The sequence below is a fragment of the Drosophila ananassae genome, assembly GCF_017639315.1.
Source record: "Drosophila ananassae strain 14024-0371.13 chromosome 4 unlocalized genomic scaffold, ASM1763931v2 tig00000061, whole genome shotgun sequence".
Lineage (NCBI taxonomy): Eukaryota > Metazoa > Arthropoda > Insecta > Diptera > Drosophilidae > Drosophila > Drosophila ananassae.
In genome coordinates, this window is record NW_025319038.1 from 1,614,676 (window position 1) to 1,717,546 (window position 102,871).

General features: G+C 35.3%; 2 protein-coding genes across 11 annotated transcripts; one reads left to right on the forward strand and one right to left on the reverse strand.

Moving 5' to 3' along the window:
• Positions 1-21,157: 21,157 nt before the first annotated feature.
• On the reverse strand, positions 21,158-82,825 carry LOC6502092 (protein pangolin, isoforms A/H/I/S). Of its 10 annotated transcripts, none has more exons than XM_032455835.2 (13): positions 82,116-82,752; positions 69,943-69,963; positions 69,643-69,861; positions 67,541-67,586; positions 66,883-66,980; positions 63,158-63,269; positions 59,283-59,370; positions 59,104-59,184; positions 58,398-58,547; positions 44,758-44,950; positions 44,422-44,587; positions 41,124-41,193; positions 21,158-25,633 (listed from the first exon to the last, which is right to left on the reverse strand). In XM_032455835.2, the coding sequence occupies exons 3-13, from the start codon at positions 69,805-69,807 to the stop codon at positions 24,577-24,579; spliced, it is 2,226 nt and encodes a 741-aa protein (XP_032311726.1). In that variant the 5' UTR covers positions 69,808-69,861; positions 69,943-69,963; positions 82,116-82,752; the 3' UTR covers positions 21,158-24,576. The 10 variants fall into 10 exon arrangements, with proteins under 10 accessions (XP_032311726.1, XP_032311731.1, XP_032311728.1 ...); XM_032455842.2 differs by lacking the exon at positions 44,422-44,587 and adding exons at positions 28,239-28,670; positions 41,813-41,963 and having other exon boundaries at positions 25,567-25,633; positions 69,643-69,963; positions 82,116-82,825; XM_032455840.2 differs by lacking the exon at positions 44,422-44,587 and adding an exon at positions 41,813-41,963 and having other exon boundaries at positions 69,643-69,963; positions 82,116-82,756.
• A 16,466-nt stretch (positions 82,826-99,291) lies between these two features.
• On the forward strand, positions 99,292-100,701 carry LOC123257768 (craniofacial development protein 2-like). Its single transcript, XM_044717747.1, has one exon. The coding sequence runs from the start codon at positions 99,292-99,294 to the stop codon at positions 100,699-100,701; it is 1,410 nt and encodes a 469-aa protein (XP_044573682.1).
• Positions 100,702-102,871: the final 2,170 nt, after the last annotated feature.

Below are 102,871 nucleotides of genomic sequence, written 5' to 3' on the forward strand. Positions count from 1 at the left end.
AATTATACAGCCGCTGATATTTTTGGCCACCCCAAAGATCGGTTCCACCCGCTAGCTCCCTATGTAGATGATGCTTGTTTGATTCTAGTTGACGGACAACTGTGGAACTCCGCGTTGGATTTTGATGAGACACTTTCATGAGAAGAACCTGGCCTTCGCGAGGAGACAATACTGACCTATTGGGGGTGGAAAAACGTTTCAAGAGTTTTAAACAAATGCATGCATTTTTCCACTAAGCCTCGCCTACTGGAACATATCATGGCTGATCTTACTTCTGAGAAAGTTAAAGGTTTCTAAATCTAAGATATAACAGGTGTGGATTTTTTCTATAGGTCAGTTTCTGAGCTCGTTCAAACAGTTCATTTGTACTCGACGTAAACCCAGGCAGATATGGTCGGATAATGCAAACAATTTTGTGGGTTCCAAGAATAAGTTGATCGAAGATTCCTCAGGCAGGATCACCAGACTTCTCTTCATGAGTTTTGCCTGTCGGAAACTATCCAGTGGCGGCTTTTTCCTCCACGCCCAGTTTCGCAAACGCTTTGCTGGTATTTATAGCGACCGCGCTTTTGGGAGGTTTGTATTTGTATTTGAAACCCCGACTCGCCTTTTGCCCACGAAATGATAGACAAGTGCATTGTTATGAGCTTCTCTTGCTAAGCTTCGCTTACTTGTATATTAGGGGTTAAATTGAACCCCTAATAAATAATGAAAATTTAAACTGCAACTCTTATATATTCGGTTACTATTAAAAACTATTAATAGCGTATCAACAATATTACAAATTATTCTGAAATAATCATAAGAGCAAAAAATTCTTTGAGCTTAACTTGTTTCAAGTATTTCGGAACGACCGTGATGCATCCAGCACCCATCGTGAGCGGGGAGCCCGGAGTCTCTCTGCATATTATCCAGCAATGTTCATTAATCCCGTGAAATAGTGGTCTTGAATGATATCTTTAGTACCGGCCTCTCCCAAGCAAACAGTATTTTTAATGATTTTTCGAAAATTCTTGATCTTATACATACATATGTTTAAAAAATGTAAATAGTAAAGTAGAATTATGCAATGTACCATTAAGTCCGTGTAATATGCACCATAAGCCATTGTTGATACATTTTGAATTTTATATTTTATTTATAACGCCTCTGTTTTAGGGTACGAAAGGAGTCGTACATGCTTCCCTGGTACACTGAGGGCAAAAAAAAGTTAAGGAATAGAAGGTAAACATTTTATAAGCGATTTTTTAAGGCAGGGGATGAAAGAGCCGGTGAGATGTTTCTGCAATACAAGCGGGAATTTGAATTCCTTAATAAATTTTTGTTTAACCAATATATTTTCGATGTCGAAGCTAGCCTCAGATCCAACCCTACCCAATAGTAAAAAATCATCCTCGGGCATACCTTCTTTTATGTGTTATGAAGGCATTCTTTAAGTAGTATGTAAGTTAGATTGTATAGTAGCCATGTAACAATACGTACATTGGCGAAATAATAAATAAATAAAAAATATAATTAATGCATTCACTCAGTTACGTGGGTTGCTACATATATATTTCTGGCCTAGGCCATACTAAGTATTGCCTGGCGCCATCTGACGTTTTCATTGGAAAGTTTGACATGTTTTAACATAAACGTGCTCAGAACGTTTTAACGTACGGCCATAATTTGTGTTGTATACAGTGACTTAAAAAAATTAATTTGGCAGAAAATGGAATTAACGATGCAAGAGTGCATCGATGAACTTAAATCTTTGTATGGCGATGGAGCATCTTATAGAACCGTAAAAAACTGGTATATTGAATTCAATCGTGGCCGATGCTTGCTCGAAGAGGAAGGTCGTGAAGATCGCCCAAAAACAGTCCTTCCAGAGAACATTGACGCCGTGCATGAACTGATAATGCAAGATCGTCATGTGACATACCGTGAGATAGAGGCATCCTTGGGCATTTCTTCCACCAGCATGCATTCGATATTGCATGAAAACTTGGCCGTAAAAAAAATTTGTTCTCGTTGGATCCCGCACAATTTGACAATCGCTCAAAAAAAGGCTCGTGTGGATTGGTGCAAAAAAATTTGAAAAAATACAATAGCTGTGTTTCAAAAGATCTTTTATAAGATCGTCACAGGTGAAGATTCATGAATCTCTGCTTATGAGCCCGAAACAAAACAGCAATCGATCGTGTTGGTCTTCGAAGACGAGCCAAATACAACGAAAGTTGTTTGTTGAAGAAGCACTTTGAAGCAAATGGAGGCCTGTTTCTTCGGTGAAACAGCTCATGTGGCGACTGTTTCGCTTGAGCAACGCAGACGGTCAATTCTGAGTGGTACACCACACTTCGTTTGCCTGAAATCTTCGGAGAAATTCGAAAAAAGAACAAGAGAACGTCTTTTCGTCTCACACATCAGCTCAAACCAGCTCCTTTTTGACCGGCCAAAATGTCGAATTGATGGGTCATCCGCCATACAGCCCTGACCCTGGCACCCAATGACCTCTTTTTATTCCCGAAAATCAAGAGCAAAATGCGTGGTCAACGATTTTCGACGCCAGAAGATGGTGTTGAAGCGTTTAAAGACCATGTTTTGGAGGTGTCTTAATCGGAGTGGATAAAGTGCTTCGACAATTGGTTTGAGCGCAAGCAAAAGTCTATAAGTCTTGCTGGAGAATACTTTGAAAAACAATAAAACCACTTTTAAACATAAATATTGACATTTTCATTATTTGGAAAGAAATATATATAATATAACAACCCTCGTACTAATATAAAACCATTAAAAAAAAAAAATATTTTCTGACTTATTTTATATAACCAACATTTGTTTCTATAAAAAAATTATTAACAAAGAATACAACTACATTAAAATACTTGTCGGGTCAGGCAGCAGCCACGGCATAAATTGAATCAATATAAATGTAACATATATATATAAGGCAAATTGCCATTTATTAGAATATAGAATAAAAGACTAGAACTGCGACTGGACGACTGCGGCTGGACGACTGCGACTGGACGACTGCGGCTGGACGACTGCGGCTGGACGACTGCGGCGTGCACTCCTGGCTGCTGATCACCGACTTCCCCTTCTTACTTCTGACAACTCACTCCGACTGCTGGTTCCAACTCTTCACTGCTGACTCCGATTCGCACTTCATACTCGCTCTCGCCGCATCTCCCATCTTACATTCGGCCATCCTGATTAGCCATCGGCCTCTGATGACCAAGCTTCATCGTTGTCCTCCGCATAACGCCATAGCTTCATATTGTCGTTGCTTGTAGCGGTGTTCATAGACCCTTCTGAGTCGCCAACTTTACGGACCTCATAAAGCACGCTGCGTTTCAACTTCGTGAATTCATATGGACCAAGGTATTCGCTAGCTAGTTTTCTACCAGCCACGAACTGCGAACGGCGAATAGCAACTAGATCACCCATCTTGTAGCCATAATTGTTCTTTCTTTTTCTATCAAACGCTTTTTTATAGTCCTATTGTGCCTGCCGAATTTCCACCTTAGCTTCTTGCCTGGTTTTTTGTCTCTATTCGTCGAAACTGTTGTACATCTCCTCCTTTAGCATTTGCTGAATATTAACATTAGCATCATTCCTCATCTTAATGCCAAACATAAGCTCGAATGGCGAGCGCTTCGTAGACTTGTGTATTGTGCCATTGATGACTCGCTGTACCTTTGGCACAAACTGAAACCACTTGTCGGGCTTATCCGCTGACAGCTTTGAGATTATGGCCAAAATGGAACGAACTCGCGTTCGACTTGACCGTTTCCTCTTGGGACTCCTGCGGTGCTCCATACATGCTCGATCTCGTTTTCCTTAACGTACGCCTCAAAAGCAGCTGACTTAAATGCCGATCCACGATCACTGATGATTCGGCTAGGATTACCGAAAACATCTGACCAGTTGTTCAGCTTTTGCAAAACCTCTTCACTGCTGGTGGTTTTAGTTGGATACAGCCAGACAAACTTTGTGAAGCCATCCACAATCGCAAATATGTGTTTATATTGCTTGGCTGTGGCATCCATTATCCCCAAGTGGTCTACGTGTACGGTGTGTAACGGTTCTACTCCTTTGTCGATACTGTGAAGGAATCCCTCTTTCTTGCCCAATTTTTTGTTGTAGATGATGCATTCCTTCCAAATGTGGAATCCAATAGTTTTGTTGGATAGAATGCATTGTTTTCTGAGTACCAAAATGGCCAACTTTGTGTGCTTCTGTGATGACCTCCTTTTCCATAATCTTTGGGACTACAAGCACATCAGTGCCTTCGACTGATCTGTACAATAGGCCTCCTTTGATTTTGAAATTTTCATAAGGTCGGCTGGATAAAATTTCTAAAATCGCTTTGATCATGGCATCATCGTGCTGCGCTTTCTGCAGTCTGGCAGAAACTTCTGCAGAGACCATCATTATCTGATGTGGGTAGCGGCTTAAACAATCAACGTGCTTCAATCGGGAGCCAGGCCTATGTTCCACTTCGAAGTCAAACTGCTCCATGTATACAACCCATTCTGCCACGTCACGCGGAACATCCCGCTTCTTAAGGGTTTGCTTGAACGCGGCACAGTCGATATTCAGTTTGAATGAAATGCCAAGTAGGTATTGGCGAAACTTTTTAAAAGCCAAATACACTGCTTTTGCCTCCAGTATATAACTGTGCTTCTTCGATTCGGCCGGCGTAGTTTTCTTACTCCAGTAGCAGACTGGATACAACTGCTCGTCGTACCACTGCAGCAATGTGGCACCAAACCCATCCTTCGAGGCATCTGTGTGGAGCTCTGTTCTGGCATCTCTATTATAAATTCTTAGAACAGGCTTTGAGATAAGTGCATCCTTCAATTCTTTCAGCGACCTTCGGCATACTCCATTCGGAACAACTCATTTTTGCGCAAAAGGTTTGTCAGCGGCTTTGCGATCTGGGAATATCCTCGAATGAACTTGCGAAAAAACCCAGTGAGACCCAGAAAAGACTGCAGAGCTTTAATATTCTGCGGCACTTGAAATTTTTCGGCTGCTTTTGTTTTTTCTGTTCCCGGCTTGATTTTGCCTTCTTCAATTACATGGCCTAGAAAATGGATTTTCGTCTGGAGAAAATGGCACTTCTTCCATTTTATCTTTAGGCCATACTCTGCTGACTTCTTGAACACGCTCTCCATTTTCCTCAGACATTCGTCCGCTGTTACTGCATGTATGATTATATCATCCATATACAGATCCAAAACGTCATCGTTCATTAGCTTTTGGAACACATGGTTGACAAAACGAATAAAAACCGCTGGAGAATTGCGAAACCCAAATGGTGCTTTGTTGAATTCAAAAAGGCCCTAATGAAAGCGGTGTACTTTCTGCTATTTTCTTCGACCGGCACATGGAAAAACCCGTTTTCCAAATCCATGACTGTGAAGAACTTGGCACTCTGGAGCTTTTCTAGCACGTCGTCAATAACAGGTACCGGGAAGCAATCTTTAAGTGCCATTTTGTTGAGCTTTCGGTAGTCGACACAAATGCGGTTGCTTCCATCCTTCTTTTTCACGACCACTATGCGGCTGGCAAAATTAGGCGTTGACTGCCGAATTACGCCTGTATCAAGCCACGATTCCTATCAAGCCAAGCTGATTCGATTCCACAGTTTCCTCCCCAGCAGGGGGAGAAAACTCGAAGCCGGCTGCTGTCATCTTTACCCGAAACTTTGCCACAAAGTCGTATCCTAGTAAGGCATCACAGACCATGGCATTTTCCGGCACGACCAGGAACCTGTGTGTAAGCTTCATTTCGTCGATTTTGGCCTCTGCATTGAATTGACCAAGTGGGCGCGTCACGCCATTTCCAAGACGTCGTAGGGTAGAGACACTCTGCTGCAGACTAACACCACTCATTTTCTTGACCACGGCTTCTTTAATGATTGAGACGTCAGCTCCAGTATCCACTAGAGCTTCCACCCAGATGTCACCGATGCACAACTTTTTAAGTCGACGTTCCTCATAGGCAACTTTTATTTTTGGTGCTGTACCACAGTTTTTCGCCATGTGTCTGCTTTCGTTGCAGCGAAAACACTTAACCTCTCTTTTGCAGTCTTTTTGAATGTGATCTTGGGCACCACAATTAAAACAATGCTGCTTTTTCCCAGAATTTGCCTGTGCGCCGTATTTACTTCTATTCGGCTGAATTTGTCGTTTCTCCTCTTTCACATAGGTTTGATTACTTTCATACACTTCGTACTTTTCTCTCAGTTCTTTAAATGATGAACAGACGTAAAGCGTAAATTTGAAGTCACTTTTGAGATTCAGACCATCTACCACATATTTTATTACTGATTCTGTGTCTATGACTCCACGAGCAGCAATGCGTTTCATTTGCAGAAGGTACTCATGAAAACTTTCGTTTTTGAGCTTCACACGCTCCATCAATTGCTTATTTATTTCGGCGCTGCCTACTTTTACTCTACAAATTCATCAATCAACACTTCCCGCAATGAATCGTATTTATACACAATGGCCGACTCCAAAAATAGTGCGGCTGTATGGGTCATCTTGGCACGAGCTTGCACATATTTTTGTTTTTCACTGAGCCCATATGCGTCGGCATTTAACTCAAAGTTTTGAAACCACGCCTTCAATTGCATATTATTACCGTCGAATTCGGATATAATTTTTGCGAAGTTTTCCACAATCAGCTTTCCCTCATCTATCTGAACTTCGTCTGCCCGAATTTTTAAAGTTAACAACTGTACTAACTGCTGGAGCATTTCATTATTTTGGGTAACTAAATTCATATCACTTTGAACACCCGTGTTCTTTTTTCTTTCAACTTTTTTTTCCATCGCTTTTGCAACTTTTTCAGATTCTTTTGTCTCTGACATTATCATGCGTGATCGCAACGAGTATAATTCTCTCGCTTGCACAACTAACGGCTTTACGTTTGGCTTCTCTTCTTTTAGTGTGTCTGATTTTTTTTTGCGGCTGCTTGCAGTAATTTTGCCTTTCCTCTTCTCACTGTCGTTTTTTCTTCTACGTCGGTTCCTGTTTTTTTTTTCGTTCATATTGCAAGAATTACTCAGGCACCAAATTTACTTATGCACTCTTTTTTATACCCTTGCAGAGGGTATTATAATTTTGGTCAAAAGTGTGCAACGCAGTGAAGGAGACATCTCCGACCCTATAAAGTATATATATTCTTGATCAGGATCACCTCCTGAGTCGATATAAGCATGTCCGTCTGTCCGTCTGTCTGTCTGTCCGTCTGTCCGTCTGTCTGTCAGTTTCTACGCAAACTAGTCTCTCAGTTTTAGAGCTATCGAGTTAAAACTTTGCACACAGCCTTCTTTTCCTTGCAGGTAGTACATAAGTCGGAACGGCCGGGATCGGTCGACTATATCCTATAGCTGCCATATAACTGATTGATCCGAAATACCTAAACTTCGTTGTTTTTTAAGATAGAGGGTTGGGACTTTCCACACATGTTATATTTGACCAAAATATCTTATGTACAAAATTTCATAAGGATCGGCCGACTATATCCTATAGCTGTCATACAACGATCGGAATTGGCATAACTTTGGTGTTTTTTAAGTTAGAAAGATGGGACCTGGTACAGATTCTATTTTGGACAAAATAATCTGATTTGCCAAATTTCATAAGGATCGGCCAACTATATACGATCCGCTATGTATCTAATGATATAAAATGCTTGGCGCCACCTAGCGGACTGCGACTGAACTGCAAGGGTATATAAACTTCGGCTCCGCCCGAAGTTAGCTTTCCTTTCTTGTTTTTCGTTGTTTTTGGTTGAGCCCCCAAATATAAGCCAAATTGCCATTTATTAGAATATAGAATAATAGAATAGAATAATAGAATATAGTATAGTACGACTGCGACTGGACGACTGCGGCTGGACGACTGCGGCGTGCACTCCTGGCTGCTGATCACCGACTTCCCCTTCTTACTTCTGACAACTCACTCCGACTGCTGGTTCCAACTCTTCACTGCTGACTCCGATTCGCACTTCATACTCGCTCTCGCCGCATCTCCTATCTTACATATGTCGGATAAGTTAAGCCTTCTCCTCGCGGGGTCTCGGGATTCCTTTGTTCGTTCCCTTGGTGGTGTTCCATGTCATGTTCTGGCTGATGCAGCGAGTCCTCGTTGCCTTTGTTGCTCATCTTTTGTCAAATAATGTTAGCAGTTAAGTCCACACGTCTAGCTCAATACGAAGCAGAGATGAAAAAGAAAGAAGGACCAGATCTAGCAACACAACGAAGCCACACACGGCCTTAGTTCGCAAACTAAGTCCTCATCATACCAGGACTGATATATTCCCGCACGACCAATGGTCACACCTTACAGTCTAATGTCTAACGAGAGACTGAATTACCTCCTCTCCGACACGGCCATCCTGACATATACACGTCCTCGTGTCTATAATCAACATCTGAATTTCATTCCACTTTATAATTTTATTAAATGCTTTCAAAGAACTTAACCACATAATCTTAACTTCATATAATGTTCATTAACATAACTAAACTTCTATTTTTAACATATCTCTTATGTTCTCTAATAAACCATTTCCATACAAAAGATCAATAAATCGTTTTCAAATTATACATTAATCAGTAAAAATAGTCACTTCGTAATCCAAAATACATAACTAAACTTTTACAAGCCGATTTTTAAATTCTTCGCCAAACACATTGGCTTCACACATTTTCAAACAAATTAAATTGTCCATCGCCCAAGAACACGGCTTCACAAATTTATTAATCTCATTACTCGTCCATCGCCCAACAGTTGGCTTCACGAATTCATTAATCTCATTACTCGTCCATCGCCCAACGAATTCATCAAACAAATCTTTTGTCCATCGCCCAACACTTGGCTTCACGAATTTATCGAAAATATTTCTAATGCAACTCTCGCCCATCGCCAATCACATGGCTTCACGAAGACTTTCTTTTTCAACAGACTTTTCCAACTGATATTGTTCTTTGTAATTTACATCAAGCTCTTCTGGAATTTGCACTACCGGTAACTTTCGCTAACTTTCGTGTGGATACTTGTAACGCCTATTGTTCTGTGTAGACTTTAAAACTTATCGGTCTCCGTCCAATACCTCGACCACCAAAAAGGGTCCTCTGAACTTAGGATCTAATTTAATTTGCTGTCTCTCGCTGTTTTTAAGCAGCACAAAGTCCCCCACACAGAACCTTATTACTTTAGCCTTATTTTTATCAAATTTTATCTTCTCATATCTAGCGGCGTCCTCCATGTTCTTAGCGGCCAACTCCTTTGATTTAATCTTATCAATTTCATCTTCGGTATCACTAATAGGTATCAACCCTAGTGGTCGCCCAACTTTACCAATCAAAAGTTCCAAAGGACTACACTTAGTGCTACGATTAACTGTACAGTTAAGAGCTAACTGTACAGTGCTCTTACCCCCTAGTGCGTCCTGCCACGATCTAGAGCTTGTCTCAACAGCCGCCAAAAATGGCAGTCGAAGATTTCATTGCGTTTATACACTTGTATAAACGGAAAAGGAGTGATATAGATAAACGTATTTTGTAAAAGCGTCGATTTGTACAATAATATATTCCTTACGATCGCTTTTTCCGCTCAATTTACCCGATATATCTATGTGAATAGTGTGCCAAGGAATGCTTATTTTTGGAATTGGGTGTAATTCCATTTGAGGTTTTCCTGACGTACCCTTAGACACTCTGCATGTAATGCAGTTTTCCACGAATCTTCGAACATATTTTGCCATACCTGAAAACCAGTTATGATCCTACACTTTATCAAGTGTTTTCTCCCAACCTAAATGCATGATAGACTCATGCACCTGATTTATAACTGACCAGCGAAAAGTACGAGGAACTACAGGTAAACAACGAGTTCTTGAATTCCTTTGAATCTTTCTATACAAAACATTTGATCTAATTTCATAAGTGGCAACTAATGCTAATGGTAAATCGTCATTCTTCAACTTAGTTAAGTTTTCTGATATTTCTGGATCCTTTTGTTGTTCCACCAGTATCCAGTTCTCCGATATTTCTATTAAGTCAATTCGTTTTTCTTCTACTTTATTTGGTAGTGACTTATTTTTTTCAAACACCGGGTTCCTAGATAAAAAGTCAACGTGTGCCATACATTTACCTTCTCTGTATTCAATTTCGAATTCAAATGTTTGTAGGAACTCGACTTTATTTTGAGAAGATTTGATTGAGTTGCAGTCAGTAAAAATTACGAATTTTACATGTAGATTACATGTAGGTAGTGACGAAAATGTTTTACTGCATTCACAACGGCCAACGTTTCCAATTCATATGATGTATATCTGGACTCGCAGGTGCTATTTGCTCTGCTAAAGTATTCAAACACATGGGGTTTAGAGTTTATGCGGTGCAAAAGGATGGCACCATACCCGATAGAGCTGGCGTCGGTATGCAGTTCTATGGGAAAATGAGGGTCAAAAATAATCAAAACAGGCTTATTTGTTAACACACTTATGATTTTACTGCGAATTTGTTCATGTTGTGTTTGCCAATCAAATCTAATCTTTTCAGATGTGAGAAAATATAAAGGCTTCATCAGTTGAGAAAACCCTGGAATGAATTGACGAAAATAAGACGCTAGCCCAATGAACTGTCTTAAAGAAGTAACTGACTTTGGTGGAGGCAACGCCACTAGTGATTCTATTTTGTTAGAATTTGGACGTATCTCCCCCGCTTGTATTTCATAGCCCAGGTAGCGCACTGAAGTTCTCAAGAAGAAGCACTTTGAAATGTTAAAAGTGAATCCTGCCTTCACTAAAACGTCTAATACAAGTATCAAACGTTCATACGCTTCTTCCTTCGTTTCTGAAACAATTAATATGTCACCCATATAAACAATTACAAACAAATGAGCAAGACTGCCGAGTGCCTTTAATACAGCTCTCTGAAACACTGAAAGTGCGTTTTTTAACCCAAAAGGCATCGCAAGAAATTCGTACAGCCCATCAGAAGCTGTATATTCTATTGATTCAGGGTGCATTGAAATCTGGTAATACCCGCTAGCCATAGTGAAATATTAAGCTCCCCTAAATCTAGCTATTTGCTCTGATATTAACGGTAATGGAAACTTATCAGCTACGTTATTCTTATTTAATTCTCTATAATCAACGCAAAGTCTTGCTGAGCCGTTTTTCTTCTTTACTAATAAGGACTCGCAAATGGTGAATTACTAGGCCTGATAATTTTATATTCGATCAATTCTTTAATTTTATCACGTACTAACTCCCGTTCGCTTGGACTAAACCTGTATGGTCGCCTTTGCACAGTCTTAGTCGATTCAATCAAACGAATATGCATTTCCCCAGTATTCACACGTGTTTGTGGAGTGCCTTCGATAAAAGATAGGGAATGTTGCTTTAGCAATGATATTAAAATTTCTTTTTCATTTTCGACCATTTCCGTTTCAATATTATCAAAATTAGTAGGTTGAACGGTTTCACAAACGTTTACAACTTTAGATTGAACAATTTTAAAATTATCATAGGAGACTTCTACTGTAAACCCTTGAGCCAATATTTCTCTGCCGACTACATTATTATTTTTCATACATTCGTCTGGTACTATATGAAACAAAACAACCAAGGAGTTGCCATCAATCATGATGTTTGATTCAACTTGTGAGGTACTGTAGATATTGGAATTACCTATCCCCTTTAAAGAAATAACGCTATGAATTTTCTTACCAGCTAACTTATTAGAAACGCTTTCCTTAATTAATGAGCACTCAGCTCCCGAATCAAATGATATTGGAAATCTCCCACCATTGACCAGCATACTCGATTGAGGCTCCACTATAGCGCATAGCTCCACTCTTTTTTCTGTTCTGACTCCCAATCCTGCACTTTTTTTTGACAATTAGTGGCTATGTGTCCCGGCTCCTGACATCTGTAGAACGTTACGTTAGTCCTTCCATGACGGGGCTGCGCTGACCGCCACTCCTTTCCAGTTGTCGAAACCTGGGATCCGGATCTACAGTCTTGTTTTTTGTGGCCTAGTTTTCCACACTGGTAACATTTGATATCCGCAGTTTTAGCTCGCTTCGTCTCTGGTTCCCAGTTCGTTGCATTAGGGCGCTCTCTTAGCGCTGAGAATACTTGCAACTCCGCTTGCAGTTCTCGTCGATTGCTAACATGCGTTGTGTGTATCATTCGCTGCAAACGCCGGTCGAAATTAGCCATGTGCCCAAGAACCAACGCGATGGAAATTTGTTCTGAATTCAAGTTGCGCAGTCTTGTGCATAGTGACGTCACACAGCGACTTGCAAAAACAGGCAGGCTTTCGCCATTGTTTGGACGGCTATTAAGAAGATTTAAAATGATGGCGGCCGGCGTCTCTGAAGTCTCGTATCGCTGCTCAAACAATTGCCGGAACTGTTGCCAAGTTATTCCCGGATAACATATTTGAGATAACCATTGCGCCGCTGTGCCTTCCAAAGCTTTACTTAACGCATATATAAGAGCGCTGTCACTTAATGGTTTTTCTCGTAAGATGATGTCGACCGTAGCGCACCACTGCGTGGCATCCGCACCAGCAATGTCCGGATTATATTTCGGCAGGCAAATCTCGCTACTCGGTTGCAACTCACTCGCCGGCATCTGTAGCCTCTTAACCAGTTCCAGAAAGTTCCGATTTTGTTGTTATAACAGAGCGAATACGTTTCTAGAAGTAGTTTGGTTAGGGCCGTATCCCACTTCTGATGTCGGATAAGTTAAGCCTTCTCCTCGCGGGGTCTCGGGATTTCTTTGTTCGTTCTCCTGGTGGTGTTCCATATCATCTTCTGGCTGATGCAGCGAGTCCTCGTTGCCTTTGTTGCTCATCTTTTGTCAAATAATGTTAGCAGTTAAGTCCACACGTCTAGCTCAATACGAAGCAGAGATGAAAAAGAAAGATGGACCAGATCTAGCAACACAACGAAGCCACACACGGCCTTAGTTCGCAAACTAAGTCCTCATCATACCAGGACTGATATATTCCCGCACGACCAATGGTCACACCTTACAGTCTAATGTCTAACGAGAGAATGAATTACCTCCTCTCCGACACATATATATAAATGTAATAATTATAGTTTAGCATATAATCATTTTCTCATCGCTGTTGTTAGTCGCAAGCCGACTCTTCTCGGCCGCTCGGCTTTATTTTATCTTTGTCATTAAGTTAACGAGCTTTCGCCCGTCCTATGCTAAAAGGCGGGCCCACTTGTACTTCTATCTCAGTGCATACGCATTCTAAATCGGATCTATCTGGCACTCCATTTCATATGCGAATAAATAAACATTTTATAAAGTTGTGAAACAGATAATTCCCTTTTTTGTTATATTGGAAAAAAGGAAAAAGTCATTGAAAAGGCTCAATGACCAAACATTGGTGACCCCGACTTGATTTAATTAATAAAATTAATAATTCCACGAGCATAAAACAGTGCGAACATACCCGTTTCAGTTTTTGCGGGATGTATTAACATATGTATGTGCTTTTTTGAACCTAAACGGCACACAGTGCATCAGTGAAACAATTATTTTGTATTTATACATAAATCATTTAATAGTATAAATAAATACAATACATACAATTGTTATCCGGTCCGCCAACATACATACATACGTTCCACTTGCAAGTGCATTCGATTCACACGTTCATATATATATACATTTCACAACTCAGTGTCCGGTTTTGAGCGCACAGTGGGATAAATCGTGTTCGCTGCGCTCAAATATAATTAAATATAATAAAATAAACAAGACCTATAATTTTGGCGCCAAAATTAATTTGTGCGTGTTTTTACCTAAATTGAGCGTATTTCAATTATAGTGGCGATGAACTGCAGCGAGGATTTTAAGGCCATCCACGGGGAGCTTGAAGAGTTAGACATTGCTGAGATAAGTGTCTGACAGTGTTTGAGCTTGTAGCTACGATGCATGCCGAAATCGAGCACGAGACGTCGTTGTGCTCTGCTCGAATTGCTGCCCATTCCACCCTTGCCAGCGAAGTTTCCAGTGTCCAGGTGGAACCAGCGCTCAGTCGGAGTTTTCAAGACTTGCCTCCTCTTACTCTTCCTACTTTCAGCGGAGGATATTCAGAGTGGGCTGAGTTTCATTCGGTCTTTTCGACGATCGTAGGCTGCAATCCTTATATAAGTAAGGTGGAAAAGTTTCAGAGGTTGCGATCTTGTCTTCGGGACTCCGCTTTAGAGGCAGTCCGTTCCTTGGAAATCTCCGAGGGGAATTATGATGTCGCAGAGCAGCTTTTGAAAATCGATTTAATAACCGTCGGTTGATATTTCAGGCTCATGTGAACGAAATTCTGGGCCTCAATCTATTGGAAGGTGACTCAGTGGCAGCGCTTCGAGGGCTATCCGATAAGTTCAATGCCCATATGCGAGCCTTAAAAAATTTGGGGACGACAGTTCAGATCGCCGGCTGCATCATTGTACAGGTACTTCTTCAAAGGTTGGATCCAGCTACTCAGGCCAAGTGGGAGGAAGGTCAAAATGCCTCGAACTCGGATTTCATCCCTGCTTGGGAGTCGTTGGCAGAGTTTTTGGAAGAGCGTTGCAGGACTTTGGAGGCTATGGATGTGGCCTTGGCCGCTTACGCGCCGGGCACTCAGGTGGGAAGATGTAGAGTCGCAAATAACAGTAGAGCGTCCTTTATTATTACTAATTCACCTGCGTCTGCTTGTATATTTTGCGGTGGGTGGTCTCATGTAGTTTCTGCATGCCCAAGATTTTTGTCATTGCCCCTGAGAGCCGCCTTGGCGAGGCTAGGCGACTAGGTCTATGTCGGAAATGTCTCCAAACTGGCCATCACCTGCGTGAGTGCCTCGCTGATAATTGTCGCAGTTGTGGGAGGAGGCATCACAGTCTGTTGCATTTTTTGGAGTTACAGTTCGTTCTGGGGTTTTTGTTCCATGCCGGGCTCTTTTGGATTCTGGATCGCAGGTGCACGTGATTACGTCCCGACTGGCTAGTCAGCTGCAGCTTCGTAGACGCAAATCGTACGTGGCAGTGTTGGGCATTGGCAACACTGGCTTCGCGACAGACGGATTCTCTGTTGATGTGCTCCTACGATCCTATTGCTCTGAATATTCGGCCCTCGTCAACGCTGTAATCGCCACCAACATCACGGACCTCCAACCTAGTTTTAGCTTGGATGTCTCCAGCAGGAATATTCCGTCAAACCTCACCTTGGCTGATCCCCAGTTCTTTCGACCGCAGCGGATCGATTTACTTATCGGAGCTAGTCTATTTTATGATCTGCTGTGTGTTGGTCAAATCCAGCTCTCAGCTGGACTACCGGTGCTGCAGAAAACCCGGCTTGGATGGGTTGTGTGTGGCGGTGGTTCACATCTGGAGAGAAAGTCGTTCGTAGCCACAGCCCGCAAGGACGTTGTGAAAAGCCTTCTTCAGCAGCGCTCCAAATGGCGTGCGTCCGGCCCTGCCTTGGCGATTAACGATGTGGTGCTAGTCAAGGACGAGAACCTACCCCCCATGAAGTGGCCGTTGGCTAGAATTCTGGATCTAGTCCCTGGGCGGGATGGAGTGCCTCGAGTGGCGGTGGCTAGAACCGCTTCTGGAACTACCAAGCTCGCAGTGACCAAACTTTGCCTATTGCCTCTTAAGGATGAAGTTGAAGGACAAGCCTCAACTGGGGCGAGTATGTCGATTCACGCAGCAGCCACGGCATAAATTGAATCAATATAAATGTAGCATATATATATAAATGTAATAATTATAGTTTAGCATATAATCATTTTCTCATCGCTGTTGTTAGTCGCAAGCCGACTCTTCTCGGCCGCTCGGCTTTATTTTATCTTTGTCATTAAGTTAACGAGCTTTCGCCCGTCCTATGCTAAAAGGCGGGCCCACTTGTACTTCTATCTCAGTGCATACGCATTCTAAATCGGATCTATCTGGCACTCCATTTCATATGCGAATAAATAAACATTTTATAAAGTTGTGAAACAGATAATTCCCTTTTTTGTTATATTGGAAAAAAGGAAAAAGTCATTGAAAAGGCTCAATGACCAAACATTGGTGACCCCGACTTGATTTAATTAATAAAATTAATAATTCCACGAGCATAAAACAGTGCGAACATACCCGTTTCAGTTTTTGCGTTATCCGGTCCGCCAACATACATACATACATACGTTCCACTTGCAAGTGCATTCGATTCACACGTTCATATATATATACATTTCACAACTCAGTGTCCGGTTTTGAGCGCACAGTGGGATAAATCGTGTTCGCTGCGCTCAAATATAATTAAATATAATAAAATAAACAAGACCTATAATTTTGGCGCCAAAATTAATTTGTGCGTGTTTTTACCTAAATTGAGCGTATTTCAATTATAGTGGCGATGAACTGCAGCGGCGCCGTCACAGGAGAATCCACTCCATCTCGCAGTGCGATTTTAAAATGCAAGGCAAAGGGTATCCTCCAGGATTTGAAGAGGATCCAAGGCGCCCTGCAGCCAATGTCAATGGTGGCGGATTCTATGCTCCATGTGCGTCACGGCCAGTTGGTCGCCATGTACGAGGATTTTAAGGCCATCCACGGGGAGCTTGAAGAGTTAGACATTGCTGAGATAAGTGTCTGACAGTGTTTGAGCTTGTAGCTACGATGCATGCCGAAATCGAGCACGAGACGTCGTTGTGCTCTGCTCGAATTGCTGCCCATTCCACCCTTGCCAGCGAAGTTTCCAGTGTCCAGGTGGAACCAGCGCTCAGTCGGAGTTTTCAAGACTTGCCTCCTCTTACTCTTCCTACTTTCAGCGGAGGATATTCAGAGTGGGCTGAGTTTCATTCGGTCTTTTCGACGATCGTAGGCTGCAATCCTTATATAAGTAAGGTGGAAAAGTTTCAGAGGTTGCGATCTTGTCTTCGGGACTCCGCTTTAGAGGCAGTCCGTTCCTTGGAAATCTCCGAGGGGAATTATGATGTCGCAGAGCAGCTTTTGAAAATCGATTTAATAACCGTCGGTTGATATTTCAGGCTCATGTGAACGAAATTCTGGGCCTCAATCTATTGGAAGGTGACTCAGTGGCAGCGCTTCGAGGGCTATCCGATAAGTTCAATGCCCATATGCGAGCCTTAAAAAATTTGGGGACGACAGTTCAGATCGCCGGCTGCATCATTGTACAGGTACTTCTTCAAAGGTTGGATCCAGCTACTCAGGCCAAGTGGGAGGAAGGTCAAAATGCCTCGAACTCGGATTTCATCCCTGCTTGGGAGTCGTTGGCAGAGTTTTTGGAAGAGCGTTGCAGGACTTTGGAGGCTATGGATGTGGCCTTGGCCGCTTACGCGCCGGGCACTCAGGTGGGAAGATGTAGAGTCGCAAATAACAGTAGAGCGTCCTTTATTATTACTAATTCACCTGCGTCTGCTTGTATATTTTGCGGTGGGTGGTCTCATGTAGTTTCTGCATGCCCAAGATTTTTGTCATTGCCCCTGAGAGCCGCCTTGGCGAGGCTAGGCGACTAGGTCTATGTCGGAAATGTCTCCAAACTGGCCATCACCTGCGTGAGTGCCTCGCTGATAATTGTCGCAGTTGTGGGAGGAGGCATCACAGTCTGTTGCATTTTTTGGAGTTACAGTCTTCCAGCAGCCAGCCTTCTGCTGTGCCGTCTACATCAGCCGCAGCCGAGTGCGCCGAGCCAATAGGCGCTTCACCATCCACGGCTAATGCACTAGTTGCCCAGGGTCGCAGCGGTGAGATAGCCTTACTGGCCACAGCGAAAATTCTCATTCGGAGTCGTTCTGGGGTTTTTGTTCCATGTCGGGCTCTTTTGGATTCTGGATCGCAGGTGCACGTGATTACGTCCCGACTGGCTAGTCAGCTGCAGCTTCGTAGACGCAAATCGTACGTGGCAGTGTTGGGCATTGGCAACACTGGCTTCGCGACAGACGGATTCTCTGTTGATGTGCTCCTACGATCCTATTGCTCTGAATATTCGGCCCTCGTCAACGCTGTAATCGCCACCAACATCACGGACCTCCAACCTAGTTTTAGCTTGGATGTCTCCAGCAGGAATATTCCGTCAAACCTCACCTTGGCTGATCCCCAGTTCTTTCGACCGCAGCGGATCGATTTACTTATCGGAGCTAGTCTATTTTATGATCTGCTGTGTGTTGGTCAAATCCAGCTCTCAGCTGGACTACCGGTGCTGCAGAAAACCCGGCTTGGATGGGTTGTGTGTGGCGGTGGTTCACATCTGGAGAGAAAGTCGTTCGTAGCCACAGCCCGCAAGGACGTTGTGAAAAGCCTTCTTCAGCAGCGCTCCAAATGGCGTGCGTCCGGCCCTGCCTTGGCGATTAACGATGTGGTGCTAGTCAAGGACGAGAACCTACCCCCCATGAAGTGGCCGTTGGCTAGAATTCTGGATCTAGTCCCTGGGCGGGATGGAGTGCCTCGAGTGGCGGTGGCTAGAACCGCTTCTGGAACTACCAAGCTCGCAGTGACCAAACTTTGCCTATTGCCTCTTAAGGATGAAGTTGAAGGACAAGCCTCAACTGGGGCGAGTATGTCGATTCACGCAGCAGCCACGGCATAAATTGAATCAATATAAATGTAGCATATATATATAAATGTTATAATTATAGTTTAGCATATAATCATTTTCTCATCGCTGTTGTTAGTCGCAAGCCGACTCTTCTCGGCCGCTCGGCTTTATTTTATCTTTGTCATTAAGTTAACGTGCTTTCGTGACCCCTGATGAAACCTGGATCAACTTGGATTTGGTGTTTCTAAATAACACTCTCTGGGTGTAGTGTGCTAAATAGGAGCCAATCCACTTTAGAATGTTGGAAGGAAAACCCAACTGTAAAAATTTTTGAATTAGAATTCTATAATTCACAGAGTCAAAAGTTTTGCTAAAACCTGTGTAAATTACAGCTGTTTGCATACGGTAGTTTTGGATAGCTTTGCTATACTACGGTACATATCTACATTATCTTTTGGGCCGTTTTATGAAGAGGAATAATATAAGACTCATTCCACCTCCTATGTTAGACCGATAGTTCAACCGATAGATAATATAGAAAAGTCAGTGGTATGCTAAGGGGCTCACAACAATATTTTAATATACACATTGTCAGGTCCCGCTGAATAGGAATATTTAAAAGATGAAAGAGCAACCAATACATCATTACAATTACATTTTGATAGTTTTATGTCGTTAATATATGGTAAAACGAACGGCTAATTGGAAGATAAGTTAATAACACAGGCCGAAAATTTCCAACTTTTTTTTTCCTCCACGCATAATTTTACCTGCTCCATAATCTTTAGGCTCCCATGAACCGAAGGCCAGAACAAACATAGGTTCTATCACCCACAGTTTCCGCGGTACACCTAAGAGAAGAAATTGATCAAATTTTACGATATATTGAATTATGTAGGCCGTGTAATGGCGATGACCATCATTGTTTCTAGTACATATCATTTTTGAAATGTATGTGTACCAACTAAAATTAAAAAATGGTATCTAGCAGTTACCATATTGGTTACAGAAGTTGGAGATAGCCATGACTTTTTAAAAATATGAGATTAAAAACTCCAATTTAATTGAAGAAAATATTCTTTAACCACCCATAATAATTGAATAAAATTATTTCGAGTTTTCCCTTAAATACAAAATTAAAACATGGTATGATCTACTGATTTCAATAAGAAAATAAAAATCTTCCATAGAAAAATGTTTGGGAAAAAATCATAGAAGACCAAAAATTAATGTAGAAAATCTGAGATTTCAACTTTGGATGAGTATTCCAAAGATATGGTAACTGCTAGATACCATTTTCTAATTTTAGTTGGTACACATACATTTCAAAAATGATATGTACTAGAAACAATGATGGTCATCGCCATTACACGGCCTACATAATTCAATATATGGTAAAATTTGATCAATTTCTTCTCTTAGTTGTACTGCGGAAACTGTGGGTGATAGAACCTATGTTTGTTCTGGACTTTGGTTCAGGGAAGCTTAAAGGTTATGGAGCAGGTGAAATTATGCATGGAGATTTTTTGCTGTTGGCATGTGTTATCAGAAAAAAATCGTTTTGATTGGCAGAACGAGGCAAAGAGATTAGCAATACCCACTGGTGAAGAGGAAGAAATATTACTGAAAGTTAGGGAAGGAAAAAAATGTGTGGATTTACGCTTAGTATTAACAAGAGAAAAGAATTATTGGAGCGAAAAATCTGTTTTCATTGAGTCACATAGGATTTTTAGCACAGATTGTTTATTTTTATAAAGTGGTTACGGACGGACATAAAATCGAAATAATGGAGTGAGGATCCTGATTTTAAAAACCTTTTTTATAACCTAGACGTTTTTGTAGCCTTGAAAGGTCCTTAGTAAACCAAGATGGTTTAGATGACGTTATGGACGGAGATTAAGTCAGATAACACAGGCCAACAGCAAAAAATCTCCACGCATAATTTCACCTGCTCCATAACCTTTAAGCTCCCCTGAACCAAAGTCCAGAACAAACATAGGTTCTATAACCCACAGTTTCCGCGGTACACCTAAGAGAAGAAATTGATCAAATTTTACGATATATTGAATTATGTAGGCCGTGTAATGGCGATGACCATCATAGTTTCCATTACATATCATTTTTGAAATGTATGTGAACCAACTAAAATTAAAAAATGGTATCTAGCAGTTAGCATATCTTTGGAATACTCATCCAAAGTTGAAATCTCAGATTTTCTACTTTAATTTTTGGTCTTCTATGATTCCGCAGGAATCAGGTCAGCAGAAGAATTTGTGAAGAGAGCTTAGAGTGAAGCTTGAACCGATGTAACGGATGATGAAGAGAGCAGGTCACCGTTTGGAGTACGTAACTGCACTGTAAAACAGTAGACGGAACAGCAAAGAGAGTCATACATGTATGTAAGCCAAGAGAAAAGTAATATTTGCAAATTCTTATAGAAAACTTGATGTTGGTCCACCACAAATCAAACGTGAATCTAATGTCGCGGTATCATGTGGATCTGGATAAACAGGAGCTAAAGAACAGCACGTCCAGCTGTGGCGAATGTTCAGATGTGATTGAATAGATTCAACATAAATAGAACATCATTAAATAGATTCAACATTGCTTCAGTTTATTAGAGTACAATATTTTACGATTACATTTCGTACATTAGTTTATTACATAGCTTAAATGGTAATTACATTAGCTCGTTTTAATATTTATTTTTTATATTGCGACATCTTATACACTAAACTCTAGGATTAACATATGTTATTATAGTTATCTAAACAGTTATCTAAAGCACAAAGGCTAAAACCAATCAGTCAATCAATTGTGGTAAATATAATTGTTTTGTGTTTTAAGCAATAAATATATATAAAAACTTTTTTTGAATTTCTGTTAAGTTTTTGCAGCAAACTAATAAAATGAACAGCATTTTTTTTTTTTGAACAAATACATATAAATAATTTTTTAACATTCAATACGAATAACAAAAAAATTCACTAATAAAACCATATTTTTCAGTTACTTATTATTAATAAAATTACATTTTCAAATTTAAGTTGCATTAATTTTGTTTTACTAATAAAAATATATGTAAAACACAGAAAATGGAAGCCAATTGTAATTAAAACCTTAAATTATTTTTAAAATATTACCGTATTTATTCGAAAATGCAAATTTATTTGTAGTATTTTTTATTTGACTTTTATACCTCCATGAATTAATAAGTGATGTTTATATACAATTTAAAATTATCCAATATCTGTAATTATTTTTTTTTATATTATATTTTAAAGGGCCATGCATAGTACTTAAATAGTCTAAATTACTTACGTTTTAAAGTCTAATACAATCCTGTACAATTGGTAATTTTTATCGAAGTCAAACATATATAATATGTGTGAAACAGTCTTTTATATTGGCAATGGCTTTACACATTGTTCAGAATATATGTATATTTAATACCTTATTTAAACCAAATTACCATGAATATTATTTTGACCTTCTTACTAACACAGATTCTTCGTCATATTATTCTCTTACATAAACTATCGTTACATATGTACATGCATCTACATAAAAATACGCGACTAGAGCCCTACATAAATCGGTAGTTTTATTATCACAGCTACATATATTTCGATGTTTAATTAGCTTACTTGGTTTATATTCTCAATACGCTATTAGGCATGCTAGGCTTCGGAAAAATTTCGGAATAGTCAAATTGTGTTTAATTGTCAAGGTCATTGTAAATTCACATTTTATTTAATGACTTAATATTGGTAAAAAAAAAATTAAAATAAATTGTATTCGGTGTATTTATGTGTGGAATAGAAAAAATATAGTAGATAAAAATATAGAAAAAATAATTAAATAGTTACTACTTTAAATTTTAAATCGAATAATATTCATAAAGCCATGCTATTCTAAAATATTGCTTAGAATATTAACGAAAAAGCCGCGTGATTTCTATATATTATTTTTTTTGCAATAAATCTATAGATTTGCATAAGGCTCTAGTAAAATTTTTATACATTTATCCAGCTTACGGAAATAAATATTGATATGCATAAAACCACCGAAATCAGAGACATTATAATTTAAGTACCTAAATATGCGACTCTATGGGCTTTTACTGGAGTCTTTACAAATAAAGACGTAGTAGACGTAAGATCAATAATTTTTAAGATACTTGTTTTGTCTCTACCGTAAAATATCATATAAAAGTGCTTAGCACTTTGTACGATATGCGAGAAAATTTGACAATCATGTATATGTAATTAATTTAATAACTGAATGAAGACTAGTATAGAAATACGTACAATCATAGTGTATTAAAAACATTACAAACCAGCGAGTTTAACTTTTTGTTTATTATTTAATTAGCATTTTTTCCCTTAATAAAATAGTCGCTATCAGGTCTTATGGTGAATAAATTCGTAAGCATTATAAATACCATCTGTAAAACCATGTTTCCTATTTACAAAATAATTTGCTTAATCGTTTTTAATCGATTCATTTTGTTTCTTATTAAAACAAATAAAAAGTAATTCAAACTTATGTTGACGTTGGCAAGATTTCCATTCAATACAATTTAAATGTACACATACATATATCAATCATACATACAATATACCCATCTGATCAAAAAGTACAAAAAAGAAATTTCGGCTTTTGTTTAGTTTACCTTTCCTATAATACAGAAAAACAAAAATTGGGGAAAAAAATGTGTCGACTATCATTTGACATTTTCTGTGCGTGAGCATCCGGCCGCCGTCCTTTAAAACGGTTTAGAAATTTTAAATTTTTTTGTTTCAAATATTTAACACGTCTTGAGACCGCGAATGTGTAGAAAATCACGTACTAATCACATTGCTAAAACTACAAACAATATTTTTACAAATCCTTATGTGTTCCTATACGAAATTGCGAAATTGCTATACGAAATTGCGTTATCAGGAGTGTTAATATATTTTTAAACGTTTTATTAGATATGATATAAAAAAAAAAATTTTTTTTTGGTTTGTCTTATTTTATTTAAAAATTTCTCAATTGATTCTACTCCCAATTCTACTCTCAATCGAATCGAATAATCGAATAAAAGAAAAGAAATTTAAGAAATTTTTATTAAAAAAACACCAATTCATAGACAAACCTCATTACAATAAAAACAATTAGGCCCAAGCTATTTTTTATAACCAAAGTAATCATTTTATATATTTTCAATCGAAACCATATGAATATAACCGCAAAAATTTATCTTAAAAAAGATTAAAATGAGAAACAATTGAAGCTTTGTTTGATAACAAACAAATTTTAGTTATATACCAATTTTCGGATTGTTCTATCTTTTAATATTTTTTTTAAACCGCCAAAATTTGTTTTCTTTTTTATTACAAATAAGAATTAATAATGTAACTTGGTGGGAATGCAAATATGAAATAAAGCTAATATGCATAATGGATTGGAAAGAAAGCCCCTACCGTTAGGGAACTTGTTTAATATATAGAACATTTTTGTATGACAGAACTGCACTCTTTGATCAGATAACACATTCTTCTGGGGTGGAACAATAAAAATAATCTTTAAATTGTGGGTACGAAAATTAAATAACAATAGTATGAGTGATGTTTTAGAGAAAACAACAAGATCTCTGAAGCAATAAATAACAATGCTTTTTGTGTGATAGATGAATAATTAAAACATTTTTATAAATAAAAGTATTCGAGTTAACTAAGTGAAAATCTTAAGGTATGTCCTTTTTATATTATTTATTTTCACTTATGGATCTAATTACATTCATTTGTTGCATTGGGTAAAATAAAAAGAAAAATATGAAATTTAAGCCAACACATATGTTTGAACGCGAATGATAAAAAATAAATATGCTTAAAATTTGGCACTAGTATGGCCACTTGTTTCAAGAGATGGCGATTGGATGTTCAGATTATTTATTGCACGTTAGTTCATTTAGAGTGTATTTTAAATCCAATTAATCAATCCGAATATTTAATAATAACACTCCTATGATACGCTAATAACTCCAGATTCAGTAGCGCCAGCGCTTGGTGTAATCGAAACATTGGATTTCCCATCCGATTTTTTATTACATTCGCCATTGTTAATAGTTTCACAAATCATTGATGGCTTAACATTTTTTGATATTTCAACAGAGCTTCCAAGTTGCTTCTGAAAATTTTGATTCAAATTGCCACTTAAAAGAGTGTGGTTCGCACGATAGCTATTAGTAGATACATGATGAATAAGAGACTTGGCGGCTTGAGCCATACCTGCCTCCGAATCAATCGTATCAAAATGTTGATTTTCACGTCTCTTAGTTAATTGATTAATGCTAAGGGGATTGTTTATATCCCTTGGATTTGCACCAATGGGGCTTCGCGAAATATTACATACTGAAGCTTTAGACAGAACCCCAGAATTCAAGCAATTACTATTCAAAATTTTCGGCAACGTAGGGAATGTGTTATTAATAACTGCAGGGTGTGTGTGATAAAACGGATCAGGTTGATTGTTATTTGTGTTAATTACAGGAGGGCTTAATCCCATTCCTAAGTGGCTAAACCGATTTCCTAGCATCATGGCGCGTTCATTAGCTGAAATCGGAGAGGGGCCTGCTGTACCTGTTACTGGCGAGACCGTACTTGAGGTATTCGGAGTAGTGCTTATGCTACAAGTTGACCCACTACTCGATCCTGATATGGAAACTGATTGAGGTCTAAGATTAGATGACTGATCCACACTGACGCACGAAAATACGGGCGGAGCTATAGTATTTATATTAACATTGTGAGGACTGGCTAGACTTGTTGTTGTCGATGGACTTTGTAAACTACTAAGACAACCTGGGCTGGACAAGGATTGGTTTAATGATTCTGCGTCGTCATCTAATATTTTGTTGTTTTCATCGGCGCTTCCACAACTTTCCCCAAGTGGATTATCTTCCTCATCATCATCGTCGTCATCACTCAGTTGGCTTCCATGATCTTCATGACCGCTTCCATCTTCCATAGGACCATTTCCATTCATTGCCTCCATATAACGAACACATTTTTTTTTGCGTCTGTGTAAAAAAACATAAAAATAATGTAAGTATTTTATTTCAATAAGAGTATTCAATATTTATAAAAGTTAATCATTCAAAAATATATAAAATGCATGCTGGCATTATTTAAAAATTAAAAGAATGCACGAACGTAATTTTGCCTATTATGCATTAACATGCATATAATATATGTAACAAAATTATATTTTAATTATTGTTGACTAATATTTTTATTTAGAAAAAATGCATTTTTTGGAATAAAAAAAAATTAGAGTAATGTACTCTAAAATATCTTTAAAATTGTATAAATTAAAGCTCTCATCAGTTAAAACTAAAAAATTACTTTAAGAGAACACAGGATTTTTTATTAGACTTATCAAGCAAGATCCGGCTAATGTGATATATTCCTTCAAATTTTAACACAGTTTATATGTAAAGTTTTATTTTATGGTTATTTATAATGGCAACTTCACAAAATATAAAACATGTCACAAATTTTATTAATAATTGTGATATTATATAGGAATAATGTAAAAAAATTTAATAAATATTCAAATTTAAAAATTTGTTTTTAAGGTTTTGTTAAATTCAGGTAACATTTTTTAAAATTAAATACAGCGGAAAGCCCTAGCAGAAAAAACCTACCTAGAGGTGTAGTTTTATGCACCTCTAATAAAGTTAGGATTAATAAACGATATTGGTTTGTTAGCTTCTGTCTGTGTTTTAAACTTTTGTCAAAACTTGCTTCGATAGGCAAAAAATGTTTACTAAAAATATAAACTAGGGAATAATATAACAAGCCAATTAAAAAAAAACTCGTGCAACTCCTTTAAAGAAGTTATCTGGGTTTTCCATTCCAAAATGTTTAACCCCCAATGCAAATACAAATGCATAATAACAAAAACATCAATAGAACACAAGAACAATACTTAGCAAAGCTTCAATTCATGATGAACATTAACTATAATTTTAATACAGCACATAAAATAATACACACATTATTATTAATGTACATCAGGGTTGTTAAGCATTTTTAATCAATTACTACAAAAATATAGGAAAAAATTTGTGTTGCAAAACAGAGCTGATGTTTCAATTACTTTATGTTACAGCAAATTATTCTTCTTGGATCGTGAATTTTGAAAATGACCGAAAAAAAAATATCAATAAACCAGGCGGACAAAATCTATATTTTTTCCTCCACGAATATATTAATTTTCTTCTTAAGCTTTGGGGCCTCTAAATCCGATTTCCCAAACCAAACTATCTATTAGACTGAAAGCTGACCTAAAGAGCTAGCTGAAAATGTTGACCGCATAATTTGATCTTGATAGTACACACATTTTGGCTGATGAGCGGAACCTAATTATTTGAAAAAGCTACATAGATATTTCAAGATATTTTATATAACCTTAAAAAAAAATAAATACAATTAAAAACCAAAATGTAGTGAGCTTTAATCAATTTCTACTTCAAACTATCTATGCTCTGGATTTCGATTAACGAAAACCCAAAGGTTATGACGTAGGTAAAATTTTTTGTGGAGTAAAAAAAAATATCGATTTTGTCGGGCCGTGTGTTTTTATTATGTTAAAAATAATAATTTACTGAAGTTCATGAAGTACATCTCAAGGGGGTATTCTGGTCAAGAGGTTTTTAGGTGATACCTTATTACATTTTTTAAATTTAAAGTAACTAAGAATAAATAAATTATAAATTTGCGATGAATGTAATTCTAAATAAAGACGACTATAGAAATTATTTACTACAATTTTTTTAATGAATCATTTCTTAAAAACATCAGATGAAAAACTAATATTTTATCAAATAAGAAATTAGATGTCGTTTCCATAATAAATAACTATATATTTTCGATATTTTCTTTAGAAGGGACATTGAATTATGTAATTGCCAATTATGGGTTGCCATACTTTTTATTTTTTCTTTTTATACATATACATTTCAAAAATGTTCAATTTTATATATTTTAAACCATTTACTATAATAATTAATAATTTTGAAGATGTTAGATGTCTAGCCCTATCAGAATGATTTTTGAATAAACTTAGGAGATTTATTAAATCTAAAAAAAATTAAATGAAAAATTAATGAACATTAAATAAACATTTTTTCTAAAAAAAACAGTTCTTCATCATGCTAAAATTTTGAAATGTAAATTTAGATTTTAGTAAATCGTATTTTTTTTTTTAATAGAATTTAATGTAGAAAAGACTTGTAAACTTATATAAATTGGGCAACATTTTTTTTCAAAAATGATCCTTTAAAAAAAAAATTAAAAATATACTCTCATCATAAGTAAGCATGTCACTTGAAACCAGTTTTGTTGTTCAAGACCAGTATACCCCCATTATTCGAACAATTTTTAAAAATCGTAGGTCAGTCTTTTTTAAAAAATATTTTTAAAAAAAGACTTAAATTTTTAAAAATCTTTTTTTCAAACAATACTGTTTGAAACCAAATAAATACCATTTTTAAACAGTTCTTCTTTTCATGCACATACATTATTGTATGTATGTATGTAATGTAAGCCAAATATAATTGCTGGGGATAATTTGACAAACCCTGATATGCATTAGAATAGTAGATTTAATCTAGTATTTACGGGTTCGGAGTTGAGGCACCTTGAAGATTTTTTTTGGATCATCTTTTTATTCTTTTGTTATTATCCTGACTCATCAAATACTTTTATTCAGTGTGCATTTACAAATTTACATAAGTCGGTGGTGCTTGTGGCGACAACTGTTGAGAACATGCGCTTGCTGCACCACCTCCGCCTCCAGCAGTGACTGATATGCCATTCAAAGATGCAACTCCGTTTCCATTACTGCTAGCCATTAAATGTGCATGTGTATGAGAAGACGAGGTGGATGATGATGAAGAGGACGAAGATGAGGAGTTGGGTAACATTACCGTACCCCCTATTCCACTTACAATCGGTGCTAACATGCTAACACCAATGGTATTAGCTGCTGCATTGCTGTTGATGACAACGTTGCCATTGTTGTTTACAGTTGAAATGACACTCAAGTTGGGACTACATTTTGTTATCAAAGCGTATGTCAATAAAAAGTCCAAAAGTAAGAAGGTCAAGTGTCAGCATTAAAAAGAAGAAAGTTTAGTCAAATACGTGAGAAATAAATTTATTTAGTTTTATTATATTAGTGTAGATATATTTTATTTATTTCATTCAGAAGTAAAGTCGGCAAGGAGGTACCCGATACAATATAATAACTAAAACATGAAAGGAAAGTACATTTGGGGAGGAGCCCGCGGTTTTTATCTTTATACCAAGTGAATTTATTTTACATGAAAGATATATTTAGAAAAATAAGTCTAAAAGAACTGTATGCAGTAATAGTTGCTAGGGCCTTTAACTGTAATTTTATAAGTCAATACCACTATAATTTATTTTATTACATAATGAATATTTACTAATGAATAGATACTCGTGCAATTCTTGTTATACCCTTGCAGAGGGTATTACATTTTTTGGTGAAAAGTGTGCAACGCAGTAAAGGAGACATCTTTGACCCTATAAAGTATATATATTCTTTATCAGGATCACCTCCTGAGTCGATATAAGCATGTCCGTCTGTCAATCTGTCCGTCTGTCTGTATCTACGCAAACTAATCTCAGTTACGAGCCCGGATCGTATAATGTTGGTCGATCCTAATAAGAAATTCATCACCAAATCAATTTTTTAATACAAATGTTGGAAATTATTTGTCTGCTTCTACGCAAAATAGTCTGATAGTTTTAAAGCAATCGACTTCAAACTTTGCACACACCCTCATACTTATTCGATCTACCAATTTTTCTTATAACTGAATGATCGGAATTGGCATAACTTCGATGTTTTTTAAGGGGGCATGCGCAGTTAGAGGGCCAAAAAATAGGCATTTTTTTCGAATTTGTTTCTCGTAAACTATTGAATTTTTTTGAAATGTCGTTTTTTTTATGTGAAAGTACATTATTTTAACTTAAATTTGAAAAAAAAAAAGAAAATATTCAGGGGTTTCAAAGTTATGCCCCGTCGAAGTGAGGTCCATCCGAAAAAGACGAGTTGCGGTGACCAACACTGTAAAAATCTGGATCGTTTGAAATCAAAAAATGAAACGGATTTACATTTATTAAAAGTTTATCTAGTACTTAATCGAAGGATATTAAAAAAAAAAAATATTTGACAAAATGGCGACCTTTCAAAGTTGAAAAATCGTTTTTCGTTTAAAAAAAAAGCGGTAGTTTTTCAGCTGTAAAAAAAAAGTTTTACATAAAACAAGAAAGGAAAGCTAACTTCGGGCGGAGCCGAAGTTGATATACCCTTGCAGTTCAGTCGCAGTCCGCTAGGTGGCGCCACGCATTTTAAATTATTAGATATATAGCGGATCGTATATAGTCGGCCGATCCTTATGAAATTTGACATATTGAATTATGTTGCCCAAACAGTAATCTGTACCAAGTCCCAGCTTTCTAACTTAAAAAACACCAAAGTTATGCCAATTCCGAAATTTTGTAGACAAGATATTTTGGTCAAATATAACATGTGTGGAAAGTCCCAACCCTCTAACTTAAAAAACACCAAAGTTATGGCATTTCCGATCAATCAGTTATATGGCAGCTATAGGATATAGTCGACCGATCCCGGCCGTTCCGACTTGTATACTACCTGCAAAGAAGGATGTGTGCAAAGTTTCAACTCGATAGCTCCAAAACTGAGAGACTAGTTTGCGTAGAAACCGACAGACAGACAGACAGACGGACATGCTCATATCAACTCAGGAGGTGATCCTGATCAAGAATATATATACTTTATAGGGTCGGAGATGTCTCCTTCACTGCGTTGCACACTTTTGACCAAATTTATAATACCCTCTGTAAGGGTATAAAAATCAATCTTTCGATTAAGTACTAGATTATTATGTAATAAAAGAGCATGCTAAATCTCAAGACAATCGGGTCACTAGTTTTCGAGTAAGAGTGGTCACCGACTTCAAAAACGTAGTTTTGAGAAAAACGTGTTTAAAGTTTCAACTCACCATTACGCTTACCGGACGCCCCTCCCTTTCAACATGTGTATCTCACTGAATTTTTTGTGGACACATTTCTAAATGTATATACTTTAAGAAAATGCAAAAAAAAAAAATTCGATTTTTTGAAAATTACAAGTGCGCATGCCCCCTTAAGCTAGAAGATTTTTGCAAGCTATTTTGCGCAAACTTATCCGATCTGCCAAATTTTAAAAGGATCGACCCACAATATCCTATAGCTGCTATATAACTGAACGATCGAAAATTACACAACCATGATTTTTTTTAAACGGTGGGGGCTGTTTCAACATTTTCTTAAGAAAATAGATTTTTATAGTGAAAATCTCATGAGGATTGGTCAACTATATACGATCCGATCTATGTCTAATAATATAAGCTGCTACTTAACTGTATATCGAATTTGGCTCCACCCGGAATTAGCTTTCCTTTCGTGTTATACAAATAAATGTTCTGTCTTTTATAACATTAATCATTATGAATAAAACCTATATAACAAGACCTAATTATCCGTCTCTATATTATTTAAAAGTCTCCGTAGGGTAAATGTGCCTGCTATTATAAACATGTAACTTTATAAATTTACAGTATTTAGTGATATAAACGATCAATACTATAGAAAAAAAAAATTCAATATATATATTTAAAAAAAAAATATTTAAGAAAAAGGAAAGAGAAAACTCTATTATTTCTTAGGGGGTCGTACGCAGGTGAGTTTTTCAAGAAAACAAAAACCAAATATTTTTGTTACTTTTAATCTAAATATGTACAATGTACATACATATGTAAATGTTCTTTAAAATTTGACCTCAATTCGATAAATATTTTCGGAGCACATATAAGGTTGTCAAATATCTCCCTCCCGTTTTCTTTTTGGTTTCTGAATTTAGCGTCTTTGTGCAAAGCGCTACATATCGGTATTGGGCAATGCTATATATCTATTGAAAGGTCCTACGAAACGACGCTATTTATGACAAGTTTGGATATTGTATTGAAAAGTTATACATGTGTAAGCATGGAGTTCACAAACGCCGAAATTCGCAATGTTTTAATGTTTTCCTACGTAAAAGGTAAATCCGCTAGAGAAACATTCAGTGAGATTAATGGTGTTTTAGAGGATGGTACTCTATCACTTCGAACCGCGGAGCAATGGTTTCGACGATTCAGAGCCGGTGAAAACATCACCATGCCGTCACCAAACCGTTTTAAACAATCTACAGAAGGCTGGATACAAAAAAAAAACAAGAGAGGAAAGCTAACTTCGGGCGGAGCCGAAGTTGATATACCCTTGCATTTAGAATTTAGCAGCTTCCATTATTATATATATATACAATCGTATAGTTGGCCGATCATTATGAAAATTTCGCTTCAAATTAATTTTCTAATGGGGCTGTTTCCAACATTTTTAGGAAACAGACCCAAGCATCTTTAAAAATAGCAAGGTTGTGCCATTTCCGATCAATATGGAATCCGTACCAAAGTTATGCCAATTCCGATCGTTCAGTTATATGACAGCTATAGGATATAGTCGGCTGATCCCTATGAAATTCTTTACATAAGATATTTTGGCCAAATATAACATGTGTGGAGAGTCCCAATCTTAAAAAAACACCAAAGTTATGGCGTTTCCGATCAATCAAGTTATATGGCAGCTATAGGATATAGTCGACCGAACCCGGCCGTTCCGACTTATATACTGCCTGCGAACAAAAGAAGGATGTGTGCAAAGTTTCAACTCGATAGCTTTAAAACTGAGAGACTAGTTTGCGTAAAAACAGACAGACAGACAGAGAGACAGACGGACATGCTCATATCGTCTCAGGAGGTGATCCTGATCAAGAATATATATACTTTATAGGGTCGGAGATGTCTCCTTCACTGCGTTGCACACACACTAAAGCGAAAGGTGACTGGCGACGAAAAATATATCACATACGACAATATCAAGCCCAAACGGTCGTGGTTGAAAGCCGGTGAATCGTCCAAAACAGTGGCCAAGCCGGGATCGATGGCCAGGAAAGTTTTGCTCTGTATTTGGTGGGATTGGAAGGGAATCATACACTATGAGCTGCTCCCATATGGTCAGACGCTTAATTCTACCATCTACTGCAAACAACTGGACCGCTTAAAGCTGGCAATCTACCAGAAGCGACCAGAATTGGCCACAGGAAGGGTGCAGCGTTTCTGTAAGAAACACCAAGCCACAAACTTCTATGATGACTCGTCAGAAGCTACGGGAGCTCGGATGGGTGGTTTTATCGCATCCAGCATATAGCCCGGACATAGCTCAAGTGACTAGCACCAGTTCCTGTCCATGGAAAACGCTCTTACTGGTGTAAAGTTGGTCTCGAAACATATTATCGCACAAAACGGCGCATATTTGAGCTAAATCCGTTCACTATATCAATTTGTATAAAGCATTGAATAAAGACCAAAAAAGCGGAAGGGAGTTATTTGACAACATTATATAAATTATATTCATAATTCAGAAAGAAAAGAGTCATAAAGAGACCCATGTAACTTAATACGCATTGATCAGTGTGACATTTCTTTGAAAAAAATGATTACTATTTTTTCTAAATTATTATTTTAAAGGGCAAAACCACTGCATAAATTTTTAAAAATAGATTTTTTTTTTGTCTGAAAAAAAAATAAGTTTTACTATCCCAGAATACAGTTAAGCAAAAGAAGATTTTTAAATGGTCAAGAAGTGTTACAACAATTTCTTTGAGTCTCATTTAAAATTTGGTTTGGGAGAACTTCCGTCCGCCACAGAGACTTTAAACGCATTTCACTTTAAACGCATTTCTCGCAAAAATGTTCTATATTTTTGCTTGAAATTTTTACCATATCTTGAGGCCGAAAAAACGCAGTTAAACACGTACAGATTTTTTAATCACGCGTCATTTCATTTTTATTTGCCAAAATACTGCTCCAATTTTACGTACAATTATGACGTTTTTGTTAAATTATTTGCCAAAAATAACTCTGATAGAAAAAAGTTAATTAAATATTTTAAAATTCAAATTAGGGTTAACATAATTTGTTTCATACTTTTTTTTCTAAGATATGGGTAATTCTCCCAAAAGGTCAACCGCGACAAAAAAATTCAAAGTCAATAAAAGAATGTTTTTATACCCTTGCAGAGGGTATTATAATTTTGGTCAAAAGTGTGCAACGCAGTGAAGGAGACATCTCCGACCCTATAAAGTATATATATTCTTGATCAGGATCACCTCCTGAGTCGATATGAGCATGTCCGTCTGTCCGTCTGTCCGTCTGTCCGTTTCTACGCAAACTAGTCTCTCAGTTTTAAAGCTATCGAGTTGAAACTTTGCACACACCCTTCTTTCCTTTGCAGGCAGTATATAAGTCGGAACGGCCGGGATCGGTCGACTATATCCTATAGCTGCCATATAACTGATTGATCGGAAATGCCATAACTTTGGTGTTTTTTAAGTTAGAGGGTTGGGACTTTCCACACATGTTATATTTGACCAAAATATCTTGTGTGCAAAATTTCATAAGGATCGGCCGACTATATCCTATAGCTGTCATAGAACTATCGAAATTGGCATAACTTTGGTGTTTTTTAAGTTAGAAAGATGGGATTTGGTACAGATTACTCTTTTGGCAAAATAATTCGATATGCCAAATTTCATAAGGATCGGCCAACTATATACGATCCGCTACATATCTAATAATATAAGATGCGTGGCGCCACCTAGCGGACTGCGAGTGAACTGCAAGGGTATATAAACTTCGGCTCCGCTCGAAGTTAGCTTTCCTTTCTTGTTTTCACATATTTTTATAGGGAACATATTAAATTTAACTAATTTAATAATATTTAACATTTACTTATAACACATTTCGAAATATTTTAATCCAAAGTCTCAAATGTGCGAAAGTTTAGTTTTTAGCATTTCAGCGGCACAATTTGTTTTACATAATTTTCGTAAAGAGAGTTAAACTGCATTGATATTCACTATTTGTGATATCGGCTAATAACCAAAGATTACAACAATAATGTAAAAGAAACGATGCGATTGCTAATTACTAAGAATTTCTTATCAGATTATCAGTTTATTTCATTGTCGCGTTCGATATTGAAAAAGAACATTTGTTATCAGTGCGTCGAAGAAATTTGTCGATTGACCATCAAAACTTGGGTCCAAACATAAAATTGGATATTTAAGTATTAAAAAAAAAATTTTGTGAAATATAAGTAGTGCATTCGGTTATAAACGTTTTTTAAGTTTGTCGCGTGCGACATGGTAAAAAATTTTTTTTATTTTAAAATTTTTTTTTATTGTTATTTATTTTTTGTTTGCTTTTTATTAATGCAGATGAATGAAAAAAATAATAATAAAGTCAGCTGCAAGCGTTGGAGACAAAATTTAAAAAATAATGAATCCAATTAAAAAAAATTATATTATTATATTACATATTATTATATTACTTTCCTCCTTGTTTGTTAAGTTTGAAACCTAAATTTATTTTTTTTAGCTCTAAATTTATTCTTTTTAAACTTAGAATCTCCAAATTCCCGTTTTATTATTTTAAAAGTACAAAAACAACTAAAACAAGAAAGGAAAGCTAACTTCGGGCGGAGCCGAAATTGATATACCCTTGCAGTTGAGTCGCAGTCCGCTAGGTGGCGCCACGCATCTTATATTATTAGATATATAGCGGATCGTATATAGTCGGCCGATCCTTATGAAATTTGGCATATCGAATTATTTTGCCAAAAGAGGAATCCATTGAAACTCCCATGCTTCTAACTTGAAAAACAACGAAGTTATAGCATTTCCGATCAATCAGTTATATGACAGCTATAGGATATAGTTGGCCGATCCTTATGAAATTCGACAAATTGTTTTTCCCAATATAGAATCTGTACCAAATCCCATCTTTCTAACTTAAAAAACAACAAAGTTATGCCAATTTCGATCGTTCTATGACAGCTATAGGATATAGTCGGCCGATCCTTATGAAATTTTGTACACAAGATATTTTGGTCAAATATAACATGTGTGGAAGGTGTACCGCGGAAACTGTGGGTGATAGAACCTATGTTTGTTTTGGACTTTGGTTCAAAGGAACTTAAAGGTTATGGAGCAGGTGAAATTATGCGTGGAGATTTTTTGCTGTTGGCCTGTGTAATTAGACTTCTTTTTAGGGGGTCATCGAGTGTGACGGGACCAAGAAATAATTTTTATATTTATTTTTTATCATGTTTCAAACCATTAAACTATAAGGTTTGAATAAAATGTTTACAATAACATATAACTAATATTTGAAGAGGTAGTAACACTTAAATGCAATTGAAACCCTAAAAGGGGAGACATAAAAAACAATTTGGAAATGTTTCTCCTTTGAATAAGCTAATAATATAATGCAGGGCTTTTAGAATATAAGTCAGAAACTTAATGAGATTATGATAAAAATAAAAAGAAAATTTAGCACAACAAAATTGTGATGATTTTTATTATTGAAATCAAATGAAACATCAGTTTTATTTGTACAAAATCAAACTTTACGTGTCAGCTGTGCTTAAAGTTATTTTGCATTCAAGTATTGAAAAATAAAGTTTTTTCCCATATAAAACCAGCATAGAATGATATATAAAATATCACCACAATGTATTGTTGAGTTGAATGATTTTAGTATTGACAATTTCAGCATTGACAATTCCAAAATTGAACTAAAATTTATCCTAAGTTTATTTTCTTAAAACTTGTGTGCAAAGTATGTACTTAAGAAATATGTATTTAATTTAAATTAAAAAGTCAATGATTAAATCAGTAACGATCTTATCGATTTTTAATGAATTAAATACAGTTGCGTTCGAATCCATTGTAAACGTCGCCATATGTCCATATGCCTCCGTCTATATATTAAAGCCAATAATAATAATATGAAAAATTGGGGAGCGGTTACGGTAGTAAATCTATAGGGTTGCATAACGTGCATGTATTAATCGTGATATTTTTTCCCGATTTTTTTCGATATAATAATGAAACCTAGATCTGGGTGTTTGTGTATTTTAACTTGTGTGTTTTTGTAGTTGTTCTATATGTGCAATAATACTCAATAATTAAACAAAATTCACGCAAGTGTAAAGTTTTATGAAGCATTGGGAACTTCTTATACAAAATCCAACTAAGTGACATGATTGACACAGCTTCTGTTAACTCTTTACCTTGCTTACTGTTTCCAACGTTCCAAAATATAACACGCTATAGAGTTCTTCGCATTTAAAATTCATATTTTAAATGGTTCAAAAGTAACCAATTCAGTTAAGATTAAATTTATTAAAAGTAACCTAAAAGAAGAATGGAAAGCTAACTTCGGGCGGAGCCGAAGTTGATACACTCTTGCAGTTAAGGTTGTGCCATTTTCGATCGTTCAGTTATATGGCGGCTATCGGATATAGTCGGCCGATCCCGATGAAATTTCGCAGAACAGATAAGATAAGATAGATAGATAGATAAGATAAAAAATTGAACCCGTAGAAAGTCCCATCATTCTAGCTTAAAAGACACCAATTCAATTCAAATCAGCTATATGATAAAGTCGGCCGATCCGTATGAAATTCGGCAAATTAGATTATTTTGCCAAAATAAAATCAGTACAAAGTCCCATATTTCTAACTTAGTCCCATCTTTCTAACTTAAAAACAACAAAGTTATGCCAATTCCGATCGCTCTATGGCAGCTATAGGATATAGTCGGCCGATCCCAATAAAATTTCGTACATAAGATATTTTGGAAATATCTTAGTGTGGACTTTCCCCAAGTGTGGAAAGTCTCAACTCTAACTTATAAAACCCCAAGGTTATGCCATTTCTGATCAATCAGTTTTAATGCAGCTGTAGTATATAGTCGACCGATTCCGGCCGTTCCCACTTATATACTACCTGAAACGAAAAGAAGGATGTTTGCAACAGACAGACGGACATGCTCATATTGACTCAGGAGGTGATCCCGATCAAAAATATGTATTCTTTATGGGGTCGGAGATGTCTCCTTCACAGCATTGCACACTTTTGACCGAAATTATAATACCCTCTGCAAGGGTATAGTAGATACAACCGACAGTTTACACGAAAACCAAAGGCGCCTTTACCGTAACTTTAATCTGGAATTGGTCTGGAAATTGCCAAGAACTCATGCCAAACGGTGTGGTTGGACCTTCATTAATTTTTAAACAACAAAAATGATGGATAAATTGAATAATAAGAAAGAAAAGCTAACGTCGGGCGGAGTTGATGTTGATATACCCCTGTAGTTACGTAGCAAATTTATATAAATATATCGGATTGTGTATAGTTGGCCGAACCTTATGAGAATTTCACCACCAAATCCATTTTCTAATACAAATTTTTAAATCAGCCTCAAGCGTCTTCAAAAAAAAAGTCAAGGTTGTGCCATTTTCGATCTTTCACTCACCTGGCAGCTATGGGACATAATCGGTAGATCTCTTTTAAATTTTGGAGATACGATATCTTGACCAAAAGTAACATGTGTGGATAGTCCCAACCCTCTAACTTAAAAAATATTTTATGACATTTCCGATCAATCAGTTATATAGCAGCTACAGGATCTACTCGGCCGATCCCGGCCGTTCCGACTATATTGGGGCTGTTTCAAACATTTTTATTAGAGAATTGATTCGATGGTGGAAATCTCATAAGGATCGGCCAACTATATACGATCCGATATATATATAATAATAAAAGCTGCTTCTTAACTGCAAGGGTATATCAACTTCGGCTCCGCGTGAAGTTAGCTTTCCTTTCTTGCTATACCCTTGCAGAGGGTATTATAATTTTGGTCAAAAGTGTGCAACGCAGTGAAGGAGACATCTCTGACCCTATAAAGTATATATATTCTTGATCAGGATCACCTCCTGAGTCGATATAGGCATGTCCGTCTTTCTGTTTCTTTGCAAACTAGTCTCTCAGTTTTAGACCTAGCGAGTTGAAACTTTGCACACTTTGGATCGGTCGACTATATCCTATAGTTGCCATATAACTGATTGATCGAACATGCCATAACTTCGTTATTTTTCGAGTTAGAGGGATAAGACTTTCTATGCGTTCTAATGCCGTCTATATCCTATAGCTGCCATATAACTGATAGATCGGAAATGCCATAACTTTGTTGTTTTTCAAATTAGAAGGATGGAAGTTTCAATGGATCCCTCTTTGGGCAAAATAATTCGATATGCCAAATTTCATAAGGATCGGCCAACTATATACGATCCGTTATATACCTAATAATATAAGATGCGTGACGCCACCTAGCGGACTGCGACTCAACTGCAAGGGTATATAAACATCGGCTCCGCCCGAAGTTAGCTTTCCTTTCTTGTTTTTAAATTTCTTTTATTCATTATAACTAAACGCTATAAATACTACATTTTATTGAATTTTGTATTTTAAAGGTTTTATGCGTTGTATTTTAAAAGTAAAATTTTTTTTGGAGTTAATGTTCTCAACCAAAAAATATGTGTTAACGAATAGTTGCGAATTCAAAATTATTTAGGGTTTCGGGCCACAGAAATCACTCCTATATTTCATTCATCTCTGACACAGCCGAAAGCCTCTTCCGCTTAAGGGGGCAGGATGGTTTGAGACTTAAAAAAAAAATGTTTTTCAAAAATTTTTTATATAATAGAACATTATCTCAGGAATATTCTGTGAAAGTTTCATGTCAATCGGACTAAAGCTCGCTGAGATACCGTTTTTCTAGTTTCTTCCTCTCCATATATTTTCAATTGCTTTTAAAACTATAGATGCGTTTTTCTCAAAAACACTTTTTCAAGTCGGTGCGTAACGTAACTTAAAAAGTAATGCTCGGATCTAGATACAATTTTTCACACATCTTTATACCCTTGCAGAGGGTATTATAATTTTGGTCAAAAGTGTGCAACGCAGTGAAGGAGACATCTCCGACCCTATAAAGTATATATATTCTTGATCAGGATCACCTCCTGAGTCGATATGAGCATGTCCGTCTGTCCGTCTGTCTGTTTCTACGCAAACTAGTCTCTCAGTTTTAAAGCTATCGAGTTGAAACTTTGCACACACCCTTCTTTCCTTTGCAGGCAGTATACAAGTCGGAACGGCCGGGATCGGTCGACTATATCCTATAGCTGCCATATAACTGATTGATCGGAAATGCCATAACTTTGGTGTTTTTTAAGTTAGAGGGTTGGGAGTTTCTACACATGTTATATTTGACCAAAATATCTTATGTACAAAATTTCGTAAGGATCGGCCGACTATATCCTATAGCTGTCATAGAACGATCGAAATTGGCATAACTTTGGTGTTTTTTAAGTTAGAAAGATGGGATTTGGTACAGATTCTATTTTGGGAAAAACAATCTGATTTGTCGAATTTCATAAGGATCGGCCAACTATATCCTATAGCTGTCATATAACTGATTGATCGGAAATGCTATAACTTCGTTGTTTTTCAAGTTAGAAGAATGGGAGTTTCAATGGATTCCTCTTTTGGCAAAATAATTCGATATGCCAAATTTCATAAGGATCGGCCGACTATATACGATCCGCTATATATCTAATAATATAAGATGCGTGGCGCCACCTAGCGGACTGCGACTCAACTGCAAGGGTATATCAACTTCGGCTCCGCCCGAAGTTAGCTTTCCTTTCTTGTTTTTTAAATTTTTTTTTACCATTTTTACGGGCAATAATGGGCTAATTTTTGTGTAAAAATCGCTTATTTTTCAAAATTGTTTGGTTCATCCGCACAAGAAACTAATATTTTAAGTAAATCAATTCAATTGTTTTTTATTTCCGATAACACTGTAAAGCCAGACTTTACGCACCGCAAGATAATAATTTTTTGAAGCGACTCCGGCCGACTGCCCGTCACGGCATTAATAATAATTATTTCTTAAAAATAAAGATTCTTAGATAATCTCCAAATATAGCCATTTATTTATAGCCTCTGAAACCATCCTGCCCCCTTAAAAATTTGCATCGAATCAATTTCGCTTGTGATTTCTGTGACACACCTGATTAAGTGTAATAAAACCCATTTTCTTTTTATTATAGTAGGTGAAATTAAACACTATGCACACTTGTTAAACCAATATCCTTCATTCGTCATCTGTAATTTTGTAAAGGTTTTTGGTTGTTCCAAAAATAAACAAAGTGTGACACCAAGTTGAATTCCCGATGAATTTTAGTTTTCATCTCGTGAAAATAAAAACCGTAAGAGTTATGACAAACATTTCAATACAAAAAAGGGAAATTGGAATATAAAATCGAAATATTTTTATTCTGTTGTTGATGATTATACACTATTTCTTACTTAAAATGAAATACGCTTGCGTGAATCTTGAAATGCCCATTATTAAAACACTTAAATACTGTATAGAAAAAATGGTTTGCAATGAAAACATACCTGCATGGTTTGCACCATTGGTTTTGTTGATCTAATCCAAATCGAGCTCGACATTTTTTCATATTATTTCCTAAAATTCAAGAAAGAGAATGTATTGAATAATTGAAAATTATAAATATTTTAAATGAAGTGTTATTTTTTTTAGTTTTTTTTTTATATATATAAAAATAAATGTCACATAATATAAATAATATATGTATGGATTTAAATTCATGAGTTATTACGAATTACAAAAGGAGAGCCGATAGTGAAACTTTAAACAGTAAATTGCTACGTATTTAAATACATTCTAATGATAATATACATACATGCGCATGCATAAGTAATCCAATATTTTGCGTTAAGCAAAAATTATAAAAATGACATGCCCACCTAATATTATAATTGACAAATTTTCTAGAAATGGAATATGGAAACTGTAATGCTCAATTTAGAATTTTGTTACCGTTTCTGGAGTTTTTAAAAAATAACTTTAATTCAATCTGTATTTCAAATGGGTTTCCGATTATAGAGCTTGGACATTATGATATGTTTTAAAATGTGTTTTATATTTAAAATTACTAATATATACGTATTAAACATGGAAAATTTATTTATATCTTGTTTTTAAACATTTTTTCATATTTTATTGTTTTCTAAACTTATTAAAAATTGTTTAATGGTACTATAGTTAGGAAAATATGGCTAACCTCCGTCGTTGGTATCTTTCCGTTTCCGCTTTTTGCCACGGGAGGCATTTGTACGAGAGCTCCAATCGGGGTACATTTGCATATGTAGTTGACGTTCTCGTCGCGCCAACTCGTAATATTTTGCCTGCTCCTCACGCCCCAAGGCATGCCACTGGGTGTGGGATAACCGTTTAGTTTCGCGAAAAACACATTATACAATAAGGCAATCATTGGAATTATTGAAAATATAACCAGCCAAATTATTAAATACTTATCTTATTACTTACTTTACTTATTATGTATACTTTCTTTAATTATAAAAACGGAGTTCTTCTATTCTTAAGAAATTTAATATTAGTGCGTTGCTTAATAAACACATAATCTAATACCGAGAGGGGTTTAAAAAACTACCGCGTCACGAATAAAGGTGAGTAAACATTTTTAATTACACATTTTAAAGGTTCAAAAGAAACGTAAGCAGAAACCGTGTTCTTTTAAATATATAAATGATATTTTGTAATTAAAATACGCACATAAATGAATGAACTTTAAGATCGTACCGACCCTGACAAGAAATTCTCCCCAATTCCTGCCTATTTGTACCTTTTGGGAATGTCCATAAAATTGATGTCCATAAATTGATATTACAAAAATTATACTTAGCTGATTTTAAATCAGTATATGCTTATAACCAAATATGTAGAGAATGTACCCGTACTGGGTTTATTAGAATATGCTTATGATTGGAGTTTTCAAAAACATAGGATAGGTTATTTAATTTTCACACAAAATTACAGTTAAAATCATTTTGAAATTATATTTATTTTTTTAGTTTTTTATAAATTTATAAGAGAGTCGAATATTTTAAAGTGGTGTCATATTTGGCACATTTCAACCAGATAAAGTTAGAAAGATAAAATATGGCACATTTTAAGATCAGATATTTATCCTAAAATATTAAGAGAAATGACAGAATTCTGCATGTAACTACGTTTAAAGAATCCCATGGTCACGTTTTTCAAGTCATCGTTTTGTTAAGGGGGCAGGATGGTTTCAGAGGCTGAAAAAAAGCAGATTGTTGCTATTTTTTTTTCATTTCTGAGTGAATATAATTATTCAATTTTTTTACACGATAAATGGCTATATTTTGAGAGTATCTAGGAATTTTTATTTTTAAGAAATAATTATTATTTGTCCCGTGACGGGCAGTCGGCCGGAGTCGCTTCAAAAAATTATTATCTTGCGGTGCGTCAAGTCTGGCCTTACAGTGTTAGCGGAAACAGAAAAATTAAATTGATTTACTGAAACTATTAGTTTTTAAATTTTATTTTTTTTTAAAAGCTTTCGTTCATCCGCAAGTATTTATTGTATAAAAGATGTGTGAAAAATTGTATTTAGATCCGAGCATTTCTTTTTGAATTACGTTACGCACCGACTTGAAAAAGTTGTTTTGAGAAAAACGCGTCTAAAGTTTTAAAAGCAATTGAAAGTATATGGAGAGAAATAAGCTAGAAAATCAGTATCTTAGCGAGCTTAAGTCCGATCGACATGAAACTTTCACAGAATATTCCTGAGATAATGTTCTATTATATACAAATTTTTTGAAAAAAAAATTTTTTGAAGTCTTAAACCATCCTGCCCCCTTAAGAATTGTCATTATATCCATATAAAACTATGAAATCCAAGTAATTGTATAAAATATTTTAATACATTTAAGTCATTTCTTCCACGGCAAGAAACTATAAAGCTGGGACTGATCGATCGATTCGGGTGCATGCTTTAGCCAATGTAATGTCATACGCCCAATTTTAAATAGTTCTGGTAGTATTTAAAAACAAACAAAAAAAATTCTTAAAAAAATCAAAGTATAAACCAAATATATCATTTCATAAGTTTAAATTTATAAGGTTGATAAGTTTCGAATTTCTTTAAATTAAATGTTTCTATTGTGTGTGTGTAGTGTACATGTGTACATGTGTATTATTTCCGGAATTTTTGTAACATTTTCACATGACTACGGCTAAAAAAAATAAATACAATTTTTGCCTAGTATTATTGAAAAAAAAAAATCACATTCGAAATTTTAGGACTACTTAATTATACTCTTTGTTAAATATTAAATTCCGTACAAGTTAAGCCATTAATATTTTCAGCAATTCAATTCAACAATTTTTAAGTGATTACACCACTTAAGGCTATACATATAGGATATGACTTTATAGCTTTTTTTATTTGGAATAAATATAATGTTATTATAATCGTATATTATTTTTAACCTAAAACAATTTTTTGACACCTATTGGGATTTAAAAAAAAAATATATAAAGAAATACCAAATCTAACAGTATCTAAACAATCTTCACAGCTACAAACATAAAGTTTTACATCTTTCAAGTGTATATTGAATCTTTACAGCCTGCAGTTTAAGATTAATCTTATTTTTATATTTCAATTATTTACAAATAACTAAAATACATATTTTTACTGTGTCGTTACTTCTAATAAATGTAAATTACTTGTGGATGTTAGAGGTGTGCTTGACAATGTACGTGTTAGTGATTTCATGAAACAATATTATAGTAAAATGCAATTTAAATAAAAAATGTTAGTTTGATAATTTTGTGCAGTACCTCCCGAATCCGTTGTCGATCTGTCTTTTTTACGCTTTTTCTTTTTTGACACATAACCGTAGTTATCTCGTGCGCTCCACCCCGGATATAATTCCATATGTAATTGCCGCTCTTGACGAGCTTTTTCGTAATATTTGCTTTGCTCTTCGCGGGAAAGTTCGTGCCACTATAATTAATAATGGAATTCATTAAAATCATTTTTAAAAGAGGTATTAATTTAATTGAACCGTTTAAAATTTGTACTTCTCAAATTTCTTTACTTTCTTTATAAGGCTTCATTTTTTTAAACTTACGTGATACATAGTAATATTTATTAATATTTGCTTATTCGCTTACCCGCCGCCCTAAAATTTGATTTATAGCTGCCGATTCTTTAAGTGTACATTCAGCAACTACTTTGGCTCTCATTTCCTTCATGTACAACATAAACGCATTCAATGGTTTTTTTATATGTGGTTTTTTTTTGTCATTAGAAATATCTTTAGTGTCATTCGTTTGAATACTTGACGTATTTTTTGTTTCCAGGTTCCTGGCGAAATTTTAAAATAAATATATATATAAATATAAATTAATATAATCAAGTTAGACACAAAACATTAACTTCGTGCGAAGCCGAAGCGTATATACCCTAGCAGAATTAATTTGTTGACCCACCTACCAAATGGGCATTTGTCCATATTAACAAGAAATGAAAGCTAACTTCGAGCGGAGCCGAAGTTGATATAACCTTGCAGTTAAGCAGCAGCTTATATTATTATTATATATCGGATCGTATACAGTTGTCCGATCCTTATGAAAATTTCACCATCGAATCAATTTTCTAATCAAAATGTTGGAAACAGTCCCAAGAATCATTAAAAATAGCAAGGTTGTGCCTTTTGCGATCGTTCAGTTGTATGGCAGCTATAGGATATAGTCGGCCGATCCTTATGAAATTTGGCAGATCGGATTAGATTGGCAGATCCGGAGAAATTCCCATCATGCTAGCTTCAAAAACAGCAAAGTTAAGCCAATCCCGATCGTTCAGTTATATGACAGCTATAGTATATAATCTGAACGATCGGAAATGGAACAACCTTAGCTGCAAGGGTATATCAACTTCGGCTCCGCCCGAAGTTAGCTTTCCTTTCTTGTTTATTATTAATTTACGTGAAAGTTTTAGTAAAGAGTTATGCAGTAACTTTTAAATAAAATATATAAAAAAAGTATATAGTATAGAAAAACATATATAGAAAATAAAGATTAATATATATTAGTTCTTCAAATTTATCAAATTTAATGAAAAAGAAAGATATTCGTTTTTTTCTCAAGAAAATTTGTAAGCTTTATTAAGACCAGTGTTTGAAAAACTGTTGGAGTTTAATTTCATATGATTTTGCTTTTCGCCGCCGCCACTTTTCGTTTTCTTACTTTCTGCCTTGCTGTTGCTTTCGATCATGATCATGATCTACAACTTCTGTAAAGCTTTACGAAACAAGCTGAACCTTCAATAGATACGTTTTGAACAAAGAAACGTATATAGCCATGACTTTTTGAAAATATGAGATTAAAAACTCCAATTTAATTGAAGAAAATATTGTTTAATCACCTATAATAAATTCAATAAAATTATTTCGCGTTTTTCCTTAAACCCAAAATCAAATTCCCCAAATTGGGCAAACATCATAGAAGACGAAAAATTAATGTAGAAAATCTGAGATTTCAACTTCGGATGAGTATTCCTAACTGATATGCTAACTGCTAGATACCATTTTTTAATTTTAGTTGGTACACATACTTTTCAAAAATGATATGTACTGGAAACAATGATGGTCATCGCTATTACACGGCCTACATAATTCTATATATGGTAAAATTTGATCGATTTCTTCTCTTAGGTGTACCGCGGAAACTGTGGGTGATAGAACCTATGTTTGTTTTGGACTTTGATTAAGGGGATCTTAAAGGTTATGGAGCAGGTGAAATTATGCGTGGAGATTTTTTGCTGTTGGCCTGTATTTTTATAGTTGTTGCAAAAGCAACTGCGGATTTTAAGAAGTCACCAGCAGTCGAAGCAGCGAAAAGTAGGAATATTGCGACTTATACTACTTCGACTGCAATTTTTTAAACACTGATTAGGACATCCGGGGTTACACAAAAAAAATTGTTTCATAAATAACGCAAATATTATAAATATATACTCCTAAAGTTTATATTATTGAAAAAAAAAAAGTTGAACTCGGGCGGAGCCGAAGTTAATAAACCACTGCACTTTAGTAGCAGTAAAAAACAAGGAAGGAAATTGATATACCCTTGCAGTTAAGGTTGTTCCATTTCCGATCGTTCAGATATATGGCTTCTATAGGATATAGTCGGCCAATCCTTATGAAATTTGGCAAATCGGATTATTTTGCCCAAAATAGAATCTGTACCAAATTCCATCTTAAAAAACCCTATCTTAAAAAACACCAAAGTTATGCCAATATCGATCGTTCTATGACAGCTATAGCATATAGTCAACCGATCATTATGAAATTTTGTACATAAGATATTTTAGCCAAATATACCACGTGTGGAAAGTCCCAACCTTCTAACACCAAAGTTATGGCATTTCCGATCAATCAGTTATATGGCACCTATAGGATGCAGTTGACCGATACCGGCCTTTCCTACTTATATACTACCTGAAACGAAAAGAAAGATGTGTGCAAAGTTTCAACTCGATAGCTTTAAAACTGAGAGACTAGTTTGTGTAGAAACCGACAGACGGAAATGCTTATATCGACTCAGAAGGTGATTTTGATCAAGAATATATATACTTCTTAGGGTCGGAGATGCCTCTTTCACTGTGTTGCACACTTTTAACCAAAATTATAATACCCTCTGCAAGGGTATACAAAATAAGGTTCAGTTACATGGCAGCTATAGGATTTGGGCGACCTGCCATTCCCATATATATACTTCGTGCAAAGAAAAGAATGATATGTGTAAAGTTTTAAAATTTCGATAGCTTTAAAAATGACAGACCAGTACTTCGCTTCTTGACAGGAGTTTGTTACAAAAGTAACGGAAACAATATAATTGAAATATTTTATATATAATTTTCATGGTTCTGCAAATAAAAGATTGAGAATTCTTTAAAACTCATAGTATACCAAATTTTTAATCCCACTGTTTTAGAAATAAAGGTCGTTTATATTGTCGGTAAGCAAGAAAAGACCGGGCAGAGAAATTTCTGGGTACATGTGACACAGGTTTGGGCTGGTCTAGGTGATAAATTGTGTTAGTATCTTAGATTTAAGATTTTTGAATTTCTTGTAAGGGAATTGTAAGAAATTAAATCATTTGGAAAATTGAACTCATTGGATACCAAAATTTTTAACTAAAATTCCTCTAGGAATCCAGATGTTTTGATTCTGATCCGAAATATAGCAGACTAGATTTATTTTTTTATTAAAGTATGTTTTTCGATTTTGCAAAGTTTTTATTAAGCTATATAAATTCTGATTGAACATTTATGATGGAGTGATGGAAATTGACGAAGTTTAACCTAATTTAATAACGGAATATTATTATTTATTTTCATTAAATCTTGAATTATTAAAAAACAAGAAAGGAAAGCTAACTTCGGGCGGAGCCGAAGTTTATATACCCTTGCAGTTGAGTCGCAGTCCGCTAGTTGGCGCCACGCATCTTATATTATTAGATACATAACGGATCGTATATAGAATTTTGGCATATCGAATTATTTTGCCAAAAGAGGAATCCATTGAAACTCCCATCCTTCTAACTTGTGAAATTTATGAAACCTTATGAAATTCGACAAATCAGATTTTTTTTTCCAAAATAGAATCTGTACCAAATCCCATCTTTCTAACTTAAAAAGCCAATTTCGATCGTTCTATGACAGCTATAGGATATAGTCGGCCGATCCTTATGAAATTTTGTATATAAGATATTTTGGTCAAATGGTGTGGAAAGTCCCAACCCTCTAACTTAAAAAACACCAAAGTTATTGCATATCCGATCAATCAGTTATATGGCAGCTATAGGATATAGTCGACCGATACCGGCCGTTCCGACTTATATACTGCCTGCAAAGGAAAGAAGGGTGTGTGCAAAGTTTTAACTCGATAGCTTTAAAACTGAGAGACTAGTTTGCGTAGAAACGGACAGACGGACATGCTCATATCGACTCAGGAGGTGATCCTGATCAAGAATATATATACTTTATAGGGTCGGAGATGTCTCCTTCACTGCGTTGTCAAAATTATAATACCCTCTGCAAGAGTATAAAGATTGAATAATTATATACACTCAGAATTGAACAAAAAATCTGTTTTTTTTTTCAGCCTCGGAAACCATTCTGCCCCTTTAAGCAGCTAAAGCAAAATCCATAAAAACGGCGGAACCCAAATTATACACCTAATATTTTTACATGACGTTTATGGACAGACTCAGACAAAAGGACTTTCCTACATGGTATCAAAACCGTTTGGAATGAAGGATATAGAAAATCACAAACAAAAAATTTTAAAATTACATGTTTTTTAGCTTGGTTCCGATAGTTAGATCATATGGAGCATCAAGGATGGGCAAACTTTCACATTCTGAAAGCCCAACGATTGTATCGCTTTTGGTACATGCAGCATTTGTGAAGGCGTTTAATTGAGATTTAAAAATATTATTTATAACACGTTCATGGATAGCAGATACAGAATCCACTTTTGAGATTGGCGACGCTGTTTCTTCAAAGTTCATAATTGGAGAGATTTTCAAACTGTGAAAATATTTTTCATCTCCCCTATTCTTTAAATTATTAGATTTAGAGGATTCTAAAGTTGGAATTTCTATGCGACGTGCGAATTTTGATTTCCTTCGATTTTGACTTATTTCCAGATTTCTGGAAAACGTATCTATCGAGTTGTCTCTATTGCTCGTGGATATAGCAGATGTTGTTAAGACTTGATCAATTAATTTAGAGTCCTTGACAAAGGAAACATCAGGCAGTTGATTATAATTATTATTCAAAACAGCGGGAGACCGAATTATAGAATCTTGAACAGTAGCAGAATCGTCTAACACAACGTTGGAGTACTTTGGTAAATTACCATGCATATTTATAAGTGCTGCAGAGGATGTTAGAGAAGCAAACTCTAAAATAATTTCTGCTGCAGTGCTACATTGTTCAAGTTCATTTGGAGTGCCATAACTTTTTGCATTTGGATGCCAAATGCATGATGGTGATGAAGATTTTTTAAATTCACTTTTATCAATACCCTTGAGATTAGACGATGAGTAATTGTCACAACAATATTGTTGTTCATAAACGGTTGAAGCAAATTGAAGTATAATATTTTCTACTTCAGCTAATGTTTTGGGTTTTCCTACATTTGTTATTAACTGTTGATCAATCTTGTTATCATTTTTTTCCCAGTCAACACAGTCAGATTTTATATGGCTATTTTTGGATGTTATCAAACATTCGCCAGTCAATGCTATTGCAGCCAGAGCCATAATGGAATAAATTGAAGTTTTACTAGAACTTTTATCGGAATGAACCCCCAATCGTTGAATACTCCGATGGTAAAAAAGCTCAGCCGTACTCCATTGATTACAAAGTTGTTTTACTTTATCCAACATGCCCTCAATTATCTTTAAGTTATCATTTAATTGTCTTCGAACTGTCTTTTTGAGGGCTGTTTCTACTCCATAATTTTGATCGATATGACACTGACGAAATGCAGATGAAAGTAAGGATAGTTGCTCCAGTTTATTTCTAACATCAATTAGTAAATTTTTGTGTTCTCGGAAAAAGTTACAACTTTCTTGTCCATCGTAAACGTTTGTGTATTTATTATTATTATTTAATTGATTTTCAAATTTATCTTTATCAAATTCTTTGACTTTTGATTGTTGCAGATTGCTTAATATTTTATGAAAGCTTGAAAATTCTGAGAAGGATTCATCACATCTCAAACAACTATCAATTTCATTAAGAGTGTCGTTATTATTATTATTATCTTGCGAAGCTGGGGTTGGTGGAAGATCCTCTTGATCAATATCAGATTTCTTTTTCGAAAAGTTAACCATATCTTTCACTTTTTCGAATGTTTTTCCAGATTCAGATTGGGATTCCGCTAACTGTGGCTGAAAAAGGTGAGTATAAAGAAGTTGTGTAGCTAGAAGCTGATGCTGCGAGCACCTTTGTTGGCTCATTATAATATGACTGTTTATGGAAGTAGAATTTTCACCTTAACCGCGGAATCCTATCTCCTGATTAAGTAGGCTTAAGGTCTCTTAATTTAGTTGCAAATTTTTGGATCTTGTGTTATGTCAATTTAATGTTTATTGGTTTCGTTATTTATTCCTTCGAAGCGAAAACACAGACAATCAATGCATGAATATTATTGTTGGCTGGCACGAAGTAGACTATTTTTACAACATGAAGTTGTATGGTACTGAAAAGTTAATATAAAAACAGTTTCAATATAATATTTTATATTTCGTGTTGTTTTATTCTACTTATGATTTAAGCCATATAAGAGGATTTTCTCATTTTTAAATTGATTATCAAGATTATTTTTTCCAATATTTAATAACTTTAGATTCCGTCCTTATACCAATTATTATTCCTAAATTTGACATTTTAGAAATTCAGTGTGATCCTCTTGACATATCAAGGGTCAGTTAATTATATAGATTATAAAGACAAATTTAAATTCATACGGTAAGTATCTTATAGACTTTTATAAATTGTTTAGTTACTTTTATAAAAATTCATGTTTTTATATTGTTCAATTCAAATTGTTTCATGTTTTTTAATGGATTTTTTAAATTAATTTAATTGAATAGAATTAATATTTGTATTATAAATTAAATCCTAATTAAAAATCGTACACGGTATACACAGAATGAAAGCGGTTCACGACACTCAAATTAAAGATTTTTTTAAAGTGATAGTGATACAGTATTACAAAAAAATGTTTCTTTTATTTAGCTTAACTGTAAAAGCAGAAAGTATATACGGAAAAGACCTATGGATATTCGTATACTCTGGATATACTGACTAAAGCTTTTATTTATTATTTAATATTTGCAACACTAATACAACATTATTTTGCAACTTTGTGTATTATTGTTTTTATGATTTCTTGATTGCATCAACAAAAAATTTATAATATGGACGTTTAAAAAAATTCACTTCATTATTTTTTATTAAGATAATATATTTTATCCATAATTTGTAATATTTTTTATGAAATCAGAACTTGTATGTGTTTTCACAAAATTATATATACTGCCGCAACAATATGCCACAATACTCTCTTTCGGTCTTAAAAGGTAAAAATCAACGAAAGTTGAGAGAAAGAGAGCTAAGAGAGAACGCGGATTCGACCCTGGCACGTCAGGAAATGCAAGATACGATGTGCGCAAACGCGTATAAAATATCCGTTCTCTCAAAATTTTGAACATATAACTAATGCTAGGCCCATTAACCATGAATAAAACATATTTTATTTTTGTATTCTTTTAAAAAGTATTCTTAATTCTCCAAGAAATTCCGTCCGATTGTCAAATGTATCTAAATGCTTTTTGGAATCTGAAATTGTGGGATTAACCTTGGATATCATTTTGATAATTTTTTATTTTTGAAAAGAGCGTATTATAAGTTTGGACAAAAGTGTGCAACGCAGTGAAAGAGACATTTTTGAACTTATACATTTTATGTACTCTTGGTCAGGATTACGTCTTGAGTCCATATAAGCATGTCCGTCTGACTGCTTCTACGCAAACTAGTTTCTACTTAACTTCAAGGGTATATCAAATTCGGCTCAGCCAGAAGTTAGATTGCCAGAGCCAGAAGTCAAAAAATGATTAAATATTTCAAGAATATTTGAACATTTATTTTTAGTTTGGATTCATATTTTATTCAAATACTTATTCGGAAATGCTTCATTCGGAAAATTTTTTTTAACAGAATCGTTGAATAAAAAATAATACCCTCTGCAAGGGTATATTTAAGTTGGCCAAATAGGCCAAAATATTTTATGTACAAAATTTCATAAGGATCGGCCTTGGTACATCGGAAATGGGACTTGGTACATATTCTATTTTGGACAAAATAATCTTAATAATCATGCAATTTTGTACACATATATGCTATATATTTTCGTCACCAAAATTGATATCCGATATTTTGGGTTTCGCATGCAGGTTCGTCACCGGTATTTTACCTCGTCGTGAGGTTTTAATACGCTTGCAGACGGTATTATAATTTTGGTCAAAAGTGTGCAACGCAGTGAAGGAGACATCTCCGACCCTATAAAGTATATATATTCTTGATCAGGATCACCTCCTGAGTCGATATGAGCATGTCCGTCTGTCCGTTTCTACACAAACTAGTCTCTCAGTTTTAAAGTTATCGAGTTGAAACTTTGCACACACCATTCTTTCCTTTGCAGGCAGTATATAAGTCGGAACGGCAGGAATCGGTCGACTAGGTAGGTCGACATAGGGTTTCATAAATTTCACAAGTTAGAAGGAGTTTCAATGGATTCCTCTTTTGGCAAAATAATTCGATATGCCAAATTTCATAAGCTACATATCTAATAATATAAGATTCGATCGGCCAACTATATACGATCCGCTACATATCTAATAATATAAGATGCGTGGCGCCACCTAGCGGACTGCGACTCAACTGCAAGGGTATATAAACTTCGGCTCCGCCCGAAGTTAGCTTTCCTTTCTTGTTTTTATATGATATCAGTTGTTTTTTTTGTTTATATAGATCTTCAATTATTGAAAATAGAACACATAATATATAGAATATTAAAGAAACCTCTAGACAGGCGATTCACAAGTTAGCCATACATAAAAAGTAAGGATAAACACCAAAACTCTTTTTATTTACTCCATAGATTTTGACTAATTAAGAAGAAAGAAAGGATATGGAATAATTAAAAACCTTTCCAAAGATGTAAAGTGTTTCAGTGTTTCTGAAGATATACGTATTTTTAATTTACAAAGGATTTGGAATTTGGTTAGTTTAAAAATTTTAATTAAAAATGTACCAAAATTCTACAAAATTGTTTCGTAGTTGTGGGAAACCAAATTGTTTAAACAAATGAACAGACGAGAAGCCGATTGCTTTGAGACTTTCACTACATAATAAATTATCAAAAAACAAGAAAGGAAAGCTAACTTCGGGCGGATCCGAAGTTGATATACCCTTGCAGTTAAGGTTGTTCCATTTCCGTTCGTTCAGTTATATGGTGGCTATGGGATATAGTTGGGAAATCCCTATGAAATTTGGCAAATAAGATTATTTTTGGAAAAATGGAATCTGTACCAAGTCCCATTTTTCTATTTAAAAAAGCAGCAAAGTTATGCCAATTCCGATGGTTCAGTTATATGACAGCTATAGGATATAGTCGGCCGATCCTTATGAATTTTGACAAATCAGATTATTTTGCCCAAAGTGGAATGGAATACCAAGTCCCATCTTTCAAACTTAAAAAACACCAAAGTTATGCCAATTTCGATCATTCTATGACAGCTATAGGATATAGTCGTCCGAGCCTTATGATATTTTTAACATATTATTTATTTATATAAATATTTTGGCCAAATATAACATACATATATGGAAAGTCCTAACTCTCTAACTTAAAAACACCAAAGTTAGACGGTCATGCTCATATCGACTCAGGAGGTGGTCCTGATCAAGAATATATATAATATACTTTATAGGGTCGGAGATGACTCCTTCACTGCGTTGCACACTTTTGACCAAAATTATAATACCGTCTGCAAGGGTATAAAAAACCAAAACGAATTTTGCCAGATATAAGCTATACAAGCTATGTATCAAGTTGAGTCATCTCAAGGGCTATCTACACGTGCAATATAAATAAGATCAAATGAGCCAATTTTAAAAAATAATTTTATTTTTATTTTTATTTTTTTTTTTTCCAAAAAAAAAAAAATTTAACCATTTGAAAAAAACTTTTTAACGGTGTAAAGCACGTTTAATATCTTTCGTGATAATAGCTATGAATTTTTTAATTAACAAATTAATTAACATTTTAATTTTTTAACGTAAGCTTAAGATATCAAAAAGTTGTAGAATAATAGTTGCTCATAACATCTCCAATTCTCCAAACATCTAAAAAAAAAAATAGTGCAAACAGACAACCAGACAAACTGCCTTCATTTGGAAAAAGCTGTACAAATTTCTTGAATTTCTTGAATAACTTCTGAAAGAAATGTCGGATCGGGTATATAAAAATATTCTATCTGAGTTACTGTTTACTTTCACCTTAATTTCTTCCAAACCAAACACATTTTTAAAAATGTTTGGACAAAAATTATCTAATTAAAACAATACCTTTCGATTGGTTTATAATTCATTCAGATCGGATGCCTACAGAAAATTTTTAATTTTTCGGCTATATATAAAGTCTCCTCGCGCACGCCAAGGCATGCAGGTCGTCACCTCGTGGACTGCCGTCCATAGTGGTTTTTTATAACATGTGAATCTATGTTAGGTTGGCTGCGCCATCTTGTGGCAAATTTGAGTCTATGCCATTTGATTTTGGCTCCCTCTTGTGTATATGTACATTTATTGATTCAGAGAGTGATTCTTTAAATAGTGACGATATCAAGGAGGTGGTGCAGAAAGATACATGTAAAAATATGTTTCCGCAAACCCCGCCAAATTTATTTACATAGTACATATTTAAAGTCAAATTTGACAAAGGTTACTTAGAAGATCTATTACATGTTGCAGATTTCTAATAAGGCAGCCAAAGAAAAATTACGTTATTATTAAAACAAAGAAAAAAACAATACAAAAATATATAAATATGTAAAAAATATATAAAAATGTTATATATAAAATATCTATCGGACTCACTTTGTGTGTTTAGAATTAATTTGCCTGTATGTTTAGAGAGTGTAAATTTATTTAGATAGGAGAAAGAAAGGTTTAAAAGTTTATATATATTGTCTATATATTTTTGACTAGACTCGAAAGAAGTTTCAAAATTAAGAATCAAGACTCAAAATTAAAACCTTTATTCTATGGTTTTTGGTGTCCAAAATAGCCTTACACTCCGAACATGACCAAAACGTTCTTTGTTTTTCAAATTGTCGTGAAGTTGCCTAATTAGTTAAGAACCAAACCATGCGTAAATTATTATACCCTTGCAGAGGGTATTATAATTTTGGTCAAAAGTGTGCAAACGCAGTGAAGGAGACATCTCCGACTCTATAAAGTATATATATTCTTGATCAGGATCACTTCCTGAGTCGATATAAGCATAACCGCCTGTCCGTCTGTCTGTTTCTACGCAAACTAGTCTCTCAGTTTTAGAGTTATCGAATTGAAACTCCCATAATCGACTGATCCCTGCCGTTCCGACTTATATACTGCATGCAATTAAAAGAAGGATGTGTGCAAAGTTTCAAGCCGGTGGCTTTAAAACTGAGAGACTAGTTTGCGTAGAAACCGTCAGACAGACGGACATGCTCATATCGCCTCAGGAGGTGATCCTGATCAAGAATATATATACTTTATAGGGTCGGAGATGTCTCCTTCACTGCTTTACACACTTTTGAACAAAGGTCTTATAATTTTAGTCAAAAGTGTGCAAAGCAGTGAAGGAGACAACTGGCGTCGATGTAAGAATTTCCGTCTGTCTTTCTGTACGCCTGTCCGTCAGTCGGTCTGTCATATAAATCGGATGTCATATAAATACAATAATATGTCAGTTGTAAATATAATATTAGAAGCTGCTAACTGCAAGGGTATATCCACTTCGGCTCCGCCCGAAGTAAGCTTTAGTAAGCTGTTAAAAATAAAAAAAAATTATTTGCAGTTTCCGTTTGAAACTTTTACGTGATTTTCGAATTTCGAAGCTAAGGGGCAATGGATTTCGAATTTATATTTTTTTAGGGGTTGATTCTGCATGCGCACGCGCGAGTTTAACGAGAGGGCCAATGAGAGAGTTTATATATTTTGAAATCTGTCTATTTGTTCATAACTGCAGTGGTGTTTGTGAATGTGTACATTGAAGAAAGCCATTGGTAAATTAAAGATGGCGTCTAAAAATATCCTCATCCATTATATAACACATACAAGAAGTTTGTTTAAATTCAAATTTAAAATTTAAAAAAGGCGAAACAGAACAGTGTCAGAAATTTACAACATTAAAAAAATATCCAAGAGAAACATTTTTTTTTTTTATTTTAGAGTTTCATATTATATCTATATTTATTTGTTTTGGCAATTATCCATTGCTTACGCAAGTATAACTTTTATAGCTGAGATAGATTCGAGAGTATGAAATATAAATACCCCTTTGCTAGGATTTAAAAAGATTGAGCTAAAGATAAAAAATGAGAACTGGAGAGCAGTTCTGATAATTAAGAATTGGAAATTTAGTACTAGAGCAATAATAAAGTTAAATGATATTTTGTATGTTAAATGCTATTTTGTATTAATTTATTGCATACATAATAAGTATCATGCTTGGCATAAAACAGACAACCATGGCTTTATAATAGGGGAATAACGTTTTTTGTCTATTTTCTTCAAATAGTACATTTTAAGCGAACTAAGTTTTTAACGGTGCATTATATTAAAATAATAATACTTTTCATTTTTTATAAAGCCTTTATAAAATTCCTTTATAAAATTTTTATAATGGAAGGACATTCCCTTAAGCGGTTATATACGTAAGAAGTTGTGTAAGAAGGCGGAAAAAGAGGATTTTTTCAAAAATTGGTTTTGAGCAAACTATTTCAACTATTATTTATTGATTTCAAACTCAGCATGTATATTAAGTCAACCTTTAACTATTTTCTCATATTCTTGGAACTGAACAATATCCAATTTAACAGAGGTTCATAAAAAAAAGACCTCATGCGGTGAGCAGGATATTTCTGGACTAGATTATCATCGTATAAAAACCAAATTAACTTCGTTCAAAAAATAATGAATATAAAATTTCGAAGAAAAAACAAATTTTTGAGAAATTTGATCGGCCGACTACATCCTATAGCTGCCATGTAACTGAACGATCGGAACTGGCATAACTTTGGTGTTTTTTTTTTGAGTTAGAAAGATGGGACTTGGTACAGATTCCATTTTGGGCAAAATAATCTTATTTGCCAAATTTCATAGGGATCGGCCAACTATATCCATTAGCCGCCATATAACTGAACGATCGGAAATGGCACAACTGTAAGGGATATCAACTTCGGCTCCGCCCGAAGTTAGCTTTTCTTTCTTGTTTTTTTATACCCTTGCAGAGGGTATTATAATTTTGGTCAAAAGTGTGCAACGCAGTGAAGGAGACATCTCCGACCCTATAAAGTATATATATTCTTGATCAGGATCACCTTCTGAGTCGATATGAGCATGTCCGTCTGCCTGTCGGTTTCTTCGCAAACTAGTCTCTCAGTTTTAAAGCTATCGAGTTGAAACTTTGCACACATCTTTCTTTTCCTTGCAGGTAGTACATAAGTCGGAACGGCCGGGATCGGTCGACTATATCCTATAGCTGTCATATAACTGATTGATCGGAAATGCCATAACTTTGGTGTTTTTTAGTTAGAGGGTTGGGACTTTCCACACATGTTATATTTGACCAAAGTATCTTATGTAAAAAATTTCAAAAGGATCGGCCGACTATATCCTATAGCTGTCATAGAACGATCGGAATTGGCATAACTTTGGTGTTTTTTAAGTTAGAAATTTGAGACTTGGTACAGATTACTCTTTTGGCAAAATAATTCAATATGCCAAATTTCATAAGGATCGGCCGACCATATACGATCCGCTATATATCTAATAATATAAGATGTGTACTATATAAGGTAAAAATGTCTCTATAAACTTATCCGGCTATGTCAACACTTAAAAATACAAATATACTCAGTAACCTTTTAAGTATAATTGTATTAATAAGAGAAAATGTTTTACTTACCTCGAATATCTACTATTTGTTGCTGTTTCTTGAGCTCCATTGTCTTGTTTGGAACTTGCTCCCATTATAGCTGGATGTGAATTTAATACATGGTGAGATGTAGCATGTACTGAAGGTAATAGGCTTGGTGAAAACCGGAAAGGAAAATCGCTAAAAAAAATATAAGCAATATGGTTAACTATTTTAATTAGTTATTTTTAAACTATTACTCATTAAGTTTTATGAAAACAATTTTTTGATTTTGTTTGGTGACCTAAAATTTTTTAAGATTAAGATATTTTTGAAAAAATTTTACACAGAACAAAACCATTTCGCAGGTAGTGACGCCGATTTTTTATTTTTATTAATTTTTGGGATTTTTCCTTCTAAATGCTATGACAAATTAAAAAATATAAACAAAATTTCATTCACAAATTTTTTTCATTTCGGATTATTCTATTTAGATTTCTGCACAACGCACATCTATTTTTGTTCGAGATGCCTCCGAAAATTCCCTGTAACGTCAATTCCCTGTCAATGTTCAATATTAATTAAAATTTAATTTATAAAGATACCGTTTGATAATAATAAAAAAAAAATACTTGAAAGTTGTCGCTTTTACACCAAATTATCTTCCAAAGTATGCACCAAAAATTTCGATACGAACTTTAAAGAAGTCCTTTACTAAGTAAAGTAAAAAATGAGTGTGATAAATACAAACGATTACCTTGATAGCGTTGTATTTATTGGCAATGAAGAAGGATATGGAGTTCTAAAACTAGATGCAGAGTATACAGACGGTGTATGCCTGTAAATAAATATAAGCATGTACAAAGAAGGCGGTTTACTAAATGTATTAGGTTTTAGCCTTATTTAACTCTTCAAACTGTTAAAATGTAAACATACCATGAAGCCACTTGAGATATGTCAGAACTCAGCATTGGATATGGATATTGACCTGCGGCAAAAGGATATAAAGCGGGACGAGTCAAACCTGAAAATATAATTTTAAAAATAAATGTTAGTAAGTTCGCACATTGACAAAGTTATTAAAAAAAGAACTTTTCGAAACATTCTTTAGTATTGGCTTATTGTTTATTTGACTGATTTGTTGACATCGTTATTGTGGTATTTTAACCTTTTTATATCTCTGTGGTTATAAATGTGGTATTAAAATGTTGGTTAAGTGTACAACGTAGTAAAGGACACATCTTCGACCCTGTAAGGTCGATCAGGGTCGCCCTTGAGTCAATATAAGTATATCCGTCTGCCTGTTTCTATGCGAACTAGTCTCTTAGATTTCAAGCTATCAACTTTGCATACACCCTTAATTTTTTCCCAGTATATAAGTCGGAAGTCGGTAAGCGAAATCGGTCGCTTACTGCCTAGATAAATAGAGCCAATTAACTGAACTATCGGAAACTGATTTCTTAACTTCAATTCACCAATGAACTGCTAAGGGAAAAAGCGAAGTTATTTTTCCTTTCACGTTCTAATTATAGCTAAACCCTTTCAGTCATGTGGCATCTTATGTCCTAAAATATATTTTCCAGAAAATCTCATCCTTCTTATATTAAGAAACACTAAAGTTATTAGTGAATTAGTTATATGGCAACTATAAGAAATAGTCGACTTATATAATGCGTCCAACGAAAAGAATGTATGCAAAGTTGAGCTTGATTGACTCTTCGTGTAAAAGCAGAAAGAAAGACGGACATTCTCATATCGACTGATCTAAAATATATATATATTTTTTATAGGGGTGAAGATGAAAAACATTTTAATTACAAAATTTAAATGAAAAAAAACTTTCTTGTTAAGCGCTATATCATGCTTGTTATGCGCTGAAGTCATCAAAGGAAAGGATAAATTGTAGTATCCATAAAGTATGTGAAATGTATTCCATTTTTTATCGTAAAGAATATTCTATGAATTTCCACCATTCGTTTTTTAATTTTAATGTTTGTTTATTGATCAATAAATAATCAAATCATAAAACATTTTTTTTTATAAAATAATAAAATTCATCAAATAGTTGTTATTCATGATTTTTATAATAAAACATATAATGGTTAAGTACCTGGTGAATATATAATTTTTTTTTTAATGCACGTATTTGTTGTTGAATTTGTTGGTTTTTCAATTTTAAGACTGTTGTTAGTTTTGTTTTTGCGAATATATATTTCCTTATTGGTGGTGTTGTATATTGTTGTCATTATCAAGTTCAATTGTTATAAGATTCTTCTAAAATACAAGATAAGCGTGAAGGGTAATAGGTCGGTGGCTGCAATAACCCGCGGGCTATGTTAGAAAAAACGATTGAATGAATTGAGCCTGCGACAAAAGGATGTCATTATTATGTGGTTGTGCAACATGTTTTTATTCTTTTCGATTTTCTACCCTTTCCCCATCCACAATGGTCATGTCCTATTAACAATGTTTTCCCTAAATCTTTATTTTCGTCTGCAGTGCAACCCTTATATGAAACTATCCATATCATGTAGGGGAAGGTTTTTTGTTGTGTGCTTTATGTAACAGTTTTTTTCATGTTCATTAACATTAAGAGGATTTTTTCCTAAATCATTTATAAAAAATGTTTCCATAAACTTATAATGTTAGATAACCTATTATAGAAATAAACCGTTGTGTATTTTATATGAATTCAATTTTTTTTATTTTGATTAGTTATCATATTGAACAGGTTAAGCTCGAAGTTAAAGAGGTAGAGAGGCAGAGGTAAAAACAAAAACTTTACATGTTGAAGATCCTACTTTTAACATTACCATACCGTTGAAAATATTTTCAGCATGATCATACTCGATTAGTAGATCATGTCTTTAATTTCACTATTACCAGCACGTTCCAAATCCAATACGATCTCTTTTCATTCATTTTTAAATGGTTCATATCATTTTTAAAATATCTGGGACAATTTTTGAACAGCCCGGCAAATTGAAATAAACACCCCGATATTCAAACGTATATATGCATTAAGCTCACAGGGGTTGGTTTACGCAACTAATAGGTCATGTGCGACGTTCTTTTAACCACTTTGCCTAAGGGGCGGTTTTTCTTTAATCCTCGAAAAAAAAACATTACTGTTTTTGTAATTACTTAGAAATTTGTAGATTCTATAGTAAAAAGAAATACTATCTGTAATACTATTCTATAGTAAAATAAATACTATCTATAATACTATATATAATATTCTATAATACAATAAAAAAAAAATTCAATAAATTGTCAAAAAAAATTTGATGACAGAATAAACAATTTTATTTTTAGGTTAAAATATCCATTCATATCGATATAATTTTATTAATATACATACTTTTTGTAATAAATTACTTAAAGACGAAAAAAAATTATTCATAGTTTAACCGCACGTCACCCTTATTTGTTTTCTTTCCCCTTGATAATTCAAATTTTATTGTGTTGTTCAATTAATAATGTGAAGTCTTTGTAAGGATTCATAATGGCGTGTAATCCTGTGGACCTCTTAAGTGCGCGCCTTTTATTTATGCCGCTGGTTTTCATTTGATCAGAAGGGTCTGCACTCAGTTTGGTTTCAATTTCTCCCTTCCACAATTTCTTTTCAATGTGCACAAACTATGGGGCAAATTCGGCAGAATGGTTAGATCATTGGCATATAATACAATGCTCACAAATAAAATCGCATCATGCGCAATTATTAATTCGCAAATTGTTTGAGCGATTGAGTTTGGGTGAGAAAGTCAAGAACGCATGATGCGGTAAAATTATATGAAACATGAACATGTAAGTTATCATTTAAAAAATGTTTAAAATTAAGACGAGAAAGAGAATCTAACTTCGGGTGGAGCCGAAGTTGATATACCCTTGCAGTTATGTAGCAGCATATATTATATATATATATATATATCGGTATATATATATATATCGGTATATAGTTGGCCGATCCTTAAGAACATTTTACCATCAAATCAATTTTCGAATAAAAATGTTGCACACAGCCCCAAGAAAAAAAAAAAAATAAATAAAATTAAAAATTAAAAATAAATATAGTCGGCCGATCCTTATGAAATTTGGCATAACGGATTACTTTGCCCAAAATGGAAACTATGTCAAGTCCCATCTTTCTAACTTTAAAAACACCAAAGTTATGCCAATTCCGATCGTTCTATGACAGCTATAGGATATAGTCGGTCGATCCTTATGAAATTTTGTTTGATAATATATTTTCCGAGATATAACATGTGTGGAAAGTCCCAACCATCTAACTTAAAAAACACCATGGCATTTCCGATCAGGAAATTGCAAATCAGTTATATGGCAGCTATAGGATATAGTCGACCGATCCCGGCCGTTTTGACTTAAATACTGCCTGCAAGTATAAGAAGGATGTGTGCAAAGTTTCAAGTTTATACCTTTAAAACTGAGACACTAGACAGACGGACATGTTTATATCGACTCAGAAGGTGATCCTGATCAAGAATATATATACTTTATAGGGTCGGAGATCTCTCCTTCACTGCGTTGCACACTTTTAAACAAAATTATATAGGAAATAGAGGAAACAATATAGTAGTTTCCTCTTGCACGCTAAGGCATGAGGCTCGTCACCTTCGTGGACTGCAGTTTATAGTAATTTAATCTTTTTTCTTAATTACTCTGCTATTACTATACTACTTATTTTAAATCTCCGTCTAAGATATTAAAAGAAAAATCTCTTTTTACTTTTGTTTTAGATTAAGTAATATTTATCACAGTACATTTTATATCTCAAAATATGGTACACTCACTCATAGCCTTAGGGTCCAGTTGATATGGTGGAATTCCGCAATGCGCCGGCGGTGGTGTAGCTAATGGATCTGCATTGTGACAAAAAAATGGGGGCAACCCAATTTTGTTGGCCTGGATAAGACGTAAGGAAAATAAATAAGGAATAAATTTTTTTATTATCCGTTTTAACTTTTTATTAACTTTTACCGTGTAAATTCATAAAAAAAATTTAGCCACATGGTTAATTTAAAGCAAAAGACAAGAAAGGAAAGCTAACTTCGGGCGGAGCCGAATTTGATATACCCTTGCCGTAGCAGCTTATATTATTATATGTATATAATATCGTATATAGTTGTCCGATCCTTATGAGAATTTCACCATTAAATCAATTTTCTAATAAAAATGTTGGAAACAGCCCCAAGTTCAATTATATGGCTACTATAGGATATAGTCGGCCGATCCTTATGAATTTTGGCAAATCAGATTACTTTGCCCAAAATGGAATGGAATACCAAGTCCCATCTTTCTAACTTAAAAAACACCAAAGTTATGCCAATTCGATTCGATCATTCTATGACAGCTAAAAGATATAGTCGTCCGAGCCTTATGAAATTTTTTACATATTATTTATTTATATAAACATTTTGGCCAAATATAACATATATGGAAATCCTAACTCTCTAACTTAAAAACACCAAAGTTAGACGGTCATGCTCATATCGACTCAGGAGGGGGTCCTGATCAAGAATATATATACTTTATAGGGTCGGAGATGTCTCCTTCACTTCGTTGCACACTTTTGACCAAAATTACAATACCCTCTGCAAGGGTGTAATAATAATATTAAGTAAAGCTGAACTGTATACCAAAAACAACGATTAATGTAACCATAACACTAAATTCAATCTCTACCTCTCTATGGACTGTTCCATTGAAGACGTAATTTTTTTCTTTTTCTGGTTACACATTGGCTTATGTAACATTTGTATACTATTTATGTGTTTTAGGTCTTGCATCATATAAACAATAATAACAACCTACGTTAGGTACAGCGGCAAATGATTCAGTGAAACCAAAAATTTCTTTGATGTTGCCGCGTCTAAACGAATAAGAAACGTGCCGCTGGCATAACTTCCCTTCCCCACGCAGACCTACCCTCATTGTCATCGAAATTTAATGTCGTATATATTTGTTTTAATTATACTAACATGCTTTTGACATCAAGGAAGAAATATATAAAAATACAAACCCATATACATATATATTAATTGATAAATCTTAAAATATATTAATAATAAAAAGTTTAACGATTTTTTATAAATTTTAGTTATGTGTGAATAAAAAAAAAAACGATATAAGCAGTTTTTATCGCATATCTCTTGAACGTTATGTGACTGCTCGTATGGGCCTAATGTGAGCACATTATATAGAGGAGCAGCTCTTTAGAAAACAGGTTATATATTTTCATACAAATATATACATTTTCCCTAATTTAATTAACATTTTAAAATTATCTTCGGCATACTCGTGAAAGTACATCAAATTTTGGGCTAATACAAAAAACAACAAAGGAAAGCTAATTTCGAACGGAGACGAAGTTGATATACCCTTTCAGTTAAGAAGCAGCTTATATTATTATATATATATCGGATCGTATATAGTTGGCCGATCCTTATGAGATTTTCACCATCAAATCAATTCTCCACTAAAAATTTTGGACAGCCCCAAGCATCTTTAAAAATAGCAATGTTGTTTCATGTCCGATCGCTCAGTTATATGGCAGGTATAGTATATAGTCGACCGATCCTTATGAAATTTGGAAAATATTGTAGAGGATATTATAATTTTGGTCAATAGTATTCAACGCAGTGAAGGAGACATCTCCGACCCTATAAAATATATATATTCTTGACTCGGATCATCACCTGAGTATATATAAGCATATCCGTTAAATTATTTTTTGGTTTCATTCTTTAGCCATATATAGTAGTTTCCTCTTGCACGCTTAGGAAGGGTTTTTTCTTAAATCAATATAAATAGCTGCCATATAATTGAACGATCGGATAGGTTAATCCTTTGGTTTTTTTTTTAAGGTAAAAAGTTTAGCTTCTCTATGGATTCTGATTTTGGCCAACTGATCCAGTGATCTCTGTCAACTGTCTTATTTTTTTCAAGATATTTGCTATTGATTACACATTTAAAAAGAGAGTGTATGTATAATTTATTTAAAAAACCAAATTCGGATCTTCCGACTATATTCTCTACAACAAATGAAACAAAAGTAATTTTTATACTCTTGCAGAGGGTTTTATAATTTTGTTCAAAAGTGTGCAACGCAGTGAAGGAAACATCTTCGACCTTATAAAGTATATATATTCTTGATCAGGATCACCTCCTGGGTCGATTTAAGCATTTCCGTATGTCCGTCTGTCTGTTTCTACACAAATTAGTCTCTTAGTTTTAAAGCTATCGAGTTGAAACTTTGCACACATCCTTCTTTGGTTTCCAGCAGTATATAAGACGGAACGGTCGACTATATCCTATAGCTGACATAGAAATGATTGAATGGAAATGCCATAAATTTGGTGTTTTTTAAGCTAGAGGGTTGGGACATGTTTTTTAAGTTAGAGGTGGGACATTTGGGCACATGTTATATTTGGCCAAAATATCTAAAGCACAAAATTTCACAAGGATCGGCCGACTATATCCTATAGCTGTCATATAACTGAACGATAAGAATTCGCATCACTTTGTTGTTTTTTAGGCTATAATGATGGGACAGTCTACGGATTCCATTTTGGGCAACCTAATCCGATCTGCCAAATTTCATCGGCCATGATATTTTTAAAGATGCTTGGGGCTGTTTCCAACATTCTAATTAAAAAATTGATTTGATAGTGAAAGTTCTCATTAGGATCGACCAACTATATACGATCCGATATATATATAATAATATAAGCTGCTCCCTAACTGCAAAGGTACATAAACTTCGGCTCCGCCCGAAGTTAGCTTTCCTTTCTTGTTTTTGTTTTGATTCTAGTTTATTCCGTGCATTAAGTATCAAGATTAAAACGTTGGTAATTTTTGTTGTTCGAAATAATGGAATAAACCGGAATCGTGGACGAACTTTGAGTACATTTTTTTGAGATGAGGGTGTTTACAAAGTTTCAACTCGATAGCTTTAAAACTATGAACTAGTTTGCGTAGAAACAGACAGACAGTAGGACAGACAGACGGTAGGACAGACAGACAGTAGGGCAGACGGACAGACAAACATGCTCATATCGACTCAGGAGGTGATCCTGTTCAGGAGTAAATAGACTTTATAGTATGCAAGATGTCTCCTTCTCTGCGTTGCACACCTTTATGGAAAATTATTATACCCTCTGTAGAGTATAACAAGAATACTATAAGTCATTATGATTTCTAGAGCTTCATGATACCTTTCCCCCGCTTATCTGGAAAAGGACCTTTGTTTTTTTTATCTCTGAGGCGAATTTTGGCGGACCATTAAGATCTTGCCGAAAATGACTAGATAAGAACTGAATAAGGCCAGGCTAAGGTTGATGTCGGCCAGATGTTTGTGTAGCATTAAATTGGTGACCATTGCTTACCATATAAGGTATGAATAGCGCTTTGCAAACAATCCACATTCATTATAAAAATCGTAGTTTCCTTAAATTTGTATTTTACTTTCGGCTGCGACCTTTCTCTAACATAGGTTTTAACGTATATATTTTCTTACCATTGTAACTGGTAATCCACTTGGGGACCCATTTGCATATGAATATGGTGAAACTAAATATCCCATATTAAAGCCTGGTGTGTGGGTATCAAGTTTATCTGAAATGTATAGCAGTTGTTGTTATTTGAAAGTTTTTATGGCCACCGTATGTGACGTACTTAAAATTTGTAGTTTTTATTTTAATATAAATTAAAATACAATTTTGGAAAATGTGCAACTGTAGACCCGATTCTTTAAGATTCTTAAATATATATTTAAAACACTTCACTATAATAAACTCCAAAAAAAATCAAGAATGAACAGCTAATTTCGGGCGGAGCCAAAATTGATAATGCTTTGGAGTTAAATGACGGTACACATTACAAGACCTAGGAGCGGTTATATATCGCAAATATTGGATTTAGTTGGCCGATCCAATATATGAAAGATGAAAGTCAGTTGATCCCAGACGTTCTCAATTAAATTACAGCGTGCCAAAATAAGAGGGCTGCTTTCGGAGTCGATAAATTAAAACTGAGAGACTAGTTTGCGTAGAAACAGACCAATGGTGATTAAGAATATATATACTTTATAGAGTCGGACAAGACGCCTTAAAATTAATATACTTTTAAATTATATTAAATTAAATTTAAATTAAACATTCTAAAATTATACTTACTAAAAACTGGGCTGTGTTCCGGACGTACTGTTTTTTGGCCCTTGTCCTAAAAAGAAAAAGTAATGAATTGGTTAAAATAATAACATAAACTATGTTAACTGTTAAATTTAGTTGTAATTGAATAATCGTATGATTCAAACTTAATTTTAATTGTTTCTTTGTATAGTTGTATTGCAGCTATAAGATATAATTCGCCAATTTATGTAATGGTTTCGTAGTTGGATTAAACAAAATGTATTTTTATTTTTTTTTGCATAAATTGCTTTCTTTATATTTTAAGAAGTATGGTTATTTGCAAAAGTTAAACGTCGTTTTGAAGGTACAGCCGTTCGAAGAAAGAGCTGATCGAAGCGCTGAAAAGCTGGCACAATGCATCGTATCTAAATCGCTTTCAACGCATTTATCTTAAAATTTAGTTTTTCAAAATTGTCTCCATCGTATCTAAAACAAGAAAGGAAAGCTAGCTTCAGGCGGAGCCGAAGATAATATACCCTTGCAATATGTATATGGGATCTAATATAGTTGGCCGATCCTTATAAGAATTTCACCATCAAATCATTTTTTTAAAAAATTTTGCTAATAAAAATGTATAAAACAGACCCAAGAATCTTTAAAAACAACAAATTGTGGCATTTCCGATCTATTAGTTATATGGCAGCTAAAGAATATAGTCGACCGATCCAGGCCATTCCGTCTTATATACTGCTATATGATTATAAACCTATAATCATGTATTGCGAAAATTATTGTGACCGACACATTCCATAAAATAAAAGCCCAATTTGGACAAATCACAGAGACTACAGTTCTAACCCGTGTTTATTTTCACCATTCAAGAAAGAACAGCCAATCGAACTTTACCGATGTAATAAATATAGCGGGAAGGGGGTGTGGCCCTCTTACGTTTACAAAATGAAGTTAAGGGTAGGTATAATACTCTAAATAAGAAAGGAAAGATATTTTAAGGTAGCGCCGAATTTTATATACTCTTGAATTTATATGAAGATTTAACGCAGAATTTTAGTATAAGAAAAATTTTAAATATTATGAAATTTGAAGGAAGTCCTAAGCTTCTATATGCACAAGAATAGAAGCTTGGCACGGAATGGCAATTTCGACCATTCGACAATAAATTTGGTTGATCCTTATTAAATGTGGCAGATCAACTATGATGGCTAATAATATAATTCATAAAAGACTCGCACTTCTAACTTAGAAGGTTCAATTCATGTGCCGGGTTTAAGAAATTGATTTTTTTCATAAATTGATTTTTTTAAATGTTTAGAATAACATGGTAGAACGATTATTTATTCGTTCGTAGTAGTTTTAAAGATACAGCACACATCCGCTAAAATTTAAGCGCGTTTTTTTAAAAACCGAGTCTTATCAAGTTTTTCCATTGTATCTCAAAAACGGCTTGACGAATTTTTAAATTTGTAGAGTACATTTAACACATGTAAATGTATTTGTATGTAAATGTATATTGTAAATGAACTAGAATAAATTAAAAATTCCCAAAAATTAAATTTTTGATAGAAAAACAAGAATGGAAAGCTAACTTCGAGCGGAGCCGAAGTTGATATACCCTTGCAGTTAAGGTTTATCTATTTGCGATAGTTAAGTTAAATGGCGTCTATAGGAAAAAGGCCGATCAATTAGTTATATGGCAGCTATAGGATATAGTCGAACGATCTCGGCCATTCCGACTATATTCTGCCTGCAATCAAAAGAAGGATGTGTGCAAAGTTTCAACTCGATAGCTTTAAAAGTGAGAGACTAGTTTGCGTAGAAACGGACAGCCGGACACCGACACTCAGGAGTCGATCCTGATCAAGAATAATATAGGAGTTGTCGCCTTCACTACGTTGCACACTTTTGACCAAAATTGTAATACCCTTTGCAAGGAAATCAAAATATTCTTATTCGGCACGTGCAAGAAAATCAATATAACAACGACACGTGGGTGTGTAAGAATATTTTTTATCCACGCTCCAGCGGAGAATTTTTTAGACTTCTTAAAATTCTAATTAAGTTTCCCTTATATTATATAAGTTATATATCCCTTATATAGACATAATATATTAAAAGGTAAATAATCTCACCTCACTTTCCGTTAAATCTATTAAGCTTGATTTTTCTTCGACTAATAGATTTTCAGAAGATATTTTATCATCCTCACGATCTCCTTCGTCTTTAAATATCTTAACTTCATCAGTGCTGCATAAATCATCTCCAGATGATCCATGTCTGGTGTGTGTATGCGGCATGTTTTTACCCTTAAAATTTTTATGTGGTATCTAGAGTATGCTAGATCTTGTTACCTGCAACAATTATGGAATCGTCAAATATTGTCGCCATAATAAAGCTACGTCCTTTTTTCTGAAGGTTGCCAGAAATAATACTTTTTAAACCGTTTGATCCATCTAAAAATGTAGAAAATGAACATTATAATAATTAAAGAATAGATCGGTAAAAATAAAGGTTTTAAAAGAAATAATGCGTATCTTTCTTAACTTATAACACAGGCCGACAGAAAAATATGGTACTGTTTTTTGTATACAAGGTGCGTTCCAATTAAACAGGACTTTTTGAATCTAGCGCCCTCTAGTGGCGCCATCTATATGTCAACTGATGCTTTAGAATCTGCTATCCGTTATCGACTTCCAGTAAAAATTGCATGACATCTATTGGAAGTGAGGTTATTGCGTTTTAAGTATCAGTATGTTTTTGTCATCGGTGCGAAAATGAGCTTCGAACAAAGAGCCAACATTAAATTTTGTTTTCAAATTGGTAAAACTTTTACCGAAACGTTTCGAGAGTGCACGAGTGGTTTCAACGTTTTCAAAGTGGTCGTGAGGACATAAATGACGATGAACATGTGGGCCAACCAAAAGCCGTGATCACCGAAAATTCCATCGAAACTGTGTGTGAATTCATAAAAAATCAGCCGAAATCATCATTGAAATTCATGGAATAGAATTGAACATCTCCAAAACATCGATTTATCGCATTTTGACCGAACATTTGGGCTTACAAAAGGTGGGCGCACGGTTTGTTCAGCATAAATTGACTGACGTCCAAAAATTGCTCCGAATTCAACATTCGAAGGACATCATTAAAGAGGCAAAAAAAGACCCCAACTTCCTTGACAAGATTGTCAAGGCACCGGCATACTGACGGCCATACCCTGCAACAAGCTAAAACACTCGTTCGACATGCTTTTTGACCGTGCAAAAAACTGTATTAAAGCAGAAGGAGACTATTTTGAATAAAATAAATTGATTTTGCCGAAAAAACTTTTTTTCTGGCTTTTTTTTTAAGTCCTGTTTACTTTGGAACTCACCTTGTATATAGATCTTCAATTATTTAAAATAGAACACATAATATATAGAATATTAAAGTAACCTCTGGACAGGCGATTCACACAGTTAGCAATACTTTAATTGTAAAGATCTCTTTTATCTATTCACCAAAAAACCTTTCCAAAGATGTAAAGAAGTTTTCGATAGCTTCAGTGATTCTGAAGTTATACGTATTTTTAATTTACAAATGTTTTGGAATTTAGTTAGTTTACAAATTTTAATTAAAAATGTGCACAAAATTCTATTAAAAATTCAAAATTGATGTTGTATTTTGTGTGAGAGTTTCACTATATAAAAAATTATCAAAAACAAACATTAAAGGAAAGCTAACTTCGAGCGAAGCCGAAGTTGATATACCCTTGTAGTTAAGCAGCAGCTTATATAGTTTTCCGAACCTTTTGAGAATTTCACCATCAAATAAATGTTCTAATAAAAATATTGGAAATAGCCCCAAGCATATTTAAAAATAGCAAGTTTGTGCCACTTCCGATCGTTCCGTTATATGGCAGGTATAGGATATAGTCGGAAAATCCTTACAAAAGATCGGATTAAATTGTCCAAAACGAATGATGGGACGGATTCCGTCCCACAGCTTCAAAACGGACAGCTCCGACGGATAGCTTCAAAAACAAAAAAGTTAACCCAATTTTGATTGTTCAGTTATATAAGAGCTATAGGATATAGGCGGCCGATCCTAATAAAATGTTGCAAATAGGATAAGATTGCCCAAAATGCAATCTGTACTAAGTCCCATCTTTTTAACTTAAAAAACACCAAATTTATGCAAATTCTTATCGTTCTATGACAGCTATAGGATATAGTCGGCCGATCATTATGAACCCAAACCTCAAACTTAGGGGGTTAGGTGGGTTTGGCGGCAAAAAAAATCGTTTTTTTTTATGAAATTCTACAGAATCTCCCAAATTTTCAAGTCGATTTGAATAAAACTTTTGGAGATACAGCGCTGAAAAGGTGGACGCTCGAGGTCAGGTATAGGCAGAGCCCAAACTTTAAGCGCGTTTTTCTCAAAACTGTGTTTTCGAAGTCGGTTGTCAAGAGTTCTCGGAAACTGCTCAACCGATCTTGATAAAATTTGGCACAGGCCTTCGAGATACGATTATCTAGAACTTGAACGAGGATTTTATTTTTCGTTGATTACAACTATTTAAAAAAAAAAATGTTCGAAAAATTTCACCAAAACTTGAATTTTTTTGCAAAAAGGTGTCCCAAAAATTCAATTTTTACTTGATTTTTTTTCCTTCGTTCAGTTTCTAGTTTTAGGTCTGTACTAAAGGAAAATATTTAGACATTTCAGATGATTCTGTCAGGAGTTATGCTGTCAACGCGAAAGCACCTTTTTTGCCAGGAGTCATGGGAAATGACGTCTCAATGGCTAACTGTCAAATATTTTTTTCCCAAAATTTTAGAAATTCTTGTTTAAATATGCATATTTAAGAAACCTAAAAGTTCCAAGAAAATATTTCATCAATCAGTTATTTGGCAGCTATAGGATCCAAAAAGCTATAGCAGCTATAGCACCAAAACGTTTTTGATTTATTGTTGTTTGTTTTGAGCCGTTCGTGAGTTATAGCGTCGCAAACATGGAGCAAAATAAAGAAAAAATACGGCGTATTTTACACTACGATAAAGGAAAAAAATGAAACTCACGCTGCCAATTAAATTTGTGCCGTTTATGGAGACGATAGAGTTTCCATTTCCACCGCACAACGATAGTTTCAACGTTTTCGTTCTGGTGCAGAGGTGGCCGAAGATGCGGACAGGTCCGGAAGGGCTGTCATCGAAAATTGCGATAAAGTCGCTGAATTAATCGAAAGAGATCGGCATAGTAGCATCGGCCAAGAGCTGGGCATGAGTCATCAATCCGTTATAAACCATTTGAAGAAGTTTGGATGATAAACAAGAAAGGAAAGCTAACTTCGGGCGGAGCCGAAGTTTATATACCCTTGCAGTTGAGTCGCAGTCCGCTAGGTGGCGCCACGCATCTTATATTATTAGATATATAGCGGATCGTATATAGTCAGTGGCGGCGCGAGCCTCGTTGGCGCTCGGGGCGAAAGACGCTTTTGCCACCCGTTTTTGCATTGACAAAACTTTTTTTTTTTTTTTGCTAAAATTTTTCGGCTTCCTCGCCCCCCCCCCCCCCCCCCCCCCCCTCGCGCCGCCACTGTATATAGTTACACCGTACACCGATCCTTATGAAATTTGGCGTATCGAATTATTTTGCCCAAAGAGGAACCCCCATTGAAACTCCCATCCTTCTAACTTGAAAAACAACGAAGTTATAGCATTTCCGATCAATCAGATTGTTTTTCCCAAAGTAAACCAAATCCCTGTACCAAATCCCATCTTTCTAACTTAAAAAACACCAAAGTTATGCCAATTTCGATCGTTCTATGACAGCTATAGGATATAGTCGGGCGATCCTAATGAAACTTTGTACATAAGATATGTTGGTCAAATATAACATGTGTGGAAAGTCCCAACCCTCTAACTTAAAAAACACCAATGTTATGGCATTTCCGATCAATCAGTTATATGGCAGCTATAGGATATAGTCGACCGATCCCGGCCGTTCCGACTTATATACTGCCTGCAAAGGAAAGAATGATGTGTGCAAAGTTTCAACTCGATAGCTCTAAAACTAAGAGACTAGTTTGCGTAGAAACAGACAGACGGACATGCTTATATCGACTCAGGAGGTGATCCTGATCAAGAATATATACACTTTATAGGGTCGGAGATGTCTCCTTCACTGCGTTGCACACTTTTGACCAAAATTATAATACCCTCTGCAAGGGTATAAAAAAAAGCTCGATGTATAGGTGCCACAAGATTTGACGCAAAAAACCATTTTTGACCGTATGGATGCATGCGAATCGCTTCTGAATCGCAACAAAATCGACCCGTTTTTGAAGCGGATGGTGACTGGCGATGAAAAGTGGATCACTTAAGACAACGTGAAGTGGAAATGGTCGTGATCGTAAAGCGATGAAGCTGCCCAGACGATGGCCAAGCGTGGATTGACGGCCAGGAAGGTTCTTCTGTGTGTTTGGTAGGATTGGCAGGTAATCATCCACTATGAGCTGCTTCCCTATAGCCAAACGCTCAATTCGGACCTGTACTGCCAACAACTGGACCGCTTGAATGCAGCACTCATGCAGAAGAGGCCAAAAGAGCAAGCTTTTATAAGAAGGCATTTGAAGTTGGCATCTCGTTGGGAACTCGTCATCGAACAAAACGGCGCATATTTGACTTAAATCGCATTATTATAACCAATTTTGTGAACAATTGAAAATTCATTAAAAATACAGCAAAACTTTTTTGACAATCTTATATCTTTCTTTATTATAAAGTTGTAAATTTTTTAAATAACAAAGTTTATTTTTTTAATTTTTAACGTAAGCTTAAGGCATTTCAAAAAGTTGTAGAACAAAAGTTGCTCATATGATAGTAACAAACACTTCCAATGTTTTTCGGAATTGCCAAGAAAAAAGTAGTGCAAACAGACAACCAGACAACACGGATAAACTGCCTTCATTTGAATCAAGAAAGGAAAGCTATCTTCGGGCGGCGCCCTTGCAGCTATAAGATATAGTTGGCCGATCCTTATGAAAAGATCGAATTAGATTGCCTAAAATGGAATCTGTACCAAGTCCCATCTTTCTAGCTTAAAAAACACCAAAGTTATGTCAATTCCTATCGTTCTGTGACAGCTATAGGATATAGTTGGTCGATCCTTATGAAGTTCGGCAAATCAGATTATTTTGTCCAAAATAGAATCTGTACCAAGTCCCTTTTTTCTAACTTAAAAAACAACAAAGTTATGCCAATTCCGATCGTAATATGACAGCTATAGGATATAGTCGGCCGATCCTTATGAAATTTTGTACATAAGATATTTGGCCCCACCCTCTAACTTAAACAATACCAAAGTTATGGCATTTCCGATCAATCAGTTATATGGCAACTATAGGATATAGTCGACCAATCCCGGCCGTTTCGACTTATATACTACCTGCAAGGAAAAGAAGGATGTGTGCAAAGTTTCAACTCAATAGGTCTAAAACTGAGAGACTAGTTTCCGTAGAAACCGACAGACGGACAGATTGACAGACGGACATGCTTATATCGACTCAGGAGGTGATCCTGATCAAGAAATTATATACTTTATAGGGTCGGAGATGTCTCCTTCACTGCGTTGCACACTTTTTACCAAAATTATAATACCGTCTGCAGGGGTATAAAAAGCTGTAAAAAGCGAATTTCTTGAATAACTTCTGAAAGAAAGGATCGGGTCGGTTCGTACCAAACGACGCGTATTTAGGAGTAGAATGCGAATATATACAAATATTCTATTTGGGGACTAAAATGTCTTCACCAGCCCCAATTTAGTGATTCAAATTTTTTACTTTCACCCTAATTTCTCCAAAACCAAACAACTTTTGGGAAAATGTTTGGACAAAAATTATCTAATCAAAACAATACCTTTTGATTGGTGTATAATTCATACAGATCGGATGGCTACAGAAAATTTTGAATTGTTCGCGCACGCCAAGGCATGCAGGTCGTCTCCTCGTGGACTGCCGCCTACAGTGATATTTGCACTGTCCCTGAAAGCAGTTCTTCAGAACACAATCTATAATCTTCAGCCACATATATAAAGAAACAAAAAAGGAAAGCTATCTTCGAACGGAGTCGAAGTTGATATACCCTAGCAGTGACAGATTATCTTAAAATGTATATATCGGATATAGTTGGCAGTTCCTAATGACAATTACTGCTTCAAACGAATTCCCAATATTATGAATTTTTAAAAAAGTGGCCTTTCTGTTGTTCAAAATTACAAAATTGCGTCATTTTAGATCGTTCAGATATATGGCGTCTATTGGATATAGTCGGACGATCCTTATGAAATTTTGTACATAAGATGTTTCGGTCAAATATAAAATGTGTGGAAAGTCACAACCCTCTAACTTAAAAAACTCCAAAGTTCATATAATTTGATTTGCCAAATTTCATAGGGATCGGCCAACCATATCCAATAGCCGCCATATAACTGAACGATCAGAAATGGCACAACTGCAAGAGTATATCAACTTCGGCTCCGCCCAAAGTTTCTTTTCTTGTTTTTTTTTTTTTTTTTTTAATTTAAAATGATGTACTTTCACATAATAAAGCGAGAAAAAATTCGGGAAAAATGTCTATTTTTTGGCGCTCCAACTGCCCATGCCCCCTTAAATATTTTATTCACTTTCTTTAAAACAAAATACACTAAAAAGAAATTTTCAAAATTGTCTATAATGATCCTATTCATATTTCATGACAAGATAGCCGTTGAGATAACGCAACTTTTGATATATCATTCATATCTGGGAAATGTCGCTTACTTAAGATAAAGTCCGATAAGTAGAGCTACCAAATAGTGTACTGGCGGCGAAGCTAAGGTCCATATTCATAGCATTACACAAACTTATTGGGTTTCGGATTTCCTTTTTGTAGATTGCAAACATAAAAAAGAACAAGAAAGGAAAGCTAACTTCGGACGGAGCCGAAATTTATATACCTTGCAGTTGAGTCGCAGTCCGCTAGGTGGCGCCACGCATCTTATAAAATTAGATATATAGGGGATCGTATATAGTCGGCCGATCCTTATGAAATTTGGAATATCGAATTATTTTGCCCAAAGAGAAATCCATTGAAACTCAATCCATTGACATTTCCGATCAATCAGTTATATGATAACTATAGATTATAGACGGTCGATCCGTATGAAATTTGGCAGATCGGATAAGTTTGCCCAAATTAGAATGCATAGAAAGTCCCATCCTTCTAACTTGAAAAACAACGAAGTTGTGGCATTTCCGATCAATCAGCTATATGGCAGCTATAGGATATAGTCTACCGATCCCGGCCATTCCGACTTACATATATACTACCTGCAAGAAAAAGAAGGACTCGTGCAAAGTTTCAACTCGATAGCTTTAAAACTGAGAGACTAGTTTGCGTAGAAACCGACAGACAGACGGACAGACAGACAGACGAACATGCTCATATCGACTCAGGAGGTGATCCTGATCAAGAATATATATACTTTATAGGGTCGGAGATGTCTCCTTCACTACGTTACTTTTGACCAAAATTATAATACTCTCTGCAAGGGTATAAAAACACAAAAGTTAGCTATAGGATATAGTCGGCCGATCCTTATGAAATTTTGTACATCAGATATTAGCTAAAAATAACATGTGTGGAAAGTCCCAACGCTCTAACTTAAAAAACCCCAAAGTTATGGCATTTCCGATCAATCAGTTATATGGCAGCTATAGGACATAGTCGACCCATCCGACTTATATACTACCTGCAAGGAAAAGAATGATGTGTGCAAAGTTTCAACTCGATAGCTTTAAAACTGAGAGACTAGTTTGCGTAGAAACCGACAGACGAAGAGATGGACATGCTTATATTGACTCAGGAGGTGATGCTGGCCAAGAATATATATGCTTTGCGAGGTCGGAAATACCTCCTTCACTGCGTGAAACACTTTTGTCCAAAATTATAATTCTCTCTGCAAGGGTAAAAAAAATTGATAGTCAATTTTGAAAAAAAAAATCTTTGTTATGAATATATTTTATTTCAGTGTATTTTGATGTTCTTCCATTTAGAGTTTACCCTTAAGGAAAGTGGAATAGTTAAATAGTTAAATCATTGACTCTAAATTTCTGAGTTTATCATTTAGAAAGTTGTAATTTTTTAACGTAAGCTTAAAGAATTTGAAAGAATTATAAATTGCTCATTTATAATTCATATTTCAGTAAAATTCATATTTCATATTTCAATAAATATTCCCAATATTTTTTAAAATTCAAGTTCAATAAATCAATAAAATGAATCGTATTTCCTGAATAACTTTTACGCGAGAGTCGGATCGGGATGGTTGAGATGTCATCGCCGCAACTTCAAATGTAGAATATAAGTAAAAATATTTAGTGACTGTAAATGACTTTTGGCAAATTCTTTGTTAAAAATTATGTAGATAAAACCATACCTTTGGATTGGAGTATCCTTTATGCTGGTAAGAGGCACATAGAACATTTTCAAATCTTCTGCTACATGTTACATCAAATAACAAGAAAGGAAAGCTAACTTCGGGCGGAGCCGAAGTTGATATACCCTTGCAGTTCAGTCGCAGTCCGCTAGGTGGCACCACGCATTTTATATTATTAGATATATAGCGGATCGTATATGGGCGGCCGATCCTTATGAAATTTGGAAAATCAGATTGTTTTTCCCAAAATAGACTCTGTACCTATATATATATACTTTATAGGGTCGGAGATGTCTCCTTCACTGCGTTGCACACTTTTGACCAAAATTATAATACCCTCTGCAAGGGTATAAAAACAAGAAAGGAAAGCTAACTTCGGGCGGAGTCGAACCCTTACAGTACCTAACTGCAGCTTATATCATTATATATATTTGGGATCGTATTTGGGATAGTAGCCCGTTCATTATTTTTGCAAAGAGCCCCAAGCATCTTTAAAATAGCAAGGTTCGACCATTTCCGATCTTTCATTTACATGGCAGCCATAGGATACGGTCGGACGATCCTTATGATATTAGATAGAGGAATATAAGACATTTTGGCCAAAAATAAAATCTGTGGAACGTCCCAACCCTCTAACTTAAAAAAAACAAATGAAATTTGTCTCGTTTTATTCAGTATTAATGAGACAACATTGACAACGTGGCATGAATGACAGAATTTTTGTAAGTTGTACCGAAAAACTGGCGTAACTGGTCAAATGCAGTAAAGGAGAAATCTCCAACCCCGGTTCTTTTCGGCCGGAAGACTATATCCTACATTTGCCATATAACTTGTGTTTTTTAAGGTGGAAAATTAGACTTTCTGTGACCAATACCCACTATATAGCTGTAACTGTCAAAAATTAATCGAGCCGAAAAGACCCAACTGTGGTGTTCTTAAAGTCAGCAGATTGGAATTTTTAAAATTGTATTATAAGAAATTAATTTTATAATAAAATTCTCACAAGGGTCGATCTTATCAGTCGAGCTTATAATTCAAGATATATATCGCAAATACAGGCTATAATTCCTGTATTTGCGATATATATCTTAAATTATAAGCTGCCACTTAACTGCCAGATTATATCAACTTCGGTTCCGCCGAAGTTAGCTTTTCTTCTAAAATTAGTTGCCAACTGCCCATAATGAAATACCTAAAAAAAATTCATTGGATGGAAAGAATCCATTATGGATATTAGTATATTTATAAATTTTTGACTCGTACACGGAGAGCACGGAGAGTAAAAAAAAATATTTTCACCGAAACTCTCTTTAAAACCGCAGATACTCAATTGCGTTGTGTCATTTTGTTATTTTTTCAATGATGCACAAATTAGGGAGTTTGGTCCTTTTTTTATACCCTTGCAGAGGGTATATGATGTAGTCGGCAGATCCTTATGAAATTTGGCAAATCGGATTATTTTGCGCAAATCTGTACCAAGTCCCATATTTCTAACTTAAACAAGAAAGGAAAGCTAACTTCGGGCGGAGCTGAAGTTGATATACCCTTGCAGTTCAGTCGCAGTCCGCTAGGTGGCGCCACGCATCTTATATTATTAGATATATAGCTGATCGTATATAGTCGAATTATTTTGCCCAAAAAGTAATCTATACCAAGTCCCATCTTTCTAACTTAAAAAACACCAAAGTTATGCCAATTCCGATCGTTCTATGACAGCTATAGGATATAGTCGGCCGATCCTTATGAAATTTTGTACATAAGATATTTGGCCCCACCCTCTAACTTAAACAATACCAAAGTTATGGCATTTCCGATCAATCAGTTATATGGCAGCTATAGGATATAGTCGACCGATCCCGGCCGTTCCGACTTATATACTACCTGCAAGGAAAAAAAGGATGTGTGCAAAGTTTCAACTCCATAGCTCCAAAACTGAGAGACAAGTTTGCGTAGAAACCGACAGACAGACAGACAGACAGACGGACATGCTCACATCGACTCAGGAGGTGATCCTGATCAAGAATATATATACTTTATAGGGTCGGAGATGTCTCCTTCACTGCGTTGCACACTTTTGACCAAAATTATAATTAATAATATTTTTTTTTTAATATCCTTCGATTAAGTACTAGATAAACTTTTAATAAATGTAAATCCGTTTCATTTTTTGATTTCAAACGATCCAGATTTTCACAGTGTTGGTCACCGCAACTCGTCTTTTTCGGATGGACCTCACTTCGACGGGGCATAACTTTGAAACCCCTAAATATTTTCTACTTTTTTTTTCAAATTTAAGTTAAAATAATGTACTTTCACATCATAAAACGATATTTCAAAAAAATGCAATAGTTTACGAGAAAAAACTTCGGAAAAAATTCCTATTTTTTGGCCCTCAAACTGCGCATGCCCCCTTAAAAAAAACCCCAAAAGTTATGGCATTTCCGATGAATCAGTTATATGGCAGCTATAGAATATAGTCGACCGATCCCGGCCGTTCCGACTTATATACCACTTGCAAGGAAAATAAGGATGTGTGCAAAGTTTCAACTCGATAACTTTAAAACCGAAAGACTAGTTTGCGTAGAATCCGACATACAGACGGACATGTCTATATCGACTCAGGAGGTGATCCTGATCAAGAATGTATATACTTTATGGGGTCGGAGATGTCTCCTTCACTGCGTTGCACACTTTTGACCTAAATTATAATACCGTAATACCGTCCAAAAAAAAACAAGAAAAAAAACATATAAAACAAGAAAGGAAAGCTAACTTCGGAGTGGAGCGTATATAGTCGGCCGATCCTTATTTGGCATATTGAAATATTTTGCCCAAAGAGTAATCTGTACCAAGTCCCATCTTTCTAACTTAAAAAACACTAAAGTTATGTCAATTTCGATCGTTCTATGACAGCTATAGGATATAGTCGGCCGATCCTTATGTTTTTGTACACAATTTTGTACACAAGATATTTTGATCAAATATAACATGTGTGGAAAGTCTCAACCCTCTAACATAAAAAACATCAAAGTTATGGCATTTCCGATCAATTAGTTATATGGCAGCTATAGGATATAGTCGACCGATCTCGGCCGTTCCGACTTATGTACTGCCTGCAAAGGAAAAAAAGGATGTGTGCAAAGTTTCAACTCGATAGCTCCAAAACTGAGAGACTAGTTTGCGTAGAAACCGACAGACAGACAGACGGACAGACGGACATGCTTATATCGACTCAGGAGGTGGTCCTGATCAAGAATATATATACTTTATAGGGTCGGAGATGTCTCCTTCACTGCGTTGCACACTTTTGACCAAAATTATAATACCCTCTGCAAGGGTATAAAAATTGTTAAAATCTTCTTTCCCCCTTTAGGAATACCATTATTGTTTTGTGTGTTTAATACTATTAATACCATTATTTTTCATTAGATTTAAGCTTACCTAATTTATTGAAGTATTTAACCAAAGCGACATTTTTCCTAAACTCTAATTTTTTTAACTTAAAATAATTTGAAGTACCAACCATATATGGCACTTTGCTACCTGCACGATGGGTCGGTGAGATTTTTGAGCAAATGGAAAGGTAGGTAATATGGTACTCGCAGAAGGAAATAACTATGTACATAAATACATACTAGTTCAAGGTAAAACTTTACCCACGACGACAGTGTCAATAACAAGCTACGCATCGACGCAAGACTAATGACACAACGAGTTTCTATTTAGAGACAAGATTGTGGTATATCAACAGGTAGAGACCAAAATACGGCTTGGGCTCTACAAAAATAAGAGTAAAACAGAATACAGAAAATTTTATTTTCAGCAAACAAATAAACAAACATCAGGGTTTGGGTTACGCTGTGACTGTATGGGTATTGTAGCCAAATCCAAAGACTCAAAACAGAGGATCTTAAGTTCTTGTGTGTACGTACATACGTATGTATGTATATATGTACGTATCTGTACATAAAGCGAAATGACGCCTTCTACTACTCTTGCTTTAAGAGCTGTTTACATAAATATACTTCGATTTATTTTTGAAGTCGCTTTCCACTAAACAAGAATTAAAGCTTACATTAAACAAATAAATGGCATAAAAAGTTTAATCTTTGGTAGCGTTAGTATATATAAAAAAAATTTTACTTACAGTTTCTACATGGGAAGACACATTTATTTCTACAGAGCAACAAAACTAATTTTCCGACGGCAAAACATAATTTTTAAATGTTTGCTTTAACTTTCTTTTGAATAAGACTGAAACATTTTTTGTGTGTTCCGCAATTTGTAATCAATAATTTGACAACACTTTAATATACAAATTTATTTTATTCACACTTTCACAAGTTTTTATTCTTGGAATACAGTCAACGAGTACGCCGAACATACATATGTACATACATATGTATGAAGCTTGATCGCACTGAGTTCGGTGTTTGTATCTGCCAGAGCACGATACCGAGTTACATACATAAATATCCTAGATTTACATACACCTACACTTCGGAATGTGCATGTATAGGTACGTATATTAATATATACTTGTCACAGCAGATCGTAACATGATTGCAATAGTGTCCTCGTTTTATGTACAAATTTTGTACTTTAAGTTGGCTATCAGGTGAAATTTAGCACATTTGATTGAACAGGCACGTGGGACTTTAAAAATAAATTAACATCCACATTTAAAAATATTTTTCAAACCAAATCAATCCGCTACCGCGATACGTCAGTAAAGAAATTCAAAATTAGAGTGGAGAAAAATATCTATCAAGCATCGAATTAAACATCGCATGAAAAAATCTAAATTTGTGGTCTCTAGCGATATTTTAGCCCATCACTCTTGGATGCCATTCTTTCTCTCTCTCTCTCTTAATCGGTAACTCAGGCTCGAACCGGGTAATAGAGGTGGGGGAATTTCGATAATAATATCAAGGCGTAGCGTAGGTCTTTCATTAAAAAAAAAAAAATTAAATTTATACATTAAGGATAAACAACATTATTTACTAAGATTTTCCATTCAATAAATGGCTTGTATTTTTTTTTTGCTGTTTATGTACTTTAATGTTATACATGTGAACGTTTTGCCCGACACTGTGTTAGAATTTCAAATCGCTATTGCATCTCTACATTCAGCGTTTTCTAACACCGAATTTTTGGTGTTTAAAGGATAGTTTACTTTTCGCAGTCATTGTAATTATTAATTCCTATTTTTTAAATAGAACTTTATTTATTCATAAAAAATTTTCTGGTATTTTGTTTTGGAAAATGAACTCAATATGCACCCTTTTAAATATTCGAATTCATTTCGATAATTGGAGAATATTGATTTTAATAGGGAAACATTACACAGTAGGGCGATCAATTTTTTCACTATAAACGTCCATCTTATCGGAATCTAAAAAGTATTATTGGAATATTTCAGAAAGATAGTAGGAGTCTAATATGAATTCTTCGCCCCCACCGATAAGGGTAAAGGTTTCCATCTTTAGCAGTATATTATATATAGAATAGTTTAGTATTATTTTTGTTGTAAAATAATTCATCCGCTTCCATCCATTATAAAAAAAGGCCCGCCAATAGTCAGAAATTTAAAATGATTATTAGTATTTCGTTTTGGTATATTGTTGGTTTTTATGTTATTAAATAAAATTTTGCACAATTTCGATTAATATCGAAAAACTTTGGCTAATATCAATAAAAAAATTAAATTAAACAAATTGTATAAGACTTGTTTATGTTATTAAGCAATTCTCCCACATCTTAAGCTTATTTATAAAATTAGGCACCAAAAATCTGAAATTCGAAAATATTATGTATCTTATATTAATTCGAATAAAAATTCCAGCGAATAAATAAAAGTAGGGACGTTTTACACTGTGCGACAAAATTTAACAAAATCTTTGTTTAAGTTACTTTTTGATTGTTTTCGATTAAGGTGCATAAATTATGCACCAAAATATCTATGGCACCTTTTAAGTGATAAGATTTCTTTTTATATGATAAATTTTATCAAATTATAATTTTTACACAAATAATAAATATAAAATTAAATTACACAAAATATTATTTTTTTTTTATGCTTTTTCAGAGGTATCCTCGCGTAACAAGTTCCATAAGTAGTCGCATTTTTTGAATAGAGCTGGGACAAAAAATTAAAAAAAATATTTTTAGCATTTAATTAATAGAAAACTTGCATGAACGCTTAAACGATAAAAAAATATTTTCCTAATATGTGATTATCAAAAAAAAGACCTCTTGACGAGGTAAAATACCGGCTAACAAAATTGCATATAAACAATATTCTTATTCCGCACGTGCCTTAATTTTTTTTTGTTTTTCGTGCACGTGCCTAACAAGAATATTTTTTATGTGCAATTTTGTACACCTATATAGCACATTTTCGTCGCCAAAATTGATATCAGCGTCATCCCAAGGGCTATCCCAACGTGCAATATAAATAAGACCAAGTGAGCCAATTTTGAAAAAAAAAATTTTTTCCTTAAAAAAAAAAAATTATTTTTATTGTATTTAAAAACAAACAAAAAAATTTTTTCATTGTATTTTATTTTGTGTACTTATAAGACGTTTAGTCTTAAAGAAAGTGAAATAGATATTTAAAAGAACGTCCTAAAGTACGTTTTAATATCTTTTTGATTATGAAGTTATACATTTTTTAATTAACAAAGTTTTTAAAATTTTTAAACAAATAGACAAAGTCCCTTCATTTAGAAAAAGCTGTAAATATCGAATTTCTTGAAAAACTTCTGAAAGGGCCAGTTCGTATTCAATGCAGTTGGCTGATATGTCCTGTTGAGCAATCTCGTGTACAACAAGAAAGGAAAACTAACTTCGGGCGGAGCCGAAGTTTATATACCCTTGCAGTTCAGTCGCAGTCCGCTAGGTGGCGCCACGCATCTTATATTATTAGATATGTAGCGGATCGTATATAGTCGGCCGATCCTTATGAAATTTGGCATATTGAATTATTTTTCCCAAAATAGAATCTGTACCAAATCCCATCTTTCTAACTTAAAAAACACCAAAGTTATGCCAATTTCGATCGTTCTATGACAGCTATAGGATATAGTCGGCCGATCCTTATGAAATTTTGTACACAAGATTTGGTCAAATATAACATGTGTGGAAAGTCCCAATCCTCTAACTTAAAAAACACCAAAGTTATGGCATTTCCGATCAATCAGTTATATGGCAGCTATAGGATATAGTCGACCGATCCCGGCCGTTCCGACTTATATACTGCCTGCAAAGGAAAGAAGGATGTGTGCAAAGTTTGAACTCGATAGCTTTAAAACTGAGAGACTAGTTTGCGTAGAAACGGACAGACGGACATGCTTATATCGACTCAGGAGGTGATCCTGATCAAGAAATTATATACTTTATAGGGTCGGAGATGTCTCCTTCACTGCGTTGCACACTTTTTACCAAAATTATAATACCGTCTGCAGGGGTATAAAAAGCTGTAAAAAGCGAATTTCTTGAATAACTTCTGAAAGAAAGGATCGGGTCGGTTCGTACCAAACGACGCGTATTTAGGAGTAGAATGCGAATATATACAAATATTCTATTTGGGGACTAAAATGTCTTCACCAGCCCCAATTTAGTGATTCAAATTTTTTACTTTCACCCTAATTTCTCCAAAACCAAACAACTTTTGGGAAAATGTTTGGACAAAAATTATCTAATCAAAACAATACCTTTTGATTGGTGTATAATTCATACAGATCGGATGGCTACAGAAAATTTTGAATTGTTCGCGCACGCCAAGGCATGCAGGTCGTCTCCTCGTGGACTGCCGCCTACAGTGATATTTGCACTGTCCCTGAAAGCAGTTCTTCAGAACACAATCTATAATCTTCAGCCACATATATAAAGAAACAAAAAAGGAAAGCTATCTTCGAACGGAGTCGAAGTTGATATACCCTAGCAGTGACAGATTATCTTAAAATGTATATATCGGATATAGTTGGCAGTTCCTAATGACAATTACTGCTTCAAACGAATTCCCAATATTATGAATTTTTAAAAAAGTGGCCTTTCTGTTGTTCAAAATTACAAAATTGCGTCATTTTAGATCGTTCAGATATATGGCGTCTATTGGATATAGTCGGACGATCCTTATGAAATTTTGTACATAAGATGTTTCGGTCAAATATAAAATGTGTGGAAAGTCACAACCCTCTAACTTAAAAAACTCCAAAGTTATGGCATTTCCGATCAATCAGTTATATGGCAGCTATAGGATATAGTCGAACGATCCCGGCCGTTCCGACTTATGTACTACCTGCAAGAAAAAGAGGATGTGTGCAAAGTTTCAACTCGATAGCTTTAAAACTGAGAGACTAGTTTGCGTAGAAACCGACAGACAGACGGACATGCTTATATCGACTCAGGAGGTGATCCTGATCAAGAATATATATACTTTATAAGGTCGGAGATGTCTCCTTTGCTGCGTTGCACACTTTTGACCAAAATTATAATACCCTCTGCAAGGGTATAGCAAACAATTATGGCATTTCCGGTCAATCCGTTATTGATATAGCTAAAGGATATAGTCGACGTATCCTGGCCGTTACGCCTTATATACTGCGTGCAAAGGAAAGAAGAACATTATAGCAAATTATAGCTTTACAACTGAGAGACTAATTCGCGTTTTCCATAATCATTTAGTTTAATAACGCCTAAAGCCTTATAAAAGAATAACTTTTTGAGTTAAATGTTAGGCTTAATGGAGATAGAAGAATTGAATTTATTGGAAACATCCCGAGTGTGATAAAGGGATCCTCAGGGTTAGAAAAAGGCAAAGAGCCATTCCATCTGAATCTGAAACAAAACACAAGTCCAAAAGACGACCTGAAGTCCAGAAGACGACCCCAATGTCAAGTCATTGTTAGGTTATGACATTTTATAATTACAGTTAAGACATTTGATTGATTGCAAGTAAAGTTATTGCGATTCACTAATGGTCAAAAAACTCTTAAACTTAAAATACGCGTAACTTTACAACCAATGCACCTAACTTCACATGCTATACTTCGATAGAAAAGATTATTAAGGGGGCATGCGCATTTTTTTTGCATTTTCTTTAAGTGTATATATTTAGAAATGTGTTCACAAAATTTTGAAATGATCCGGTGAAAATTCATTGAGATACACATGTTTAAAGGTAGGGGTGTCCGGTTTATGTAATAGTGAGTTGAAACTTTAAACACGTTTTTCTCAAAACTACGTTTTTGAAGCCGGTGACCACTCTTACTCGAAAACTAGTGACCCGATTGTCTTGAAATTTAGCATGCTTTTTTAATACATAATAATCTAGTACTTAATCGAAGGATTGATTTTTTTATGCAAAACTTTTTTTTTTACAGCTGAAAAACTACCGTTTTTTTTTTTAACAAAAAACGATTGTTCAACTTTGATAGGGCGCCATTTTTTCGAATATTGTTATACCCTTGCAGAGGGTAATATAATTTTGGTCAAAAGTGTGCAACGCAGTGAAGGAGACATCTCCGACCCTATAAAGTATATATATTTTTGATCAGGATCACCTCCTGAGTCGATATGAGCATGTCCGTCTGTCTGTTTCTACGCAAACTAGTCTCTCAGTTTTAGAGCTATCGAGTTGAAACTTTGCACACATCCTTCTTTCCTTTGCAGGCAGTATATAAGTCGGAACGGCTGATTGATCGGAAATGCCATAACTTTGGTGTTTTTTAAGTTAGAGGGTTGGGACTTTCCACACATGTTATATTTGACCAAAATATTATGTACAAAATTTCATAAGGATCGGCCGACTATATCCTATAGCTGTCATAGGACGATCGAAATTGGCATAACTTTGGTGTTTTTTAAGTTAGAAAGATAGGATTTCGTACAGATTCTATTTTGGGAAAAACAATCTGGTTTGTCGAATTTCATAGGGATCGGCCGACTATATCCTATAGCTGCCATATAACTGATTGAACGGAAATGCCATAACTTGGTTGTTTTTCAAGTTAGAAGGATGGGATTCATAATGGATGCCTCTTTGTGCAAAATAATTTGATATGCCAAATTTCATTAAGATCGGCCAACTATATACGATCCGCTATATAACTAATTGCCACCTAGCGGACTGCGGCTCAACTACAAGGGTATATAAACTTCGACTCCGCCCGAAGTTAGCTTTCCTTTCTTGTTTTTTTTTAATATCCATCGATTAAGTACTAGATAAACTTTCAATAAATGTAAATCCGTTTCATTTTTTGATTTCAAACGGTCCAGATTTCCACAGTCATGGTCACCGCGACCCGTGTTTTTCAGACGGACCTCACTTCGACGGGGCATATCTTTGAAACTGCTCAATATTTTCTACTTTTTTATACCCTTGCAGAGGGTATTATAATTTTGGTCAAAAGTGTGCAACGCAGTGAAGGAGACATCTCCGACCCTATAAAGTATATATATTCTTGATCAGGATCACCTCCTGAGTCGATATGAGCATGTCCGTTTGTCCGTTTCTACGCAAACTAGTCTCTCAGTTTTAAAGCTATCGAGTTGAAACTTTGCACACACCCTTCTTTCCTTTGCAGGTAGTATATAAGTCGGAACGGCCGGGATCGGTCGACTATATCCTATAGCTGCCATATAACTGATTGATCGGAAATGCCATAACTTTGGTGTTTTTTAAGTTAGAGGGTTGGGACTTTCCATACATGTTATATTTAACAAAAATATCTTGTGTAAAAAATTTCATAAGGATCGGCCGACTATATCCTATAGCTGTCATAGAACGATCGAAATTGGCATAACTTTGGTGTTTTTTAAGTTAGAAAGATGGGATTTGGTACACATTCTATTTTGGGAAAAATAATTCAATATGCCAAATTTCATAAGAATCGGTCGACTATATACGATCCGCTACATATCTAATAAAATAAGATGGGTGGCGCCACCTAGCGGACTGCGACTGAACTGCAAGGGTATATCAACTTCGGCTCCGCCCGAAGTTAGCTTTCCTTTCTTGTTTTTTCTAACTTCATTATACCCTTGCAGAGGGTATTATAATTTTGGTCACAAGTGTGTAACGCAGTGAAGGAGACATCTCCGACCCTATAAAGTATATATATTCTTGATCAGGATCACCTCCTGAGTCGATATGAGCATGTCCGTCTGTCCGTCTGTCTGTTTCTAAGCAAACTAGTCTCTCAGTTTTAAAGCTATCGAGTTGAAACTTTGCACACACCCTTCTTTCCTTTGCAGGCAGTATATAAGTCGGAACGGCCGGGATCGGTCAACTATATCCTATAGCTGCCATATAACTGATTGATCGGAAATGCCATAACTTGGTTGTTTTTCAAGTTAGAAGGATGGGAGTTTCAGTGGATTCCTCTTTGGGCAAAAAAATGCGATATGCCAAATTTCATAAGGATTGGCCAACTGGCCAATAAGATGCGTGGCGCCACCTAGCGGACTGCGACTCAACTGCAAGGGTATATCAACTTCGGCTCCGCCCGAAGTTAGCTTTCCTTTCTTGTTTTTTGTTAAGGGGTTAGTCAGGTTTAAAAGGCCTTTTTTTCAACAACGTTTTTTTGTTATTTATTGATATTTGACATTAAAAACTTTTTTATATATCGTAAGGCATGTTATTTTTTTATTTTTTTTTTATTTATTTTTTTTTATTCCTATTACTCCGCTTTGGGAGCTTAGGGCATCCACATGTGTATTCCACCGGACCCGCTGTTCTCTTTGCCAAGTCCCCAGGTGACGTATTATTGTCTGCGAGTTCGCGTATTGTAGATCGGCGCCAGGTTAGCTTTTTGGGGCGTCCCACTCTTCTTCTTCCTTGCGGGTTCCACTCCAGGGTTCCAATCCTAACTATGCCCATCTCCTTATTCAAACTGCGCAATTCTGGATGGCTCCATTAGGGTCCTCACATTCCATTGTCCAATTCGTGTCCGTTGCGAAAAGCGGCGGGTCGTCATCGGGCTGGGGGTGTGGGTGTTTTTTTTCCAATCATGTGTTTGTTTCTGTAATCGTTATTGTTCAGTCGATCCGGTGATTAGCCGAGTGCAACCTATCTCAGAAGTGGGCTTGCCACCTAACGACATCTGGGAATGCCGGTTTTTCGGGTCTCATGCACATAATTATAAATAGCGAGAATCCAACGAGAGCTTTTCGCTACTTACATCATATGCGCGAGCGCCGAAAAACTTGCAGGGCCATGCACTTGACACGAGTGGGGCTCGAACCCACGACCTCACGCTTAGCGAGCTAGTACACTAACCACTAGGCTATGAGGCCCCCCAAAGGCATGTTATTACCTACAAAATAAAAAAAAAAAATTTCAATTTTCATTAATATCTGGCCAAGTTATGGGTGATCTAATGACGCCATGTTGAAAAACGGTCGCCATGATTTCTCATCTTCAAGTCATCTGAAACACGAAAATCAAGGTTATTCGTAAAGAGCACATAAATGGCTATCGCATGACCCTCAATTATGAAAAAATATTGATCAATAAACAAATGGTGATAGTTTTCGTGATTTTTCGTTTTTTCTCCACATTTTATCAACATTAATGCATTAATGCAAAATATGGGATCTGTGCGTAGGGTTGAAGACCGATCTAAGAAGTGAGTTACGCGGGAGCGCGACTCAACGCTTGATGCTCGATGCTTTCAATAGCTTGAGTGGTTCTGAAATATATGTATTTTTAATTTAAAATTTTTTTGGAATTTGGTTAGTTTTAAAATTTTAATAAAAATCTAAAATTGTTTCTTATGAGAGTTGATATACCCTCGCAGTTAAGCTTATATTATTATTATATATATCAGATCGAATATAATTGTCCGATCCTTATAAGAATTTCACCATCAAATTAATTTTCTAAAAAAAATTTTCAAATCGGATAAGATTGCCCAAAATGCAATCTGTACTAAGTCCCATCATTCTAACTAAAAAAACCAAAGGTTTGCCAATTCCGATCGTTCTACGATAGCTCTAGGATATAGTCGGCCGATCCTTATGAATTTTGTACATAAGATATTTTGACCAAGTACAACATGTGTGGAAAATCCCAACCCTCTAACCCTTAAAAAACAATAAAGTTATTACATTTCCGATCAATCATTTATATGGCAGCTATAGGATATAGTCAACCAATAGACAAATAAAGTAAAAGTTAAAAGAATTTACTCCATTATTCTAACTTTATTGCACACAACATGCACAAGCTCAAAAAAATTATTCTCCATTAAATATACACATCCACGTGCAATATAAATAAGATCAAATGAGCCAATTTTGAAAAATAATTTTTTTTCTTAAAAAAAAATTTATTTTTATTGTATATTTTTTTGTTTACTATTTAGACATTTGATCTTAAGGAAACTTGAAATAGATATTTAGATATGGATAGATAGATAAATATAAAAAACCTTTTTAACGGTGTAAAGCACGCTTTAATATCTTTCTTGATTATAAAGTTATCAATTTTTTAAATACCAAAGTTTTTTTAAATTTTTTTTATAACCAGACAAACAGACGAACTGACTTCATTTGGAAAAAGCTGTATAAATCGAATTTCTTGAACAACTTCTGAAAGAAATGTCGGATCGTGTCGGTACGACGCATATTTAGGAGTAGAATGTGAATATATAAAAATATTTTATCTAGGGCTAGAATGTCTCCACCAACCCCAAATTAGTAATTCAAATTTTCTTTACTTTCACTCTATTTCTCCCAAACTAAACGACTTTTGGAAAATGTTTTCCAAAAATTGGACAAAAATTATCTAATTAAAACAACACCTTTCGATTGGTGTATAATTCATTCAGACCGGATTCCTACAGAACATTTTTAATGAAATTTTTGATGTGAAATATGTAAAAACGGGCGTTTTACGGCTGAATTTACAAATGGCTGATATTAACAAATCCATAAACTTATATTCTTCTTTTGATTAGTAGCAGTGAAAAACAAGAAAAAATCAACTTTAACATATTTTTATCGCACAATGTTATCAATCTTAAACATTTTTTTTTAATATTTGGTATTAACATACGCCTACGCCTGTATATTGTCACTTATATTATCGTTAGAACTAAAGTGTGTTAAGGGGTTACACCACGTTAAGGTTTTCAAATATACAAATAACCTGTCAAACTACTAGCGTATCTTGTATATCACGCATGAAAATCGGCTTGTATATCGGAAAAGTAGGCGTTTCGCGGCGGCAGAGAAATCCAAGTCTGAGGCTGCAAAAAATGCGAGAACGAACATTAAATCAACCAAGAAAGAACAGCGCTATGGGGCTGGCATAGCAGATTAAATGTATATTCAAGATTTTTTTTCAAGAAAATTTTTCAAGTTGGCCGGTAAGATTTTTCAAAGAATCTTTATCCGATCGGTCTCAGATTTTTTCTGTATACTTTCAAACAATACTAATATGTGCATAAATTACTTTTTTTTCCCCTTTCTGGAGCCATGAATGGAACTCACAGTAAATGGGGAGTGGACAAGCATTACGTTCTTTAGCTCCTTTAGGGGCCATATATAATTGTTTGCCGCTCCTGTGTCTATGAGAATTTTCATAGTTCTCTCCAAGGCTCTTTAATCGTCATGATTCATGACATTTTTTTTAACTTATTTTCATTGTATTTAAAAAAAGAATTTATTTTCATTGTATTTTTTTTGTGTACTTATAAAACGTTTGGTCTTAAAGAAAGTAAATATTTAAAAGCACGTTTTAATGTCTTTTTGGATTATAAAGTTATAAATTTTTTAATTTACAAACATTTTTAAATTTTTTAACAAACAGACAAACTGCCTTCATTTGGAAAAAACTGTAAAAATCGAATTTATTGAATAACTTCTGAAAGGGCCAGTTCGTAATCAATGCAGTTGGCTGATATGTCCTGTTGGGCCATCTCGTGTAGAAAAAGACTGTTTTAGACCAATGGCCGCTTGGCTATAACTAAATATTTTTACTTAACCGTTTGTGATGCTAGATTTTTTTAGGTTTTTTATGCTTCCTGAAAGGTTACCTTCACCTGAAAGACGCTGTAATGGTCAGCAAGTCTGAAAGAGACCTTGATGCCTACTTGTTCGGAGTAGTTCTACTTTATTTTCTTATTTTGAGCAATCTATTTGGAAGTGTTTTCCGAGCGAAAACCCAGCGTTTTCGGGAGCTTTAATTACTGTTCAAAATCCAGCTTTTAATAAACAACAAGCAAATACAATATACATATATGGGATCTGTGCGTAGGGTTGAAGACCGATCTAAGAAGTGAGTGACGCGGGAGCGCGACTCAACGCTTGATGCTCGATGCTTTCGATAGCGTGGTTGAGTGGTTCTGAAAATATACGTATTTTTAATTTAAAATTTTTTTTTGAATTTGGTTAGTTTTAAAATTAAAATTTTAAAACTCGGGCAAAAAAAACCAAAGGTTTGCCAATTCCGATCGTTCTACGATAGCTCTAGGATATAGCCGGCCGATCTTTATTAATTTTGTACATAAGATATTTTGACCAAGTATAACATGTGTGGAAAATCCCAACCCTCTAACCCTTAAACAAGAAAGGAAAGCTAACTTCGGGCGGAGCCGAAGTTTATATACCCTTGCAGTTGAGTCGCAGTCCGCTAGGTGGCGCCACGCATCTTATATTACACTGTGCGACAAAAAAAAAAAAACGAAATACACTTGGGAAACGAGATAATGTAGGTTGTTAATCTGGTCGAAGAGAACTCAAAAATATTTTTTTTATATTTTTGGAACCCTCCAATTTTTATTTATTTAAAAAAAACCGTTTTTCGGGACTTTTTTGCGCTTAAAAATTCCTGAACACGTTTTTTTCCACCGATTTCAAAATTTTCGCTGTTTTTCAATAGTTAAATGTTTTAGCTTTTGAAAAAAAATATATCTTTGATTTTGTTGAACAAAAGGGACAACATTTTTCCACCTGAAACTGAAGTTTTCGACTTTTATTCGTGTTTTTTCGGATTTTGATGCCAGTTTTTCGGTACAACTTACAAAAATTCGGCCATTTTTGATACATATCAATGTTGTCTCATTCATTATGAATAAAACAAGACCAATTTCATCAAAAAATAATACAAATTGGTGAAGTTATAACGCTTTTCCTAAAAAGAGTTAATTCAACCTAGCGTGCGCTCCGGAATACCTGTGTGTATAAGACAGGAATATGCTCTTCTTCTTATAGTGCTCCCATGGTTTTATTGACTTTTTTTGGGAAAAGCGTTATAACTTCAACAATTGTTATTATCTTTTTATGAAATTTGTCTCGTTTTATTCAGTATTAATGAGACAATATTAATATGTGGCATAAATGACAGAATTTTTGTCAGAAGAAAGCAATATACTCTTATTTTTATACACATTGTTCCTCCGAAGCGCTCGCTAGGTTGAGTTGACTTTTTTTGGGAAAAGCGTTATAACTTCCCCAATTTTCATAATTTTTTGATGAAATTTGTCTCGTTTTATTCATAATGAATGAGACAACATTGATATGTATCAAAAATGGCCGAATTTTTGTAAGTTGTACCGAAAAACTGGCATCAAAATCCGAAAAACACGAATAAAAGTCGAAAACTTCAGTTTCAGGTGAAAAAATTTTGTCCTTTTTGTTCAACAAAATCGAAGATATATTTTTTTTTCAAAAGATACAACATTTAACTATTGAAAAACAGCAACAATTTTGAAATCGGTTGAAAAAAACGCGTTCAGGAATTTTTAAGCGCAAAAAAGTCCCGAAAAACAATTTTTTTTAAATAAATAAAAATTGGAGGGTTCCAAAAATATAAAAAAAATATTTTTGAGTTCTCTTCGACCAGATTAACAACCTACACTATCTCGTTTCACAAGTGTTTTTTCACTGTCGCACCGTGTTATTAGATATATAGCGGATCGTATATAGTTCACTGATCCTTATGAAATTTGGCATATCGAATTATTTTGCCAAAAGAGGAATCCATTGAAACTCCCATCCTTCTAACTTGAAAAACAACGAAGTTATAGCATTTCCGATCAATCAGTTATATGACAGCTATAGGATATAGACGACCGATCCTTACGAAATTTTGTACTTGTGCACACAACATGCACAAGCTCAAAAAAATGATTCTCCATTAAATATACACATCCACGTGCAATATTCATAAGATCAAATGAGCCAATTTTGAAAAATAATTTTTTTTTAATAATAGATAGATAAATATAAAAAACCTTTTTAACGGTGTAATGCACGCTTTAATATCTTTCTTGATTATAAAGTTATGAATTTTTTAATTACCAAAGTTTTTTTAAATTTTTTTTATAACCAGACAAACAGACGAACTGCCTTCATTTGGAAAAAGCTGTATAAATCGAATTTCTTGAACAACTTCTGAAAGAAATGTCGGATCGTGTCGGTACGACGCATATTTAGGAGTAGAATGTGAATATATAAATATATTTTATCTAGGGCTAGAATGTCTCCACCAACCCCAAATTAGTAATTCAAATTTTCTTTACTTTCACTCTATTTCTCCCAAACTAAACGACTTTTGGAAAATGTTTTCCAAAAATTGGACAAAAATTATCTAATTAAAACAACACCTTTCGATTGGTGTATAATTCATTCAGACCGGATTCCTACAGAACATTTTTAATGAAATTTTTGATGTGAAATATGTAAAAACGGGCGTTTTACGGCTGAATTTACAAATGGCTGATATTAACAAATCCATAAACTTATATTCTTCTTTTGATTAGTAGCAGTGAAAAACAAGAAAAAATCAACTTTAACATATTTTTATCGCACAATGTTATCAATCTTAAACATTTTTTTTTAATATTTGGTATTAACATACGCCTACGCCTGTATATTGTCACTTATATTATCGTTAGAACTAAAGTGTGTTAAGGGGTTACACCACGTTAAGGTTTTCAAATATACAAATAACCTGTCAAACTACTAGCGTATCTTGTATATCACGCATGAAAATCGGCTTGTATATCGGAAAAGTAGGCGTTTCGCGGCGGCAGAGAAATCCAAGTCTGAGGCTGCAAAAAATGCGAGAACGAACATTAAATCAACCAAGAAAGAACAGCGCTATGGGGCTGGCATAGCAGATTAAATGTATATTCAAGATTTTTTTTCAAGAAAATTTTTCAAGTTGGCCGGTAAGATTTTTCAAAGAATCTTTATCCGATCGGTCTCAGATTTTTTCTGTATACTTTCAAACAATACTAATATGTGCATAAATTACTTTTTTTTCCCCTTTCTGGAGCCATGAATGGAACTCACAGTAAATGGGGAGTGGACAAGCATTACGTTCTTTAGCTCCTTTAGGGGCCATATATAATTGTTTGCCGCTCCTGTGTCTATGAGAATTTTCATAGTTCTCTCCGCCAGCCTTCGCTCAATGAAAGGCAAGCGGGACCTTTCTTTAAAAAATTGATAAGGTCATTAGAGTCGAATGGGTCATTGTCGTCGTCGATTGCACTCAGTGCCGCTTCAGCCGCACTCTCATAATTTTGAGTTTCTTCTCCATTGGCAGCTTGCCCAATATTATGAACTCGCTGGCGCCTTTGGCCAGTCATTCTCTCCGAAGAGTTTGGTCTTTTCTGGGTCTGTGCTTTTTGGACTTGATTATTATTTCCCAGCCTGAAATATGGGGGATGTCTAAACTTGGAGGATGTTGGATCTATGTCCATTGGTTCTGTGGCAATCCACCGATCTACCCAGTTGTCTTGTTTACGCCGTAAATCATCATTGGTAATCAGATTGGTATTTTGATTCCTTTGCTCTTCTGCCTTGGCATATGTGGCCGCAAACACACTTCGTTCAATACTGGCATGTGCCTCTCTAGATAATGCCAGTGCTGGCAGGTCTTTGGGCTGTGGTGGAAACACAACGGCCCTGAGGTATTTTTTTTTTGCTCTGAAATGAATACGTGTAGGGCGTCGGCCCTATTCTCTGTATTTAGTAGCGAGGCTCTTTCATCGTCATGTTTCATGACAATTTTTTTTAACTTATTTTCATTGTATTTAAAACAAGAAAGGAACGCTAACTTCGGGCGGAGCCGAAGTTGATATACCCTTGCAGTTCAGTCGCAGTCCGCTAGGTGGCGCCACGCATCTTATATTATTAGATATATAGCAGATCGTATATAGTCGGCCGGTCCTTATGAAATTTAGCATATCGAATTATTTTGCCCAAACAGTGATCTGTACCAAGTCACATCTTTCTAACTTAAAAAACACCAAAGTTATGCCAATTTCGATCGTTCTATGACAGCTATAGGATATAGTCGGCCGATCCTTATGAAATTTTGTATATAAGATATTTTGGTCAAATATAACATGTGTGGAAAGTCCCAACCCTCTAACTTAAAAAACACCAAAGTTATGGCATTTCCGATCAATCAGTTATATGGCAGCTATAGGATATAGTCGACCGATCCCGGCCGTTCCGACTTATATACTACCTGCAAAGGAAAGAAGGGTGTGTGCAAAGTTTCAACTCGATAGCTCCAAAACTGAGAGACTAGTTTGCGTAGAAACCGACAGACAGATAGACAGACAGACGGACAGACGGACAGACGGACATGCTCATATCGACTCAGGAGGTGAGATGTCTCCTTCACTGCGTTGCACACTTTTGACCAAAATTATAATACGCTCTGCAAGGGTATAAAAAGAATTTATTTTCATTGTATTTTTTTTGGGTTCTTATAAAACGTTTGGTCTTAAAGAAAGTAAATATTTAAAAGCACGTTTTAATATCTTTTTGGATTATAAAGTTATAAATTTTTTAATTTACAAACATTTTTAAATTTTTTAACAAACAGACAAACTGCCTTCATTTGGAAAAAACTGTAAAAATCGAATTTATTGAATAAATTCTGAAAGGGCCAGTTCGTAATCAATGCAGTTGGCTGATATGTCCTGTTGGGCCATCTCGTGTAGAAAAAGACTGTTTTAGACCAATGGCCGCTTGGCTATAACTAAATATTTTTACTTAACCGTTTGTGATACTAGATTTTTTTAGGTTTTTTATGCTTCCTGAAAGGTTACCTTCACCTGAAAGACGCTGTAATGGTCAGCAAGTCTGAAAGAGATCTTGATGCCTACTTGTTCGGAGTAGTTCTACTTTATTTTCTTATTTTGAGCAATCTATTTGGAAGTGTTTTCCGAGCGAAAACCCAGCGTTTTCGGGAGCTTTAATTACTGTTCAAAATCCAGCCTTTAATAAACAACAAGCAAATACAATATACATATATGGGATCTGTGCGTAGGGTTGAAGACCGATCTAAGAAGTGAGTGACGCGGGAGCGCGACTCAACGCTTGATGCTCGATGCTTTCGATAGCGTGGTTGAGTGGTTCTGAAAATATACGTATTTTTAATTTAAAATTTTTTTTGAATTTGGTTAGTTTTAAAATTTTAATTTTAAAACTAACCAAAAAAAACCAAAGGTTTGCCAATTCCGATCGTTCTACGATAGCTCTAGGATATAGCCGGCCGATCTTTATTAATTTTGTACATAAGATATTTTGACCAAGTATAACATGTGTGGAAAATCCCAACCCTCTAACCCTTAAACAAGAAAGGAAAGCTAACTTCGGGCGGAGCCGAAGTTTATATACCCTTGCAGTTGAGTCGCAGTCCGCTAGGTGGCGCCACGCATCTTATATTATTAGATATATAGCGGATCGTATATAGTTCACTGATCCTTATGAAATTTGGCATATCGAATTATTTTGCCAAAAGAGGAATCCATTGAAACTCCCATCCTTCTAACTTGAAAAACAACGAAGTTATAGCATTTCCGATCAATCAGTTATATGACAGCTATAGGATATAGACGACCGATCCTTACGAAATTTTGTACTTGTGCACACAACATGCACAAGCTCAAAAAAAATTATTCTCCATTAAATATACACATCCCTACGGGGGGGGGCCCCGTAGCCTAGTGGGTAGTGTAACTGCTCGCTAAGCGTGGGGTCGTGGGTTCGAGCCCCACTCATGGAAGCTTTTCATGACCTGCTTATCTTTCGGCATAATATGTTTAATGGAATTTTTCTGGTCCCATTACACATACCATGTTGGAAAGACGGCATTCCCGGACGTCGTCAGATGGCAGCCCCATCTCTGGGATAGGTCGCACCCGGCTAATCACCGGATCGACTGAAAATAAAATGATTACAGAAACAAATACAAGAAATGAAATGAACTGGTCATTGGTGGCACTGTATTTCCACACAAGGAAGTCCATAAATACACATGGACATCTCCAAATGGGCACCCCCCCAACCCGATGACGACCATTCGCATTATGAAACGGACACGCATTGGACAATGGAACGTGAGGACTTTAATGGAACCAACCAGACTGGCGCAGTTTGAAGGAGAAATGGAGAAAATGCAGATCGCAATTGCAGGCATCAGTGAAATGAGATGGAGAGGGAATGGGACAACAACAACATCAACTGGCAACCTAGTGATGCACAGCGGGAGCAATGATGGTGGCAGGAATGGAGTAGGAATTTACGTGTCCAAACAGTTCAAGCAGACACTAATCTCCTGGAGCCCAATATCCGACAGAATCATCAGTGCCAGATTCCGATGCAATGCTAGGCACATCACCATCGTACAGTGCTATGCCCCAACAGAAGACGCCAGCGATGACATCAAAGATGACTTCTACAACGCCCTCACATCTTCACTCACCAGGATTGGAAGAGGAGACGTCAAAATACTCATGGGAGACTTCAACGCAAAAATTGGCCCCAACAACAATGGACTAGAAACAATAATGGGAAAACATGGTGTTGGCTCACGCAGCAATAACGGTGATAGACTTATCGACTTGTGCCAAACATTCCAACTGGTCATTGGTGGCACTGTATTTCCACACAAGGAAGTCCATAAATACACATGGACATCTCCAAATGGGCATACACGCAACCAAATTGACCACATCTGCATAAGTAAGAAATGGAGACGCTCACTAATGGATGTAAGAAATAGGAGAGGCGCGTCAATCGACAGTGACCACGAGTTGGTAGTCGGGGAGCTCATCATCAAGCTCAGACGAAACCACAACACTGGCACCAGGAACACAAGAAGACCGCCTCCTCTTAACCTACATCGACTTGGCGACTCCACTCTATCTACCAGAATGGCAACAACGCTACGTGAGCAACTAGGGCCGCAGCAGGAGGAGCACTCATGGGAGTTGACATGCAGAATACTGAGAAGCACAGCGGAGGAGGTGCTTGGCACCCGACAACGCAGACAAGTGGATTGGATATCGACACACACATGGGACCTTATCAACAGACGGAACAGCCTCAAATCTAGAGCGGATCACGACTGCAGAGTTCGAGGTGAATACAACGAGCTATGCAAGTTGGTGAAAAAATCTGCTAGAAACGATAAGAGGAAATTACTGGACAGGCTTGCTGAAAACGCAGAAAGCGCAGCAAACGCAAACAATATGCGTGCACTGTACCAGATAATTATACTGGTACACTTATACTTAATTATACTTAATTATAATACTGTAACCAACTATCCGGAAAATGTCAAAGGCAAACCCATCCAGTGCGAGATTCAACCGGAAAACTCCTTACAGAAGAAGAGGCACAAATCCAAAGATGGCGACAACACTTCATGGAGATCAGCTGCACAGAACAACCAAGCAGCATACAAGAAGACTCCTTAAGTGGCATGTCAAGCAATAACATCAGGATATCACTCACCGCACCATCAGTTAGAGAAATCAAGGAAGCAATCAGGAAACTTAAGAACAACAAAGCGGCTGGAGATGACGGAATATCGGCCGATCTTCTCCAGATAGACTCGCAACTAATGGCCGAAACATTGCATCCACATTTCACCAACATATGGGAAAGTGAGCGAATCCCAGCATCCTGAAAAAAAGGAATCATCGTCAAGCTACCGAAGAAAGGAGACCTCAGTGACTGCAACAATTGGCGAGGAATTACCCTGTTGAACACAAGCTACAAAATACTTGCCACCCTATTAAACGAACGTCTTCAGGAAAAAATCGAGACAACACTGCGAGATGAGCAAGGAGGATTCAGACCACACAGGAGTTGCGTAGATCAGGCAAACACACTACGCGCAATTACCGAACAAGCTGTGGAATGGCGATCACCCTTGTATCTCCTGTTCATCGACTTCCAAAAGGCATTCGATTCAATAGACAGAGCAGCGATATGGCGAGCACTTGCAAGGAAGGGAGTGCCAGTGAAGATCATCAGCATAATAAAAGCTATGTACGATGATGCGGATCTGGCCGTACTGCACAACGGAAAAATAAGTGCACCCTTTCAGACAAACACTGGAGTAAAGCAAGGATGCCCCCTATCACCACTTCTGTTCAATTTGGTAATTGACGAAACTATGAGAGAAGTATGCAGACCCAGGCGCGGAATCACATGGAGCTTCACCCGACAGCTTGAAGATCTGGACTACGCGGATGAAATCTGCCTTCTCGCTCATAAATTCGAAGATATCCAAGCTAAAGCAAATGACCTCGAGACCCGAGCCAACTCAGTCGGACTAACAATCAACGCATCAAAAACAAAGGCGATGCGCATCAACAATTCCAGCTAAAGCAACATAACCATTGGAGAAAAAACTATCGATTTCGTCGACAGTTTTAACTACCTGGGATGTGTCATAGCAGCCAATGGTGGAGTGGAAAGAGATGTAGACAGTCGACTGAGCAAAGCAAGATCTGCATTTGGAAGACTACACCGAGTATGGAGAAACCAGCAAATAAATAGAAAAACAAAGCTACGCATCTTCAACTCGTGTGTTAAATCCATACTACTGTACGGATCGGAGACGTGGCTGACCACACAAAGAATGCTGATGAAAATACAATCATTCATCAATAAGTGCCTAAGAATAATATGTGGTATATTCTGGCCTACCAGAATATCCAATGAAGACTTGTGGCACTGCACAGGTGAGGTCCCAATCCACCAACAGTTAAAGAAAAGAAAATGGAAGTGGATTGGCCACGCACTCAGAAAGGAACCAGGAAGTATCGTCAGGATGGCGCTAGAATGGAACCCACAGGGAAGTAGAAGAGTGGGACGCCCCAAGATGACCTGGCGCCGTACATCACTCCGCGAACTGTCCTTAGGAAGAATTACATGGGACACAGCAAAGCAAACAGCACCAAATAGAGTCCGGTGGAAAGCCCTTGTAGAAGCCCTAAGCTCCCAGGAGGAGTAAATAAGGAAAAAAAAAAAAAAAAAAAAAAAAAATATACACATCCACGTGCAATATTCATAAGATCAAATGAGCCAATTTTGAAAAATAATTTTTTTTTTAATAATAGATAGATAAATATAAAAAACCTTTTTAACGGTGTAAAGCACGCTTTAATATCTTTCTTGATTATAAAGTTATGAATTTTTTAATTACCAAAGTTTTTTTACATTTTTTTTATAACCAGACAAACAGACGAACTGCCTTCATTTGGAAAAAGCTGTATAAATCGAATTTCTTGAACAACTTCTGAAAGAAATGTCGGATCGTGTCGGTACGACGCATATTTAGGAGTAGAATGTGAATATATAAAAATATTTTATCTAGGGCTAGAATGTCTCCACCAACCCCAAATTAGTAATTCAAATTTTCTTTACTTTCACTCTATAACAAAAATCAACTTCAACTTTAAAAGAAAAAATCAACTTTAACATATTTTTATCGCACAATGTTATCAATCTTAAACATTTTTTTTTAATATTTGGTATTAACATACGCCTACGCCTGTATATTGTCACTTATATTATCGTTAGAACTAAAGTGTGTTAAGGGGTTACACCACGTTAAGGTTTTCAAATATACAAATA

Bases quoted from the DNA above. Each gene is read 5' to 3' on its own strand.
- LOC6502092 (XM_032455837.2), bottom strand. From the start codon at position 69,807: ATGCCGCATACACACACCAGACATGGATCATCTGGAGATGATTTATGC. The intron at 67,587-69,642 runs GTGAGATTATTT...TTTTCTTTTTAG, and splicing joins TAGATTTAACGGAAAGTGAG to GACAAGGGCCAAAAAACAGT. The intron at 66,981-67,540 runs GTAAGTATAATT...TATACATTTCAG, and splicing joins GGAACACAGCCCAGTTTTTA to ATAAACTTGATACCCACACA.
- LOC123257768 (XM_044717747.1), top strand. From the start codon at position 99,292: ATGACGACCATTCGCATTATGAAACGGACACGCATTGGACAATGGAAC.